This window comes from Rissa tridactyla, chromosome 3, assembly GCF_028500815.1.
Source record: "Rissa tridactyla isolate bRisTri1 chromosome 3, bRisTri1.patW.cur.20221130, whole genome shotgun sequence".
Lineage (NCBI taxonomy): Eukaryota > Metazoa > Chordata > Aves > Charadriiformes > Laridae > Rissa > Rissa tridactyla.
In genome coordinates, this window is record NC_071468.1 from 91,784,991 (window position 1) to 91,906,886 (window position 121,896).

Here is a 121,896-nt window from a genome sequence, read left to right on the forward strand (position 1 = left end):
TCCTCCAATAAAGAAACACTGCTTATGGCAGTTATTTGGCTGAAAATTACGGCTGTTGCATGGTTGCACTAATTCAGGTTCATAATGCTAGCAACAAATGCCTGGGTTCTGGAAGATACTTTACAAATATAAAGCATCATTGTCGATGCTGCCTAGAAATCTTCATGCCACTATTACATGCTCTAGTAACACGTTTTTAATTTCAGCTCTGTTCAGTCTTGATGTATCCCGCTCCATCATGAACTGAGGGAAAACCAATTGAAAATTCCTATTTATCAGCCTGATGCGAAAGCAAGACAACTCTTGCTTCCACTGCCGAGACTCATGCCTCAAGTTACTTTCAGGTCCTCTGCAGTCCTTTGCTATCTGCTTCGGCCACCCTTGACTTCCCCCTCTCTCCTACCAGGTGCTGCTGGAACTGCCTATTCTCCTTCTGCAAGGACTCGCCTTGCCTCTCCTGGTAGACATGGTAAAATGAAGCTTTTGACTGGGAATAAATCTGTAGGGTGAGGGGAAACAAAGTGATTGCAATAGGGCTGGTGCAGGTCAGTGACAAAGTGACTGTAAATTCTCTAAAATCTGCTACCGAAGCAGCATCTATAGAACTCCCGCTGCATTGCTTTACAGCCCCAAGGCTGATGGGAAGAAACTGGAGAACTGGAAATATGGTCTCACCCTACACTATGGCCAGGACTACACAGCACCTTACGGCACCAGGCATCTTTCTCCTTTTGTGCTCAGAGGCCTCTACTTCCAATACCCATGAGCTTGGTTTGGAAGACGTCAAGCACCCCTAATCCAACAAAAGTCAGTAGAAGCTGTGACTGCTACCCTCAGATGGGCTTTGTTAGTACAGATGGACAGAATCAAAAGTTTACCTTAAGAGCAAGTGTGCTGGGGAGCAGGATTCAGAGTTCAGGTGCTATGACTCCCCATCTCACACCTTTCTTGCATGGTCATGCTCTCTTACTTCTTTCTGATCTTGAGGCCAAAGGCAGAGATCTCAGTAACAACAGTAGAAGAAAACAAATTCATGGAGGAGTCTGGCAAGTGTAGGCTCAAATCACTGGCTACCAGCAGCCAGGTGATAAATAAGAACCTACATGGATTTAGGTTGCGTGGAAAGGCAATGCAGCAGCAAGGACAGGTGTAATAAAAGAAATTTTTTTAGCTGACATTGATCACCAGCATCATTCTTTCTTGCTTTTGTTTCAATCCAAACGAATTCTAGTGTACTGACTTGATTTCTCTCTGGATTATATTTTCTCTCCTTCCACTCAGATGGGTTTGTTATGCAATAACTCCACAATGAGTGCTAGCTGGAAAATAATGATTCATTTAATTATTTGTTTGCCTTTGATATAATAGCATTCTAGAATTTGTTTGGGAACAGCACATTTCTCAAGAGTCTTAGCAGTTATTTTAAGACTGTAATCCAGCAAGCTCTCTGATGGGCTGGGATAGTAAAATCTGAACAAAAGCTTGGAAATAATGGATAACCATTTCCACTGAATAATTGTGAAACAAAGTGGGCAGCTCTTTCTATCCTTTTCTCCCTATTGAAAAATATGAAAACCGTTACATCTAAAGAAAAAGCAAAAAGAGCCACAACACCTTAGTACAGAAAGTTTTAAAATGAAAAAGTAACAGACTTTTTATGCTACCAGCAACTGACTTCAGAGTTATGAGTGATTTTACCTAGGAGCTTTCAACTGCACTCTTCCCGAAGCAGCAGCTCAGAAGCCATTCCTGTGCAATCCTGAACAGCAAATTCCAGCAGCCTTGCAGCAAAACTAGCAGAAAGGTGATAACACCCATTGTGCTGGAGTCATAACCAAAGTGAAAAGCAGGACCCTTCTTACATGGTGTTATAGTTCTTCCAGCAAGAAACAGACCGCCCCTTGAAACTGAAAATGATGGTGTTGCTCTTCACTCAACCAGGGCTGCATTTTTGTGGGGGTGGGCCATGGTTACCATACCCACTGAAGCGCACAAGACCCACATTGGTCCCAACACCTCACTGCCTGTTTTGTCAAGGAGGTCTCAGTCCCACTGTCCCATATCAGACATGAACATCCTAATATTCAGCCAACTGGGCACACAGTGCAGAGACTTTTACCAGAAATCACAGAGTCATAGAATCCTTTTGGTTGGAAGAGACCTTCAAGATCACCAAGTCCAGCTGTTAACCTAAAACTGCCAAGTTAACACTAAACCATGTCCCTCAGCACTACATCTACACGTCTTTTAAATACCTGCAGGGAGGGCAACCCAACCACTTCCCTGGGCAGCCTGTTCCAGTGAATCCTGGCACATGTCAGGGCCCTGCGTGCCCAGGCAGGCTCAGCAGCCTTTCCCTCTGCACTTGTCCCCGCAATGCCATGGGGATGCTGTGGGGCTCCTGCTCAGCCTGAGTCCTAGCTCCATGGAGCTCAGCTCTGGGGAAGTCATCTTACAGAGAAGCAATCTCAGCCAGGCCACCTGGACGCACAGAAGTATCTCAGCACCTGTGAGTAGCAGGGTGCAAGCATGAGTGGGTGCAAGCAGGGCAAACTGAGTGCCAGTTAAATAGCTTCTGTTTCATTAATTATTTTCCTGCAGCAGAAGAGCACCACTCTAAAACTGCCCTTCTGAAACTGTTTCACTTTGTACAGGGTGCTTAACACTTTGTTTGCTCTGGAAGAGTGGGAACGCCCTCGGAACTCCTCCAAACATCCTCATTCTCTCTCTGCCTGAGAGAGAAAAGAGACCGTGACCATATATAGAAAATATTATGCAAAATCTAATTGATAAGAAAGACCCATGTATGTTTTTAAGCCAAAGAAAACAGTTTTACCTCATACAATAGCATGGATGATGGAAACTACAACAATTTAAAAGTGGATAAAAAAATCAATAGACTTGCTAAATTATGTGCTGGAGAAAAAGTACCGAAAATGGCAGTTTTGCTTGGCAAAATCTGGCCGTACATTTTTAGCCAAGTGCCAAGGTAGTGTTTTAGAGGCATAAGTAAGTTTGAAATAACTTAAAATAACTATTTAATTTTGACTACGTCAGAAATATATTCATTACATTTTCTTCAGTACCAGAGATCATTGTTTTAAGAAGACGGCAATTGCTTTTCATTATGCAAAGAGAATAATCTTCAATAAGTGGAAAAGCTCTTGTGTACAACTGGTAAAATTCTCATCAGAAAACGTTTCATACAAGAACCATATAATTGGTATATAAAAGTATTAAAAAAAGAGACTGAAATCGGAAGAGGATGAAACCGTTCTGCTCTCATCTAAGGAGGAATATAAATGTGTATGGGAGAAACACATGCAGTATCTTTGGCGATAATCTACCATATCGCTCTAGGAGTCAATTCTGACAAGACCTTCTTATTCACAGTTTAGTATTTTTGTGAGCATGAATATTTTTTGCTATTGCTGCTTGAAAATCAGTGTGGTCGTTTACTGATTAAAGTGCACTTTTTGAAGCATTGGAAACAGAGGATCACATCCTTCCTGTTGTAAAGTTAACAGTTTAATCTCCGGTTTCAATAGGAGTGGAGACCTCCGCAATCATTTTTTCTTTTCTTCATTTAGCATTATCTCTTTTGTATGTAACTATATCTTACCAGCTAACATTTTGGGAAGAATCTTCTTGTATCTATGACAGTTTAAGGTGATAAGAAAAACAAGGTTTGGAGGCAGAAGTAATTCCTCTTACAACACCAACCAGTATATTTGTAAAAAATAAGGATCTTTCAGGCTCACAAGCCCTCCTTATAGTCTTCATCACAATAAAATGGAGGGTTGAGTGTTATTTATCAATAATTAATAAATAACAACCCTGGCCTTCTAAAGTTTCTTTGAAGTTTACTAGACAAAAAATAAAACATAAAAGTTGAATAAGCAGTATTATCAATATATTGCTTTTTAAATGCTTCTTGCCCCAAAAGATAACCCATTAAAACTATTTTTTTTAAAAAGCAAAACAACTAAATTTAAAACTTCATAGCCTTTCTATAGCATTAAATGACTGATATGAACTAAACTGGACCTTCTCCACAGCCCTGATAACACAAAACATGCCCCCAAAGAAGGCTGAAGTAGTTGGTTCTCTTTGCGTGGTGATATATTTGTTTAAGAAAAGGGTATTATAAAACTTAAAAAAAAAATTTTAAGTCTAAGGGTTTTATTTTTTTAAAACCTCCTAGAAAAATTATCTTAAAGAGAAATTGTTTTAATTAAGCAATTTCTCCGGAAAAAAAGAAATTAATAAATCAAGTTTGCACACAAGACTAATCATTTTCAGCAAGAAAGAAATGTATAATTAACTTTTCAACAATGATAAAATGCTCTTACAATGAAACAAGTTACAAATTTCTGTCTGCACCCATTCATTTAAATCAGCATCAGCTAGGGATAATCTCAATGTGTACCATGGCTCACACAATGGCAATAATAGTGCTAGATGAGACCTACAGCCTTCACGTGAATAACACAGATAATGTTGCAGAAAAACTGCTGTTGGTTTGCCTAAAGCTATTTACAAATTCTTTTAGAACTCTTTTTAATATTAATAACCCCATCTCCAGACACACTGAGATCACAGTCCATGAACAACTACTCCAGAGAGAGTAAAAGGTCACTAAAAGTCTTGTCCAGTCCCAGGCCAGAAACCAAGTCTACTTCACACAGGCTGGAATAATAAATAACATAGACATCTGCCGGGGAACTTCTCCTCACAGAACTGCACCAAGCACTGCAATCTGCATGACTGTATCTTGAGGTGTTACCTAAATCAAGCTTCCTTTCTTTAGGCATGAATATTAATCTGTACTCGAGTTCTGAGCAGCAGCTGCGCAAAACACATGCCATTTCCTCCCTGGATCTGAAAAAAAGCCCACTTAGATACATGCTTGCCTGTCCTTATTTTAGGAAGATATTCTAACAAATATTTAAGTACAAGCTCAAGATGTACACAGACAACAAAAGGTTTCAGTATTTTCAGTAGACCAAAGACATGGAGCTCTAGTCAACAAGATCTAAACAGAAGTTGTTAAAGGTGTTCCTAGGGACTACCAGGTAAAATGATATGAGAATGATTTGACTTTGAGATTGAAGACAATTCATCTTTGTTCATTAGATAGAAGGGTAATGAGCCTGTTACGTGTCATTTTGTTAGGACTGAAAGGTATTTTGACTAAGTAGAATAAAGTAAGTTGATTTGATACTTTCAAATAATATTCATGAGACGAGTTGCTTTGACTTCGAAATAATTCAGTTGTTAGTTTTTCTTCCATAAATACAAATGTGTCTCTGCTTAAATCAACAGAACATGATATTCTGCCTTTATAACGAACTCATCATGGCTGTGTTCTATAATTTAACAAGTATATAAACATGTTGGTGTGAAAATATAAAGAAGTTAAGAATGATTCTTTGGAGACATTCCCCAAAGTGACAACTTGGTGAATTTTCTTCAACCGTTTTTTTCAGTCAATTTTGTTCAACCTTTTTTTTCAGTCATACCAAGATTTTGAACAAATTCACTGTTAGAACTGACTTTGGTTTAACAATAAGAGGAATGCCTTTTATTTAGTTCGGGTTTTGCTGTGTAAACACAGGTCCCTGCAAGGGATCTCAGGTAAGGCGTGCACCTACTATTATTCCAAGCTGGATGGAGAGTTGCTGAGTTACTATGGCTTGCTTGCTGCTAGCCCAGGACAAACAGATAACAACCTCTGAGAGGCAGAACCAGGGGGGAGTCTGTTCAAAGCCAGAAGGCAGGACTGTTTGGAACAAAGGACAGAAGAGTTTTGGGAGCTGCAGAGACTACCTGTGTCAAGGTATCAGTATCTGATGCAACTGTCATCAGAGGGCTCTCAGGGCTGAGGATGAGATGGGGCGAGGCACCCAGCTACACACTCAAGAGCAAATGGACACTGATTTGGAAGGATAGTGGAAGTGTTCTCTGGTTTAAATAAAGGAACTTAAATGCCAGGTGTCGGGAAATGGTGTCTCTAGTGCCTATCTTGTTAGCCTTTATGTATTTCACACCATCAAAAGCCAGCTGCTAGATTTTCACTCTCTCATTGACCAGAAAGGAAAACTTCCTTTTGTGAAACAATTAATAATGAGCACTAACTTTGCTTGAAGTCTTCCATTTTGGCTACCATTCACCTCTCCATAATAGAAACATTCTTCTGGGCTAGTGTTGGAGTTTCTTTTATATCAATCAAATAATGAGAATAAAGAATCATAAAAAGATTTAAACAAAGACATTAATAATGATATTTTTGCACCATCCACTACTTTCAAAAGCACTCATCATTGCTCCTCTAGTTTATTCCAATTCAAAGACATACTTGCAATTAATTTATAGTAAGGCTTTGTTTTGCTCACTGTTCTCAGAGAAATATTTGAATTATATTCTTGTTCTTATAGCTTCCAAGGGCAGGATAACAACTTGTATATCCCAATTGGAGAATCTTCTGCTAGTCATTAAAGATCCACCGATTAAAAGGATACAAAACTAAAAATCCTTCTATAGTTGAATCAGTTACTTAGTTTCTTTTTAAAGGCAGCTTTCTATTCTTAAAAATAATGAGAAGATTCAGATTTCTAATTCATAATTTTCCAAATAGAGAATGATTTTATCAGCTTGGCATGCTACTAGGGAAGTAACATATACCGTGTTGCACATTGGTAGAAGGAAAGAATGCAATAATGTTTAAGTATTCAGATAACATTTTGCCAAAATGCAAACTCCACTGAAGGGCATATCCCCTTTAGAAAAAGCATCCCCCTTCCCTGTTTGTAGAGTTGAACTATGTTTCCTTCAAAGAACAAAATAGAGTTTTACTTTTCCTTTCAGCATTACATGAAGATTGAAAAGCTGTTCAACCACAGGAAGAACCTATTCATTTTCTCTGTTGGACAACCAAAATTCATAAGATCAAAAGCCAAGAAAAATCTACAAAAGCTACAAGGAATTTTCTGGCTTCAGAAGTTAATTTGAATCTCAAAGGACAAAATGACTCTTGTGTGCCAAGGAAATTAGAAAAGTGTTATGACATAGGATAGCATCATCTATAACAGAGGTTCATAGAGAGCAGTGAAATGCAGAAACTGTTGTGTCTGAGCGGACCAACAAGTGGAGGCTTTGAAAACATCTCAGAGCTACTTCTCTGGGGTGCCTCGAATAGTCAATGTGGAGAGATTCCTGTGACCCTTTGACTCAGGTGTAAAAATGATGGGGACAAACTTTCCTATCCTTTACGTATTTTTCCTCATTGACAACAGGAGGTGCCTTGTCAAGGAGGGTAGACAAGACACTTAGCTTTCAGATGGCTATTTTTTTCCTGAACAATGTGGATCACGTGCTTCCTATCTCCAGTTTTATCTGTTAAACTATGAGAAGCCACAGTAACCAATCAAAACTCAGAGATAATTCATTATAAGCTGTAATTATGTAGCAGTGGGGGAGTAAGTATACTTTAAAACTCTAATTAACCCTAGGAAATAAAAAATTAATAGTGACTGAATGTGCATCTAATAAATGCAGGATAAATTATGCTGCAGTGACAGCTCAGACAAAAGACTCCTTTTTCAGTTATAAAAAAGATTATTTTGCATTTAAACTGAACTCTCACTTTCTGAATACTAAGTTTTTGAAGGGAAATTAATATAGGATATCTAAGCTGGTAGTGAAATGCCCAGAGCTTTTGTATGATTTTCTCCAGTCCAACACTTCAAAATATTGTGACTTGTCCTGACAAAAGTTTTCTCATCTTTCCTTATCATGAGGGGAAAGATACTTAGGAGAATTTCAAGGTTTTCAACTGCAGTAGCAAAGCTCACTTTTATTCCTGTTTTCCATCTACCTACTCTCATCCCAAAACAGCTACCTCTAACTGCACCTGAATTTTGTTCTGCTTTTTAACTTCCTTAGCAAAATAAGAGGCAGTGGTCTGAGCTCCGTCTCCACCACCCTGAAAAATTTCCCTCAACATTATCTCTCACATCACTCATCATCTGCCACTTTTCTATCTTCTGTGTGTCTAGGAGCACCAGACGTGTACCTTCTTTATTGTATTGTTCTTGCTTCATTCTGGGTGCTTAATGGATAGTGCCCAGGGAAGGAAGCAAGATAATCTACTGCATAATCTACTGCCTACAAGAAAGCTGGGGAGGGGCTGTTTGCAAAGGCATGCAGCGATAGGACGAGGGGCAATGGTTTTAAACTAGAGCAGGGTAGGTTTAGTTTAAACGTTAGGAAGAAGTTCTTTACAATGAGGGTGGTGAGACACTGGAACAGGTTGCCCAGAGAGGTGGTGGAGGCCCCATCCCTGGAGACATTCAAGGTCAGGCTTGATGAGGCTCTGAGCAACCTGATCTAGTTGAAGATGTCCCTGCTTACTGCAGGGGGGTTGGACTAGATGACTGTCAGAGGTCCCTTCCAACCCAATGCATTTTATGATTCTATGATTCTATTTTGGAAATGTAGTCAACAGAAACTGATCCTCAGCCTAGATTTTTCAAAATTCTTATGATTCACAGCAGCACCTGAATTCAGTGTGAAGAAATTTAATTTAAGCCAAAACATCAAAACTCAGGTTCTAGGAACCACAAACTGGTAGGCAAATTTAATAGAATGTAGTCTTCTGGACCAAGTCACTTGCCTATAAAATAGATATGTTCACTTTCTGGAGTAGTGTCAACATGAAACCTTTGTGAAGCACTCAGATTTTATATGATGAACCATAAAGCTACAGAGAAAATTTATTTCATAGGAGAGCTTGAGTAGCGTGCAGTAAAAAATATATATGCACGCATTATCAAAAAGCCAAGTCAAACATATGGAAATGTGTTTCCAGCCTTAATTTCAGCCTGTTTAAATATATATATAAATATATATATATAAGGAATATATATAAAATATATATAAATGCATATGTTACAATACACACATACATGTACTCTTAAGATAAAAAAAAATGTTTTGTTTGACCGAATATATCATCACCATAATTTTTTGAGAGAAGCATTACCTACTCAGGAATTATGCAGTCCCAGAAAGCGTTAAAAATACTTCTAATACAGTATTTTACATGCTTCAGTGGGAAAAAAAGCTATTCTAAAATGTTGGAACATTGTGGAAAGAAAATGGTTTATGAAAATCAGTAGGCTTTTCTAACCGTAAAGAGGTTTAAGGAAAAGAAAATTACAGAACATGCGTTTAAGAGGTTTCTGAAAAGAAAAGAAAAGAAAAAAGAAAAGAAAAGAAAAAGAAAAGAAAAAGAAAAGAAAAGAGAAGAAAAGAAAAGAGAAGAAAAGAGAAGAAAAGAAAAGAAAAGAAAAGAAAAGAAAAGAAAAGAAAAGAAAAGAAAAGAAAAGAAAAGAAAAGAAAAGAAAAGAAAAGAAAAGAAAAGAAAAGAAAAGAAAAGAAAAGAAAAGAAAAGAAAAGAAAAAAGAAAAGAAAAGAAAAGAAACAACTGCTGTTTTCCTATTACAAACAACCCATAAGCTTACTCTTCTATCTTTCAGACGCATACAGTCCAGTACTCAGACCAGTTTGGTTTGGAGGTAAAATTCTTTAGCTGGGGGACAATCAATTTAAAGCTGCTTAGAGACTTGGAGCATTAAAATTTTCCTAGCTGAGATAGATTTGTAGACAGAGGAGTGATGAAGCAGATAAAATATTAGAGGCATAACAATTGCAGTTAACTATCTGACCCTGCAATTTATGATATGTTTATTACTCTTGCCAATAGTCACTGTCTCTGTAATAGAAATAAGTAGATGATCAGGCCAAAATCATAACTAGTCATTAATCTGCATTCAGGGATTATTTTTAATGAACAGACAGATTTAAGATAAGGACAACAAAAAAAAGTGGACAAACCACAGTGTAAAAAAGATACTTCTGGTAAGACCAAAAAGAGAACAGATCAGATAACCTTTTTAGCACAGAAAAAGCCAGTCTGAACAGCTGATCTTTCTATTCATACTTTTTTTAATAAAAACCCTGTATTTCAAGAAGACACACTGAGTCTCATTTCTCCTGCTGAAACAAAGACTGGGAAAACCCTACAATCTTAGTAAATGACTTAATCATTATCACAAATACTGATCAAATTTTTCTGACTTAAAAAATACTGGAATATTAAAAAGCTAAAAGGAGTTAATTTGAGTTTATGTAAGTTTGAACAACATGGATGCTACAAATCAAGAAATTCAGAAGTTGTTTGGTAAAGTCAAGTAGCCGACAGGTCGTTTGTCGCCGTATCTCAGTAAATCAGAGTCTGCAGTCTGTTATGTCAATCCAAAGGAGAAAGCAGGAATAAGGTGCTGCATCCTCTTACAATCTTTTATTAAATACAATTAGTTTATCTTACACTAGTACATTGAAGCCATATTCCTAGACCAAGAACTGTGATAGAATCCGTGTTATATATAACGATAATAAGTGAAGACCATGGTGAGGCAGGCTGTCACTCTGCAGCCTGTGGAAGTTAAAAGCGGAGCAGATATCCACCTGCAGCTCGTGGAGGACTCCATGCCGGAGCAGGTGGATGCGAAGAAGGCTGCGACTGCCTGGGAAGCCCGCAGTAGAGCAGGCTCCTGGCAGGACCTGTGGACCTGTGAAGAGAGGAGCCTGCGCTGGAGCAGGTTTGCTGGCAGGACCTGTGACCCCACAAGGGACTCATGCTGGAGCAGTTTGTTCCCAAAGGCCTGCACCCCATGGAAGGGACCCATGCTGGAGCAGTTCAAGAAGAACTGCAGCCCATGGGAAGGACTCATGTTGGAAGAGTTCATGTAGGACTGTCTCCCATGGGAGGCACCCCATGCTGGAGCAGGGGAAGAGTGTGAGGAGTCCTCCACCTGAGGAGGAAGGAGCCTTCGTTGCAGTCCATGAGGTACAAATAGAAAAAAGACAACATTGTTATTGGTAACAACTATACGCCTGACTAGAAAGCACAGTGATTAACACATTGACAGAAGAAAGTAATCAAGATCCTAGGATCCTGAAACAGTGGGAACACGAAAAAGAAAGCTGCTCTTGGCACGAGGTCAGGAGTTTTAATGAAGTCAGGAGGGAATCAGGCAACAGAAAAGGGAAAGAGAATGAACACAGCATTCAAATATGGAAAAACAGAACTAAAACAAACAAACAAACAAAAAAACCCGAAAAGCAGCACCATGTTGACAATCTACTATTCTATTATTTAACTTCTCACATATTGTTGTTTCTCTTCTTCTCCTTCCAGTATGCTCTTATTAGGACAGACTATCATATTTTATAAAATAAAATGTAATAACTATGTTCAATAATTCTACTTCACAGTGCATCCCATACCAAGTGTTCATAAACCCAGTACAAACCAGCACTATATTACATAGCAGTTCACACCTCCCTTTCCTGCTTCTCTCCTTTTGCATAGTCAACTTTCACATGTAGGGAGGATGGTGGATCAAAGCCTTATATCCTTTCAGCATGAAAATTTGTATTTCTCACTATCATCCTTTTTTAAGCTGTCCAAACTACAGTGGTACCCTTTGTTTAGAAGTGCAAGACAAACATCTTCTCCAGAGGACAAACTCTTGGCTCTGCTGTTTCCACTACTGAGCCACTAAAAGACACTTTTACGCGCAAGCAATCATTAGCAGGAAAATGACTGAAAATGAAAATCTGACAAATGGGGTTGTAGATAGAATAAAGTTCTAAATAAGAAAGCACAAGATAAATTTATTCTTAAAAACTCAAGTGTGCTAGTACAGGAAGAGTATTGTTTTCAGCTTAGTCCAAGATAGGTCATTTACAGATTGAATGAGTTTTAAAATGAAACTTTTTTCCTTTGGGAAAGCTGTGCAGATGTCAGCATTCTACCCGATCCTTTTTAATACTCAGGGAGAAGAAATATACCAGTGAATAAGGCAAGTAGATTATATAGCAGACAACAACAGTTTGGTGAAGGCGGATTTTTCATGACAGTCGATGCAACACATCTGTAAGAGATATTACCCATGGAAGTCCATACATTGCTAGAATGTCTCATCAAAAAAAACCCAAACCCATGTAATTTTTATAGCTTCTTTATAACGCCTTATTTTATTTAGTATCTTGGTATTGCGATTTCTTTTTCACAGATAACTTGTCTAATTGTTTTACTTTTCTTACTGAAGGCCAAAGGGAATTGAAAGAAATACCTTGTTAAATACAAAAACTAAAATAAATGTGTCAGCCTTATTTATCAGTGCAAAGAAAAATATTTTCAATGTAAACTTAGATCTTATAAAAATAGTTGGAAACCAACTACCACATCAGTGTTACATAACATACATGCATTAGAAAGAACCTTTTAAATGGTTTATAAATTAAATAATGTCCAATAACTGCTAAAATGTTAGGCATTAGTTGGTCATTGCTTTTTAAAGAGATATTTTATCATGTCATGAAATCATAATGTGTCTATATAATTCAATCTGTTGTGAATTCAGTTTTATATAGTACATCTATTCTAAATATAATATGTCTCTATATATTTGCAACCAGTTATCACCTCAGTTGGTCACCAGGGTCCTAATTTGCCGTTATCTAGACGCACATTTCCAAAGTATTATTTGTGAGTTGAAAACCTCAATTTTCTCATTTTAAAGTTCATTATTTAATATTCCAAATGCTGCTGCACAGAGGATCAAAAAGTACAGCCTACAGATCACATGGACTGTGAGAAGCACTTTTATGCACACACATGGAAACACGTAGCTTTTCTGGCCATCCTTCTGAAGTCATAATTTTCTTATGCATTTTCATGTCACATCCTAGCAATTAAACAGACTTTAATGAACAAAAACTCAAGGACCACTCCATTAGCACTTGAATGACTTAACACTTTCAACCAGTAAAATGGTATTTTTGCACCTGGCAGATAATGCATTGTTTTTCAGACGCACACCCTCTTTGCCTCAAATGAAACCAAAAAAAAGTCTTTTTGTATGCAAACAGAGAGTATTCAAAGCCAGGTGCATTGACAGTAACACACTATTCTCATCCATAGAGCCCAAACGCATTCCCATGCCCTTAGCTCATATTTTATCACTGTACATCAGCTATCTCCTCACAGAAACAGTTCTCATCCTGCATCACAACTCAACAGCAAAATCCAGAAGAAAAGCATACGAAGCACTATTACCCTCCTGCAAACTTTCTGGTATAGAAGGAGAATGTATAGCGAAGGATGCACCTTACATTATTATTCCTAAAATATGGCAACTACTTATTTTGCAGTTTTGACTTGTGAATGTCAGTGGGCTAAACTTAGTGGCTAAAGATGCTCCTGCCACAAGATATCCTCCCATGTATGTTCCTTGATTGTTCTTGCTAGACAGGAGGGTGGGATAGCCCCAAACCCACTGCAGCATAGCCATGTGAACTGATATTCATTTTCAGTTACCTTAGTATGCTTGACTGTAAGTGCTTCAGCTCAGGAACTGGTTCAGGTATGCTTCAGCCAGTCCTGCCCTTCGTAGAAACAAGATCTGCTACAGAGCAAACAATAGAGAGCACCAGCTGCCTTCAGACACCCAACTTTAATCCATCTGGTTTTATCTGCATTTCATTAATATCTCACTAATGGATATAAATTCTTCCTTACTGCTGTAAACAGCAGCAAAGATGTGTAATAGATGAACAAATGTTGAATTCTATACATATACAGTCTGAAAATAACATGAAATGAAATCAGCAGAGTGCCAAGTAAGAGTGTATAGAGCTGCTATGCACAGTAATCTGATTGCTCCAGAAGATATATTTTTTTGAAGACTATGTGCTTTGCAGAGACAAAAACAAGATCTAAGAGCAAAATGGGAGACGGCATTCTGAAACACATTTACACTGATAAAGAGTCTGGGGTCATGTAGAAAATGAGTTAATTAAGCATGAGCATTCAGCACAGTGCTATAGATAAGAAAATGACTATGATTCCTGGATGCTTAAGCCAGCAAATACTAAGATTACTGAAGAGCTGGTATTTATCTCTGTAAGGAGTATTAGTGAGACCATTACTGGAATACTATGTCATGCTGTGCAGTGCACACTTTAAAAATTACTTGGTAAAAAGTTAGAAGGGATTCAAAAAAGGTCTTCAACGTAACTTGTAATATGGAAAATCCATCTGTGAAAGTGTCAATAATCTATAATTAGTTTATCAATTAGAAGACATGACTTGATCAGCATCTACAAACACAAGTAAGTAAAAGATTCCTGGCTTATAGCTCCTTACAATAACAATTTTTAAAATCTCTAATGAGATCCAGTAACCAGAAAACAATGAAAGATAAAGTTCGTGTCAGGTACAAGATACATTCTGTTTAGTCTTGTATGTTTGAAAAGGCACTAACAAACGTAACTAAAAAATGTATGACAGAGCATGTTAAGCTATTTACTATGTAAGGAGACATAATTTGGTACCCATATTTTACTGGTCACCATTTCAAAAAGTGCTTTTTCACATATAATTACACTTGAGAAGCTAATGTGTAAAGTTTCCATCTAGTGGGCCTTGTTAAGTATCTTCCTTTTACCCCTTGCATTCAATTTGTTAACCATCAAGTGTATTACCAATGCCATTCCCCCGTGGTGGTCACAAGCTTTCAGAACTCTTTTTCAAGCTACACAGTGCTGTAGCTCTGACAAATAATAATTGGGGTGGGCTTTTCATACCATGTCCCTCATTTTCTTATATCTTTTGACCATTCTCCTACTCATACTAGGAACTGAGTCACAAATGCTAAAACAAATATCAACACACCTGTGCTTTGTTTAAACATTTGGTTTAACCAGATTTGATCTTGATAAGCACACTTTCAAGACTACAGGCTGCATAGGAGAGGTGCCTTAACCAAGCATGGCAAAAAAAAGTGATTTAACATCAGTCTTGTTTTGCAAAAACTGGGGGGGTTTTTGGACTCCCTGTTTATTTGCCACATGGAACATTCAGCAAGATGGGGCTGGTTCAAGGAAGGAAGGTTCTTTTCAGATAAACTGAAAGGAAAAAGGAGTTTTCAAGGGAAAACAACTCTTCATTCTGCAGTAAATAACTGTGCAAATCTGGTTTGACTAACTTGCTAGTGCTACAAAGGTACAGCACGCATAATAAAAGAGGAATTTATTTATTCATGGACGTCTAGGGAGAGTAGGCAAAAAGCAATCTTTCTGAGCTCAGATAAAATAAACAAAGACAAAATTATTCGTATATTAGTGTGCATTTCAAATAAATACTGAATTTATAAATAACATTATATCACACTAGGTCTTCAGCTTATTAATTCATTTCTGGTAAAAGATTTAGGGCCAAATTGTGAGAACCAACACCACCCAGACCTTAAGTTTATGTCCAGAAGGAAAATTTCTGACATCAAATGTATCTGGCATCACACGTGTCTTTATCTAGCTTATCCCAGTATATTGAAAGTCAAAATCCTGTGTTTGTACCCACACCAATTTATGTTCATCAGTGGCTGGTGGCACAAAGTCAAAACCTGTTTTTAAAACTTGTTCTAGAACTACTTTACATAAGCTGTTCTCTGAAAAGAGAAAAAAAGGTGTAAACAAACAAAAAGCAAAACACAATTCTGCTACTTAGCACAGTCTAGATGAAATTACTTTCATACATAATTCATTAAAGCTTCAGTATTAAACAGGTTAAAGCATTTTTATTTAATGGGTTTCAGTGCTATGAATTCTTCAGAATAATAGCTAAAAATGTAATAATCTTGCATTATTTGTAACTATGGTGGAGATACATGTTTTGGTTAATGCAGTTATAAAGGAACTTTCCTGAGTTGCAAATGGACTTTAATAAATTACCAGTTATTGCCATAGATGGATGTGCTGGGAAATGCTTGTTTTGCCTAGTCCATCCTGAGGACGGTGCAAATTAGAATGAATAAAGCAGCTTAGTGCTTTTCAAGCTGCATCTCCATATTTCTCTTCCTGCTAATTCTGAAATCAAGAATATTCTAGACTATTAGCTGTACTATCTCCTCTTCCTATTGAGAAATAAATTTCCCATACAAGTTTATAAATCTATGATTCTGTCTCTTCAAGCAAATGATTTTTCTTTTTAATGACAATTAAAAATCAGACAGAAAAATTATGTATGTGGATCAGAAATGTAAATCTTTGTTTTCTCCAACAAAGCAAAAAAGCTGTGGGGTTTCTTTTTTATTTTTTCAGGATGAATTAAGGGTCTCTCTTCTCCCATTCTTTTTAGCACCTAAATAGTAACAATTAATGGGATAGACTGAGAAGACATTCACAGAACTGATGGGGAAGACGTGGCATCTTCTTTTTTTCCAAGCAGCCCAAAAGCAGGGCCTTTCATTCAGATGTGAGTCTCATGTTCAAACACATACCTGTTCTTTTTGATGGGATTTGAACTTTTATATCCCAGGAGAGCATCTTAACCAAGAAGTTTCAGTATATTTCTCAGTAAATTGTTCTCAGTCCCTCTTCTTGACACCAACAGGTTTTATAGAAAAGTGTGATATATATTGCATTAGAGAGTAAGAACTATTTTACAGCTAATAGATAGCTTACTTGCAAACCCCAGCTTTCAGTCAGTGCCTCAACTAAGATGTATTTTCTGCAAGTGAAATAGCAGGCAAGACTACGACAGACAGCATGCTTGCAATTTGCCTATGGAAAATCAGGACAAAAAAGACTACTAGAAGAATCTTTGGTTAAAAAGTGCTGGAAAGCACTGCCTACTTCACTTTTTTATGAAATATTTCTTCTTCTAAACAATCACAAAATCCAATTCAAAAATCACAATCAGTTTTGCATTAAAGTAATTTTTAATATCTTAAATAAATAAAATCGCCTTAAAGTATCTACGTCATGGACCCATCCAGATCTCTGAAAAAGCATTGCTATTTTGACAGCTGGAGCAAAACACTTGCAAAGCTGGATTTTAAGACACCTCTGTTTCACTGTCTTCAAATAGCAAGTTGGCTCAGTACTGGCTCAGATATCTGAAAATATTGCTGGTTTTAGTTAAAGGTTGCACTTGAAAAAACTTGTAAGGGTTTGCAGATGTCTGTCACGCTCAGCTATAATTTTTCCTCTTCTTGCTTGTTTTTCTAGCAGACACATATTAAACCAAACAAAAATAAACAAGAAACATTCCCACAGCTTGGTCAATACACTACACTGGTAAAAGATTGTAGTGCAGCTCCAGATCAATTGTATAACGCACAGAGGCTACAGAAAGATAATCACTTCTATTTTTCTGTTGAAGGAGACGACATATTGACCAGCATGAATTAGTAGACAGTATTTTAACTATCTAACTGAACCCTAGTTCAATCACATGATAAACCTCACATGAGAAAATATTTGCAACTGCCAAAGGGCATTCTATGAACGCAGAATAATGCAAGGCAGCACAATCCCTGAAATAGCCCCACGTCTCCCTGTATGGCAAAACGGCACAGGCAGACACAGTGAAATGATTTTAGCTTCTGCTCCCAGGAGAATACCAGCATATCCCAGTGACACTTGGTTAAACAAATAAACTGTGCTTCGTAAGCAAATAAACCATGCTTAGTGTAAGTATTACACTGCTGTGAGATGGTTACTTTGCCTCCAGCTCTGGTTTGGTGGGCAGGAGTCAGGTGAGTACTAGTTCAGGGTCGCCTTTACCGGGCTCCACTGCATGACATGGGCATGCTCTGAAGAGTTGAGGAACACAGCTCCCAGAGACTTTCAGTGGAGTTGCCACAGCCCACCCTTGTTTTCTAGGTGGGTGTGACTTAAAAGTAAAGATTTTTGCATCGGTGCCATGTTAGGTGGAACACATGTGAGATGTACACACACATTTTAATAAAGAATGCTTCCCAAAGAGCTGAAGCAAGTATTAAAAAAGGAAAACTTAATCAGTACCTGTGGAACTTAGTTTAGGAAATCATTCAAGAGTGTCCAAAAAGCAAGGCAACTCATCAAGACCCTAGCAAAACAGCCAGCTGGCAAGCCCACAGCATTTCCAAAGCAACAGCCAGAGCAAACTGTGGCAACTTCCAGCTGATCAAATGTCGTAGCTGATAAGATACTATTTTCCATATACTTATATCTAATTCCACTACTATCAAAAACGTATTTTTTGTTCACAAACATAGAGCATACAATGGAAAACTGATGTGAAGAAGAAACCTAGAGGCAAAATTATACATTTGATGTTTAAAAGGCAAAGTTACACTCCATATTCCAAGAATGCGCAGGGATCTGAACGATAGCTCACAAACTCTGCCTCAAATACTTCAAGGTATGCAGTACATGAATAAACTTGAAGCTTCAAAAAAAAACCTTCATTCTACATAAAGGTCTTGCATACTATCCACAAAGAGCTCTCCAGAAGTGGATTCAGGCACTGCTAATGGGAGCCCACCTGTGCAGATCAGATAATAAATTCAAAAGGAAACACAGGATCATCTCTTGGGCTTGAAACCACCTTATGAGACAGCCTGAGAGTAGGTGCTTTAAGGTACAAAGTCAGGACTCCAGTGATAAAAGCAGCTCCCACCCCACCTGCCAAGCCAAAGTCCAAACTATGGCTTCCTCCGGCAAGGCCACCACCATTGCTTGAAGGCAAGGGCATGAATGAAAGGTGGCAACTCATGGTCTAAGTATGTTGTTCTAAAATCAGGTCCCTGAACTCTGCACTGGCTGCTGGCCACTGAGCTGCATGAACTTTTATGAAGGCTAAAATCGGCATATTAGCACACTGTTAATTATGTATAGTGAACTAGCCTACTTATACCAGCTGTTCAAGTTTGCAATACTTTAAGAACTTCAGTGTCTCACCGGGCACTCATTTCTAAGCTTCTAGGAGGTGTACTAAGGAAAAGAAAACAGAAATACTGTAAAACACTAATCTTGTCTCTGAAGGCTATGAAATTCAAATGGCCACACAAGTCTCTTGATGTTGATTCTGTTTTACAGGCTATGATCAGGTACCAAGCAAGGAAGTTAGCTAAAACCATGATGTCTTCAAAAAAAGCATTACATGACAGCTTGACTGGAACGTTACGTGTGAACACGTCTTTTCCAAAGCTTCTATTAAAAAATGTCAGTGTGCAAAGGCAACAAATTAAAAGTGTCTTTAAATAAAAAGACAATTCAGCAGATGTGCACTTAGCCTCACAAGCCCTTGAGTATGCAGTATAGGACATGATACAAAGACTCCTTAGCACAGTAATCCAAAGAGGTGAAGAATATGAAAGCTACTGTGTTAGCTGTTGCATGATGTAAACAATCAGGGACTAGATGTTCAAACTCTTATTTCTGTAGACAGGAGACAACATCCTGCTTAAATTGCATTCAAGGTGATTTTAGTGACCCTAATTCAAACCCCAGTTAAATCACAGAGCCACCTAATCCCACAATCTGGTTTTTTTTTTCTATTGTACCTAATAGAATTTCTTCTGTTGCTCAGTCAAAATGTCAAAATTTTCATATCCAGAGTTGTTTCTGTGAAGTTGAAGTTCTCAGACTTTGTCTCTTTGGAGAGGACAGCCTTCTGGAATGAGAGTTCAAACTCTCAACTTATGTTTCATCATATTTTTAATGATATTTTCAGCTCTTCAAGATCCCCTTGACTATAGAATCTAAAAAGGCAATTCCAAGTTCAAGAGGATTTTCTTTTTTTCAAGGTCAAGTGCAACCCAATCTCCTTATTTCCTCCCTTTCCATACCCAAGGGTATGGTATCCTTAAGGTATACCCACCTTAAGGAAAGAGAGCAAGTTACATAAGGAAGAACAGAGGAGTCTGAGATATTCCTACCTGTGTTGCTTGTAAGCCTCTGATCTACTTTTGCAAAAAAGACGAATATGCTATGTTGGCTATCTGTATTGTCAAAGTCTGCTCCGGAAGGGGGTGGGGAGGAATAGCTCCTGCAGGGCTGCTTCTCTCATCACATATATCTGGGAAGACAGCAATGTATTGGAACGAGTGCAGAGAGAGAAACAAAGAGTAGGAGCAAATTATACTCCTCACTGAATGAAGAAGACAAAAGCAGGTTCGCATCTTGAAGGAAACTAAACAAATACATTGTTTCAGACTACAGCTAGACTGCAAAATTACAAATTAATGATACACAAAAGAATCTGTGTTAAAAGAGTCTAATTAAAGTTGCCATTCAAATGCTGGAATTCAGACTTAGGAAATGACAGAACTGTCTGTACAGGCATCATCATTCACCTCTCATGCACTCCAGGAGTATATAATCTGCAAAATTTTGTGGCATAATCATACTCTGAGTGCAGACCCACCAAACCCCACAGACCAACAGTTAGATTCAGACAACGGAATCACATCCCATTCTCTCTCACTGCAAGCTCTATACCTTTCAGCACAACATGGGACCTTCCTCTTGTCCTGTGACATCACATTGGGTTTCCCCAAGTGCATGGGTCTGAGGCAGTCTGTGTGCAGCCCACAGATGAAGCACTGGGAGAGGAGTTGTGCCTGGTGGTTTATGTGCCAGCCAGTGCTTCACGTCATAGTGTCCAGATGTATCGTATTGAATACACCAAGAGGGAAAAAATTGAGGCACGCATCATTTCTTCAACTGCAGAACCTATCTGATTTGATGTGCAGAATGGATTATGCTCAGCTAATGGGCTTCCCTACTTCCTGTGCCCTCTTCAAACCTTTTTATGTAGGCAGCATGATTAACTTACAATTCTTCCTACAGAGGTCCTCAATAGAATTTCCAAAGACTTTGTGGGCATTCAACCATCTTCCCAAAAGACATCTGTGAAAGAGGCTAGTGGCATTAACCTTGTGTGCCTGAATCTGAAGCAGATGATAAAGTCACAGTTTTTCTCACACCAGGCCTGGGATCCTGCCTCACTAAAGAGATCCTTAACTAGCTACCCCATTCTATAAATTGGTTCCTGATGTACTTGGCCAGCCCGGTTCATTCTTTGACTCTTGCACTCTAATTCCTGTTCTCCACTTTCTGCTTTTCAGCAGCTGACTCCCAGTTTCCCATTTCTTCCCCCTTTTCCAATCCTAACAGTAGGATCTCCACCATTCCTCAGCAAATTATCACAGCAAAATCCAATATTTTGTTTTCTTGTCCTAATTCATTACCAACTGCTTTCTCCAATTCCTTCTCTAGTCTTCTTTTCTGACTGTCCTCCAGTCTCTGTCTCACCACACTTTGAATTTATTACATTTCCTCCTTCTGCTTTTACTCTACTCTACACAGCAAGAACAGATTACTTGCTCTCCTTCAGGAGACCAGGCTCACCAGAAATCAGTTAAGGGGAAAGGCTTCTGAAACTCCTGTAGCTCTGACCTCAAGTATACTCAAATATTTTGTAGCAGCAACAGTTATTCAGCATGGTCATTTCTGAGCTACATGGACCGTGTTCAGTCATTCTATACAGATGATACAGATGGAGCTCGAGCATCATTTTAGGATCTGTATGAGGAAAACCACTGTGAAGACAAATGGCAATTGAATTTTTTTGGAAATTCAAAAATTCTCTACCAAGTGTTTGCCAGTTTGCCAGTTTGGCTGAAATTTTCCAAAATAAATCAAACATGCAAACAATGTTTGAAAAACTACTTTTCAAATACTTCTATTTAATTTGCAAGAGGTAGAGGTACCAATAGAAGCAGACTTATAGGTGAAACAATTAGTGCTGAGGACCTACTGTTGGCAACAATAAACAAATATACATCTTGGGTGTTTTACTGTGGACTACTCTGACCCTAATCTGGTCCCATGGACAGCTGGTTAGTTGTTGGAGTAGAGTAGGTGAGTACTCCTGGCGCAAATCAGGACCCTAATGTTGGCACACTTTGACAATGAGGTTTCTGAAGCTATAGTACAGACCAAGACTGACCCTATAAAAGTTACTGTTATGAAGGGAAGTAAGCAAGATCTAAATCAGCACCCTGTAACAATATTACTGAGCTTTAAAACTGAATTGCCAATGCTTACATAAAGGTTTATATTTGCCCTCAAGGAAAAGGAAGGAAAGCAGACAGCTTGAGGTCTGAGCAGGTAAATTAGAGATGATGCTCATCAGCTTTTTAAAGAATTGCCAGGAACTGTTGCCTTAGCTGGATGAGCTAGGTAGCCTGTAAATTTATTACTATCTTAGCTGAACTCGCCAGGTATGCTGTAGGAAGAGCTACTTTACTTTCTGGTGGGGTCATGCAGGGTTAGATGCAGAGAATCTGGGTGGACTGTGTGACGTGAGGAATTTACAAACTCTTGCAGGATAATCAGAAGCTACCAATTTCTAGATTCCCAGAAGTCCCTATTATAACTGAATTCTAAAAATTTAAGAGGAAGCTGTGATGAAAACAGGTATTTTTCTAGTTATAATGCCTACAGCCCAAGCAACCCTTATCCAAATGAGGCATTCTTCTGATGAGCAAGTGAGATTCTCTGCTTATTTATCCAGTGCGGGTGAAGGGACCTGTGGATGTGTGGAATGGTTTGGGGAGTTGTTTGTTTGATATAATGAGTATAATTTCTGTATTGAATTTTCAAGCATACATGAAATTTCAAGCAGACCATTATTTCTATGCAGAGCCTCATGGAAGTATACCCTTACAGACCTTAACAAAGAAAAGCACACTATACGGTTTGAGATATTCCTCCCTTCTACTTTTCCATAGAATGAAATAACTTTTTTTAAAAAATCACAGAATCACAGAATGGTTCAGGTTGGAAGGGACCTAAAAGATCATCTAGTTCCAAGTCCCCTGCCATGGGCAGGGACACCTCCCACTAGACCAGGCTGCTCAAAGTCCCATCCAGCCTGGTCTTGGACACTTCCAGGGATGGGACATCCACAACTTCCCTGGGCAACCCGTTCCAGTGCCTCACTACCCTTACAGTAAAGAATTTCTTCCTGATATCAAATCTAAAACTACCCTTTTTCAGTTTGAGGCCATTACCCCGTGTCCTATCATTACACATTACACTCCCTGATAAAGAGTCCCTCCCCATCCTTCCTGTAGACCCCCTTTAGGTACTGGAAGACTGCTATAAGGTCTCCTCGGAGCCTTCTCTTCAGGCTGAACAACCCTCTTGCAGCCTGTCCTCATAGGAGAGGTGCTCCAGCCCTCTGATCATCTTCATGGCCCTCCGCTGGGCCTGTTCCAACAGGTCCATGTCCTTCTTGTGGTGAGGACTCCAGAGCTGGACGCAGTACTCCACGTGGGGTCTCACCAGAACAGAGTAGAGGGGCAGAAACACCTCCCTCAACCTGGCCACACTTCTTTTGATGCAGCCCAGGATGTGGTTGGCTTTCTGGGCTGCAAGTGCACATTGCCTGCTCATGTTGGGCTTCTTGTCCACCAGCACCCTCAAGTCCTTCTCCTCAGGGCTGCTCTCAAGCTATTCTCCGCTCAACCTGTATTTGTGCCTGGGATTGCCATGCCCCAGGTGCAAGACCTTGCACTTGGCCTGGTTGAACTTCATGAGGTTCGCACAGGCCCAACTCCCAAGCCTGTCAAGGTCCCTCTGGATGGCATCCCTTCCCTCCAGTGTGTCAACCGTGCCACACAGCTTGGTGTCATCGGCAAACTTGCTGAGGGTGCACTCAATCTCACTGTCCATGTCACTGACAAAGATGTTAAACAGCAGTCCCAGTACTGACCCCTGAGGAACGCCACTCATCACCATTTTCCATGTGGACATTGAGCCATTGACTGCAGCCCTTTGAGTGCGGCCATTTAGCCAGTTCCTAATCCAGTGAGTGGTCCATCCATTGAATTCATGCCTTTCCAATTTAAAGACAAAATCCTACAACAAAACCTGTAACTTCAAAAAACAGCATTCAGCAAATACGAAAAAAAAAAATGAAGATTCAGGTTCTTTCTCCACAACCAGCTTTTCTACCTAACAGATTCAGCCAGCTAAGGTCAATCCAGTAAAAACCAATCAATGCTTGATCCAGATCCTAGTCCAGATATTATTTCTTTGACACATTTCTGTCTCTGCCACAAAGGTTTGAAATATTTTTCGTTCTTCTGTTGTACCAGGGCCAGAAGATTCAAATGAAAAAGAAGAAAACAACTTAGTCCAACAGTTAATCATCATTCATGATAAAAAGAAAATTGCACCTTATTTGTGTATTCTAATAATAATAAATGAAAAATCTTATGTTCTTTGTCTGTTAGGTTAAAAAGTTTCCTACTTCCCAATATCTGCTCCATTTTTTCCCTGTAGGCTGTAGTCAAATAAATTTTTAAGCTTTTCTTAAGCTAGAAATAGATTCATTTCCTTGAATCTTATGAGTGTAATCCAGTTTTCCAGATGCCAAATCATTTCTGTGGTTCTTTCCTAAATATTCCCCAGCTTTTCAACTCATTTTTAAGTGTGAGCTCCAAAGCTAGACTTTAAAACAGAAGTTTAAAATACAGGTTTAGAAATGCTGAGTATGGGCAGAATGTTGTTATGTGAAGGCTGATCTTCTAACTTGCCAAACTAGAAAAGAAAATGCCACCACTAAAGTGAACCTCTTTATGAAATTCAGCCAAAGCCCAAGTGAAACTGAATGGTACAAACTGTATGGTTTAAAAGCATTCTGACAAAGGGGTCTCAAAAGCGCCGGGTATGGTTCTAGGTCAGCATGATTCTGGTCTGAAGGATTCTACAAGCAAAAGAAAACGTTTAGCATTGAGGCCTCTTACAGATACTGTTCCTGTATATTGAAAATAGGTTGAGGCTGATTATCCCCCTTAAAACTGGTTATAAGGCACTCCTGTATGGAAACACAGGAAATGCCTGGAATTTACTGTGAGCCACACCTAAATCCTGAAATTCCTCAGCCCAGTTCATGCTTTTATAGACCTGGACTTTCAGAGGCATCGGCAGTAGACCAGGTCAGACTGATGAGAATGAAGCTAAGGCTTGTGACTAAATTATGAATGGTGAGCGGACTTGGGATCCTACTCTTAACATCTCCTGCCTTTTCCTTTTCTATCCCTTTTCTAACCCTTTCTTTTCTTTGGCGTACGTCTGCCTTTGTTCAATAATATATTGGCTTAGCAGACCAGAAATATCTCTCCTTAAATATCTTCTGAGGTCGTGATTAGTGGAAAAATAGAAGCAATACTCAACAAAACGTGTGACCCACACAAATTTGTTCAGCTTTGGAGTGTGCTATTGTAGCAGTCTTCCAGAAATGAACTTAAGAGTCATTACCATCCTCAAAACTACCTAAATCAAATCAGCCAGGTGAGTTTTTCTTTTAGAAGTACTCACTAGCTGAAGGAATAAAGAATTTTATCTAAACAAGACTTGTATTTCACAGCTGTTGTTGAAGTTGACGTATACTTTAAGTGCTTTAACATCCATCCTAGATGTATTAACATGTCATGCTGTTCATCTACTATAAATTAAAAAAAAAAGTTAATGTTTAAAGAGAAAACCTCCTACCCTTTATGTGCATTAACCATTTTACTAGCAGGCTAGTGACTTTTTGACTCTCCAGCTTAAAAGGTGAGGGGAAACTGGCTTCCCAATGAACAGAGAGAGGAGTGCAGTTGTGCACATTCCACAGCAGGGGACCAACTTCAACTACATTGGAAGACCCAAATACAACTCCACTGGATCTCACACAGGGCCTGTGTTTTCTAGGATTACAATAAACAGGGCTGGAGGTTTTTTTACCATTTATAATTAGAAAACAACTCATTAAAAACAATACGTTTCCACATAAAAATGGCAGGCAAATACAGTCAGGAAAGACTATGTTGAGGCTTTTTTATAATTATCCATGAAACTTTCCAATTACTCTTCTGGTTTTTCCCCTCTGACAAGAGGTACTTGACAAGTGGCTAAAAGCCAAAACTGTAACAATCAGCAGAAATATTCTTTCTCTTCCCATTTGTTTCCTTATTTTATTCAAAAGTATTTTCTCTTGTCTTTGGAACAACCTTTCAGTCAAAAAGCTACACAAAATCAATGGGATTATTTTCTTTGTAAGGCACCATTTCTTGTTTCACATTGAAACCTTAATAACTTTAAAGCAACTCACCCTTCCCAGAGGAGAGGAACTTGTCAGCATCTTAAATCTTAAATCTACTACATGAAATCTGTGCGGTGTGAACTAGATAAGAAAACTGTTATACAACATGATGGAGTATTAATCTGAACTTTGTTTAAGTGAAATTGTCGGGTTACCCTGAGACAGTCAGAAAGTCAGGGAGACTTCAGCAATACAGGAAAAAGAAGATGAATGGATAACAGTATTGTCCAGCTGGATGTTTCTACATGGGAACTTATGCAATAAGCACAACAGTGGTAATAATTCTATTTAAATTAGCCTGCGGAATCTCAGCCCTGTCCCACAGGGAGATCCCATGGCTCCACTTTTCATTACATTTTGCTGTAACCTCTATATCCCCCACCTCATTCCAAAATCCATCTTCTCCTAACCCTGTTGGCTGACCCACAGCCAACCTCCACTCCCTCTCCACTCCATAGCCCCACTGGTTCAGATTCAGCCATGTGCTTTCAGACAGGGGCCTACGATGAGTGCACGATCATCAGTGCCCTTAAGTTGCTTATGTCTTCTGCTTCATCTGCAGGAGAGGTCATGCACATGCTACAAGCCCTCAGCAGGACCCTGAACCACTGAATCAACTATTTCCAGTCAGTCAAGAGTGCTGCTGGAGTGCTTCAAGCCATATCAATGAATGGTAATGGCCTGCATTGTATGGTATGAAGGGGAATAAACCCCCACTTTTTTAGAAGATTTCTTTAGCCCAGACCATTACAGCACAGCTGCACTGGCGAAGCAGGGTGGGCTGGGAGTTGTGGCACAAGAATGGGATTGAAGGACAAAAAGCTGGACCAAAGCTTCCTCAGATGGTTTTGATGCCAGAGACAAATGGAAATACCCATCTCATCTGCTCATGTGTTGCCCTGGAGACCAGGACAGGCACATCAGGGACAGGGCTGGGGAAGAAGTTCACAGCTTGGGCAACCCTATGTCCTCCCCACACCCAGATCTGTCCACTCAGCTTTGTGAGAGGCCACCCACAGGAAGGAGATTTGGCTCTCAGGGCAGCCATGTCCCTTCCGTTCCAAGAAAAGGGCCTCACAGAGACACCGGCGTTTTGAAACGTTTGGAAAAGCCTGTCCTGAGGCCTGTTGGTTTCTGATACTATGCAGTCTTGCCTTTTACCCATCCAAAGAGAAAGTCTTGTCAGAAAGATTTGTTCTAGCAGAAGTTATTTTGTGAGGAAGAACATGGAAGCCCCTTTTCAAGCAGTCTTCCTTCTTTTATCTTTCTCTCGGGTACATTGACATGAAATTAATCTCATCTCAAAGTTTAAAGGACTTAATTCCATATTCTTTTGTGAGTGTTAAAAGATAGAAGCATGAGGCAAATTTAACTACAATGTGAGGTTCAATTATTTCAATTACCACCTCCTGCCTAAATGAAGTCTGTTCCTTCAAAGACATCTGTAATTTTACACTCATTTGCTCTTAAAATAGCGTTAATTATAATAGTTTCCCTGGAAATGATAAAAGAATACATGAACAAATTAAATAATTACTTACATACATTAAAAGGTTGCATACATGTTTAATTTATAAATTAGTTATTTACCTTACATAATTAATCACGCAGCAAAGAACAAGTCTAAATAAATAACTCATGAATGTAACATGACATTTTGTCCCCTTTTTTACACTTATTGTAAGAGTCATATTAATATGGGATCCCATTCTGGAGGACATTTCACAGAAGGGAAGAGACAGATCTTAAGTAGCTGATACTTACAAATAACACAGTAAAGTGGTATAACTTACAAGGGAAACTATCATGCTATCACTTTGGTGGTTTTTCTGGGATGGGGATGATAGGTATTGGTGGGACTGTTTCTCTGTGTGGGATTTTGCTAGAGTGTGGACCAATGAAATGAAAGAACAAAGAGAAAGAAAAAAGAGAGAAAAACAAAGCAGAGGAGAGGAGAGGAGAGAAGAGAACAAAAGTTTCTTGCGCAGTCAGAAAAGGAGTGAAGTGACTGTGAAGCTGACAACACAGCTCCATGCAGGGTCCTAGGATATCCACTGCAAAAAGCCTGCAAGGAAAAACATGGATAAAGGCCCACACAGGAAGGAAGGCAGATCTTTGTGACATTTTCTATAGACAAACAGTATTTGTCAGTCTCTGTGTAAGGATTTTATTTCAGTTATGTTAAATAGTAGTGAATAAAGGCCTTACAGTGAAGAAAATACTTTACTGTAGCAGGTATACAGGAGCAAAGTGAGCTTTAGTTAAAGACAACTCTGTTGTATGGTTATTTTTACTGAATTTAGTCAGAACAGAAAATGAACTGTCACAAAGGAATACCTTTCTGAAAGATCCATTTTAAATCATAATTGTGTTTTGTATCTAATCCTAGGAAATTGTTTCTGTACCCAGAAAAGGCAGGTGCTGTAATTTTGAGGTGAATAAGCAATAGTCATTTAATTTCTGCTTAGACCTCCAGATTCCATTCAACCTTACCTATGGAAATCACCCTCTATGTATCCAGAGAGGAATGGAACAAAAGATGTATAATTCCAGTGTGAACAAACTGCCTATCAAAAATTCCATTCCTGACTTCAGCCAGAAAAACTAGAGTGGACATTGACAACAAAACAGTGCAAGGAACCTTTAATTTATCTGCTTTTTTTACTGTGTTCCATAGCACAAATTGATGCCGCTGCTTTGCTGGGATCAGTGTCAAAGACTACATTATTATTTTCAGAGCACTTCTGTGCAACATACTTAATGGCTTCCTGAGACATGTACATATCTAGGTACATACTAATTCACATCATTAGCTTGTAAGACTGAGACAGGAAGACAGAGAAGAATACGCTTAATTTTTTTTGCAAAACCATATTATTTGTCCAATTAGATCTAAGGATGGAGTTTGTCGTGATTCTGCAGTGGGTGTGGGTGACCAGGTTTAAGAGGATGAATATTAATGGAACCAGACATTGAAATTCGCCACACAATATTGAAGAACCTCCTGTGTTAACATTGTACTAAACACAATGGCATCATTCATCGAATAATAATGAATCATATCCCAGATGATTGCTTAAAACCAAAACATGTACATTGATTTTATTCTTCATCCGTAGAAAAATTTGCAACAATTTGATTTTCGAACCACGTTCTATATGTCCAGTTATAACTCAATAACTCTCTATAGGACACATGAAAGCAGGGACTGGACTTTTAAGAGTAAGCCACAAGTTTTGTCAGTGGCATCACGGGCAAAGAAACTGTATGTACACAATAAACCTGACTTAAAAAAGCTAGCATCTTTTCCCTAATATTTCAAGAAGTTAAGTGGTAAAGGGGGCAGAAAATCTTAGCCTTGGGGACTCACTAAAGCTATATTTTTCTTTTAGAATCTTGCTGAAGGAGTAGATTTAGTGCACCAGGGCCAGGAGATTACCCTTTCTGATAGAGTAGTGATTAGAGTGATATAAAAAGTGGGTGGAAGCACTGTTGAAACTTGTGCTCCTCAGAGGTCTTCTCTCTGAATAGTGAGATTGCTAGATAATAAGAGGTGCTGGCTCCTTGTTCCTCTCCATCTCAAATAATTCCAAAAGTAAATCTTATATACAACAGCTCCCACTATCTAACCTCTGATCCTTCAGTTCTTCTCTCTCTGTCTCTGCATTTTACTCTTAGTCATTCCTTGGTGCTTCTCCTTAACTGTACGTATCGCAGAAGACTGAATGTCCATTTAGTGTGTGCACAGAATCTGATGGACTTGAAGGGACAGACAGGAGCTTGAAACATATGGCAATCGTCAGGGAGCTCCTGACCTGCTAGATGGGACACCTGAGGTACATTTCTAACAGGGGCCCATGGATCATGTAAGAAGAAACTTGACTCAAGTTCGGAGCATGACTCATGGCAGAGGAAAGGTTGAGACAGAGCAAGAAATGTTTTGTGCCTTCCTCTCCACTGTCTCAACCAGGCTACCTCATGATACCCTCAAGAGTGCTTAAAGGGCTAGATAGTCTGGACAATCTGGACACAGACCCCATTGACCACCTCTGGACTGCCCATCTTGCTGACATGATCGCTACCGTCTAAATAATAGTACAATCTGGAGATAAAGCAACTAATCACTAGAGTAGTCTAATGCATTCAGCATGTTATGAACATTCATAATACAAATCAAAAATACTGACATCATTCAGCACAACCCAAATCATCAGCAGATAACTTAATTTAAATAAAAAATTAAGATAAATTGAACACTGCTCAAGATGGACCAGCCATATTCTGCATAATAAACCCATTGTTCAAAGTCCCCATGCAGATTCTAGTCCCTCCTCAAGAAGAGGGAGTACAAAGTCTCCTTTCCAGTTCTCTGGAGAAGTCTAACCACTAGGCAGTTATGTAAAAGGGCAGGCACCACACCTGTGCTGTTAGAGAGCACTAACACGGAGCACAGTCATAATTTTCATTCAAGAAGCGCAGTGGTGGCATTGGCTGTCAATCAGTGTTCCCACTCACTTCTTAAGTTTTAAAGAAGTTGAGCCATGAGGTTCAGAGAGAAGGAACTCAAAACCATGAATCTGCACGGTATTTGCATTCATCTAGCTCAATGTGTGGCTTTTTGAAATTAGCCAAAAACAGCTTCGATTTCTTTATTGCTTAAATAGGGAACCTAGCCACCTGTTGATGCTGCTGGGCTCAAAACCTAGCTCTTAGGCACTGCGATATTTAAGAGCAATTTCAGCAGGTAGAAGGGATTTTATGCACAGCACTTTTTTTCCTCAGCACTTTATTAACGAAATATCAGCACTTGTTTTAATTCCAGAGGTGATCATTAGCTGAGGAACAACCAGATACTAGGAAAATGGGGCAAAAAAATACTTTAAGAAATATGTACATTTTTTATGACAGCTGCAGGTACATACATATCTTTAATTCACTTGGTCTCATCTTTACTATTTTATAATCCTGTGTCATTCAAATTGGATTTTATGAAAGTATCCAGGTCCCTGCAAACATCTGTAATGACATTGTTCCTGCTGACCTTTCTGTCAAGAAGGATGTTAACATTTTTTAAAGATGCAATTGACCCTCAGAACAGCATCTCTTATTATGCCAATATAAAGCAAGCAGATTTGTGCTGCAGTTCAATTTCCATTCTAGTAAAAGGAAAAATTTAATGCCATTAATATCTAGGTGAGAAATCTGGTGAAACATACGGAATTCTTTTTATAATTGTCACTGAACTCTTTCTGCAACCTATTAGTAGATCCTTCAGGAATGGCCCATCATGTCATGTTACAGGAAAGAGAATTATTTCAATCAAGAAGGGTTTCAGTTGCTTTACTAATAAGATTTTTTAGCAGGCAACAAAAGCTTTCTTTAGATAGGAAAAAGAAACATAAATAATACACATACATGTGTATTCTGTACATATATTATTATGTAAATGTAAATAATAAACATAAACTAGCTGCCTTTTGACACTGCTTCATGCCTCCTAACCTAGCCCAGCAAAGGAGAACAGGGCCTAAGAAAAAAATGTCATACAGTTAGAAATGTCTTCCAGATACATTACAGAAAAGAAGACTCTCTATGTTTGTCTATTGCTATGCAAAATAATTAAGAGTGGAAGCTAAACAACAACAGTTTTCTGGCACAATTAGCTTTCTCTGCATTTCTCTTGGTAGAAAAAAAAAAGTACCGTGTAATGTTTTTCACTGACCCCTTTTATATAACCATCTAGTTTCATATATTTCTTTCAATTTCTTTTTGTCTTTGCTATTGCAAGTTTTCAGCATCTCCTCCAAGGCAAAGGCAAACTAGTATAAACTATAAATAATGGACAATACTGAATTACCGTTGGTCGGCAGATTAGAAAAAGAGGAAGAAACCAGGAATATGTTAAAAATATTCTGCAGGTATTCTCTGTTTCCACATGAAATTTCTCAGCTAAATGCACTTGTAGATACACTTCTGCAGAGTACAAGAAAAAAGTGTTAACATTCTACACTGTATTTATAGATATTATGTCTTTCTGCCAATATTTCATTTCAGCCTTCTTTTGTGTTTACAGCAGTGAAGTCTTTGAAAGAAGCAGCTGCGTGGATAGATGTGTGCTAAAGAGATCTTGCCAGCCAACAAAGCCACACACTTTGCTGGTTAGGTAAGAAACACACATATATGAACATAGAATTAACGAAAATGTTGCCTAGCCCAACATACTCTCTCAGCCCATGGACCAATGACCTTGCTTAGGGAAAGAATACAGGAAACAAGGTGACTAAAGATTGATCCTTTCCCTAGTGGATTCCCCAGCTTCCTGAAAAGAGTATATTGAGGGACTTCTTCAGTCAGAAATTGTAGACAGACTATCATATTTAACAGCTGCTTAATAAATTCATCCAACTGTTATTAAAACCTGAATAGTCTTATGGCCTGTACAGTATCCCAATGAGTAAATATCAAAGCTTAATTATGTTTGATCAGCAGCTCTCCTGTTAATTTGTTTTAAACGTGATGCCTGATGGTTTCAATGGGTATCCCTTCCTGCTTATGTGAAATAAAGAGGAAGTATTCCCAGGAACTCTTTTTACAAGCTGTGACATCATAACCTTTAGTGTATTCTCATATAGAAAAAACCCTGCACCTCTGACTATTTCATTATCCTTCAGTGTTCTTTTTCTTCTACTTCTGGGGTGAGCAGACCTTCATTCAGCACACCCAGATGGAGTATTGCCTGTTACAAAAAGCCCAAGGTGGCAAAATTGTGGCTTCAGCCATCGTACCAAGCAGCAATTTTCATAATTCTAGCCTTCATCACAACTGAGCTTAAGTATGAATGTCACACATAAAATGCTTAAATAACAGATTTTAAGGCAGAGAAATGAACTGTATAATGAAATAATAGACACTGAAATTCAGTTATCTCCCTACCTCCAAGTTATAGAATCATGATTTTTAGGCTCGTTTTAAATATTAATTTTAAAATAAGGTTTTTGTGTTTGCTTATTTTTCAGTAAGCGACTTTTTCTGATTAATCCTGCAATGCCCCTAGTGAATCCAAGTTTATTTGAGAAATTACAGTCTCTCACACTATGAGACTGTAATATCATAAACAGAAGAATTTGCCTTTCAAGAAACAGCAAAAGGAGAAGTGTTAAGTTGTATCTAGGAGGAAAGATTTCTCACTGAAAGATACATTTCTTCAATAAACAGAAGTGGAACACAACAAAAATTGAATTCCTTTTCTTGCAGCGAAAGTACTTCTTCTAATGCATAAAATTCAGCCAAAAAATGTTTTTTAATCCTAAGTAGTATGTTAAACACTTGACCTTCAATATAAATGTGTAAATTGGCTGTTAATGTCTGTACCACATATACTAAATAATAGCTTTGCTGATGAACAAATTTAACAAAGCTTCAATAGCAAGCCACTGATCTAAACAAAGATGATCTTTCAAAGTTAGATCTCTGTCTGATCTTTTATGAGATGAGAGTGGTATGTGCCTCTGTGTTTTCTGGACAAAGTTAAAAACATTCAAGAGAGTGCTCTCAAATAGTATTGTATTAAATACCATGTCGAATGCCTATTATTTTCAGGCAGGTCCATTTAAGTTCAGAATGCATTCCTATCTAGCAGATAATAACATCACAGCTTGTACTGTGAACCCTGACACACAGCAGTTTGCACATGAAAGGCAGAAAACCCTCCAGGTTGATCCTTTTTATCTAGAGTTCACAATTTGTAAGCTATTCTGTGTGTAAGGACTTGAAAATAAAAATATGACACAATGCCAGCTTAAGAAACCACTGAACCTCCTCCCCTCTTAACATTTTTTAATATCTTTGGATACAAATAACTGCTATAGAGAAAAAAAAAACTATGCTCTTACCATCTTGAGAGGAAAACAATGGGATTCTGTCAATTCCCAGGATGTAATTAAGTGACTGAGATCAATACATTTTTTTCTTTTTCAGTAAGCTTCCAAGATTAGACAAATGCCTGAAGTGTTGCTTCAGTCACCTTACTACATAGAATTTCAATATGAATGCTTTCTAAGATGCCCATGATATCACAAAGTCAAATATATTTTATAGTTGTGTCATTTACTAACCATTTGATGGCTTTTCAAAGATGGCCACAGAAAGGCTGAATCAAAAGGCATACAATGACAAATTCAACTTTACTGAGAGAAATGGGAGCTAGTCTTAACCGGAAGATGGCAGCCAATAGTGCTAAGCATGTATGAAATAAAAACTAAGGCTTATTCTATGAAGAGGAAGCCATAAAATTATTGTTTCTATAAGAACGTAACCACCACTACTAAACAAAACAGTTACTCTGAATTTAGAAAATAAAGTTAAACTGGTTTTTCAGATTATTTTACAGATTATTTTGTCTCCCTTACGCAGTGGTTAAGTCATAGAAAAGCAGGGAACACTTTGCCACCATCACCGTGTGATACTGACTTCAGGAAAGGCCTTTTACTAGACAGTGACTTGGCTTCTTTTGTGCTAGCAAAGGGAAAGGGGAAAAACAATTATTACAGTTAGGAATCTTTTCCAAAATATCTAGGGATTGATGTAGTTCTTGACTGAGGCTGAATGCTAATTAAGTATTTCAGCTTCATGGGACGAAAAGTCGAAGTGCAGGATCTGTTCACCTCTAGGATGATGTACTTACCTGCCTAGGCAAAGGTAAGCTCCATCTGCGACTAAAACCATCAAAACTACCACGTGCAGTGTACTCTGTCTGGTTCTGGGCTCCAGGGTACAAGAAAAACATTAACACATGGTAGCAAGTCCAGTGAGAGCCACCAGGATGGTTGGGGGCCAGAAAACAAGATGTATAAAAAATGCCTGAGAGAAACGTAAGAGGAAGAGGAGGCACAGGGGGGATTTTATGGCTGTCTTCATCTACGTAACAGGAGGGTATGTGGCGGACAGCCAGCCAAACCCTCTCAGAGGTTAACAGTTTTTACTGGGCCACACTACTTTGATAATGAAGAAACAGCTTAGTGAAGGCTGATAGGCACTGAGAAGCAGGGTGAACTTTCGCACAGTGTGGTCTGTTTTTCTATTGTGGCTACATCTGTAGTTATGGCTTACATCTATGGCTGCACTGGGAAAATAGTGTGGGCCCGCATACATGGCAATGGTCACATGGTGATGACCCTTGAGATGAAATGACACTTATACAAAATAAATTGTCAGGCATTATAAGTGGGGAGGGAAATAAAATACAACTCAGAGTCATTGTACAGATTTTTCGTACATATTATTAGTAAAACCACAGAGGGCTTGCTTTCAACTTCATTGCTCTACTTTACAGATAAAGTGTATCCTGTAGTCCAGGTGCAAAACTGTTCAGTCCTTTAGTTGCAGCTTATATCAGCCTGACAGTTCCTTATGGATTCAGCAGGAGTGTTCAAACTGTTATTCCAGTATTATGAATGCAGCACACTAGCAGAGATTTCTGAATGCTGGTCATATATTTGGCCTGTGATATAAAGGCTTTCCTGTATCAGTCAAAGGAATCTGCTTATAAAATATCTAAATTTTCCTTAAGAAAAACTTTAATTGACTTTGTAGTATGCACGACATCACTGCAAAGTGTCAGCTCGCAGGCCTACAAAAACTGTTGTAGCTCGCTGCTGTAATTTTGGTTTAGCTAAGTGGAGGGAGCAAACTTTTCAAGCAGTAACTTTTCAAGCAACTCCAGTCTCTCCTTAGTACTTCAATTTGTGGCAGAAGCCAATGCAGCTGAAATTCCGCAGGCCTTGAGGGATCCTTCAGTTTGCCTGCTGGAGCTCTTCAGTTGATGATTTGATGCAGTCAGCTTTTCCCCTAGTTTAATCTGACAGTCTGGTTCACATTTGCTGTCTAATAAGAAGTGTATGGGAAGTTTTGTAACACCAAAGAGGTTTGTGCTTTGTCATCAAACACACTCATCAGTAACAATACAACATTCAGTAATTCCCCAGCGGCTCCTTCATCATTAATAGAGCTATGCTCAGTTTAGAGAAGAAAGGAAGTGTAACTCTTCTCATAGCTCCACATATACTCTAAATTTGCCATTAATTACACTGTTGCAGATCTGATTTTACATATTTTAAGAACACATTGGTTGTTTACTCACAGCAGATAAGTATATTAAAAATCATACTTTGCAAAACTTCCTAGAGGTACTTTGGTAAATATGAAAAATATTTGGCTCTTGTCATTCTGTACTAATCAACTTTCATGCCAGAGGATGCAATAGATCAGGCAAGTTCTTTGAACTCTCAAGAACTCTGAAGTTCTAGTGGTATATGACCGTGAACAGATCATCATTTGCATTTAAAACCGTATACTTATAGATTTACTTCGTGTTTACATCCAAACCAAGGCAAAAAGTCTCTTTGCATGCTTAAATTTGACATCTTTAAAAATAAAGTATCAAATTAATCATTTGTTAGAGAAAAGTTACCTTATCTCCCTTCTGAAAATACTGCAACAATGTGTACTGTACATTCCTCAAACTAGTTTGCACTTTGTATGTGGGAGAACATCATAAAATTTGTATTTCATGTTCAGAAAGATAAAAACCTTTTTACTTTGAAAAGTATAAGAATGACAACAGCATTTATTTAAATGCTGTTCAAGCTCCATAGACATAACAAGGAACTTTTACCCTCCTGTCATTTGAGAATATGATCTAATTCCACAGTTCATCTGCTGAAGCTTTTAATACATATTAATCACGAAACAAATTTATACATCTCTTCAGCAACCTTTAAAGGAAATGATTTGGCGCTCTCTTGCATAAGCACTAATATCTACCAAGTTACCAAAGTTTAAGAATTTATTTAACCTTCATAGCTAAGAACACAAGGTCTGATGCAAGGAGGCACACATTATGTATATGTGATCTGCAGTGATACAAAAAAAAAAGCATAATATAAATCCTTAGAAAAGTAGAATTACTATGCAGGTTCTGTGGGCATTCTTCAGAGTTTAATATCCTAACATTGGAACAGAATAGCTTGGGGTGAATGAGTTAGTGCCATAGGAAGTGTCTGAAAAGTCAGGCTCAAACTAAAATGTATTTTGGTGCAAGAATATTCAAATTAAAAATCCAGTGAGGTTTTTTTTTTCCCTTAAGAGGAAAGGCTTCATGATTTGACTCTTTGGCAGTATATTATGACTTTTGTACTGCCTGTGAGTCACAATTGCATTCCTATGCAAGATTAAGTACATTGTCTGGACTCAACAATTAACAGTAATGGTAGAAAAAACTTCTTAAAACAGTTACTCAAATAATTAATAAATTAAAGCCAGTGAAAAAGAAAGGTGGGAAAGAGAGCCCATATTTTAAAATGCTGGGTCATGCATATTTCTTTCCAATGTTTGCACTATTTCTCATGTCTTTTAGCATTGCAGAGTGACAAGGACATTGTGAAAAATAAAACATCAGCACCTGATGAGTGAATTAAAAAACTTCGATGAATCTTAAGAGCTTGCTAGCAATAAGGATGCAGCAGAACTGGCCTGATGTTGGCATTAATGAAGTTCCAGCAAGCCAGTGTTTTAGATTCATCTGACCTGCCTATTGCATTTCTTCTTGCAAATTCTTCTGAGAAAAGGTAATTAATCACATTTTTTAAACTTAGACTGAAGAGTAGCAAGTTATTCAAAGCAAATTTTAGGACGTGTGCGCCAGCGTTCAGAAAATAAACCCCATATCTCTGAAAAAATACTCAACAATAGATTTCAGTTTTACAGCCTTTCACTTATCTTCCCAGCTTACCTATTAAGTCTTTGCACGTTTGAAAATAATTTGTATGCCATCTAAAACCGCAAGCCTGCAATCAAGTTCAAATAGAGTACAAAATAAGTTGCAATAAAGTTAAATGATTTATTCTCCTGAGACAATTGCATACTGCTCAAATTTTGTCACATTTAGACATCACAGTCTCTGTGTCCCTTTCATATGTTTCATGAGCTCAAGTTCAGGAAAAGACCAATAATTTCCAAATGATCACCTAAGCCAATCTGGAATCTCATAGCAATAGTCCTTGCCACACCCCAAAGGAATGTCTCATCACCTCAATCTTTCATAACATCCAAACATAAGAAATGCTAAACAACAGTGATATTTGAGTGTTCAGTTACATAGCTGAGGACTTAAAAGTTTTGCCCCTGAAAAGAAAAAGAGAAAAAGACAGACAGAACACAAACATGAACTAGACTTGGCAAATTTCTTTTTCCCTGACATAGAGATCTCACATAAAAACCCTCCACATAATGCTATCTTTCAAATTAAAAGATGATTCCAATCATGGGTTTTTTTAGCCACAGAGAGTTAGAATTTACTTCCTTGGGATTGCATTAACCAAAACTCCACTTTCCATAAGCAATTGTATAAAGAAACTTTATTTATAAAACCCTTGCTGAAAAATGATCAAAAAGATGTTTTTAAAATGCAATTCTGAATCCACAAAATATGTATAAGTACTTCACCCCTCTCCTAGTTTTCCCAGGCATGGAGATGTCTCTTCTAGCTTTAATGACTAAGAAAAGTATAATGCAATAAAATAAACAGCCTGAAGCCAAGAATTTTGCAGGGGGCTGGAAACAATCTCAAGAAATTATTAAAATCACATCTACTTGTACCAGAATAGCAACATTTGCATAATGCATTTTTCTGTCAATGGCATGAAAATAGTAGATAATATATGTATATAATCTCTGTATATGCTATTGAGAAACTCTAATTACAAGAAAAATATGCAGCCTTTTTATAGATCTAACAGATGAGAGGTTTAGCACAACATACTCAGATAAAATACTTCGACGTCATATTATTGCTTAAACAATAGAGCATTTCAGACTAAACCCTTCTTTAACTGGTAACAGCCAACACAGCTGAGACCGGTGTCTAAGCACTTCTTCAACGCCTTAGTGTCTCCTATAGTTATTTCCATGCTACAGTGGACTGTAAACCCAGTAATTTCTTAAAGAGATAGACGTGACTCAGATGAAATATAGCTCCAGTGGGTTACATCCCTGTGAAAAACTCAAGTGAAGGCAGAGTGCAGTAGAGCCTTAGCTCGCCTCAGGATGTGGCCTATGAAATGCTAGAAATGCAAACAAACTTAATTAAATCAACACTTATCCCCACAAAAACAGACAAAGCTGAGACATTAATTCCCAAATATTTTGGATAGAGGTTATTAACCCACTATATCAATCTACAAGATGAATAGTGGAAGGGAGATGGCACTGTGTCAGCACTCCCTTGAGGTAATGCAACAAGTCAGACCTTGGCAAAGACTCTGAAATTCTCCAGGCCAATCAGACTCAAGGAGATTAATTTTAAAACAGCAACAACAGCATCAACAAAATCTACTGAACATATTTTACTTCAACAAAGCTTCATGCAATTACTTGTATCAATTAATTCAGCAGAGAAAAGAAGGCTCAAGAGGCATTTATTGCTGTCTGTAACTACCTTCTGGAAGGATACAGAAAGGACAGAGCCAGACTCTTCTTAGAAGTTAGCAGTGAAGGATGAGAGACAACAGGCAAAAGCTGCAGCAAGGCAAACTCCAACAAGATACTGTGAAAACAAAATCACCATGGATTTGATTAAGTCCTAGAAGAGGTTGCTCAGAGAGACTGTGGAAGCTCCATCATTGGAGATATCCAAAACTTGATTGGTTCAGATCCAGTGCAACCTCCTCAGAGTTAAGTCTGTAGCAATACTCCACCCTGACGTTCCTAGATATAATTGTATCTCTTGCTGGATATAGAGCAAGGAATGCAGTTCACACACACACACCTAGAGGTGTCCACCTTTTTTATCAAGCTAATGGTCCATCAGTCTGCCTCCAGCAACAGTTACTTATACTCTTAATATTTTTCCTTCTAAGAGGTGGCCTTTGACCCTCCAGCTTCTCTGAACTTTGCACTAACTGTGATATGAGCATTATGGACACCTCTATCCAGTTACAGTATGTCTACCCTCCTTTTCAATGAACTCAGTTTGTTTAAGATGTATTTACAACATGAGACTTGGTGACACTCCGTATGTTTCAATAATATGCACAGAATGACCCTGTAATGTCATTCCGTGTTGCTCTGCAGACTGTGTCTGGCAATGTTTCAATTTCATAACTGAAGTAGAAGTGGCTATTCCTATTGTAACTAAATTAAAATCATCGGTCTTCAGTGCAATACACTCATTTCATCATTGCTGCCAACTGAAATCTGGTTAGCAGTCCCCATTTCCATTGCATGAGTGGAGTGCTACCAGCCCAGCTCCAATTCTCAAGTGCCTCTGTCCAAATATACTGTAGAAGACCTGGAGCATTTACTTCAATATACCCTACATAATTGTTCTCAGAGATGTATGCCAACAACACGCAGCAACAAGAAATCCACCAAGTCATACAAAAAATTGCGCTCCTTCCAACTATTCAAGCTGTACTCCTGATGATGAGGTAATTTATGTAAAATACTACTGTAGTCTATGAGGCACCCACCCACCCCTGAATTCTAAAACCTTCTTAGCACTCAACCTGTTTCACATCAGATCTCTTTGCCTAGTGACACCCATTTCAATGCTGACCAGCAGCAGTGCTGACTAAGCTGCACTGAGCATCATTGTGGCCTCTGAAAAAATACAAAAGAGTTAGTGCTAGAATTTTCATCCAAAACTGACCTGAGCACCTCAGGAATGCTTTTGCCACTTCATGGTTTGAGGTCTCAGGCCTGAAATGACCCAGAGTTACTTGCTGGCCTCCAGCTGCTGATCCAGGAGGTCAGAGGTCTATTACAGGCCCTGTGTCTATCAGTCTTGTACAGATGTTTTGGATGCCTTTGGGCACCTCCTATGACACAAAATATATGTGGGGTAACTGAACCAAGCCCTAGGGATTTTCTTAATCAGAAGCTGAATTTTTCTGACTGACTGACACTCAATCTGTGTAGAACCCTACATTCAGAAACCTGAATTTCTATGTTTTATTCTCAATCTGAATCCTTCACTTAAGTATGAAGGTGGTATTGGTTATTTGTTTAAAAAAAAGTGGAATCCCATAAGCATAATTCATGAGGTTCAGAAAGTTCTGTGGAGAATTACTACTACTACTACCACTACTACTACTACTACTTCTGCTACTACTACTACTTCTTATTCTATTTTTATACCTTGTCCCTAAATGTTTGCCATTCATTACAGTGGTGAGAGATAAACAAATCAGGAAAAATATTTAGCTTGATCCATTATGTCTATTTATACCTTTCTCATTTTTTATGAAGAAAATGTTGAGAATTGAAAAAAAGATATCCAAATACTCTGTTTCTTATTTTGAACACAATAGTTTTATAATGTAATCAAATGTCTTCTTTTAAAACAGAATTTTGGATAAAAGTTTTCATTAGAAAGTTGATTTAAGATCCTGAGCTGCCCCTCTTTAACCAAAAGTTTGAAGAAACATCAAATACTAAGCAGATTCCTCCACTTAAGCAATTCAGTCTCCCTTCTATAATACGTAGTAATAGCTGTTATTTATGAGTGGTACTAGAACAATTAGCTGTATTTAAAAAAATAAAAAATAAAAAAAAGAGGTGAGCTGAAACTCTCAAAGTAATTCTCAGCAAGACGGCCCAGGAGAGACAATTTCAGAATTCTTCCAAATTTTTCATACCCATGGTGTTTAATGCTCTACTAGCTTATAAAAGTGGTAGAGATTAACTAGTCACATAAAAATTGCTTTGAAAATTAATTTGTATGCACAGATAAAAGTACTTTCTTGAATTTTATTTTCAGCAGGTGCTTCATCAGAGATACTAGGATTTTATGAATGAATTGTCTCATTTGGGAGGTACAATAGGTGCAGGATGAGCAGAAACCTTTTTTCACAGGAATTTCAGACTGCAGATTAACATTTTGAATCAATCAATATTCATGGTGTCTGTTTAAGTATTAAAAATCTTAGCCATATTAAATGCTAATGCGATGCAAAAATAATGCTCTGCACCTATTATATAACCTTTCAACTAGGGGTCTCAAGATAGTTATAAGGCATCCATAAATTAAGCCTCAAAAAATCATTGTTACATCAGATTATTTTGCTGGAAAGGAAACAGGAAAAGAATGGTTCCATGTCTTGCTAAAGGTTATGCAATATATATTGAAGAGAAAAGATGATAGAACCAAACACAATATTCCAGGGAAGCGTATCCCATTAATTTACATGAAAACTTTACATATGTTCAGGATCATTTCTCTTGTACTTGGGGTAATCTCTAACCTTGCCTTCACTTTCACAGAGGTGTCAACAGCGATGGTTACGTCTTTGTATCTGGATGGCTCTGTATTCAGGACCCCAATGAGAAATACAAGCAGTTCCAATTATTTCTTCTAACACTGACTCCATTGCATACATCAGCCATGAATTATGTTTACCATCTCACTGCTCAACTTCCTAATTCCCTCGGGAGTTCCCCTAAAGGTTATTTATAGAATCACACACAGATGTAATAGATCTGAGTAATAATGTTTTCCAGTGGACAATATACCAGCATGTATTTTTATATGAATACATTGGGACAAATTCTGTTCTAATGTAAGATGGTATGGCTCCTTTGATGTCAGAGAAGCTGAACACATTTACCACTGTGCAGAAATAAACCTCTTGAAATTTTAATCAGGAAAAGAGTACACCATTGTTGTCGTCAATTCAAACCTTCTCAGCAGAAAAAAATTATTATTAATGTATTGGATAGTTTCTTTTTTCTTTAACATTTATTCTTGTCTTTAAATAATCAACTGTGCAGACAAGCAGATAGTTCTGAGCCAGGGCATAAATGCAGTTCCATACCATTTCTGCTGTCTGTGCCTTACAGCTCTGTGTTTGCAAGGCTTCTAATAATTTGAGGGGCAAGTCTGAAAAAAGTGCACAAATTGGATCAGTGCAGGTAAATGTAAACAATCTCTCTGAATCCAAAAGTAAGGTGGCTATTCTAGTCTTATTTAAACAAACTTAAAACAGTCCTTATATTTTCTACAAATAAGCTATCACTCATGCTTCAGGAACTGCTGAAAAGATGATAAAGATGATTCCTGAAAATCCATTTTGTAAGGGAAAGACACAAACAGAGAGAATGCTTAAAGGAAGGATTTTGCTTTCATTCCTCAGGAGAGAAATTTTCAAATAGATTTTTATAAGGAAAGAGAAATTGTATGAAGAAACATTACATCAATGATTTAAAAGCAACAGGGAGGTCTATAAAGCATGAGAAGACTTCCCCAGAGTCCACTGACATTACCAACATAGAGAAAAATCTGTCAAGGATTATTAATTTTTTTTTTGGTAGCCAATGGGAGTTATATAAATCCTAGAAAGATATTAAAGTTAAGTAGGCAATGACAGGCGGTCTGTCTTTTTGTCTTAATAATATGAGTTCAATTAAATTTTTTATGACAATTCCATAACTGACTGAAGAGTCATCTCCCGATGAAAACAGAATTGACCAGTTAGAAGTTTCTTTGCTCGTGCTTTTATTCAGATAATCAACCTTGACTTGAAGTTGTCTTGTTTATGATCTAAAAAACTTCAAGAAAACTTTTTCTCCTATGCAGGAAAGGAAATCTATATTATTATGTTCCTGCTTATTGCAGGGGGCGGAGAGGTGGTGGGGAAGGTGGTGTAGACATGACTAGATGACATTTAAAGGTCCCTTCCAACCCAAACTATTCTATGATTCAGTCAGGCATCTGCATGCACCTTTTGACTATGCACAAGTCAGCCTTCCAGTTTTGAAATATCTGTGGTACTTCTCTTACTATCATAAAAGCAGAATTTTTTAACATGTTCATCCTCCCAGCACTGCCTGGAGACAGGAAAATTTTATGGAAATGAGCTAGACTGATCAACAAAACTCCAGATTATCAAAGGCAATTATGTCCCTAAACTCCCCCTGACTGCAGACTTGGGGATTTGACCCAAGGACTTTGCTGAAGGTCACACAGGATGTTTGTAGATGAATGCAGAATTCAGCTTTCTAAATTCCCCAATGCTATTCTAATCACACTTCCTTGAAACCCTATGCCTTAAGTAGATTGCTGAGATAATTTTCCTGTATCAGCAATACTCTGATTTTTTTACATATAGAGACCTCCTGTCATTTTAAAGCTGCAGACTGTTCAGTAGCAAAAGTATAAGGGGTGGGGGTATTGGGTTTAAATTGTTTCAATTAGCTTTATAATTGCACCAGTCAGGATTATCTCAGTTACTTATTCACTTGATAGTCTCATTCAGGGTTCACATTCAAATAATACTCAGTTTTGTTTTGATTATGTAAGGCAATATTTGCATACATGGGAGGTAATTTTCTGAACGCCCGCTTTGCCTGCACACATCCCAGTCTCTCCTGTGTACACTTCTTGTCTCTTGTGTGCTCAGGTAGCCTGAGGAATATGTTTAGTTGCAGTCTCTGATTCAGTCATTAGATGTCCCTGTGCGCTGTGAGGGATTCTGCATGAGGTGTAGTCCCAGGTGAACAACACAGAGCTGAACTAGACCTGTTCGGGGATGTCTCTTTGTTATATTTATGCTTGTTACTATCCTGTTAACAGGCCTCCTCTTTAAGAAGGCCTGTTGTTTACCATTTTGCAGAATCCAGGCTATTACATATCTAGAAACATCAACTGGCTAATTCTACTTAAATAGCATAGTTCTTTTTATTCAGCAGGACGAGATGTCAACTGTCCTTTTAGTGAGCCCCTTTAGTTTACCCATTTAGATTAATAGCTTTACCAATGAGAACTAAAGATCAGATCCACTTGCTCATGTGCCATGAGCATCTTTGTATCTTCCTTTCCCTCTCCACTTGAGCCTGTTCAGCTCTCTGGCTTTTGCTCTCTACCAATCCTCCTTGTGCAATATGCAGTCTCTTGAATAATGGAATAGATTCTGTGGGGATGAAAATCTGCTGATTTTCTCATAAATTTTCTTATTAGACTGGAATCCTGGACTCAGCAATTCTACAACCATTCCCCCTCGTATTCATATTAGTTAAGAAGCATTTAAAAAATAAACAATAAATCAAACAATAAAAAGTACAAATATGGGTATAAAATAGTACACACTGATTCCCTTGAGACCATAAACAACTTCAACAGGAGCACTGACTGCACAATTAAACAGAACAGACAGGTTTGTATTATGTCAAAAGAATTATTATCTGCTGTATCAACAGGAGGAATGCGTTTTTGCAGTGCACTCAACAAATGGTGGAATTTTCAGCACCGACTGTCAGTATCAAAGTATCCATTCTTCATTTGTGGACATGAAATAAAACTTGCAAAAACAGGGGGGAAAAAGTGCTTTTCTGCCCTATCGCTTGGCAAACTGCATGAGTGCTGCACAATATTTTCATATTCCCTAATGCTTCAGTAGCTGTCATGTGAATTTCACAAAGCCCTTTAATATTATGAAGTAGAAAATATATTCAGAAGCATCAGAATTCCCTGATATTAAATGTTTCTCTCTGTAATGAAGTCTCCATAAATGTAACAAAAGCAACTACTGTAGCAACAATTCTAATTACTTTCCTATAGCACTGAAAGAAATGATGGCATTTTAATGGAAATTTAATCTCTGCAATTTAACGAAGATGTGTATTCCTATTATTTGCCTGATATTACTTTATGCATTATGAACATGTGTAGGACTGTGTAAGGGGTAGGCTTCCCCACCCTCAAAAAACGTCTCAGCAAAAAGATTTTTAGTGAACATTTTACTTCCTTCTCTTTTCATCATTTTTATACTCTGTATAAAATGCTGTAAATGAGCTATATATTTTTAAAGAGGTTCTGAAAAAGTGTGTAGGTGTCATGATACACTCTCATCCTAAATTTGTAACAACTTTTGTAAAGGCCCCATGCATTGACATTCCTGTGTAGAAAAATTTAAGATTTTTATGAAACTACAACATAATTTTAGAATCCAGTCACAATCCAAAACAAACCCAAATCCAGACTCCAAAACAAATAGCTAGTTTGGCTTGGTATATTATTTATACCATGTCTTTGCACTTATTTAACTTTTTAAGATTTCTGTCTCTGTAAATCTTTGCTGACAATCTAAGGAGACTAATACATTTATTATGTTGAAGTAGAAAACTATGAACATAATTTAAGAAAAGTATGCATCCAGGGCTTCAGTCATAAAAACACATGCATGTGTGCTACACTTTGGTCACAAGTGGAATCAGTGGTTAGGATGAAACTAACGCTGTACCTTAAGTCAAATATATACCATTTTGTATAACTCAAGCCAAAAAGATGATGGAATCAAGTCCTTGGGACACTTAGTTACAGGACCCTTCAGATTACACCTCTCCATCTGTTGTGTGTTAATGGGAATTGGAATAAAGCTAATTTAAGAGCTAAAAGGCAATGCACTTTCACTAAAAAAGCACAAATCCAGTCCACTAAGAGGGTTACGAAAAGAGGGTAATGCAAATATAAGATACTTACCTGACGTTGCTGGCTCTGTGCAGTTTTCTGGAAGGAGAAGCTATCTTCCCGTTCGGCACAAGCCCTACCTTCCTTCTCTGCAAGTTTTCAGTAGAACTGTCTGCATTCATATCTGAATTCTATAGAAGAAAATGATTAAGTCCCATATGGGGCTTTTCAGTCACTCTTAGAAAACACTTAAACTGACAAGTACTCTACAGCACGCAGTTCTTTGTGGAAAGTAATATAATTTAACCCATGCAATAAAATTAAGCATGTAGCATAATACATAACAATTTAAATTTATGTGGCATTAACAGCTTTTCTGCAGTAAAGCAAAATGTAATTTGAAAACATTTATCCTCCATTGTGAATAAAGACCCAGTTTTGAAGTAATTCTGTATTACAGAAACCTTTCTGTACCTTTTGATAGGCTCTATAATATTGAGTGGGGATATGTATCTTTGTTTTACGCTTCTCAGCCATCCTAGTGGTGGTAGCCAACAGTTTGTTTTACAGATAAGTGATAGTTCTGCCAGATAAGCCATTTATACCTCTAGATCTAGGTATATGCAATCAGCATTCTTCCTCACAGTGAATTCCATTTTTATCCAGTCTGTTCCCATTAGACATGCAGTGCACACGGCTTCAATACAGCTTCTACAAATTCTGTAGTGAGATGCTTTTATTAATCAGTTTTGCTCATTTATTTATTTTGCTGTGAAATTTGCTGGGTAAGCAGTGTTTCCAAGACGCAACAGGAAATCAATGCCAAAGCTCTTGCTTGGGGAGTTCTAATGTATTTGAAATTTTTTACTGTGTTACTTAATCTTTGTTACCTTTGTTATCAGGAATCTTTTTGTCACATGTGATAAGCCTTTTTGTTACTGCATTAGAAAAATGAATACTGATAAGAGGCTATTACAAATGATGAAAATTTGATCAGACTGCCATATTGTAGCAGAACAGAAGCCTGTTTCTAGATTCAGAAAAATATAGTAAGAAAAAACATAGAGTGCACTAGCTCCCTTTCATAGCTGATGTAGGAATAGACAGTGGTCCTATTCACGGATTTGTAAAATATTTGTAAGATTGGATCTCAGTCCGTGTCCCCCATCCTCTTGCCTGATTCAGCAAAATTCTAGGAGATTTTAGGTAAAAATGACCTTTGTTTCCACAGCATTTAATGGATATAAATAGCACCGTATTCCATTGCTTTACATCATTGTTATTTCTCATATTGTTATTTTTTGCTACTACTGGACCTCCTGTTTCTCTCCTCTCTACTTCTTCCTTATGACCCATTTTATTTCATGACAACATCTGCATGCCATTCTCTTTTTATTGCGTGGTTTTGTTTCAGTTTTTACACTTGCTTTCACATTATGCGCCTGGATGAAATCCTGGTCACCATGAGGGATTTTTGCTAATCACAGTGGGATTTTTGCTAATCACTTCATAACACCAAGAACTCAGTCTTTTAATCTATGCAAATTAACTTCTCTTTTTTGACCTTCATGTGTCATATGGCCTAACTTGTTTGGAGATTTTACCGACTTACTTAGAGAAGTTACATTTTATAGCACAGAGTTTAAAAACACATGTAATGTTTCTCAGAAGTGGCCACTGATTTCTCCGTATCCTAACATAGTGTTAGACTTTCTGTGAAATGGAATATCTCACACTTAAATCCGTTCTGTGGTATAAACTGCATCCTGCTTCTATGCTGCAGGACTAGATTTGACAGATGTCTGACCCCAAATCCAGACAGCACTAATCCCAAAACTACAGTCCTGAAGATATCAGTGTGGGAAACTGCCCCACTTGACAGCTAGAAAGCCTGACTATCGACAATTTGTATTTCACCCTGCCCAATATATCTGACCTGAAACCCTGACCTGAAACTCAGATCTACTACAGACATGCCACAAGCTTACTCACGAAAGCCCTTAACATACACACACAAACAAACACACACACACACAAAAAAAAAGTCACTTCTTACCAAGTATTGTTCTCTGGTGTAAAACCAGCTGTCCAGATTACATTAGTACTAACAAGACAAAACAATGCCTGCCAGTTCAGGAATTTCAGCTTAGTGAGGTATTCCCTTGCATTGTTCTCAAAAATCCGTTGATTTTTTAGTTAATTCTTTCCAGCTAAGAACAGAAAGCCAATTTCAACACTAAGATATGTAGACATGTTTGCTTTCCATGAGAATGAGATCCAGGGGAAAATATACGGACAGAAAAATGGTGTTAAATAGAAATTCGAACTTATCTTCAACATGGAAGTAGGACAGATGCTGCTTTCACCTTGTTTTTGTAGTCTAGCAGAGACAATCATGTGCTTATCACTTTCCTAGGGTAAAGCAAACACCCTATAGGCAGAATTCATTCAAAGCAGGGCCATTTGACTGATGAACACTTCAAAGGTATTTGAGCAAGTGGCCCTCATGGACAGCCCACAAATTATTTTCAAAGAAAACTTAGGGCCCAAGAAAACAGGACCTTCTTCACATATAATAAGCACACTAACCCATGCAGAGACTGTAGGGCAAGACAAGACAGCTGCTAAAACCCTGCACGGACTCCAAGAGAGGTACTACCACCCTAACCTAGGATTCCACGTGTTCTGTGCTTCACATAAGGATGGTCATGCTTGTTTTAAACCGGATAATTCAGTCACTGCTAAAAAAGTAATATGGAGCTTTGCACTGGCTGGCTGCTTAGTTTTTCTTGCCTCACTTTCAAGAGCGATGCTGGGTGTGTGCTGCGGTGGCTCCACCACTAGCTGCATGTAAACATGGATGGACTTTGGGTATTGCTACACAAGTTACAGAAGTTCTCAAAAATGCTCATTCAAACTGAAACCAGAGGCATCTGTGGTAAATGGAAGAAACACAGGGCAGTGGCATCCCTCCAAAGACACCGTTCTCTTTCTTTCATCCTAAGCTAGTCAAGTTGTTTGAGGAAATAAGTTGGAGCTGCCACCCAATGACACATATCCCCATGTCCTCACATGTGAAGACAGGTCAATGACATCTATTTGTTTTAAAGTGCTGGTTTATAAAATGCTCCTGGAACATTTTCATGGGAGCTGGCACCCAGGAAAGCATCTGATCCCCCAAAAAGCTTCAAGCCTGACAAGATGTTGCCCATGAAAGTGGTCGGTTTCACAAGCAGGACCTGTTTGCAGAAGCAGGATCCCAAACATATCTCAACCAGACAGCAGTAAAGTAGCTGCCACTAGTACCCTCAAGGCATGGCAACAGCAGCCTCTGATGACCTTCAAATATAGTGTGACAGTAGCATTTATTTTATTTGTTACCACAGTGCTTATGAAAATGGGGCTTGTACACTACACAAACAGCATCCCTACTCCACAATAGCTTCTTATCTAAATAGACAAGCAGATAAAAGCTGGAGAGAAGGATTAAATATACAGAGCAAGAGGAGTAACAGCCTGCAAATTTCATGTCAGTTCAGCTACTTTTGTTTACTTGTCCTTTGGGCAGAGTTTAATTAGTAAGGGATTAGCTGACAGAAAGACAGAGGACAGGGGCTGTTAAAGACAGGCATGAAAGAGACAAGGCAATGGCCAGAGGGAGGGAGGAGAGGCACACAGAAAGCAGCTGGAGTGAAGGATGAGCAGAAAGAGTCTGTAAGAAAGGAAGCTCAGGGGGTTGCAGAAGGTGGCTGCATGGCACGGGGGAGAGGTATTCATAACCGGAACTGTAAAAAGCAGTCTGATGTCTGTGGTGTTAAATGTACAGGGAGAGAGGCACTGTCTTGTCTAACAAGTTCATAGCAAAGAGGCAGCCCTGAATGGGTAATAAAGGTACTCAGCCAGCCCATGGTGTGTCTTGCATAGCTGCTATACAGAAAGTTTTGGGGTTTTAACTTCTTCTGTGCCAAAATCAGCTTTGAGCTGGCTCCTCCAAAACCATTTGTCTGGCTGAGAGTCAATTTTGTGCAAAAAGCTGATGCATTCCAGAGGACGCCTCCCCTTTGCTGTTCCAGGTCAGAGAGCTGAGGAGCCCCAGGGACCCCCAGGTCACTGCTCAGTCAACTCAGGGCTGAGGTGGGCGGAATCCACATAACACATCCTCTTCCATCTGCATTGAGCAGAGCACCAAGTCCACCTGACAACAGAGCCTGGTTTCTGGAGCCTGCTTTGGCTCCAGGAAAGGCCCTCATATTGTGGTATGGGGAAGCTGGGGGTCACTGTGCAAAACTGAAGGTAGCAATGAAGAAAGAGGAGTTGGAATGAAAAAGATGTCTGAAAAGGAGCTAAAAAACCCCTCATGTTAACACAATTCAATGTAGGGGTAGAAAGAACGTACAGTGCTGTTGTGTATTTTTTCCCAACAAAAAGATAAACTATTCAGCCTTTCTAAATTATAATTGTCTTGTGAATTTTGAAGGCAGGAGCTACCTATATATTGCTGTACCCATCAGTGAAACACAGAGGGAAGGAAGGAGGAACTGCCAGCGGAGGGTGGTATTGTATAAGATAAAATAAGTAGCTGCTCCCTTCTTACCTTGGAGTTACCAACCCGGGGTAGCTAATAAGCACCACAACAATCCTCGACTCCACTCTTAAACTTTCGAAATAACACATAGTAGTGCTGGAAAGCAACTTCAGGCCAAGGACGTGGAGGAGATGAGAAAACTGTGGAAAGAAGCAGAACGAAATTAGGAGGTGGGATTAAATCAGAAGGTCAGAAAGGAGAGAAAGCAGAAACATAGAGGGTGGAAATCTGGAGAAGAGACCAGACAGAGGGCAGATTGTCACCAGGGCAGAGGATCAAAAAATGGTGCTTGGGTAAATAATAACTTGATGGAGAATATGATTCCAAAAACTGGAGCAAAAGATCAGTGGAGGATTGAATATTTAGGGTTCGTTCTGGACTGAAGGGGAAGGAATGATATTATGTTCCCTATGAAGGAACAAAGGGGAAAAATTTGTGTTCAACAGATTTCCTGACCCAGCTTCCCCCTTCCTGCCATCCATATGCACCATTGATGCCGTGCAGAGAGTAACTGTACCTTAACTGAAGGATGCAGGTTATAAACTGGAAGAAAATTAACCACAATTAATCCTGTTTATACTGTGAAAACATTGTTGAACACCCATCCTATTACTTTGATTATATTCTAAAATCTTTGTGTATGAGTACATTTGCCATATGAAAGAATCCCATTGAAAATACTGTTTGGAGCTGAATGTGGCTTATAGAGGCCAAAGTGGTGCTCTAAACAAATTTGAAAAACAGTTACTTGGTTACTTGCATCTTTACAGGAAGTTGTTTCTGCTCACTCACTACAAGAGCATCATAGAACCACAAAATGGCTGATGTAGGAAGGGGCCTCTGGAGACCACCTAGTCCAACACCACAGTAAGAGCAGGGTCAGGTAGAGCAGGTTGCTCAGGACTGTGTCCATTTGGGTTTTGAGTATTTCCAAGAACAGAGACTTTACAACCTCTCTGGTGATCACTGTCCCAGCGTTCCATCACCCTTATCTTAAGAAAGTCTGTTCAAATGGAATTTCTTGTATTTCAGTTTGTGCCCGTTGCCTCCTGTCCTTTCACTGGGCAACACTGAGAAGTCTGGTTCTGCCTCTTCCTCCCATCAGGTATTTAAAAGTGATGTTAAGATTCCCCCCTCAGTCTTCTCTTCTGAAAGAGAAACAAACCCAGCTCTATTCAGCATGCAGAGTATACATGTATAATACATTTGGCCTTGTAAAATAGTACATTGAAACTGCAAACACTTCCAGAAATACAAATTTGCAAGAAAGAAAAATAAATGGAAGTGAGAGGCAATCAGCATCTTCAGAGAAAAGCAAGGTTGCAATCTTACTAAATAATATATGACAACTTCTCAAGCTGCTTAATGAAAGTGAAAAAGCAATTTTTAAACATGAGAACAACATCACACTTACTACTTTTGTAAACAATAAAAATATACCTGTCTTCACAGAAGAGAGTCAAAATATATTCAAAATTATTCTCTTTGGAATGGACACTAAGAACTCATCTAAAGTTTATCAATACCAAAATATTAAAATGAGAAAGGGCAACTTAGCAATACAAACAAGAACTATAACATGGTTTGAAAGGACTAGAGCAAATATTTCCATATGCTCAGTCTGCATCAGCTGCATTTTCAAAAATGTAGCTATGAGATGCAGAATAAGGCCCAAGTGGCACAGAGCCCTTTGGAAAGAATGTAAAATAATAATAACAAAATTTTATTTAACAGTCTAAGATAAGGTGACTGGTGATAGAAGGAACAAAGCATGATCTGAATAATGGCAATGTCACACTGGTAATGTTACACTGAATAAACCATAAAGGAGTTTACTGGTGGTAACCACAACGTCGAAGTAAACTGTGTGAGATTCCATGGAAGGATCCAGCAGCAATAGTACTGGGAAACACAGCTTCTGCTCACACACAGAATCCATTATGTAAACAATGACAAGTATGATACTGTCAACTGGATAGAAAAGAGATAGGAGTCTATCAAAAGCATAAAACAAGCTTGTTACATGAGGGGCCAATACTTGTAAAGTTGTCATATAACGGGCTTCTCAAAGCATCTTTGACAGAAGAGGTTTTTCACAGCATTTCTTTGAGTTCAAACACAGTAGATTTATTACTGAAAGTAACTGAAGCAAAAAGACCAATAATATAGATAACAGCAGTGTTTAAATTAAATAATTCTCCAAGCCTTGCCAGGCCTAGTTAAATGCAACCTCCACACTACTTCTTCCCATTTTCCTACATTTTGTTAAGAAAATATTGGAATTAAATTTGCATATTTAGTCTTGCTGGAACTACATGTTATCACAGCTGTTGACTTTGTTAATGACAGTTATCATCACACATACAGACGAAGAAGTTCCAGGGTATAGTTAGGTCCATAAGAGTCCTGCTGCCTGTCATTGTGCCCAGCTGAAAACAAAAGTGACACCTACCTGATAAAGGAGAGTAAGAAACTCTGAAGATAAGTACATGAAAAGTATCATTTCCACCATAAAGATAATAAATTTCCATACATTTGTGTATAATTTTGTCTTTCTGGGTAGGTTTTTAATTTCTCTCCTTTCAACAGCTTCAGTGCCACACAACACTGGTTCACATACTAAGTTTTTTTGCAAGGTCTTTTCTTGACCCAAAACCTCTTGCCTACCAGATCAGTTCTGTGCACAGGAAATATGGTCATTTCATATTTCACTCTCACATGGCAAATCTAGAAAGCAAAACACTGATGAACAAATGCGGCCACTGTGCACGACAAGGAATAATTGAAAGAAAAACTGTGAAAGAAAAAAATGAACAGTGTTAAGCTAAGCAATAAAGAGTAACTACTAACTCCTGCCAGATCTCTCAAAGAGGGAAAAACTAAGCTGGTGTAAAGACACAAGCACACCCAACACTTTAGATATCTCCCTTCTTGTCTTCTCACTCACTACAAAACATCTTCTCCCGTTACCATAAAAAGAAACTGAACTACCAGCTACTCCTGTGTTTCCTGCTTCTGATTAGACAACACATATTGTAAAAGACCACACCTTTGCAGGCTTGCTTCACATACAGAGACGTACTTGACAGCTTGAATTTTTTATAGCTGATAACTACAATGTTCAACTTAATTTGCTACACTGCTAAGGACAGTTTTGTGAATAGTAAATCCATCAGTTAACTCTATCAGCTAAATCTAGAAAGATCCTTTCTGAGCATCAAGAGAAAAACAGCTTGTCAAGCATGGGAAGAAACACGTTTCAGCTCATTACAGCTCCCCATGATATAAGCTTAAGCAGCTTCAGGAATAGCAGAAACTTGTGTATTGGTATGCAAGCAAGTGTGCATGATAATCTGTTTGAGCAGATGCACTGTAGTCTTTATCTCCACTGACTGGAAGCTAATGGTCAGCTTGCTGTATCGCTGCCCGCTAGAAAAAAAAACATTTTAATCCCATTTAGATGTTTGATGATACCAAAGAAAGATCATGTAACTATCAACATAAGCATAATTTGTTTATCAGTGATGATCCTGAAGCAGCAGTCAGGCTGGGCTATTTTCCATATAATTATGCTGAATTACTCAGTTAATACCATGCTTTTTTCATAGCTTTATCTCCCTTATCACGCTGAACAGCATCTAAATACATTAATCCTTTTAAGACTGTACAGTGTAAAAAGTTTCAGAAGAAAGCACAGATGATGGGGTCCAGCAGTCATCAGGGATATATTTGTAACTTGTCATGTAAATGTATGCAGAAAATACTTTTTCCCATTCTAAATAATAGGGGGTGCTAGGACTTCATAACTGGGTTAGTAACAGCAAAACTGCAAAGCTTTTTAAAGACCCCAGAGAATCTTGGGAGTTATCTTTTGATTACAGGAGAGGTCTAGGCTTACGTTCATGAAAGCAGACAAAGAACTGCATTAATGCACCACCTGCTTCGATTTTGTGTTCAGACTAGAATTCCACAATGTTTGCTGCAATTACAGAACAGAGAATCAGGCTCCTTGTTTTGGACGAGAGAGGTATCACAGAAAACAGATGAGTTTGCAGCATCATTCAGTATGAGCAGGAGCTGTTGTAACTACTGGGTAAGCTTCACGTTAATGGCAGGTTAGTCTGAGTTAGGGACTACAGCTCAGTTCCTAACAGTAGTCATGTTGGATCAGATCAAAGACCCAGTTAAACTACTATCTTACCTATATTTATGGCCAATAAGTGGATAATGAAATAATATAAGGAACGGGCAAGCGAAAGTGATCCAATTCCTAGCTTGCCCGCAGTATTTGACAAGCAGTAATTAATGGACATTGTGCAAGAGGTTGCAACTGGAACAGCACGTGAATACCATTCCTTGATGGACCTAGTGTTTATGAATTTGTCAAATTCCTTCTGATCCTTATATAAAGAAGCAAATTTTCATAAAAAGCATAATTAAATTGGAAAATTTATTGTCCCAGCAATCTGCGGAGACCAAAAATATAAAAGGCTCGGGAAGCAGGTAGATGATAGATGCATGAAAATTAAATTTGGTATTTCCCTGTTCTCATATTAGGAGAAAAACTAAGTAATTTCATTATTTCCTCAACTTTTCTGTCATCTCTCTTTAAGGCCAAAAACTCCTAGCTTCTGTAATGTTTCCTTATATGGAAACCATTCCATTCCTCTGATAATCCTCGCCACCATCCCATTAACATTTCTAGTTTTACTAGGTATTATTGCTATTGCAGGACCAGAGCGTCATTAAATATATATGATATACCATTTTATTTTTTAAAAAAATTGCTTTCCTTTCTATTCCTTTCTAATAAATCATTATTATTCTATTTCTCCTTTTGATCATGGCTAAAGATTGAGCTGCCATTATCAGAAAATTATTCTTTCAAATTCTCCTTGCCAAATGGCTATTCCTAATTTAGAGCAAAAAATTATCTGTTCAGTGACAGCATTATTTTTTTTCCCATGGATACATTTTACTTGCAGCTTTGTTATCAACATTCAGCAGCAGCAGCACACAAGCTTGCATCTTTTCACTATTAATGAATCAGAGCAATTCTTTACCATCAGCAAATTTTGGTACCTCTTCCAGCATAAAACCTAATGGTAACACCTAGCCTTTGAAATGCTTATTTCTTTCCCTTACTTCTCGTCTTTTAACAAGCTATTAATACAGAAGATTATTTTTTTTTACTCCATGACAGCTTAGTTTCTTTAAGTGCATCATCAAAAACTGTTGCCTGTCTAAGGATACTGTATCAGCCATATCATTCTTGTTATTGTGCTTATTTCTTTCATTATGGTTTCTATCAATTTGCCTAGTACAAAAGTTAGACTTGCTGAAGGACAATTCTCCAGATTTGTACTATAACCTTTCTGAAAGCTCTTTCCTTTCGTATAGAGGCCAATTAAAACACTCAGTTTCAGAGTCAGCAACTCAGAACCTTAATCTCCGAGTTTCTTTTGAACTCCTGGGTCACTAGTATCTGTTATTGGTTATTTTTCACAATTCAAATTTACTACTTTATTCTAAACCAAATTATTACTCCACTTCTGGCATTTACCCAGACTAAAAACTAACTTCATTTCCACAACATTTGCTGCATTACTATTATTTTAATGACACTCCAATAGAAATGTAATGCATCTTCCCAATGCTATCACTGTCTATGGCCATCAGCAAAGTGAGTTATATGGCGCTCTTCCAGGATAAACTGTCCAAGTTCAGTTTTGAAGGAAGAAAGTAAGAATTTCCAGAGAACAGGTTTTAAAGAATAATTGATCTGAAAAATACGAGGACATTTGCAAGCATAATGTCTGGATGCTGATCAATTCTGTCAGGGAGAAAGTATTTTGTTTAGTTTCAAACTGGCTTTCCCTGATGTGATCGTATTTGTTACCTGCTACTAATGAGAGACACCAGAAAGAGGAATTGTCTATGAAATAAAAGCAAAAACAGTAAACAAAACATAGGTATTTTTTAACTGTCCTGAGAGATATGTGTTTATTTATCTTTTTTATTTGGTTTAATTTACTGACTAAATATAGATCTTGTATTAGTTCAGTAAGAAAAAGGAAACATCATGGCTGGGCAGCAGTGGAAGGAAAAATACAAATACTACCCAACTGGGAAAGCTCAAAGAGCAAAAAGGCAATTTGTGTTCTTCATGACAATCTCTTTAAAACCACTACAGGACTACTGATGATGCCTAACTTTGATATGCAAACCAGAACATCTAAAAATAAAATACCAATTTTAAAATTTAAAATAATATTTTTTTAAATATATTATCTACATTTTAATGCATGAGAAAGGGGGAAAAAGCCATTCTTGCTTGCACGTATTATCTTGTTTGTTTCTACAGAGGCTTTTATAGCTCTTCAGGGTCATCTTCTCCATTCGCAGATATGGAGGCTGAGACAGGGCTTGGTTTGGCCAAACTCAACAGCAAAGAGGGGAGTAGAAGAATTTGGGTTTCCTCAGTCTTAATCAGAAGGCGAAAGCTATCCCTGGTGTGTGCTTGCTGCCAGGTACCGATCTAACTATGGAAATAATGAATACCAGAGAGAGACCTGAGGTTATTTAAAAGGTACTTCATAATTATAGATCTCCCCTTCCTCAGGGTGGGACAGGTCTCTCAGGTAAATGCAGCATGGAGATTATAAGGAAAACAGTTGGCTACACCAGTAGGAGAAATTACTCAGGACAACTAAAACAAGAAGTCAAACTTAGATGGTATAGACTCTGACTGGGATGGTATAGAATCTGACTTGCCTTTATGAGGAACATGAGTTGTCTGGTGCCCTAATTTATACATCTGTGTAGTGTACCTACAATTCAGCACTGTGCACAGCAACTTTTAGATCATCTTTATGTGACAATGCCTTGAGCCCCAGACTTACCAACAATTTATATCAAAAGTCTAAATGGAGTCTTTGATGGTCTAAATTGTCATTCTTCTGCAACTAAAGGAAACAGCTTTAGTTGTATTTAAACAGCACATCAGTGTATTATTCTCGATATGTGTAGTGATTCTCTGAGGTGACCATTAACAGGTCTGATTTAACCCATTTACAAGCACTTATCCTGGGTGAATGGATATTTTAGCATAGTTTTGCCCTTCCCATGTCTTGGTAGTATATTTGTAATGCACTATTGAATTTCAGTAGAATTTTTTTAATCGCCTCTTTAACAATATATAATTATTGTTGACAGCAAACCAACCAGAAGAAGCACTGCTAGATTAATTAACAGTGACCTATAATTAAAGACTGCAGTACTTAGAGATGGAGTGGTCCCTAGATAATATCGTTTTAGCTTTAATGAGTGTTTATCATTCTTGTTTGCTTTCACTCTGGCAGTTATCAAGGTTAGTTACAAAATTTCTTAATTAAATGGAAATACATAGAAGGCACTGCCTTAACAGAAAACAGCTTGAAATATTCATGATTTAGGCATCATCTCAAAGTATGCAGACTTCTGCCCTACAAATTTTTAGTCCCAGTTTACCTATGGAGTTCAATATTTTCCCTATGTCGTAACTTGACACTAAACAACACTGTGGTGTATTCTAGGATTGCTCCTGTTCCTTCATCTCTAAGAGTATGTTTTATTAAATGTTTGTCTTCTCCAACATGTGAAGGGCTCAAAAATAAGTTTTTAAATGAAAGTTTTGATAAAGGATTTCTGATTCCTGGCTCAGGCTTCACTAACAAGTGTCTGCAGCAAATCTCTTTATTGCACATTTTCAAAATTTAGTCTGATGCTTAAATTAGATTCCTAATGGAATTAAAGGATCACATTCCTACCAAATTCCATAGGGAGTTTGCTGTCTATGGTGCTCTGAGGAAATAATCTATGACTTTCACCAATCCTGCACTTTCAGATGTCACCGGAAACAGCGGATTCCACCACCCTCATAAAAATTTCCTAAACTTCCAATTGTTGCAGATTGAGAGTTGAAGCAACTGAAAATAAGATAACATATTGCGGGCACTTCATATTTCAATTATAACATGCTTATAGATGCTGGCATTGTGCTGCTGGCAAGGTCTTCTTGTTTTGTTAGAAGAATAAAATAGTGTGCATGAAACAATATACATAAAGCATTAAAATGAGCACCGAAAATCAGAAAAAGATAGTGAAAATAAGAAAAAAAGCAGATCTTATTTGGTCCCAGCCTAGTCTCTGTACTAGCTGGTCTGAGTAGTTAACAACTCCATAGTAGCAACCTCGGGAAGGGAGAGAGGTTACCATTGTTTAAATCCTGAGTAAAAATAGAATACTGATTGGGTTCAACTGAAGGTTGTTCTTAAAGTAACTTGTACTTACGGTGCTAGAAAACAAGATTCTTGCTGCCAGTCTAGATACTTCCTACGTTAAAGGACACTCGCACAACAAATCTCTACAGGGGACAGACCATTACAAATGCCCATCTGGTATCTTTTTTAGGTATAATGCAACACAAAAAAACGTTTTGGAAATTAAAAAGTAAGTATTGCACACTTACACATGCCAAATACGTAACCAGAATAGTTATTTGGGAAACCGGAACAGAGCTGTTTGAAAAGTGTAATCACTCACTGCCAATTCTTGGCCTGGTTATAGCTATGTGCTTGAAACAGCATTTCCCACCACTGTTTCTTATTGTCCCTCCATGCGGCACCTTCCCTCCCCCACTCCCAGCTTGGCATCAGATTGTGCCAGCCCTGAACACTGCTGCAATTTACTGCTGAGTCACACCATTTCACTGCTGTCACAGAACATCATCATCACTGCTCTGATAGGAATATCGCAGCAGCAACCTTTCGGTATGAGAAGGGAGAGGGGCTTCCAAGACATACGCGGTGGAAAAGCTGAGTATAGTACATTCTTTCAGGAAAAGCTGTCTTCCTCTTCAAAGGAAGTTCCCTGGGTTTTATGATCATTGGTTTGGAAATAGCACCATAACTCTCCCCATGATTTCGCCTCTGCTCACATGCCATACCTTCGGAACGCCCCAAGGAACAATGTTCAAAGGCAATGGGCACTAGAAGAGACTTCCGTTGTTTACCATGGTGCTACTGAAGTCTTCTGGGGTTGACAGATGCTGCTCCATAAGGTTAATAAGATGAAGAAAGCTCTTCCAGCTGGACCGTAAGAGGGATTATGTCTGAGCAGCAGATAAACAGATTATTCCAGAAACAGACACTGCTTTTTTTTAAAAACTTCGTCACTCTTGTCTTACCACTCCAGTCTCCCAGGCTAGAAGTGTGTGCGTTGGAGGGGTTTGTCCAGCTCTTGCATTCTGGCACCTGTTGCACTCTTCGCCTAGTTGCAATTCAATGCGGTTCAAGGCTGGGGACACCTGAAAAGTAAAAAAAGAGGGAAGACGCTTGGGGATTTTAGTTCTTTAAGAAAAAAAATTTCTTCTACTTGACTTAAATATTCTTATTTCCTGCATGATTGTTCTTGAAAACTGTGAATGATCAATAGACAGCATGCATTTGAAAACTGGATTAATATTTTTGATCATTTGCCTTGCTCTCCAAGTTCAGGGAAGCAGAGGTAAGTTCATATATAAAAGGTTATGCTAATTTACATTGCAATTGTTGAAAAAAAAAGAAAGATCAGGATATTTTCACATTACAGAATTCTTTCTTTGGAATTTGGTGTTTTGACAATTCATCTAGAGACAGTAAAGTTACTGACACTGTTATAAAGTTGGAAAAAGAAACGTTGCCAATATTTCTTATGTGTGTTTCCCAGGCTTTACAGTCTCTGTAAGAGATGTCATTTAGTTTCAATTTACCTGCATATGTTTTGTTATGAAAAAATATAATTTCTAAAACAATTATATGGAAGTGGAAAAAATAGCTGAAAGAACACCTAAGTGCTGACATTGTTAAAGATGATCCACGATCCTTGGAATGAAGAGAAAGCAGTAAAGTGTATCTTTGTATTTACTAGCCATTGTCAGAAACAACTTCAAAAACTTTTAGATACACAAATTCTGGAGGAATAAACCATACACATACATATACAAAAAATAGCAATAATAGTAAGGATTAGTGTAATAATAATTGCAAAATTATTTGCAAGAAAACAACAGCTAAATATTGATGCTTTTAAAAACATTTAAAGGTTCACAAGAATTTAAATGTTTCTTCAACAACAAAAAAGAAAAGATGGTGACGTGATTTTTCCCTGTTCAGTTCAATAGTCAATAGATTTAGAGGTTTGGGGAACATGTTTAATTTTGGGGAAAGTTTCTTACTAACTTTTCCATCTATGCTTTGGTATTTATATAATTGAATTAAAAGCCAACATTACAACTGCTTTATGCTTGCTCAAGTGAATGACCTCCTATTTTATGTCAATCTCAGGCATGTTAATTAAATGCAAAGAATGTAAAATGATAAAAGAAAAGTCTCCTCAATGGTATTTAAATATTTGTTAAAGAGACAGTATGAAACATAGTCTCCTGTCAATACTACTGGGAAAGCTTTATTTACAAATCACATTTCTTTTAGTCTTGCTTTTATTTGCACAGATTTTCTTTAAAAAATAAAGAACACAGTTCTTGTATCTCACTGAAATTATGTAAATCTTCTCTAATGTTACAGTACTGAGAAAATATTGGAAATATTGGGGATAAAGTAATGTATTAGTTAACAATACATTTATATTCTGTTGTTCTTTGATTTTACTTTTTAATTCCATGTAAATAATGTCATTTAATCATTAATGTTATTTTTTAAATGTGACAAAAAATGAGAAAATGAGTGATAGTTCATCTCTGACAGGAAGAAAAGGTATATCAAAATGCACTGCTTTTGCATTTAAGTTGCATATTCTATGATGGAAAGAGATTGAATTAATTTCAGGTAGTTCTTGCATACTTAATGGTATCATTAGAGTCCATATATATAATTATGAACTGAGAAAGTGATAATGTAAAAAGTGGGGTCACATAGTTTTGCCCATTGCAAACTGTGATTGTATGTTACAATACTTTTCCCATAAAAGACTTCAGCAAAATTCTGGGACAATATCTTGACAGAGAGGAGTACAGAACTGTATGTTATCTCCCTAAGAGATGTATCAGAAGATTTGGTGCATAGAATGTTTATCAACACTCAGGAAGCAATGACGAATAATAACCTTCACATAGCATCTTGCTTATGTAGCAGTCGGAATTTTCTCATTTTTGATGGCTTTCAGGAGAAAAAATATTTTTTTGATACATGCATATGACAGATAATTGGAAAAATTCCTTCCCACCAGTTTTATAAAGTATATGTGGTATGAGCAAATGCATGATAATTACTTTTTATTGTCATGCAGTCATGCCATGTATATTTTAAAACTATGTTATCTCAAATATAAGCACATAAATCTCAAAAGACTTAATGCTTGTGTTAAGAAACTCCTTTTCCAAAGCCAGGGTGCTTCCAGAGCTGTTATTTTATGACTTAGCATTAGGGTCAGATACTTATGGAAAATATTTTGAAAACTACACAAGGTCTCCCAGTAGTCTGAATGCATATATTAATCATTCAAAAGCGATCCTAACATAGATAACTTGAGGCTTTAAGGGCTATTGAAGTTTGCAGTACATGTCAACTCAGAAACAAGAGACAAAGATATAAAATATTCCCATTTTAAAAGAAAAAACATAGAACTAATAATCTCTAAATATTTATAGGGTTAATCAGTTGCTTTTTTTCTCCCTGTGAACAAAACTACATTGAACTCAAATTCCTGTTTAACACACATCTACATTTCAGGTTAACAAAAAAGGGCCTTGCTCAGAAAGGTCTTTTGATCCTTCTTTCCCCTCCTTATTTTAGCACCAAAAAAGTCCTTCTCCCAGCCATTTGGGAGGTTGTCCAGCAGCACCTCCAATTCCACCGTAAACAAACAGGAAACCGTAGGGAGCAACATAAAGACTTTAGAGATAAGAGTGTTTATCTTTGGCCATGACTAGTGCCAGAATCCAGGAAATGACCTCAGGAGTTAAACTTCGGTCTTTGCCACTGTCCTGACACAAACCATCTCTAAGAATGGGAAGGGAAAGTGAAGGGGATAAAATCCTTGCGATGGAAAAAAAAAATCTATGCACAAAATATGACAGTACCTTTTACCTGTTGAATTGTAAAACACTGAAAACCCAAACTAGCCAGCAAAATACAGAGGAGCTTCGAACTCCCAAAACTATACATTGATGCTGGGTACATCCTAACATTTGATACTGAGAATGTAAGGGAGCCAGAGAGCGTTCAAGGCTGTTTAGTGTTATTTTTTATTCAGCAAGTAAATATCCTCTATTTACTCAGTCATTCTTTAGGACACAAAGGCTTTGTGTCTGCTCTATGAAATCATTTTAATTCATTCTGACTTACCCCTTCCCGGTCGGCTGTTCCGATTCAGCAGTAAGTGTTGCAGATCTTCATTACTATAATTGCCCTTGAAAAAAGGGTTAAGCAAATTTGTGCCAAAGGGAAAGGGAAGTCAAAGAACATAAAGCTTCAAAGAAAGAAAGAAAGAAAAAGCATCTGCTTTTTGCACTAAGATTATTTTCTACTTTCACCCATAAAATAAGAATTATCAAGTTAAAGCTAGATTTCCTGGTTGTGCTTACAAACAAATGAAAAGTAAAACTTTTTTTCCTCCCCAAATAAACGTAACACTAAATGATATGCAAATTTTAATCTTATCTATTTCCTGCCTAAGAGCCAAACTTGAATAAAAATACTAGAATATTGTTGCTGAATCTTAAAGATTAATTCCAGGTATAATCACACCCGTACCATAGTGATTAGTGAACTATATTTGAATGAACAGTTAGATGTGTCGATTTTCTCTCTGAAAACAACTGTGGACAAGGTGATCACTATTAATAATAAAAAGTTTTCTTCCTTTACAGGACATTAATTAATGGGCTACAGTAAAGTAACTTTACCTGGAGCCTTATACCTGCTAGAAAGTCAGATTATTGTTTAGTGATATGGCCAACATTCATCAGATTTAGCAAACACAGTGTCTTCTTCCCAGAAAGAAAACTATGTATGCATTCTACTGTATTTTGATGCTTTAAAATATTTTAAATATATGTTTTCCCCTCTGCTTTTGTACCTCTATCCTATTCCCAGTCCCTTTGGGATTAAAATGAGAGTCTTCTACTCATTCTCTATCACACAATTCTTCCTTTTTTATCAGGAATTAGTTGCACTATCCTGCACACTCCATGTACTTTGCACTTTGCAAGCCCAGCTGTGTTTCAAACAATTTCTTCCCCTTAGGAATGTGTGATATTGAACAGACCCTTCCTAAAAAGAATTATCTATCTGTCTGTCTGTATATACATATATACTGGCATTTAGTCACTATCAGCTGCTATTTCCTGGACAGATACTACAGAATAGTAGCATATCTGGAAAACATAAGACTAACAATCATCTGGGAGTACCCTGATGCCTGCCACAGTGTAAGTGTGTTTATATACCCTTACTTAATTATAGCATGCCTTATCATTGTATGCAAGCATACCACAAATTTTAACCTTACAATAGACCTCTATGACAGAGTAACACGATCATCCTCATTTCCCAAAAGCATGAGGACTTGACACGTAACATAGAAACCGAAGCCCTGGCCTGTAAGAGGCATTGCAGTCATAAAGGGGGACAATATCAGAGTTTAGCAGGCTGATTCTCAAAGCAACAGCCTAGTCACATCGATGTCTGCAAATCAATAGGACGCAGACTCATAGCTACATAGCTAACTGTACTTAGGTCACCATGCTTATCTTTTCAGTGTTGAGGTTCTACTGGGCTATTGAGGTTCTAATCAAGTTAGAACCTCTACTGAGGTTCTAATCAAGTTCTTCTGCCTTTCCTCTTCTCCCTCAAAACTAGATCAATTTCATTTACCTCTGAAGCTGGCCATGCTTAGAGCAAGGAACTGGGTTAGGTGACCTTCAGGTGTCCTCCCAACTTAACTTGGTCTATGCAGCTTGACACATAACTAAGTTAAGTAAGGTTAAGTCCAAGTCACTCTATGTCAAAATGAGATGGAGTCAATTAACCACAGACTGTAGATTGCATTTCAGGATGAGTGTCCCAAAACTGTGAGTAAAATTGACCAGTTCCAATTACACTAGTTCAACCAAAGAGATGGCACTGTGGCTTCTGACTCCTGAAAGTTTTCTCATATGCCAACTATTCTAATCATCATCATATTTGAATATAGTTACCTCAATAAAACCATTCTGCACCATAGCTTTTTCACCCATACCATCACAGTTCTTGAAATGTTGACATACATGGCAAAATATCACTGGAACTTGAATTTATGCTGTCTCACTGACTTTCTCAGAGGATGGCTGTATGTCTTGAGTAAAATTGATTAAAAAATTAATAGCAGAGGTGCTCAAGGGAGTGCACTGCAGATTGGATGCATCCCTCCAAGAACTACTCAAACTTTTAAAGCATTTTCTTGCATCCTTTGATGCAAAACATTCCAGGTAACAGAACAGTATTTCAGGTCAAATGCTTCTAAGATGGCCAAGGAAATACAAGTAGATACATGTTTCATATGTCAACATTAAAAGCAATCATTCTTCAACACTGCTCTGGGTCCTGGACCTTAAGCAGACTGTTATAGGATTCAGATGTTGACAATGAAGTCATCGACTGCCTTGTATATTCTCCATGAATATACAGCATCAGTGGTTAGTAGAGTTGGTGAATAACAAGGAGGAGTCTTCACCAGAACTTGCGCTTATGTGTCTGAAAGAGATGGTATACATTTCTACCTTAAATGAGACATATGATGTCAAGGAAAACATGAGTTTCTCTTTCAGGCAGGAAGGAAATGTGTCATAATCACATGTGTTGACTCATAAAACTTTCAGCATGTTCAGTATTTGTGGTTGATACAGACTGCATTTATTGTGAGCGTGAGATTCATTGTTAGTCAGTATATGAAACTATATTCACAAAAGCAGGAGAATCTTACGAGTGGCATATTATGTTTTCTATTCTAATCTATAATAGGTAGATAATTCACCATACTTATTTTGCCATGAATTGTACAGTTAGCATAATTCAAAGATGTTACCAAATTGTCTATCTAGAGAGGAACTCTGTTGTAAGGCCTAAGAATAAACTTCATAAAAATTGTTTCAAATCATCTTCTTAGCTTTCTTTCTGCAGTTTGTTGGTTTAACGTTTGTGTTTCTCTGCTTGGCATAGAAAACTACACAGATTTGTGATTTGTGGAGAAGGGGAACAGCTGAGGGATTATGATATCCAGTTTAGTTTCTCAGTGTTACCTACTTGCAGAAATGAAATTCTTCACACTTACTGAAATTCCAAAGCACACTGGTTCATGACAACAGCGATCTTTGGTACCAAAATGTAACTCCAGGTTAATTTAAAAGGTTCTGCAAAAGAACCATTACTTAATGCTATCTCCTAGCTTTGAAAGTAACACAATTAGAACAAAACTTTTGGGAGTTTTTTTAAAATTTAGATGTTTACTACTATCATTGCTATACCAGATATTTCAAAACAATTTGTCACATTATTCTCCAGATTTATTTCCATATATATTCTGAGGTGTAGATTGTTTCACTATAGCATTTAGTATTTTTAACATAAGGACAACAACAGGAATATATCACATAGGGATTCATGGGAGACTTGCCTTATTTGAGTACTATGTTAACAGTAATAAAATGCTTCATCTTCCATAAACGTTTAAAGGAGCATCATCACACACTCCTGCCAAGAAGCAGGATTTATGAAAACCCACCATTTTCCTAAATTCTCAAGAAGGAAAATCTCTTGGTACAGACCTAATTGAAAACAAGAACACAGTCTTTAAAAGCTTGAAACTTACCGAACTTACCTTTTGATCAGGACCCTGGAGCCCCTCGCCTATGTCACAGAGAGCTTGAGCACAGCTTCTGAACATGCGCAGGTGGTGTTTTGTCATGCTGAATCCAAGCAAGAGATACAGGCATCATATGTATTTTGTCTTCGGTACAAAGTCCCCACTGCAGAGGCAGGGCCTAGCACCTCTCTGACATGTAAGGTGATGCTGACTTGTGCATAACACATGATACTAGGTAGGTACATGAAAGCTTCTGTAGTGCTGGGTGCACAGACACCAGCTTTGTGGTACTTGTGCAGGAAGTTTGCTAGTGGACGTCAGTCCACAGGGTCTTGCAGGCTGGAGGGCTGGACCTAGCCCCCATAGCTCTTTGCCACAGTTAGATACTATTTAGTGACATTTAAGAATGGCATTCACACAAGCCAAAATACTGAACAGGAAATGCCAAGGTCATCATTGTCAATTTTAAAGAATTAAAATTAGTTACTACTAATATAAATATTAGTAGTAATATATTTATATTATATAAAATATAATAGTATTATAAAAAGTAAAATATTTACATTAGTAGTAATATAAATTCCTAATATAAATTCCTTAGTCCTCTTCCTCTCTTTTAGGAACACAGGCATTCTTCTCTGGCCAGTGTACATTTGGAAGCCAAGCATCAACATCAGTTCTTTATCTTTTAGCAAAACATCCCCACAGTAGTGGATACTGCCCTCTTACCCAGTAGTTCACTGGCTAAGTGCACTAAACCTGAAGAAGTGAGTTCCAAACTGAGTTCTCTCCTGTGCCTCAGCTACCCCAGTTAGCTCCCAGATAAATCATTGAGTCATAGAAACATAGAATGATTTGGGTTGAAAGGGACCTTAAAGATCATCTAGTTCCATCCCCCCTGCCACGGGCAGGGACACCTCCCACTAGACCAGGCTGCTCAAAGCCCCAGCCAACCTGACCTTGAACACTTCCAGGGATGGGGCATCCACAACTTCCCCAGGCAACCTGTTCCAGTGTTTCACCACCCTCACAGTAAAGAATCTCTTCTTGATATCTGATCTAAATTGACCCTCTTTTAGTTTGAAACTGTTACCCTTCATCCTTTCGCTACACTCCCTGATAAAGAGTCCCTCCCCATCTTTCCTGTGGGCCCCCTTTCAGTACTAGAAGGCTGCTATAAGGTCTCCCCGAAGCCTTCTCTTTTCCAGGATGAACAGCCCCAACTGTCTCAGCCTGTCATCACAGGAGAGGTGCTCCAGCCCTCTGATCATCATCATGGCCCTCCTCTAGACTCACTCCAACAGGTCCACATCCTTCTTATGTTGGGGGCCCCAGAGCTGGATACAGTACTCATGAGAGCAGAGTAGAGGGGCACAATCACCTCCCTCGCCCTGCTGGCCACGCTTCTTTTGATGCAGCCCAGAATGTGGTTGGCTTTCTGGGCTGCAAGCGTACATTGCTGGCTCGTGTTGAGCTTATCAATCAACACCCTCAAGTCTTTCTCCTCAGGACTGCTCTCAATCCATTCTCCACCCAGCTTTTATTTGTGCTTGGGATTGCCAAGATCCAGGTGCAGGACCTTGCACTTTGCCTTGCTGAAGGCCCACTACCTATCAGGATACAACAACTGTTGGGGCTGAGCCCCCTCAGCAATTCCTCTCAAAGTTCTTCCACTGTGTGCAATAAAAATAGTCAAAGAATATATTGGACCCAAAGATAAGTACAAGCAAAACATAGAATCTTGTGTTTAAGGGCACTGAGCTCTCAGAGACAAGACCTGAGCAGATTAAATATTAGTATTAATTTTTCTAAGGTTTTCTAATATTCCATACTCTCAAATTTTTAAAGTTGTGAGCCTTCAAGGTTGTGAAAACAAGTTTATAAATGCAATGCAAACACAGTGTCTGACTGTGACAGTCAGACACAGCAGCTAACAGAGCTACAGTGTCTGACAAAGCACTGGCAAAGCATCCCCAAACATCAGCAAGAGTACAAGGAAAGGGCCTCTGCTTCCACATCTGTATGGGAAGGTAGAGTTGTTGCACGCTTCTCTGGGATAAAATAGGTGCTGGTCCTAGTATTCATACACAGGATCTAGGCTGCATTTGATGATAAAGCCATGCTATATTTTAATCTGTCCCTGCTCATCTAAGCCACTTCCATCCAGTCAGACCCTTCCTGTGCAACTGGGACTGAGGCAATGCGTCACAAAAAAGATTAAAAAAGCAATAGAAGGAAAGCACGTGTCATGGGCATCCTGTCTGTCAGTGGCAAGTGCCATTAGAATTTGGGGTCCTCACTGCTCCCATGACAGGAGGAGACTGTGACTGAAGAGTTAGGATATTACCTCTCTCTGTACTTTTGCTACTGGTTGAATTACCAACACAGGAGCTGTTGGCCCTGCTGTATATTTAATTGGATCACAACAACAGGTTTATGTGACCTTTGTTGCATTAACCCATTTTGATAAGTTTTACTCTTGTCCTATTTCAGCAGTTCCCCTTAAATAAGTCTTATCTTTTAATTAATAATTATTTTATTGTGAAGGCAGTATGTCTCATTTATCAGTCAAGCATTCCTCTCTGTCCTAGGAACATCTACTTATTTTTCAGACTAATCTGCTTTTTCATACATGTCAATCATTGTGATGCTTTTAATGATGAATTATTCAGACTTCAGAAGTTTTGTCCTGATGTCACCTTGAATTTTGCTGCCAAAACCTGTAGTTACAGTATTTTAAATTCTTCTCTTTGTATGCAATGACATCTTAATTTTCTAAGGTCAAATCCAACTAAAAGTTTACTTCCGAATCAATGCTGTAGGTAAATGTTCCTGCACACAGATTGCCTACATTGCTGAAAAATCCCAAACCCACAGGAAAACTGGAGGCCTCCCAAAACTGATACTATTAACAGCTAGAAAAGAATAAAGTTGTATAGAAAAGCATTCACTATAGTTATACTAAAAAGTTATGAATACAAGCTTCTTGCTCCTGTGTCAATAAAAACAAATAAAAGAAAATCCCACTGATCAATTATCTGAACAGCTTTAAATTCTTTTTTTCTAGAATTCAGTGAAATAACAACGTAACTTTCCTTTTTCATCATGTAGATTATTCAAAACACAGAGGAACTTTCACCCTTGAAATCAGTTTCTCCTGCTTTTTTTTTTTTTGGTGAGGTTATAAATTTGATAATGTAGGTCTCAAGAGACTCGGGGGCGCCACCTGGCCTTATTCCAAGGATTTCATTTTTTTAATTTGAGAAATGAATACTGTTTGTCTGCCTGAAAACAAACCTGAAGAACAGTACCATAAGCTTGAGAGACCTGTATGGACATCAAAGCACTTTTGATTGCATGAGATCAAAATTGCAAGATTGCATGTGAATGAGAACAAAAAAGTTTACCAAAATGTCGTCTTTTAAGAATAGTAAAACAATCCAGTATTATTTTTTAGATGATCAAATTATGTACCCTGTAAAATTTGTACCACTCCAATTTATTTGATTATTATGTTGCATGGTAAAAAGAAAAGGGATCGGCTAATATATATGGGTTTAATTTCATAATAGCACAGATCTCTTTTTAGATTTTTTTTCAACCCAGGAAACTGAAAGCCAAGCATCTAAAAAGTTGTAGATGGAGGGATATTATAGTAAAGCACATGGCTGAACCATCTGGGAGTCTTAGGTACAAATTTCTCAGCTCAGAATTTCCACAGACACAGGGGAAAGCACAGGTCTGAAGAATTATGAACAAATAATGTTTGTTCCAAAAGACAGGTTTTCTTCCATTTGCATTCAGTAAATATTAGGAAACAAGTATTGGACAATCATGTGCAGAAAGGGGTTGATGCTTCTTTCAATTCAAATTTTGCTTAAATTTAATTTTAAAAAGTAATTTCAAGAACTGATGATAATAAAAGTTACTCTAGTAAGGGAAATTTACTAACCACAAGATACAAATGGAATTAAACCTATTAGAGCAAATATATGTAAGCAACAGATCCTTCCCACAAAAAAAAAAAAAAATGGAAATTGAAGGGAAAGAATGAAAAGAGAAGTTCACACCTACCCTGAATAGGCTAGCACAACAGGGATAACTTTCTCAGACTGAAAAGCCCAAATAGTGACCCTAACACAGAGAATTTGGAATCATTACAACAATCATTTGAGAAGAATTTCCTTTTCAGGTTTTTGAATAGTATAATTCTTAATTCAAGTTAATGACGTAGGGGTAAATCCTGGGGAAGACGCAAATCCTTCAACAAAGACCTCTGCTCCATACAAAAGCTATCAAAGAACTTAGTGGCAAAATCCTCTGCCCCAGTTTGTCGGACTGCCTGGGGACCTGGGCTATCATAGTTAATATAACTTGTAAAATGGACTACCTTTCAAAAAGATTTTTGGTATTTTCTTCCAGAGCATTTCAGGGGTCTGCTTTGAGATTTCAGTGGAATTGGATCTTCTGCTCTCACCCCATATATCATTCAAATATCAGTGTCCCAGCTGATCCAGCGTTTGGCCACCTGTGTTTTCCCATGGACCCAGTGCCATGTTTTCACAGGGGAAATTTCTTTCATATAGTTTATGGTTCATGATCTGACATCACTGTGGAAAAATTACTTCCATTTCATTTAATAACAAACACTATTTGAGTGCATCATCATTTTAAATTGCCTTGCAACAATTAGACAGTTATAGGCCTACAGGTTGCTGCCTCTGGCATGCTTTACAAAGCAATAACAATCCCCTGTTGTCTTCATTGTCTAACTTCCTGTCTTTCATACAATATTCATCATAATCAAGCAGTCAACTACTCAATTTTTTTCCACCGTTCAACCTACCTCATAATATATATGTCATTATTGTGATTCCTACACGGTAAGCATTGGATGTTCATTCTGAAGTTAAATGAGAACTGACACACACAAATATATACGTATACACGCACATATATATGTATGTATACTGACATATATGGTAGAACTTTTCCCATTCTTTATTTCAAGTACTATTCTTTTTGTAATAGTATGCTTTTCAATTATTATTCCCTTATCATTTATCTGCCCACTTTTGTTTAAAAATTTAATTAACACAGTTCCAAATTTGTGTTTGGATATCAACATAATGTGTTTGTCCCTTCCTTATTTTCTCTTGATTTGCCTAAGAACACGATAATTAGCGTTTGTTATATGCAGCGTGACATTTCTTCTTTCTCCAGTAAACTGATAATTTTTCACTCTTACTTTTTTATAGTATTACTCTACCTAACTTGTTCCATTTGGACCCTATTATTTCCTCTTATTCTTCTTTTACAAGTTTTTAAACCATTCTTCAAAGCAATATTTTCAGTCAATTCATCAGCACTCAGGCACACCTACACCATGTCTATCATATAGTTTCTCCCTTAAAGTTTTCCAATTATCGACAAATTTTACGCTTTTCTTTCAAAATGTCTTTTATTCTGTTTACATTTTTCTTTAATTTTCCTCTGAAATGACTGTATCAAATACATGAAAATGGAACCAAAAAAAGGTATTTCCAAATTAACTTTAACCTCTTTATTAATATGTATGCAAAATTTTGGAAGATAATCTAAAAGACACTAATTGCTCCTGTCACACGATCCTTCAAAATGCTGTATTTCAGATCATTTAAATGTGTACCTTATATGTTATTTCTATCATTAGCATTTTACACTAAATTTAGCTGCTATGTCATGTAATACTGCATCACAAATACTTAGGAAGTGGAATCAAACGAGTCCTGAATTTTTGTGTGCCTTCTAAGATGGGGGTTCCTATGCTTGAGGCTATTTTGTCACCCTAGAAATATTTCCATTTTTCATTAGTGAATAGCTCCACAAGTAAAATTGAGCTTAGATCTTCAATTCCCACTCACTGATTTCACTTGTTTCTACTGTAGCTGTTCCACTTTGCCAGGAATAGTTAAAGACCGATTGAGATACAACACCAGAGAGTTCACAACTCCTATCATCCAGTGGCAAAGAAACACAATTGCAGTCTGTTCTGATTAACACTTCCGTTTATGTGAGGGAAGGATAGAGTGCATCATGAAGTAAGAAAGGGAGACTGGAAACAGGTCTGTATTTCCCCAAAGACAATCAAACTCCTTTTCAGCTTTTGAAAGAAGGTGTTTCAGGGTCCAGTTCTTGGGAGGTGTTCAAGACTTTGAACGTGATGTGAAAGGAGATGTGCCTTGAAGCCCAAAGGAAAAATGAGAATATCTTAAAAGGGTGCAGATTTAAGATACAACTATTTCTCACATTAGTTATCTGCTGACGTAGACACCTTTTTATACTGTAAGCTGTTACAGATACACTTCACTTTCCCCAAGCTCCAGACCATTATTTATCACTGTACTATAAACTTCCCTACAGCGTGATATGCTCACAAATGAGACGCTGTAGCACGAAGTTCAAGCACTTAAGTGTCCTTTGTGGATCTAACCCAAAGTCACTTTTGAGAACAATATTTAGGGCTTCTGAAACTTTTACCCTGTGTGACCTGGAGGTCACATGTTGAGATATAAGGAAATTAGTTACCAGGTCTCTTGGGTCCCAGTTCTCCCGTGTGATCACAGGATGTTTCTCCTCAGCACATTAATTCAATCGAGGCATTGACACCAATATTATGTAACAAAAAGAGCTCTCAGGTTCATGCCCATTTTCCAGATTTGACCTTACATTTGAAACCTACTGCCTGTGTAATGTATAAGTACATGCTTACTTTTTGTCTTTTCCAGAAATTCCTAGTAAAACAAACCGTGGTGAAGCCAAACAACTTGCAGATGCCTCAGGGTCAGACAAAACAGAAAGAACAACAAAAAGGTCCAGAGTATCAACCATAAGGCGGATATTTGACATGTCAAAACACCGAATAAAGAGGTCATCCTTTTTCTCAACTGGTGTGAAAGTTTGCCCACAAGAATCAGTGAAGCAGATTTTAGCCAGTCATCAAGCTTACTATAGACTAAGAGGTAAGATGATGATAGCAATATGTGCTTCCTTCCTTAAAGTATTTGTTTTAATTGAAGAAACACAATAATTTTCCAGAATCTTGTTCTTTAGCTCTAGGCAGTGTATGTGATATTTGCTTTATGCTTTATTTTTAGGTAGATAACCAAATGTTACATGTACCTTAGCATGGTTCAAGACAGACAGTTACCAGAACAGAATAAAATAATGCACTCAAAAGATTAATAAACTCAGTGTAATTATATAGTGTTCTAGCATGGCAGAACATGAAAACTAAATTATGCTTGCACTACTGTGTAAAGATGTATCACCATCTCTCTCAAAAGTGCAGCAGGTGCCATCATTGTTATTCAGAAGTTCACCCAGTTCAAGAGAAACAACGAAGCTATCCCACCAGTTCAAGAGAAGGAATAAAACTATTCATTGGTCATTGCACAAATATGTTGGTGTATCGGTAGTTATATTAAGTCTGTGGCAGTGTGGGTATGCTACAAACACAGAGTTAATTGCCAGCAGCTCATGCAAAGACCTTAGTCTTACTTTTAAAAAGTCTAGAATGTTTTTTTTGCACTTTCAAAATTAATCCACTTGTCCCCAGCACTTTCTTTTCCTCCTGTGACTGTAGAGAGCCTATAGAGTTACAACTCCAATTTTAGGTCCCTAGAATATACAGTGCAAATAGTCCTCTAGTTTTTTTAATTTCCTCTCTTCCTCCCTCTCCCTCTCCCAGCTTTTCATTCTGTGTCTGTTCCAATTTTTATTAAAAAAATGCATACTTTAGTGCTGCAGCTGGACGGTCCAAGGCTAATTCTAAAACCTAGTCAGCACTTCTGGGATGCAAGTATCTAGGGCAACATCTACTCTCTAAATCAACTTTGCTTATCTATTTGTCCTCTGTATTGACCTCCAGCCATTCACATACACGTGTGTAACTTTGCTGCTCCTCAGCTCTCTTTCAGGGAACCAGATAGTTCCCTCTGAAATGAAGCCTGAATGTAGATCTGCAGAAAGTTTACTCCAGCAGCCACTTGCTCTAGGCAGCATGGGCAAACTACAACAATGGCTGTAGCCATTCCTATAGATACAAACATATTTGGTATCCATTGTGGGACAGAATTCCAACCTAATGGGCATTAGACAGAATTCTGAAACGTGTTAAAGAGGCTGATCCAAAAAGCCTTTCTTAAATAGTAATTAATCCTGAAGGTCCCAAGAATGCACCAGCCATGTCCCTGATTGGGCTGAAAGCAAGCTATCCTGGGACAGGCTGGTATCATTGATCTGAACTCAAAGAACTTCAACTATGACCACCTTATAGTAACACCTTTTTGGAGGGCAGCATATCAGTTTGGAGTGGGATATTGGGCTTTGTAAGTCTTGTAGTGCAAGCAGGTTTAAACTTACAGCTCCTCTTTCCCAGCAGAGTGTCCTACACTCACAAAATTTTCTGAGTAGATGTCATACAGTTCTTCAACTGAAGCTGGAGTAATTCCCAAAAAGTGAGCAAGAGAACAGATGACTGCAGCTGAATAATTTGTACACTCATTAAGAAAAAGGCGTTTCTGCTCCTTTGAATAGTTGCACAATTTCCATTACAATGTTCTTGGTTAAAACCTCAAAAAAATCTTTCCTTCAAGGAAAGATCAGAACCCAAGACTCCTGCCCTCCCAGCTGAGCAAGCTAATTTACCTGATGAAAGTGATAAATGAAAAAAAAAAGGTAGAAGTGAAAATGTGGTGCTGCGAGCATTATCCTTGAAGCCTTCATGAAAAGATAATCTGGTAGCCACACTGGAGTGGCAGCATTTCAACTCTGAAATAACACACCATAGCTTAATGGTGTGTTCACCATGAAGAGAGTCCCTCATTTGGGCCAAACTGGGAGCTTGCATAGAATCAGCCACGCCGCCTCCTCAGCTGGCCATGTGTCATGTTTATCTAAACCCTGGTAACTGGATTACTTTTCATCAAATAATATATCCTTCTTTATTCAGCAGTTACTGCTCAGAAAAACAGACACCAGAATTGTGAGAAAAAGATGATAGAAGGTAGCCTTAACTGCTAGCTCACAATGAATAAATCTCTTCAAAAGACATCCTGTTCCTTTTTAATAATCTGACCACATCTGCTCCACATGCAGCTGCTCTACTGGGAGGGCAGGTCGTTCCTGAGGTATTATTGATGTGCCCTAACACAGCTAGGTGAGTACATCCCTACAGCAAGTTTAGAGAATACCTAGAAAAACCAATTGCGCTCATTTCAGAGACACCGTTATTTTAGACAATGCAGATAATTATCTCACTTAAAGTCAAAGAGGTATCAAGTACTGAAAATAAATGTCCCATCTCACAGTAATGAACTTCGCAAAGTAAAGTGCTAAAGGCAACAGCTTTTAAATTGCTAGCAAGTTTTTCTTAAAATGGTTTTTCTAATGGGTTTGAAATTCCCCTTCTCTAAAAGCATTAAACTTTAAACAACATTTTGAGAAGTGTGTTCCTTCATCTTGAGTGAGTGTACGTTATATTTTCACGAAGGCAAAAATACAGCTGCCTTTGTTGACTAACAATACCAGAGGAATCAGCAAGTACAGTCAGAGGCAGTCACCCATGAGCAGGAAGGTCGTAGTGACAGCTGAATTGGTTCTGTTCAAAACACATTGGTTGTAGCAGCCGCCGAGCCATGTTGGTTATCCCACACAACTGGATTCACAGCCCCTGCAGAACACAACCTGCATAAGTGAATATTTCTGCAGTTAAGCAGGAAAGTCCACACAGAACAGCACTCCCTGGCTGGCTCTGGGCTAGCTCGAGGATCTCTTTGGACCACTCATTGATTTTAAACACAACTCAGGTGCAGCCAAGAATTAATTCTATGTTTAGTTTGAGGCTGTGCAAAGTGAGTTAACTGAAACCCAAATATTCTGGGTGTGGGGAGGGGCCAGTATCTGAACATAAATCCAAAGACGTATCTGTATAGTTAGGTAGGCCATAGCTGTCTGGAGGAGCAAACAGTTCATTCTCCAGAATCTTTTAGAAATGGTTTCAACTTAAAAAAAAGAGGAGACTTCAGCAAGATGTAGGTAAAAGTGCACTCAGAAGTGTAGCCTCACCTGGCCATCTATGACTCTCAAAAACTCACTTCCGCAGACATATCTAAGACCGGTGTTATCAGAATCATGAAGGGAAAGTAAACGCTATAATGTACGTCTGAGCTGTCATTTTATAACCTAGCTGCTGATGGTTTCTCCCCTCCCTCACGTACTCACGCATGTCATGATCCTCACTCACCATGCTAGAGAGCAAGGTCTTCACAGCAGGAACTTATCTTTTACAAGTTTTCCCTGAAATGCCTGACAGAGTTCTGACTGCTAGAAAATAGATCCAAAAACTGGATGCCAAGCCCAAACATGCATTCTAATATATTTTGTAACATACTACAGCTGAACTTCACAGCTTTCTTGCATAAGGAGGCAACAGAATAGGTAAAAGTGTTCATCTCCATTATTATATTATGGGTTTTACATAAGCTCATGTAATTAAGTCAGTTTGCATCCAGTAAATGAAGCTCCCTTAGAGCCATTCCTGAATACCACCTTTTCGAAATCTCCCCCACTGTCTTATTCTCTTTATGTTCATTTTCATTTCTCCAAATGATGGAGAATGCTACTGTTCCCTCTGCAGCCACAGTACCTGTTAATCTTGTCTGATGTAGTCTGTCATTTAACTGGGTGATTCATCACCATGGGGGAGATATTTAACATTGAACAAATGACTGTGTACAGTTGTGTAGAAAGAAAGGAAATCACGTTCTTTCCAAAGGAGTTTTACCTATACTAAGTCATTTAATTTTTCCAGAGGTGCTTAAAGAAACATAAAAGCATGTACCTGCTGCAGAATGTCCTTAAAATTTTGAAAAGACTAATCACATTGAAATTTTGGAATATAAACAAATAATTGTAGCCTGCTGTATTTTAAATTTTTTTTTCCATTAAAATATTTTGTTATATGTGTGGGGAATATCAAAATCTTAAATATGTTCCGTTTTGCTTGTTCTATGCATAGTTAACCATACTAATGTACAAAACCTTTGTATAAAGTTAAAATTATGATTATTCAAGTATGATGACTGCTAGATATTTTTTTCTCTACCTCCCTGCTTGCTCTCACTGGAACATCCAGTATGTACCTTTGTACGTATGTACCTTTCAGGTGAAGGAAGTGTGCTTTGTGTTTGCTCCTTATTCATGATGGTGATGATGTCAGGCCAAATTAATCTCTTTTTTAAAATGAGGGAAATTAGCAATCCTTAACTCAAAGACAGTTAATCCTTCAGCATAGAGGCAAATGACTGTCAGCTCAAAAATACCTAAAAGAGCTAAATATCTTAAAATACCTAGAAGCTGGATTTGTTTACTAAGTACAGTAAAATGTGTAAATCCCAAATCACTTTTAAAAGGCTTTCAAGTTTATTTTTTGGTACAAAGCATCCATCCCCAGTCTCTTTCTTCTTACTCAGTCTGCCAGGAAGCTGTGTGGGAAGCCTTTCGTATTTTTCTGGATCGGATTCCTGATACTTCTGAATATCAGAATTGGGTTACTGCCTGCCAGAGGGAAACCTTCTGCATATTCGACATTGGTAAAAACTTCAGCAATTCCCAAGAGCACCTGGAAATAATCCAACGGGTAAGGATTAGTGACATTTGTTTGGAAACTGGGGGAGACTTCCAAGTACCTCCCTGTCTTCTTATATAATGGCAAAGTATTGCTCAGGAAGAGGAGGGGGCATGTGTTAGAAGGAAAACATAAAAGTACAGTAAACAAAAGAGCTAACAGGCTTCTGCTCAATGGTTGGATACACCCACTAGTAAAATGCTGTTTTTCTTAATCTTTTCGCAGCGAGTAAAACATAGAACCTTCCAGGAAAGGTAAGTAGCACAAGTAGAACCTTGCCACTTGATGTTACTGCCTTTTTTGAAAAAGATATGTGTAGATGTGTGTGGATGTGAACAGTTACACAGGTAGCACTGTGGTGTATTTGGTGTGTGCTGTGAGAGATGTGTATACTGTATGTATCATAGTACACAGTAATGGAATCCCAAATAATTAAGGTGGCCAAATGTCTGAGTTGCCTGTTCACTTTGAGGCACCACAGAATATCTTCTTAGGCTAATGTGAGCATGGAACCCTGACAGAGCCACAGCTTTGTGTTAGACTAGTGTTGATTGGGAGTGTGACAAAAGTTCACCCACAATTGCTATCGTTCTCAAAATGAAAGTCAGACAGGTGAACAGAAGTTTATCTGGGAGGATACATTAAGCAATAGCATGAAACCTCTATGCCTTCACTTTGGCTTTCCCCTGTATTTTTTCACATCATGATAGTGTTAATTAATGTGATGCTTTATTCCATAAACTCTTGGGAAAAAAGTATGTTCCTGGCAATCCTCAGAAGTCTGAGAATGGCAGGATTAAAGTTACAATACTGAACTCTGACTCTCTCCATATAAATACTCTAGTACAGCCAGACAAATCTTTGTCCACAGTTTCTTTGATTGATGCATTATTTTTCCTTCAAATTTTCTTATATTTTCCGGTGTAGCAAATAATCTTTTCCATTCATAAATTATACTGTCTCATGATCATAGAGGGCTTAGGTATCTCTATTCATTACGACATGGCAGCTTTGAGTGTTCTTCTTTCTCAGAAATGTATTTTTAATAACGTAGGGCCTAATTAAACTCCCCTGGAAGTCCAAAGGGAGGTCTTTTCACTCAGTCTAGTGCAAACAGCAGCAGCAAGGCAACAAGCGAAGTGACTGATCTCAGAGTTCTTATGCTCTTTGTGAACAGTACAATTTTCCCTAGACACAGTTCAGAAGGTGAAGTAAATTCTATAAAATTACTCATACTTTAGCTGGAAATACAGGCAGCCATGGTTATGCATTGTTGGACTTCATCTTTACTACTGTGTGATTTGGGAAATGTTTTGTATCTTCTGTAGGTTCCATGTAAAGGGATCAGTCTCCAGTTAAAGACGCAACACATAATTAGTTAACATTGTGAAAACATTACAAATAATACTTCAGTTCTCACTACACAAGATATCCAGAGGATGGGGTAGATTAGGAGTTGTTCACATTCTTTATTTATGTTATTAAACATCTAAGTTGGACCTGTACAGAAATCAGCCCAAACGTTTTTTCTGTCTATGTTACAAGCTTCATGTTGTCTCAGTTAACCCCACACTGTGCATCTGTGATGCTCCTTGTTCTTTCACTCCTATCAGTTTTCAAAAACACTCCACCTGTGTGCACTGCCTTATTAATAGCTATTTCTACCAAAATTTTGAGGAATTCTATTCTCATTTATTTCCATGATTGGGCTTTTTATTTTATGCTGTGTTTTTTTCACACACCCCAATGTTTGGGTTTTAGAACCTAAAACAACTGAAATTCTTCACTCCACAACTTGAGGAAAGAAAAATCTCAAAATGTCACTTAGAAGATTCTTATCTAAGAATCTAAATGTTTCCAAAAGTTACAAATTATTAAAAATTTGGTTTTAGAGCAGAAATTATTCTATAGCCTTACCTGCAGGAATCTTTGACACATCTATTATAAGATGCACTTACATGTACATACCACTTCTGTTTTTCAGGCAAGCTAACAGTCTCAGTTCCAAAATGTCTTCATCGGCACATGACAGTAAAACTTACAACAGAAAATAATATCAACAATACCAAAACAAATCCTGTGATGCAAGGCAGACAATCTGTACATCACACCCACCATATTTTAACTTGAGATTTCAGCTGTCTGCCATGGGGACCATGGTAGACATTAACCCAACAGTACTACATCCAGATCCAAACGTAAACATTCCTACCATTCACAATAATCTTGATCCAGGAATCTGATTTGAAACTATCATTAGTTGGAAGTGTCCTTATGATATTATAATGCAGACTGACAACTGAACAATAACTACACCCATCCTCTCCTCACACCAAACCGTGAAATACCTTTGGAACTATGAAATGTCCTTTGGCTCTAAAATTAGAAAGCCAAAGCCCTCCCTGAACTATCTTGATAGGATGAGATATAGCAAAGGAAGCAACTGTTGGTTTAGATAATGTACAAGAAGTCTTGCTCCCATTTTAGTCAGTGGTCAACCATTCATAGACTTCAAAGAGAGAAAAAGCAGACCCTGTGCACTTATTTAATCTCTGTGACACCATCCCTCTGATTGCTCAGAGAAAATCAGTCATGAAACCTTATAGACAGACTCCTCACAGGACTGGTAGTCCTTGGTGGAGGAATATATCAGATCAGTATTTTTGTTCATTGTAAGACCAAATACCATATTGAAGGAAAGGAAATTAAATATATAAACTGTTGAATATAAAATATGATCTGCTGTTCCATTGCCCGTTTAATCAGCTTATCAAATATTCCATTAGCAATAACTTCTCTCATTTAAAGTACACTTAATATAGGGGTCATTTCTACATTTTTTTTACGCCTTTGCCATTGCCGATACAGCATGCTGATCATTAAATCACTCATTTCTATTTGATTAATAGGAAAGATGAAATATCCACAGAGAAAACAGGTGGCAAAAAGCTGGAAGACATTCCTTCCATTTCTACAGGTAAAATCAAATCTGCTTGCTGTGCGTCTGCCCATTAAATAGAATTGCTAAAACCAGTGATTCATAGATTGTAGAAGGCTGTAATTTAATGAATGCAGTAGAAGCATGACAAGTTCAGTGAAGTAAAATTAAAGTGCTTTGGCAAAACAATCTATAAGAAGCATTTTTTGATTTCTTTACAGCATATCTGCTACTCAAATGTAGCATTCCAGGTTTGTTTCACAGTCTTTAAACGCATATGTTTTTCTAGTTTCAGGAGAATAGAGAGTAGGGCTAATTTTGCTTCAGTTATGAAATAACATCTAGAGTGTCAGCTCCTGCATTTTGTTAATCAAAATAAGCAAGTGGATGAAAATAAAGAATGACTTTATCCAGAAAGTCACAGTAATGCCAAGACATTAATTCGAGCAGATTATTCCAATTAAACCTACCAACAGTGTTGTGTACTACAGTTCTTTAAAATAATGTTAGAAATTCATGGAGTGATAAAAATCTGTAAATACGAGCACAGACATTTGGTGATATATAATGCAGTATGACAGGAAATGATCAAGTATTATTTAATTCACAACAATTTCATTGATGCCTGGCCAGTGTCACTTTTGCCTTCCGTCGCACACGTGCAATGCTACTGATGTTTTGACCTGGAAAGAAAGGACGTCTATTGTGTAAAAAGTAGCAAACCTGTTCTTGCCTGATTTTACTTTAAACTCCCCCAGGCTCTCCCAGTACATCCCTCTCTCCATATGCGCCGGTACCTAACGGCACGCTGCTCAACGAAATTGTTAACGACACGAAGACGCCTGTGAAGGTGAGGGCAGCCTATTTTCCTATCCCACTTTTTCACTCGCCTCTTTTAGAGCTCAGCTAGCAGAAAAGGAGGGGAAGCCTTATGAACACTTAGTGCTCATAAACCATGAGTGCTCCCCTCTCTTACTGCTAGTAGGACTGGAGGTTTTTATTAGCATCTGTTCTGCACTGGAACAGTGCATGATGTTTCTCGCGTATGCAGTAGAAAGTATAAAAATACGTCAGCCAGCTTTTATGCAGAGTCTTCATTCTTTTAATGAGGGTCCTGTATGTTGCACCATTTTGTAACCTTGTTCTTCATCAGAAAATGTAAAGATGCATACCTTCTGAGCTTTCCACAGTACAAGGGACAGGACTGGACAGCCAGCCAGCTGTCAAACAGGGAATCTCCGCTATGTCTCCTCAAAGCAGCCATGCAGCGTGGCTCTGGGGGCTAGCCCCGCCTCCACAGGTTTACAGCAGCCACCACAGGCCATAGGTTACGTCTGAGATGGGTTGGGGGTGAGCAGAGGGGCTGTTATTTTCCCTGTCCCGGCTGCTGTGCCTGGGGGTGGCAGGCAGGCGGCCCTGGCCTCAGGGCAGCTGCAGGGAACCTTCCAGAACCTCCCTCTGGAAAGAGACCAAGGCCTCACCAGGGGCCCGGGGCCTCAGGTAGACGCCGCTGCTGAGGAGCCCCGGGTGGGAGCCAGCCCCTTGCATTTCCCCTCTGCTTTGCTCTGAGATTTTTTTTTTCAATTTCTAAAAAGTTTGCCCTTTTAGAGCAGCTCCTCAAAAAGCCACTGTGGGGTCTATTTTGGTTGTGTGTGTGTACAGGCTGTAGGAAGAGGCCCGTGACGCCTCTTCCCCGCTGGGGTTAATTCAAGGTCTCGACGACAATGCCAAGAATTTGAGGGCAGAAATGCTGGCCAAAGCCTCACCCATCACGGCCCTGGCAATTTGCTACCATTCTCCATCCCGCCTCTGCAAGCTTCTCAGCTACGGCACAGGAATTGCCTGGGAGTGATCCCAGATAAATGCTATTTTTATTGTCCAAAATGATTACCTCCTCAGGATCTAAGAAAGCAAAATAATCTAAATATTCTCAACTGTGTATTACCTACCTGTATCATAGCTGTCGGAGCGAAAGAGCAGATAGAATATGAGGAAAAAATGCTTTTTAAATCACTTATTTGTGATGTTTGAGATGTACCGGGAGATTGGCATTAACCAGTTCCTCCATGTTATAGGTCTCCTTGTTCTTTCTCAGCCCAGTCCTTTGTGACCAGGTCCCTAAAGTCTGGCTCCTCAAAAGTCATAGGGCAGTTATATGGAAAGTGCATATTCCTTAATCTTCTGTTTATATGATAGAATATTACAGAATGCTCTTTCTTTAACTGATGAGCCATGTTTTTATATACAACACAAAATATATGTTCCTCTAAAACGGAGGCATCCTGAGAAATGACTTAGCAGAGCTGAGTTACGCAGACTCAGTGGGTGCAGAAAGTGTTCTCCTGTTGCACTCATTCTTTATTATATTAACATCTTATTTTTTCTCTTATCCCCGACACACCATAATTGCACATATTTCTTATTCTGCTTATTCTTGGAAGCTATCAAAACCTAGTTGTTATGTATGGCACAGATGTCTCTAGTAGCCTTGTGCCAACCCACCTGGCAGCAGAAGTGGAAACCCCACCTCTCTGTGGGGATCAGGCTGATGAGCTTGCTGCTCTTTTGGGCCAGTTTCTTCTTGATAGTTGTTTTGCTCTTGTTGTGTTTGTTTGTTTATCCAAGGTATAAAAAGCCTGGCTGAGAGCAGAATTGTCCTTGAGCAAATAAAAATACAAAAAAGTGTTTAAAGAATACAGAATATGTAAGTATTGCTAATAAGTATAAACACACAATGTGTGTGCAGTACATGCGGTAAAGAAAAACTTGTTTTGTGTTCCAAGACCTTCATATTTTTAGCAGGAAAACTTTATAGAACCCTGAAAGGTTTTATTCAGAAAAAAACAAAGGTCTTTTTTGTGTAATAATATGCATTAGCAGTGGAATGCAGGGATGGTATGTGTTAGCTTTAGTAACAAGATTTGTGAGGAAGGACTGACAGATTGGCAGAAGGTAGGAGTTTCCTGGGTAGCCTCTCTGCATTACCTCTTCAGGTACTTGCATTCCACGACTTGAAATTTGAAGCTCAGCCCTGTTTGTGAATAATGATAAAGGGATACCTCCTGATCTTAAAATTAGCAAATGTGCATTGCTATATCTAAGATGAGTTAGGAAATCTTTTGGAATGCACCCATAGTGGCTCTCCTCCTTGTGGCCAGCACATCGTAGCCTACAAATGAATTGGCTTTTGGAGTTTAACGTTATTAAAGGAAAAAATTAGCAAGTGTAAGCCAAAACTGCAAATAGTGTCAGGAAACAATAAACAAAATAAGAGTACTTTTAATAGCAGTGAAGTCAGCTGCACAGTAAAGATGTAACACAGGTAGGGCTAATTCTACTTTATTATCAGTAAAAACCAAATGCAGATGTCTGAACATAAAATAGTAACAGAGAGTCTGGCAGTCTGCTCTGGTTGACCATCGGTATTCTGAGGGCAGGAAAACAACCCGCTTTTAGCATTTGCTTCTCACTCTCCTTCATGTCCCACTCTTTCCTCCAAAGTAGCAACTAAAACTATATGAGTTTAGTGATGATGGAAAAAAGAAGACTTGGTAATAGTCTCTGTGCAAGAAATGGCTTGATTCTTTTCATCACCTTCATTTATGCATATCAAAGGCAACTCTCAAGTCACAGTAATAGAAACTTGTTTGCAAAGGCAGAAGAATTAAGCCAACAGATGTGGCTAGAAACCCTCGCCTTTTGTAGGATATAGTTCAGAAAGTTATTTGGGTGGAAGGCTTAAAAGGGAACTCTTCTACATATTGAATACTGAAATGTAGGGAAAAAATCACTTCGTTTTATTTCTCCCCTTTTTTTTTCCTCTACTCTTCTTTTCCAGGAGCTGGGAACAAATACAGTCCCAGAACTGCCTGTGGAGCAAATGGTAGAATTCAGTGTCACTCTCACTGATCAGGAGTACACACCTGAACTCAATGATCCCAACTCCCCACAGTACCGACAACTCGCTGCCAAATTTCAGCTACAGGTAAGGAGGCTGAGTGAATGCCAAAATGTTGGCTTTGTACCTTGACTGAGATTCTTAATATGAAATTACCTTCACTGTGAAACAGAACTAGAATCTACTGCCTTCATTTGAAACAGATAATTCCTGTTGTCTCAAGACCTTCAGTTTTTCTTCATGTATAGACAGCTTTTCCCCTCTTTTGGGCCATCTGTTCAGCCACCAAGCTAACGGGACAATGTCTTTGTCAGCAGTAGAGCTTCAGATACTGATGAACAGGGTAACTTTAGGAGTATCATTTGGGCTTAATCAGGAATTCATGGACGGTATTTTGTCATAATTTAATTTCTACAATAAACCTATAATATAAATGTTAAAAGTAATTAGCTACTATTGTCTGAACTGTTCTTCAAAGGACTTCCAGTCATTTTATTGTGCATTACTTCAGTTTCTGTAAGAACTGGAACATCTGTGGTGTTTTCATATAATTAATAATATTAACTGAATGTTTAGCTATCAATTTAATAGATGGCAGTTAATGACTTGAGGATCCCAAAAGGTTTTCTTCATAAAATTAACTAAAGCTTCACATAAGTTTCATGAGCATTCCTTAGTGCAAGCCGTTTCACTATTCCGGTTCAGTTTCAGATATGCATAGAAAAATGGTGAAGGATGTACTGGCAGAGATGATAAAAATGTGGCTTCTCTGGAGATTTCCACTGTTATCCTCAAACATAACTGCTTGCAGACTTTGTTTACTACACACATAATGATGTAATTTTGCAACCTGACTTTTATTTCATTAATTTCATTAATTTCACTAATAGGACAGGGTGAAATGCAAAGTTTTTTGATTGTTAAATTTTTGGTTTATTGTCATGAAATTTTATCTGTCACTTTAAAAAAAAGCAATGTTGAATAGAAAATTATGTGTAGTCCAGTACCATGAAATACACCTGACGTCATGGAGGAAGCAAAGGACAATTTTGATACAAGACAGTTTTACAGGTGCACTCAAAGAGTGAGAGTGAGGAGATTAGATTCAGAATTAAAACCTCATCCAGCTACATGAGCTCCTGCACAAATTCCAGAGAAGCCCTTGCAAAGGCTGGGGCCATGGAGTTCCGAGCCCAGTTTCTAATACATTCCAAGACACAGCAAGAGGGAAGAGTTATGGCAGACATTACAGTGCAAGTACATCTCTGTGCCACAGCAGACGCTTAAAATTGCATGAAAAACAGTATTCAGATTCAGGTGCTTATGATACTCTGAGAATCAAGATTTATTTGGCAAAAGTAGGGAATAGGAAGCTACATATGTGCATAGAGTTAAAAGAAATCATCAACTTCATTATGGTATAAAGAGAGCCAAGAAGAGATTGAATAAAGCCCATGCCAAGGGTCAGCTGTTAGAACATGGCTAAAATGGGATTCAGTTGCCTAAATATGGACATCTAGTGCCTTTTTAGGTGCCCCAGGTTATCCAGCACATGTGCAGGGACTTCTCAAATCTGAGAGCGCTACACCCTTTTGAACCAGCAACTGAGCAGATGATGATCTTAAACCATCTGAAATTACAGCGCTTGCCTAAATTCAGGAAAATGAATTGCATACTAGTGATTTAGGCCCTTAATCTCCATTACTTTCAGTGAGTGTTAGTCACATGAATAAATCTTCCCATGGTCCAATTGCTACTTCTGCACCACTTTTCCTACGTCACACCAAGATCAAAATGAAGTATTTTCCTCAGCTCCTTTCCTACTGTCCTCTGGGCAAGAGGAGTGTAGATGGTAGGCCATTTTCCGCACTAGACTTCAGCTTCTCTTCTGCTTGCTGCAATGAAAAAGCCATCGAGGCTGATACAGTGTGGCTTATACTTAGTACTGTGATAATATACTGATCTTCTGCTACTTCTTCTTCACCTAACCTACATGAGATGCAGAGAAAGCTTTGGGTCTCACTGCCCATTCCCTACCCGTTCTGACAAACTCTCACACACGAATGAATAAGTTTTAAATGTGTGCTGGGTTTGTACGGAATCACATAGCTAAGGAAGAGGAAAGATCTCCACATTAGTTCGTATACTTTTTAAGTGATATGATGAATTAAAAGGCTTTTCCACTTCTTTTCAAGTGCCGAAGTCCCTCGACTTCACAGGCTTTGGTTGCAGATGAAAGACTTAGACAATGTTTTGCCTGGTACTTAACATGACCAGGAAGAGAATCAGAAAGGAACCGTGGAACTGTGCGTTTTAAGCAAATCCCTTTCCTCTGATATTGTAGGTGTGCATAAAATATTTAATTTCATTTAGCGGTATAAATGTTGCTACAATTGGAAAAGACCAGAAGATCAATCAGCTCAAAGATCTCAAAACATTGTTAATTATTGAGGTGCTGATAAAAACACTTATTATCCTAAAGTCTGAAAAACGTATACAGAATTCACCTTTTCTGCTCATTGTTTATTCTTCATGTCGTCTCTTCTATTCAAAGCCATCTAACTGTGCAATTGATTACATTAGAACTAAAAATATATGAAATTATTCTATTTGTACAAGACAGTCATAACTGTTGAATTTATAAATGATTTGTCAAATAATCTAAATCCATCTGCATTTGGTTATTTCTACATAATTAACAATTTACAGTTAAGGTGACTTGAATCACAAAATTATTCATGAACCAAAATTGCTGAAAATGAGTAAAACATTTGATTCATGTTGCTTGACTTGCTCTATTATGAATTAGATTATCACTGATTTACATAATTACATTACTAAAAAAAGCTGTATTTTGTACTTCTTTTTGCCTGTTAACAGGTAATACAGGCAGCATATACAAACCAAATATCACGTTTAAGTTGAGCAACAATGATACCACAAAGGGGACAGTTGAGACTGTTTCCTAAAGCTCTTTCTGAAATATGAAAAATATTGTCTAGGTAGCCCACCTGTGCTTGTGTTTTAGGGGTACAATTTACGCTGAATTAATGATTTTAATGTTTTTCTATAGATGCAAAAAATATTTGAGAAACTTCCAGGATTCAAGGAAATCCGCGTATTAGGATTTAAGTAAGTACGAAAATCTGACTCATTTTTCCAATGGCTACTAGGATTCTCCTCATCCTTCTTTCCATCCAACATGAAGAGACCTATATAATAGTGGGGTGTGCATTGCTATAAACAGAAAATAGATTTCCAGGAGCAACACAGAGACAAGATGGAGAGAAGCGCAAACACATCCCAAGTGAGACTATGAAGTTTTTGAATCACTAAGTAGAAGTGGCTTTCATTCCCTGAGGGGTGAAGTAATCAGTAAATCCTTTGAAATTGTTTGCCAGTAAAATTATATTGGGGACTTTATCAAATGACAAGGTAAAGAGAGTTAGGAGTATGATTATTTAGGTGCCTACTTTTTTTGTGCGTGGATCCTGTGCCCTTCATAGATCACAGTGAAGTTGCCTTGGCAAGGGAAGGTTGCAGGAGGATAGATGTTCACCCATATAAAACTTTTCCAATAGGTATTTCCCAGGTGTTTCAAACAATTAAAAAGGTTTCATTTTTTAACAAATCTGTATTCTGTCTTGCCATTTTAGTTTTAGCTTCCTTGTACCTTTACTGCTAATACAAGCTACTGTGTATTTTTTCAATAAAGAATCTACAGGTGAGGGGGGACCAAAAAGTGACTGTTTGATATGATTATGCTTCTATAGATAGGAGCACATTATATAAAGAATCAAGGGAAAAACAAATTACTAATAGTAAGAAATAACATAAAATTGAAAGGGAATAAAGAGCAGGAAAAACCACATAAATTCTTGTGTGCTTATGGCACAACATCAGGTCCTTCTAACAATATTTAATACATGTGGAAGAACATTCATATCGCAATGCAATTTTAGAGAAGAGCATACTTCTTCCTAGTTTTCTCTGCAAAATTGCTGGGGGAAAGGAGAGACAATAGCAAAATAGAGTGAAAATTAGTTTTTTACATTTTGATAATGAAAGTAAAAAAAGAAAAAGCTGGCTACTGCAGAACAAGCAGAGAAAATCTATAGTAGCATCTCACACTTACAATTTGCAATAACTAACCTCTTTCAGTTGTGACTCCAGATCTGGGATCCATTTCTGTTTACTATCTTGGTTTTAGGAGCTGATATGAAAGTATAATCATCAATGTGGAAGACCAGGATTGCTTCCCACCATCTAGGAATTTAGTTAGCGCCTGAGAGTTAAAGGTCAGCAAAGACAGGTGGTGTTGTCCATTCTCCCTTAGCCATTGTGACTTCCGGTCACAAGTGGTGTCCCTCAGGGCTCGGTGTTGGGGCCAGCTCTCTTTAATATCTTTATCAATGATCTGGATGAAGGGATCGAATGCACCCTCAGTAAGTTCGCAGATGACACTAAACTGGGCGGGCGTGTTGATCTGCTTGAGGGTAGGTTGGCTCTGCAGAGGCATCTGGACAGGCTGGACCGATGGGCTGAGACCAACGGTATGAGGTTCAACAAGGCCAAGTGCCGGGTCCTGCACTTGGGTCACAACAACCCCATGCAGCGCTACAGGATTGGGGCAGAGTGGCTCGAAAGCTGCCCGGCAGAAAAGGACCTGGGGGTGTTGGTCAACAGCCGGCTGAATATGAGCCAGCAGTGTGCCCAGGTGGCCAAGAAGGCCAACAGCATCCTAGCCTGTATCACGAAGAGCGTGGCCAGCAGGACTAGGAAAGTGATCATCCCCCTGTACTTGGCACTGGTGAGGCCCCACCTCGAGTACTGCCTTCAGTTTTGGGCCCCTCGCTACAAGAAGGACATTGAGGTGTTGGAGCGTGTCCAGAGAAGGGCTACAAAGCTGGTGAGGGGTCTGGAGGACAAACCTTATGAGGAACGACTGAGGGAGCTGGGGTTGTTTAGCCTGGAGAAGAGGAGGCTGAGGAGAGACCTTATCACCCTCTACAACTACCTGAAAGGAGGTTGTAGAGAGATGGGGGCTGACCTCTTCTCCCTGGTGACAAGTGATAGGACAAGAGGAAACAGGTTCAAGTTGTGTCAGGGGAGGTTTAGATTGGATATTAGGAAACATTTTTTCACTGAAAGTGTTATTAAACATTGGAATAGGCTGCCCAGGGAGGTGGTGGATTCACCATCCCTGGAGGTGTTTAAAAAAAGGGTAGATGGGGCACTTAGGGACATGGTTTAGAAGTGGCTTTTGTCAGGGTAGGTTAAAGGTTGGACTTGATCTTAAAGGTCCCTTCCAACCTCAGCAATTCTATGATTCTATGATTCTATATTGCTACATATATTAGCAGCATTTTACACAAGGCAATATGGAAGGGCAACAGTAGATATGTGCTAGAGAATTCATGAGGGAAAATAACAGGGCATTATATTACAGAAGGTCAACATCAGCATGTCTTCCGGAGGTAATTAATAGGTCAAGTTACCCCTGCGACTAGGATCTGAGTAGGCGCCATGTATGGTCACAGTAATAGTCGTTACTACTGTCACAGGTGTTCATTGCCACCATAAAGATATAGATTAGCAATGAAAAATTGCACTATTTGTAGTGGGAAATAGGAAATCGGGTATCTCAAACTATCACAGTAAAATAAAATTTGTGTTTCCTCACTCAAAAAATGGAGATTCCCAGTGTTTGGAAGGGAAAAATGTGTAATGATGGAGAGTAGGCTGTCATTTTCACACAGAGATAAAAATTATAGATGACACATAGAAGATAAGATAAATTGTCAAAAGGTGGTTTTGATGTACAACTGATTGATTTACCGGTATACCTGAATTTTTGTTTTTCTTTCTTTTGCAATCCTTTATCACACCCTTTCTTTTGTGATGAAATGAAGACAGAAGAAGGAGAAAGATGGGTAATTTGTCTGTAATTCATAATTAAGATTAATTATTTTATAGACTATTTGATGTAGATAGATACATTAATAAATGTTCTTCAACTTGATGTGGCAAAGCAAATTGATTTGTGCCCTGCCTAAGTGCAAAATCTGTGATATAAAGCAGCAGGGACAGCTCTTACCTTAATCTGAAAGGTGCATATAATCAAATTTTGTCAGGATCTCTCTGAAGGAAAGAAAATTGTTTGACCTAAGCAAATTCACATTCAGATGAGTAGAATTCAAATTCTCAGTCATAAACAGAAAGTGAAAAAAGAAAGGGAAACTTCATATTTAAATTTCTATTTTTGATCCGCTGTTTCCTAGCTGTATCCTATTTGCATATACACATTATCTTCAATAAGTATGGAGATTTTGATTTGTTACCTACATTACCAGGCCAGAGAGAATGGCAAAGAGACCAGTTACTAGCTTGATAAAATGCAGGGAGCTTTTGACTGGTAATACAAACAGCTACAGAGTCTGTTGTTGTTGCTTAAAAGTGCTGCTGGAGAACAATTTGTCTGTCAGTTCCCAGAATTTCTCTTTTACTCATAGTTTAAAAGGAAGAATTGTCTAGTGCTTTTCCTGAATTCTTGCAATGTCATATAAATGTAAATGCATAGCACGCACTAGATAAAGTGAAATTCCTCTCTCTCCAGTTATTTGATATTACAAAAAGAAACATAGTGGAGTACAAATGTTTTACAATGTACTCATTATTTTTCATTTTAATTAGGTGAATTTAGCATTTATGAAAAGAGGTGTATTAACAGGTGTGAACATTTGAGACTTCTGTTAAACAAGTACATCTAGGGAGAAGCTATACACATTCATTTGGATTTGGAAAAGCTGATTCCTGTTGTGAAATGTGATTTGCTTGCCACATTAGCTAACATTCTTGCTGTTCTTCAAAAATGAGTAATGTGACAGGATTTTTGCTTATCTGTAGTTTTATGAACTGTCTAATCCCTTTTCATAGGTTCCTGTGTAGTTAATAGGTGGTTATGTCTTCTAGTAACATCCGCATGCATTGATGACTGTTTGAACCAATAATCAATGACTTCAAACTATACCACCAGTTCTACAGTCTCTGAGTAGTCAGATTAAACCAGATTATGTTAGAATATTTTTATAATTTTCTTCAATATTGGAATTTTTATTAAAAATTATGCATAGAAGAAAAAAGATTAGGTATAGCAAAAGTAATTTGAAGATGACAGTCTCATTAGAAGGAAGTGTATCTGCATTATTTTTAGAGAAGATAGTATGTTATGGTTGTATATATTTTTGTTTGTTTATTTGTTTGTTTTTAAAATCAGTCCTCAGCCAGTAACTGATTTTGCTGCACTGGTCATTTTTGCATCTTCTCCTTGCAGATCAAGCAGCACTGTAGCACGATATGTTGTAAACTTTGAGAGAGATGGCTCAGAAATCAAAAGCACAGCAGATGACATCTCAACTATTGGATCTAATAAAGTTGAAAACGAAAAAATGCCACTTTCTCCCAACGAAGAGGGGGAGATATCAGCAACTAAACTCACAGTAACAGACCTTCAGCAACTGGTTGCCATCGCGCTCCACGAAGACCAGTCCCTGCCAGTGGACCTTGGAACGCTTCAGTTTACTGATGGTCAGTAGGCAGGCCGGTGCCAGGCACAAGTCTGAGCCTTGCCCTTTCAAACTGATGCAATTTCAGTAAGGTCGCTTTTGCTTCTCTAACACATTGTTTTCATTTGATGTATCCCATTCTCCTCGGTGTTGCATAGCATCCAAAGTTAAATGCACAGATCCAAGTTAAATTTTATAGCAAAATGTGCGTTTATGATTTTACAGCCTAACTCCCAATCACATTGATGGATCTATTTCTTACTTTTTGTTTAGAAAATCTGGGTATTTTGCACACTAAGACAAAAAGACTATGAATAATCACTATAACATTTTAATTTCCCAATATGTCCCAGTATATATTATGTCCCATAATAAGACAAAAACTGGTAGCTTCTTCTAACATAAATTTAGCTTTCTGGAAGCTGTCTCAATTGTAAGCAAGCCATGCAACCTCCCAGTGAAGTCAGAGGAAGACACCTTAAAGATCCCCAGCTAAAATTGGTGATGCAAATCACACTGTAAAGGTGCATTTTTTCCCTGAAACACAAAGGCAATGTAGATGACAAGTCAGGTGTGAAGACCCCCAGCAGAAGGTTGAAAGGCTGCATCCTGTTCAGTAATCCAGCTAATAAATGTCCCCTTCAAGTCCATCAATGATTTTTTCAAAGCTAGCGCAGCCCTAGTTTTGGGGAGGTGGGTTAAAAATACGGAAAATAATTTAAAATATTTTTTCATAAATATATTTACCAAAACAATCTTAAAAACACACAACAAATTTTAGCTGTGGTGTTTCATTTACAAATAGCAGCATTTTTGCCGGAAAAAAAAAAATTAAGACTAACTAATACTTTCTGTAAGAATAAAATGTAGATTAAAAGTCCAAAGAAAAAAATTCATGGTTATAGAAAACTTTAATAATAACTATTTTAATCAACTTTTTCCCACTAGTTGTTTTTAATAACCAGTTTTAGAAAAACTGGTTATTATTATTTTAGAAAAAGTATGTTTAAAGAGTTCCTCTGAGGGGGTGAAGGGAGCAACTGGGCACTAAAGCCAAAACACTGAGAGTAACAATGGTGTGGACTCTGGGTGAAACTGAAAAGAATTTAGGCTTAATGAGCAACACAATATAATGACTCACCATAGCCCATGCAGATTTAACCGAGCAGTTCATACTTCAGCTGATTTTAAGCATTCATCCATGGTTCAGCTCTCTGCAGACCTATCCCATTTATACTAAACAAAGAGAACAAAGAATAATGCATATGAAATTCCTTTTTTCCTCAGAATTGCCAGTTTAAATGGAAATTTATGCCTCTTTCTTCTTAATGTGTATTTTTTTAAAATAGTTTTTGATGGAGAATAGTTTTAATACTCTTTTTTACTGAGTTGTTGTGTTTTGATCAGTTTTCATGTGCCACTGCTGAAGTATTGTGCTCTCTTTCTATTTTTTCCTTTTTTTTTTTCAGAATCTATTATACCACCTACTGATTTTGATAATGATATCCAGGGCATCGTCACTATACCTCTGGCAGGCCCTGATCTGGTGAGTTAAGACTGGTTGTTATATTTATTTATTTCCCCTTGAGAAATGAAATTAAACAGTGTTAAGATGTTCATAAATATACACAAAAAGGCTCTTATGCTAAAATACATCTCTACCGTTTGTAAATGCTGTAAGGATGAATGTTGTGGTGTTATACTGCAACAGAGATACTGTTTAGAGTTGTTACAGGCGAATGTTAGTGCCTGTTTACCCTTTGCAGTGTTAATTACAAAGTAAACAATGTTTCACCGGTTCAGTAGTACATCTTAATGACAGAAGGAGAGCAATTGACAGGGATAGTGAAAGTCTCTTTCTTTGACCATTTTTGAAATTACGGGCAGTGTGATTAGGATCACATGCACATGCCAAACATTTTATGCATCCCATGACTTCATGCTGAGTTAGCTGTTTGCAAGATCCTGTGGCCAAAGATTATTGGCCTTTTTAGTAATGAAAGTTAAATATAATAATGAAAGCTGCTTTTAAAAAACTTTTTCAGGAGGACTCCATGAGTCTGGAACTCCCACTAGGTTACCCCAGCCCAGCAACAGTGGGCCAAACAGGAGATCTCTTGGTCAATGAATTTACAACTGGAATCCCCGTGCTAAGTGGAGAGATCAGTGCTCCTGAAGACTTTAATAATTTTATTACATCTGAACCTATGTTCCCTACCAAACCCTCCAGAGGACCATTTCAGGACAAATCTCCTCCAAACACAGAAGATACCACTACTGATCACCAAAGTTCCACAGTGCCTTTCAGTGCTCTGGGTAGCACTAGCAGTCCTCCAAAACCAGAGGATTCCTATTTGCCTCCTCCAGCAGATGATTCTGATAGCAATGACTTAATCACCGATGGCTATGAGTTTCCAACAGAGCAGGCTACCATACTGGCAGTTTATACCACAGGTAGCTTTACCCCACCTAATCTCCTGCAAGCCGGAGATGAGAATCGTGAAGCTGAGGAGAAGAAAGAACTGACTGATATGACAGAACCACCTTTCAAGGAAGCTGACCAAGATAGTCTGTCTGGACAAGGTAAGACACAAAAGATTTTTCCATAAGAAAGAGTTGGAGAGATCCAGTTGTTATTACACATACAGTTATGTATAAGTACCGTAAGCATTCGTTTCAGTTGTGACAGAAATTTTTCTGGACCATCAAAGCTGAAAAAATTACATTTCTGATGCCCACTGCAGGAAAATCCTAATGTACCTAACTTCAAGGTTTTCAAAGCAAAATAATAAGCAAGACCCAACCCAACAACAAATGCCTAAAGATAAGGCACACTTTCTACAGGGTTTAATGGTAAATATTCAAAAAGGCAGAACAAAAAGACATGTCGGGGGGGGGGGGGGGGGGAAAAGGAAATCCTAGGCTAACACAAACAATTATGGTATTTAAAACATTGAATGTAAATTACTTTGGGTTCTACAGACAGATGTGGATGATAGCAGCAGGAGAGTCATGAAACAATTTATTCCAAGCAAAGAGTTCCACGAGTCAGAAAACTTTACATATCTACAGCTCTGATGAATGTAAGAACTTTTTAAAATTTCTGTGTTCAGTGTTTGTTTATTCAGTTTTAACCATACAGTAAGGTTTTTTAGAGGCACCCACAGATATGAGAAAAAACACATAATAAATCAAATAAGTATATGCATACATCTGGTGGAGAAAAGTCTGCATAATTTAGCCTTTAAAATTAAAAATACATGATAGACATGTTTCCCACAGTTATCAGAAAAGCGTTGCCCCTGCAGATGAAAAAAGTTCAAAGATACTAGCGTCATCTTTAGGTCACAAGCAAATTAGGCTTTCCCCTAAACAGCAAAATGTGAGTAAGGCTGAGTAAGGCATCACCACCAGCAGCAGCTTGGAAAGCCATGCTAGACACTGTGGAGAACTGTGGTGCGGGGGTAACTGAGTTGTATGGAGCAGCAGCCTCCACTGGCAAAGCAGCGAGACCGTGGTTCCTGACGTTGCCCTACATCTGTCCCAGCTCTTGTCTGCTGCCTCTCCAGCTCCCCGGCCTGGCCTCACCAACTCAGTGTTAGGTCAGTATACTTTAATTTTACTTACACTTCAAGGAAGCCTGTGCTAGCTGTCTGACATGCAAGCGATTGCTACAAACACATGATGAATATTCAGACGTGTTTTTGTCTCAGATTTTTGACTGACCCTCTCAACAGAAAAGCGGAGGGCAGGTAAGAACTTCATAGGAATCAGCAGGATTCTCTGAAGTCCACCATAGTCTCTAAGCAATACTAAAAAATCTACAAAGATGAAAAACAAAAACCAAATTCAGTGGTAAAATTGCCACATTAATTTGCACAACTACAGTCAGTGCTTCTGGATCACCAAGAATGTCATCCTCAAAGCTTGTGAGTTTGCTCCCTGCTTCAGGGAAGTCCTCTGCTCCTATAGGAGGCTCGGCTCTGCTCTGTCCCTGTTCCACCAGCTCCCTTGTTGCTCAGTCCTTGGCCTTTCATGTCCCACCCTGCATTCCAGAAGCCTCTTGGAGTGAGCATAATGAACTTGCCTCGCCCTTTCAGGATGTTGCACCTGATCTGCCATGCCCAGGAACAGCAAGAAGGCACCTTCATCCCTGCTGCCTGGCCACATCCTGTAAGGCAAACAGGCAATGTTTGCATAGCTGATTGGAAATACCCCACTACATGGTGATAACATCCTTCACGATGGGCCCACACAGCAGAAATGTGAGATGGGGGAACGCCCATGTAGTGTACTGTCCAGAGTACTGTTCTTTCTGGATCCAGTAAATAACAAGATCAGCATTTTAAAGAACAAAGAATGTAAAAGCTGCCACTTGGGATCCTACACTAGTCAGGTCCGGACAGGGAAGAGCGTAGCATATTCCGTGGTCATGGTTTTCCACATGGTAGTTTATGTACCGAATACGAACTTTCTGTTCTATAGTCTTGCCTTTATACACAGAGTTCTGAAGTGAGAGAAAGGCAAATACTTTACAATTAGCAGTGATTTAGAGGTTAGAAAATCACTTCTTATAAGAACATTTACAACTAGTGCAAAAAAACTGCTTTTTTTCTACTGTCTGAGATGATACCTGTTCAGTGTTCTCTAGCGTCCTCTTTCTTCTTCATATATTTTCCCCTCTGGATTCAACTCATCAATATCTCTTCTGCATGGTTAAATTACTTCTCCTTCTCTTGGCAGTCTTGCTGTGACTCTGTCTTAAACAGTATGACCATTCAGAAAGGAAGCCACTTGTGTAACACATTAAACAGATTGGTATTTCAAAAACCAAGAAAATTTCAGCAGTAAAACAAATGCAAGCAAATGTATAAACAGGTGCAAGAGTTCATGAAGTCTGTAACAACAATAATGATATAGTTTTACTTCATAAACCATGAAAAGAGTTTTGATTTGTATTTGGTTTAATTGTAGCTACTAACAAACTAAACAATCCAGGTAAATGGTTATGCCAAAATCCTGACCAACATGGAGGTAGCAATATTTCTGGAGAAGTTATTCCAGAAGCATAGGACAAAATAAAACTAGCAGTAAAATACTTCATCTATTCTGTTGTACTACAACTCAGTCTCACCAACCTGGATCATCCTCAAGCTCTCAAGAAGGATTTTGAGAGAAGACGACTCTGCAGGGTGTATCACAGAGGTTTTTTCTGTGAGAAAAAACACTGATGAGGAGTAGATGGTGGTCATATCTCTATATGTGTAACTGATAAGAACCTCCTTAATTTCCATAATTGCTCTCATGTTCACACAGCCTTGTTGTGAGCGGTCCCCTTTGATATCTCCCTCCTGCCCAACAGTTAATTTGATTGTGCGCTCCTCACTCAGTGCTGTTGCTAAGCAATCTCTAGAAAAACTCAGTTTTCTGGATGTTTGGAGATTCTTTCTGCCTCTGCTTCATCCCGAGCTGCCTAAGCACCGTCGGTGCTTAGCATAGCTTTCTATTTGGCATGAACAGCATGGTCATGGAAAAGAAAACTCCAATACTTCTTTCAAGAACCACTCTGGATGTTCCCAGGATTGGATTTCACCCATTCTTTGTGCCAGGAATGCTCACCAGTATTTTCACATCGATGGTAATACAGGGTAAGAACTCCTCTGTTTCCTTGCACGTTATTCTGTTTTTCTTATGTTTCTTTGAACAGAAACTGACATGCTTTTCTCAACATTCTCCCCCATCAGCTCTTCTCTGTGCCATTTCATTTGTCGCTTGCCGCTTCAGATGTGCAAAGAACACTTTTCATGGAGGTGCTACTTCAGTCTGATGCTTGGACAAGTGAACAGGTAGGTCTAGCTATGTCATGTTCTCAGGCATTATGTAGAGTACTGATTAGCCTAAAAATTATCTGTGAATTGAAGATGAAGCTGAATGTAAAAGTTTCAGCAGGCCCATATTAGGATATGTCAGATTTAAGAAAAAGTTCATATTATGTTCACTGTTGAGATAAAGGTAGAATTGCGTACTCGGAGTACTACACGTATCCTAAAGAGTCCTAAAGATATTACAGTATGTGATTAGCACATGGCCAAAATTTAATGACCGTCTGCTGCTCAGCTAGCTCTGTGCTGGGGACAGCAGGTACAATTTGAATAGAACAAAACCTGCATCACATCTTCAAAACATACTTAAAAATGCTAAAATGAAATGACTAATCCAAGCAAAAAGGTATGAGAGAAACAGAGTACTATTTGCCTGATCTAAAACATCACTTGTTTAAGCTATCCAATCACTTCAGTTCAGTTTTACTTTGAGGTTAAGCTTTGCTTCCTTCAAATATGATTTCTTATTCATGCCCCCCCAAATGCTCAATATAAATGCACATTAACCAAAACAAGTGAAACTTTACTTTGTATGCAATTGGTAATTCCAATGACTCATTGAAATTACTGTGTGAAGTACAGAAAACAATTTCTATTTCTGCTAAAAAAATTTGCTTATCCAGAGGCAAATCTTTTGAGCTACATGTATAATGAAAAAAATTCAACACCTTATTCTCCACCTATGTAGGTAGCAGGAAGATATACCTCAGTGCTCTGCCACTTCACTCATACTTTTAAGTCTCTTCCCCAGACACAGGCACACATTGCTCTCCTGTTGTTGCCACAGGTGCACGCCTGGACCAGATGCTCATATTCTGCACAAACACTTGAGGTTTCTCTCTCACAAGGTCATCACTGTTACTAGTAAACTCCATTGCTCCTGCAGCTAAGTCTCATGTACCTCACATGCTCCTTTTTAGGCTCTCAAAGCTAACTAACCTTCAGTACCTGTTTTCCAAATGCTATCACTTCTCCTATCATTAGCATTCCCCTGGCTATTATTCCCTTCCATGTTCAATGCTATTTCACTCCAAGCTAATCATGTCTCTCCCTCCAAATTCACCATAATACTGCTGACTTAAAATCAGCCCACTACTCAAAACTTAAACTTTTCCTTGGTTGCAGGTAACCCTCCACTACAAGTGAGACATAACATACATAATACAGGCTTTCTTACATTCCAGTCTCAGGCCACATCTTGTGTTAAAACCAATCCATGATCACCTTTCTGCTTGTGTGCAGAGGCAAGATTTGAAGCTGAAAAACTACATATTAATGTCTTGAATAAAATTACTTGAAAACTTATGACCAATGCAGTAGTTAAATAAGAAAAATATTTTGAAACAAATAATACAGATTTTTAGGTTAAGGGTGCAAAGTTACCCTTTGCCAGGTTAGAAATTAATGAAGCTAATGAAGTTTACATTTCATATAGTCCAGCTGGAGCAAATATCAGGTAAAGTGGCACTGCTGAGACTAACATGCCCTAAATAATGCATTCCCTTCACTCACTGAAAATCCTTGGTCTTGTTAGCTTTGAGAAATAACCTGTTATGATCAAATGGTACTAAAATTTTGATTTTCTAAAATTACTACAGTCCTCTCTTCAGAGGATTCAGTATCAGCATAAGAAGGTCCATTTTTGGTCAGCCTGGCATTTTTAATAATGAATTCCTTGTTAGGGGATAACTCATGCCACTAGATAATTATAGGCAAGTTGTAACTTGTGTGCTCTGAATCACATCTCTGGATGGAGTTTTATGCGTCTGTGTAGTAGCTACTGAGAGGGCTTGGCCTTCCAACTTTGATTCTCTCAGACATATCTGAGATGCCTCACACAGATGGCACTGAAGCTGATATTATTTTGAGCTGTATGTTCTTCAATTTAAAAGATGCCACATAATTTAAAACTAACAGGCAAAAAGACATGAAAATCTTAAAAGGCAAATTTGCAAAAATATTTATACTAAATTTAAAGGCTTTTGTGTTTGTGAAAATTTAGAATGTGCAAAACTCCTACCATGATAGATCTCATATATTTGCACATTGCAATTTAAAAAAAAAAAGAAAAAAAAAGTTCTGGCTTCTTGTTAGAAAATAACAGCATTTTTTCCAATATGTTCTTAACATTGCTTTCTCAATGCAAGCTTATGGAAAAGTATACAGAGGAAAGGACTAAACACAATTTCAAGCAACAACAGCCAGGTGTAAGTTAGAAGGAGGCAGAAGTTTCACTTTCATTCTGTAGAATGGTAAGAGCATTATGTACGTCAGTGAGATCATTATGCTGGATGCAAATGAATTAGTTTCTTGTTCATTTTATTGCATTTACATGTTTAGGTTTCTTTTTCATTCTTCCCCAGTTGGTGGATTTTTTTTTAATTAAAGTACTGTAGGATATAATACTTGTAGAATAGTGGTGCCAATAACACATAATCGAGTTTACAGTCAAATTTTATACATGGCCAAATATTCCTTTAATAAACATCTTTATTGCCATGTAATTTGGAATTATGAGCTTTCAAGAAGAGTGGGAGGAGGGTTTTATTGGCACAGCAAAACCTGCCAGCGGTTGACTGAGAAAACAAGTGGAAGGTGTCCCTGCATATGGCAGGAACTAGATGATCTTTCAAGTCCCTTCCAACCCAAACCATTCTATGATTCTATGATTCGATTACTCGTGAATGACATCTTCATACCTGAAGATTTCAATTCCTAAGCAATACTTTTCAATAAAAGTTGCCATTGTTTTGATTTATTTTTCTAGAGATGAGGAGGAATGAGGCTGGAAAAATACTGCAGCAATAATACATTTCAGTCCTTTCCCCTAAATTTATACATAGCCTAGAGCTGTGGCTGAAGACCTGGCTAAACTTGTCTTAGATCATTAAGATAAGTTCCATTCTCATCCTGATTAAATATCCCTCATTTCAGAATTGGGCATTAGCTGCCACTCTAAAGTGAAACAATATAAGTCAAAATTATGCTGAACAATTCTTGAAGAATGTCAGAATATGCCTACATGATACTGCAAAGCTCCAATAAAGATAAAAGTAGTGTGGCTTGAGGAGAATGTGTGCCTGAAAGCATAAGGACAGACAACTTTGCTGGTGCTACACGGCAGGGCAGAAGACAATACACTCAGCATTGGGTTCAGTTACCAAAAAAAATAATTCTTCCTAGGCTAATGAAAAAGTTTCTCTTTATCCAGGCACGTCTATTACAATCCAGTTTTCTCCTCTTTTATTGACAATTTCTCTTTAAATTATTGTAAGGTTGGTGTTAGTTACACCTAGTATTTCTTTCATGTGGAGGGAGTAGGGTAGTTAACAGACAGCTAACTAATTTTTTCCTTGTTTCAGTTTGCCATTATATCTCTAAGTTCTATGATCAGTGCCTTTTTTTGTTACAGTAACAAATAATGTTTCATCTTCATATTATCACTGCTACCCAACAACAGTTAAGAAAAGTTAAATGCAGTCCATTTACCTTAATCCAAACGTTTTACGTGACAACAATCCCAACTATTTATTTAAATGTCATTTTTTGAGAAAGTAGCATATGTCTTAAGACCTCTGCACCCCAGTTTTATATGAAGGTCTCTTGGGGAATTTCATAGTAGACTTACAGCTAAAGGCTGTTTGGATCTATTTTACTGTACTGTGTAGTTATTGCTGGTTTTACCATTTAAACTGCCTGCTCCCGAACAACAGTGCTCTGACTATTAGGAGCTGCTCAGATTCAGAATCCAACCATGATGGATGGATTTAACAAGCCAAGTCAGCACTAAGGCATCTGGGCCAAAGTCATTATCAATATCACTAAAATTGAAATGTATTCTTGCAATGGAACATAGTGTAAAACCAGTAGGATCTTCCTGGTTAAATATGTCCTTCCATCTCTCTCACAGTCACTTGTTCCATTTAAAAACTATGAGGAAAATCAGATTACCTACATCGAAGGCACATCAGTTTAGAAGAATAAAATACTCCTCGTTCTGTGACTTTCATTCCATTAATCCCATGGGTTTCACATATAAGTGACTATATTGTATAATGTGTGTTCAGTGGTTTAATTTTTCTCAGCAAGTTTTAAAGTGCTCATGTGATAAAAAGATTTTAAGAGTCATGGGTTTTAACTTTCTAATTTCATGTTTGTCTTTTCTGTTTTTAGGTCCTTGGGCCAACACATTACTTGAATTTATAACATGTGACTTCTATTTTGTTTTAACCATTTTGCAAACTAATAAACTTCAATACCACAAAAATGTCTGATGGTCACATCACCTACAAAAATTTGCTCTTCTTTTTCCCATCACACAGTTGAGGAAAATAGAGAATGTGAGCAGGGATTTGGAGGGTACTTTCAATTCTGAAGGACAGATATTGTAACCTGGCAGATTTTGTGTCTAATCATTCTAAAGTAAAATAAATCAGAAATAGTATTCCAGGTTCTTCATTTGGGGAGCTCCAAAATCGTTACAGTGGCATGCGGGAGTATTGGCAACATTTAGATGAATGCTTCTTTGTGTTTCCAGGTGTTTGTAAAGCTTTAGGTTATTTTCACACATTTTACACTCATTGCTATTTTACACTCATTAAATAAATTTTTTAAATTTAATTATAGACCAGTCACCAATGGGCATAAGGGAATAAGACTCCTCCTGAAGCTATGGTTTTAAGCAAGATGTTTCTTACTCAGCTTTGAGTCCATTCCTTTGTAGAAGTGTATTCATATTTGCAAATTCTCTGCTTCTCAGTTTTGCTTCTCTATTTAATTCATTGATGTGAATACCAATCAAGTCCAGACTTCTTTGTTTAGTATGGTGTCTTACTTGTTTGATATATGTTTTAATACAATTTTACTATGGTAGGAAATAGTGCAGAACTTCAATACAAAATAGCTTACAATGAATAACAGTCACAGCAGCCTCTGGCATTTTTAATGTTTTCATTGTTTCATTAGTAAATGTATTTACTAATTCCCCTACTTCTCAAGAGTCTTCTAATCTCAGTTGAATCACTTCTTTAGTGAGGACTTTAATCAGAAAACTGACTTTTAAAGTGCTTGAGTACTAGAATGTCATTTTATCTGGCAATCTCAGTAGCAGATGAGGTAAAGGTTCTGTAAATGGTAAAAGTGACTTGTCATTTTATGGAAGTAAACTACCACTGACCTACTGTCCATACAAGGTATCTAATTATACACTTGTCTGTTTGGTATTTTTATAAAACTCAGAAATACTGCCTTAACATGCAACTTTATAATCCCTTAATTACGAGTGTGAATACTGTTAACTGTCCAAAGCAACGAATATGGGAATACTGACTTTTCTTCTGCTGTAGTCAGAAGAGAGCTGAGGAAAATGGATGTGTTTGCATCTTTTCCAAGTCTTAACTTGGAGGGACAGAACAGTCACCATAACCAGGTACAGCAGCTCTTGAAGTCAGCGGAGCAATTGTAGTGGGATGATGGTTCAGGGCCAGGTTTAACAGATTATCACTGGCTGCTCGCCAGTCTCTTTTCCACAGATACTTCCATTGCATAGTTTCATTGCAAAATGAGGTCAAACATTGCTACTCAGAGCTTTAGGGATGCTTTAAACACCAGCTATGCCTTTACTGTTCAAAGTACTTCTGTGTTTCTGAAATGCTTAATCCTTTAGAAATGACAAAACATAAGAATGCCAAAGACAGTTGTTAAAATTTAACAGTCAAGTCTCTCAGTATATGAATTTGACACAGGTCTATAAAGTAATCTTGCCCAAGTATTGTAAATCTACTGTATTGGCACCTGTTATACTTAAATGGCTACTTTGAAACTGAAAAAGTTTTAAAAAAAATTAAAATATTAAATGTGTTTATTGCATTATTTGAAGGCTTTAAAGAAACAGGCTTTTTCAAAAAACATGCAAAAAGCTTTAATGAGAAAACCATTTGCAGGTAGCTAATTGAAGTAAAGAAATTCCCTACAAAAACAGAAAATGGCAAACTGAATTACTGTTTTTCAGCCTTGCATTGGACAACACATGTGAGAATGAAAATCAAAGAAAAAATGAATTTGTAATCGCACAAGAAACCGATATTTCAGAGGGCTCTTACAGGTACAGTGACAAAATATGAGATTGCTAAGGGCAGATGTGACTCCCTTTTGCTACTGACTGACTTCCATGAAAGCTAGGGGAGATGGATCAACAAAAATATTAACCCAAAGACATTCCATAAAGGGAATTCTTTCTCCGTACTGGAACCTTTGTGTGAGTTGACTAAGATCAGCTAATTTACATCAGTGAGAAGTTTATGGCTAGTCAGACTGTTGCGATCTACATCATTCTGCTTCTCTCAGGCAGAATTAGCTGCTCCGAGGAAAAAGTTGCAGGGGAGTAAAAGTAGTCAGGGCTTGGCTTGGTTCTAAAAGATTTACTCTAAATCTTTATGCATCTTTGAGGAACAAGTGAAGAATTCTTTGCTTTTTACCTCTTCATTCATTGCAGAACTATATAATACTACTGACCTCCAAAAAAAGGAATTATGGTAAAGATCCCAAAGTGAGATGAGGGTCATGTCATAACTCTGGGAGCAAATGTCCCAAATCAAACACGCTGTCTGTTGCCCCAGTCAAATTTCTCAACTAAGCATGAAAGTCAATAAAACAGAGTTGTCCAGGTTGTCACCAAATAGAAAGTGGGCCTTGATGTCACTGTGTATAGCCCAACTAAAGGAGCACTCTTGGAAGATTCTTTCCTAATGAACATAGACAAGATTAGTAAACTGTAGTTGCTCAACACCCTGAATTCTGCAGTGTTTTAGTTTTCAGGTCTTGATTTTGCAAATTTTATGTTATCCTCTTAGTTTTCAGAGTGTCAGGTAGAAGAGAATTTTTCTGAGAATAATGGGAGAAGATTATCATTGCCAAATAGTATTTTATTAGGATAGGAAATACTCCTCTTGTGACCTCATGGCAGAATTAAATTTATTTGCATCTTTGGTGGTGAGAACACGATGACAAAGCACAGCCGCAAGGTATGAAAATTTTCAGAATAAACTGAAGGCTTCTTATATAAGTTACACAGAGCACTACATTGTAGTGAAGCTAGAGCAGCAGCTATCAGGCTGTTTTGTGAAAAATTAGACTACTGAAAAAGTTTCTGCGAGGACGCTAAGGAAAAAAAGGTCAAGAGATGATAGAAGAATTTTTAGGACTGGAGATGGAGAAGAGAAGGGTTTCACTCCCAGTGAACTGAGGTTCACTGGAGTCAGTGGAGAAGGAGTTCTGTTGGTTTGACCGGACACTGCACCTGGCTTCTGGAGAGTTCATATAGACAGACAAAATAGCAGCCATAGATTATTCTGGCTCTTCTGGCTTGGCCTTGCAGTTAAAAAGACAAACTTAATCAGTAATTACGTGCTGCAAGACATTTGTTGTGACAGGTTAGGTTAATGATCCTCTTCTCTTAATTCTCTTAATCCTCATCTTACTTGTGCCCTAGTTAAAAATGAAGGACCTCAAACACAAGTCGGCACTTTATCTATTTGTACACACAGTCCTGCATCCAGGGATTTCGTGGCATTTTAGGCACCAACAAAACACGTAAATTTGAATGCAGCTACTTGCTGTGCCGGTCCATTTGGTATTTATATCAGCAGAGCTGCCCATAAGGAGATTCTTACCCTGCATTAAGGACCAGTCTCTTAATTGCACTTTTTCCTTCTTTAGTTGTTTTCTTCAGCCAGCATGTATACAACTATATACATATACACTGAAATATTGTAACTTTCTTATACAGAACAATATCTGCCAGCGGACATGGAAAATTTGTCTGTCTCCAATAGGAAATGTCAGTGCTTGTTAAGGTCATGAATGAAATGAAATGCCAGGACCACTTAATGTATAACCTTCTGGGTCTGCTTATTAATGCAAATCCACTAGAAAAATGTCTCATGGCAATTTGACCTTTCCCAAACAATAATTCCTTATTCATGGTCAATTACGAGGGTTTTCCTCACTTAAAAAAATATGAGAGGACCAACTAATTAAACACCTAAAATAAAGTTGTGGAAATGGCAGTTGATTTTTCCTGATAAATCAAACCTATGTATTTTGCTCCCTCAGTTGGAAAGAAATGCCTGCATCCAGCACTCTTTTTACAAAGATTTAATATAGCAATGCACCCAGGAAATTGCCTCTTAATTTAGTGTTTACACATCTTTGCCAACCGCCATTTAATTTTAGATATAAAACTCTCCTCAGTACAATATTGTCCTGCCGTGTCATAGTAATACAAAAAAACATCTGGAGAGTTCAGTGAACATCTTTCTGGGAGGGTAAGTGGTGGCTGAGAGTTACAGTTGAGGTTTTTTTATTGCTGACAGTAGTTTCTCATTCCATGCCGTTGTTTAACCTTCAATATGGTTACTCTGGGGGTATATTTGAGTTCAGCACCTTATTTGTGCTCTCTGTGGGTTCCCAACACCTGAATGATAGCGTTGTAGACCAAACTGTATGCAGAAATTAAATATTCTGAGATTAATAATGTCAGTATTAGTACTTTTAGAGGTTTCATAAAATAATTGCCTGTGTTTTCGCTAGCCTTCTGCCGTAAAAATTTCATCTACAAGGCAAACTAGGTGAATTTTTACAAATAATTGCTTTATGATGAAGCAGTTTAAGCGTATTTCATGTTCCATTTCAAAGTTTTATATATATATATATACGCACATACAGAATCACAGAATAGTTTCTGTTGGAAGGGATCTTTAAAGGTCATCTAGTCCAACTCCCCCTGCAATGAGCAGGGACATCTTCAACTAGATCAGGTTGCTCAGAGCCTCATCCAACCTGAGCCTGAATGTTTCCAGGGATGGGGCATCTACCACCTCTCTGGGCAACCTGTTCCAGTGTCTCACCAACAGAAGGGGTCGGTAACCCCCAGGTTCGGGACTGGTGCTGTGCTTCAGTAAGCCCTCAGCAGCCTTTCGGGTGAGCCCCTCTCCTTTCACATTGCAAGGGACTAACACCACCTCAGTGGGCGGTCACTGTCTATCTCAGCTGGAAAGACAGTGACTGACAAGAATTGGCAGCTTATGAAAACAGGTGATATGTGCACAGAGATCATCTTGGTATGCCCTCAAGGCCTTTTAAGTTACTTTGCTTGCAATAAGAGGATGCCAGAAGACCTTTATAGTCTATGTATAGACTATATTTATATATAGTCTATGTATATTTATATACATACACACATATACACAGCTATGTGCCAAATGTGTACTATATATATGGTTATTCTGCTTCAAACTTGCTGCAATTTCAAAGCCATTTCAGTACTTCTTTCTCCTGTAGTTACCTCTTTCTAAAATATAATCTGCCTAAGAAATACCATCATGATCGTATGCATGAGTGTATGTTGTCATGCTGGGAGAAGGTTGCTCTGTGGGGCTGCAGGTTCATCCCATCAGTAGATCATCCTGCATTAATGCCTCAAGCGCTAATGCTAAGCAATCTGTTCTGAGTTCCCTTAACTAATAAGTGACTCTCACTCCTGATCAGTGTAACAAGTAACAGCAAGAGCTTTGTAAACACAGAACATCACTAGGCTTTGTTTTTCTAATCTGTCCGTAGCCTTGATTACACAAGAAACATGAGGACACAGCAAGAGAGAAGCATCTCAGGTTCTCAATGAAGTATTAGATCATCATGCTCTGGTGTAGCATTTGGTGTTACATGCAGCATGCAAAACCCCGGGTTTCTTACAGCACTTCTCTATTCTCTTTTGGCTGCTCTCTAGGACTGGAGGGACTAGGACGCAGCCCTCGTATTATACTGTCAGCAGCGCAAATTACATATCACAGCGAACAAAAGCAGACTGCACAAAGGTGCTACTTTAAATGGAAATTTGTTGCACCCACTCCATGGTCCTGTTGTGCTTCCAGATCGCCACAGTCTGGCCTTGCTGTAAAGGAGAATGCAGTGCTTGGTTTATTTTCTGCATCCCATCCAACACAGGTGCTTCATATTAGCAGTGTATGTCAGTCTTTTCCAGAATCACCAGTACCCTAAGCTCGCTGGTTATTTTGCACACGTTGGTCCTGAACAACCACTGGGCCTGTGGGAGGGAGGTGGGAGGAGCTCATCATGTGAAAGGTGAGGAACTCTTTTATAATCTGGCAGGAAGCTTTTCCCCTAAGGGCACTCCTGATCCTCAGGGCAAATCCAAATATCCTGATGTGACTTGCTCAGGTTTTATGCTACCACAGTTCCGTTGATTTCAGTGAGTTCACTGCTGATAGAAACAGGGTTAGAACTCAACCCTAACTATCAAACCAAATATAGTCTCTTATCAAGGGGGAATTTTTATCACCTAAATCATTCTGGTTTCCTAATATTCTGCCAGTTAAAATGAGGCACTTGGAGTAGATATTTTCATGCATGCAGATGAAGCAACAAAATTGACTTGTCCAATATAGGAAAGGGATACTAAATATTGACAGAGATGACCGATCTTCAACAACTTACCATCAACCAGCTAGTGTTAGGGTCAAAATAAGCACCCCCTGTAGCATGCCACTGCTGTGCTGTTGCTTCTCCAGGTATCTGGAAAACCTTGGCAGCATCCAGCTCCTACTGATTTGTTCCAGTGTCCCAAAGTATAACAAAATGCTTGTCCATCGTCAGCAGCCATCCAGGACAGTTTGGGAACTGTCTCTGATGACTGCTCTACTTTGAGCTGCAAGAATCCGGCAAGAACACGTAACGTAGCTCATAACCTGGTCTTAAAAAGTGGGAGAGCATCTTGCAAGGCAGTTGCCTTACAAACTTGCAATATTTTGTGCATCCAGAAAGCAGCAAATATGGAAAGTGGCCTTTCCCCAATTACCCCATTGGAGTATTTCACATCTCCTTGTTTCTAGAATGCTTTTTCACGTGTAGCTGTGAGAACACGCACTGCTGCTGTGATAAACCCTGCTCCAGCAAGAATGCGCCTGATATTCCTCAGCACCTTGCTGAAACACAATGCGAGCATCTGTTACTCAATACCTGTCAAAAACAGTCTTAAAATACCTTGTGCTTTCAGAAGGGTTTATTTGTAACAGAATAACATTTGTACTAGTTACTGATGTAGTGACTGCATAAACATAGGCAAATGCAATAACGATCCTTCCAGGCTGCTTTATCTGAGGAGTTCTGCTTTAGAGTATCCAGGTTATTTTTGGAGATTGTTCCTAGAAGTTTGCTTCCCTGCAGAACAGACAAAAAAAAAAAAAAATCTAGTTCTTCCCTTAGCCAAGGTTTGTGAAACACTTGTAACAAATGGAAAACCTTAGAACTGAGAGTGGGAGGAGGAAGACCCCAGTAACAACCACGTTACTGGTATTCCAGAGTAAAACTCGCTGACCCTTGACCAGAACCAAAACCACACTGCCCTGCTGGTAACGTCAAACTACAGCACAACAGAAAGTTTTTCCCTTTTTCAAAAACTTTAATAGTCCTTATCAGTCTAGTGCTTGAGAACCTCAGAGAAATCAGTGAACCTCAATAATGCTACGAGGAGCTGAAGAGATTGATTTAGATAACAGAAGTTGTGTAAGGGGAAAATCAGGCATCTTACATAAATTTGTTGTGTATGTTGTGAAGTCAACAAAAAGATACAGGCACTTCAAGAGATCCAGCATATGTTTGGATGGTTTTCTTCAAGTGAGATAAATGTCTCTCTATTGACTAAAAATGGAGCAAAGACGACTGGCTTAGATGATGCATCTCACTTTTAAATGCCTCCTAGAAGTGAGATCAATACCACGCAAAGGCATATTCTTAAGACTCCTGAGGAGTTTGAAGCAGAACCAAAAAGCAAATCTAGCTCTCTCACAACCCACTCCGATAGTTTAACCACTGGTCAGTCTGTTATGTGTTTTACTTATTTTTCTACTACTGATACTATTTATTGGTTTTATATATAAATTGTAGACATAATTTTACATTGTACTATTTTTTATTTTTGTATTATTAATTTATTTTATTAGCATGTGTTTTATTTTTCTCTTTACACTATTGTCACTGAATCACCGCATATATACTACAACATACATAACAAAACAAATGCTAAAGGAGGAAAAAAAAATATGTAGCAGCTCTTAACATAAGTTTATGCAAAGTGGTAACCAGATGGGAGAATATTCTTTTCAAGCATCTAATTCTAGTAAAAACGCATACAGTGCCTTAGAGCAATGCTTTGCTGTTTTGAGAAATATGGTCGACTTGGCAGAATAGGGCTATATATATGGCTTTATCGAAAATAATACACATTAGACCAAGGCATTGTACCTGCAGGGAGGAAGCCAAGAGCTAGTACATTCTGTTAAATTAACAGTGTCGAGAAAACAGACAGCTATCTCGTATTAAGCTTTTCTTTGTTGAAAATGTACATTTGTTCCTAAAACCAGCAATATAACAAGCAGAAGGTTGGGCCTCATTTGTTTAGAAGCAAGGAAATGGAAAGGGACACAAAGAACATCCACAGGCAATTCCTATGGCATGGACAGGATACTTGTCACCTCCTTCAGTCAAGGTTATTCTCAATGCAAAAGTTTGCATTCCCTTAGTACTTTCATTGGCCTCTGGGAGGAAATTAGCATGTAGGGAATGGAAGAGTTCATCGGCTGGAGAAAAACTTCTTTCCTATCAGCTGATAAGTGATTTTGTCTGCAGAGGGCTGCTAAAAGTCCCATGTGAAGAGCCCACATAAGTATATCGCTGGAAATAGACACAGTTGTCAGCTTGGGTAGATGTCTGTTGCTTGGAGGCCATCATTTTCTGTGAAGTCATTGCGGCCAGGTAGCTGCAAGCCAAATTCAGAGAGTCTCGTTTACCACACTTTAGATTTGGATTTCAGGTACAGCTATCACATGTCCTAGATCCACGCCAAGCCCCCATGGGGACCTCATAGAAGTACATCATCTGGATGAAAAGGCTGCTTCAGGTGCAGCAGATGATTTCCTGAGATTTGAATTTGTTTTCACCGGTGCTGTTGCCTTTTAGGTAAATCAACACAGTTTGCACCTGAAGAGGCTGTACTGTTTTTCTTAACCATGTTTTGTGATTACTGGCAAATAATAGCTTTAACCTCTCGCAGAAGAGAACAGAATGACTCTGGCATACAACTGATCCAAGCAGACAGCTCAAAACTACAATCTACTCTTTCAGTCAGTACAAACTGACAGTGTGATTATGTACCTTCAAAACAAGTATGCGCTTTGGAATGGCTCAGGAAATATTTAGCAAGTGTAACTATTACTTAAACACAGCACCCACGGAAAACTCGTCACTCAAACATGTGAATGAGGTGTTTTATTCCAGTAGTCCTTCCTTGCTGATGGAAACAACATTTTCACGTTTAGACAGTGTTAAAGCTTATTTTTAAAAATGCTTCAGTGGAAATACAATATACATGTTGTTTCCATGCTTGATGTTTGTTATGCTTGTATTCAAAATAGTTATTTGTTGTTCCCCTATTTTTCTGCAGCAATTAAGATCATGGATGAAACAGAATCATCAGGCAATGACATTTTGATTACAGCCAGCACTTACGAAACGTTGCCTTTCTTTATTGGTTCAAGTGGTCTCTCTACCACGCAGCCTGAAGATGTTATTACAGATGTGCTACCATCACACCAAACAGCACCACTGCCTGCGGCAACCAGCCCATCCTACAGCTACACTCAGGTCATCGAACAGTCCCTTGAGGCATCAGATGCCTTGGTGCCCGCATCTGAGAGCATTCCCCCTGATGGCACCGGGGCAGGAGTCCAGGATATTGCTGCCGAGTTAGATCATGCCGGTGTGATGAGCACAGCAGCTCTGGATGAAATGGAGCATGGCAGTGGTTATATCTCAGTGCTGACAACTGGGCCTGCAGAAGCCACCCCAGCTCCTACACTTAAGTATGTAACTACCAGCTCCATGACAACCGCAGCCAAAGGCAAAGAGCTAGTGGTTTTCTTCAGCCTGAGGGTAACCAACATGCACTTTTCTGATGACCTCTTCAATAGGAGTTCGACAGAATACAAAGCGCTAGAACAACAGTTCATGCAATTGGTGGGTGAAAATCAACTTGAACAACATACGCAATAGTCAGGCACAGTTTAAAGAACTACACTGAAGAGCACAGTATTTTAACAATGTCAGACCCTGCCACAATTCAGTCTGATAAGCTGTATTTTTAGAGGATCCACAAGCCTGGAATGCTGTCAGGGCATGAAGAAAGATTTTATGAAGTCAGTGATGAAAGTTTTTACTTGTTCAAGAGGCTCCAGATATATGCCTGGCATGTAATTTATTTGGCTTTTTCTTAGATTCACGTCAACAGTATAGCAGTGCTGATTATATCTAAGGCTTGTGTCTACACGCTGGATTTAAAAATAGGCCTTTTAAAATATATCATAGCTTAGCAGAGGGAATGTGATTAGATATGGATTTTCTCTATGGGTACAATAGGGCAGCAGGTCAGCTCAGTAACATGCCTATTATGCTATGCCCTAACCTGCCTGGATTGAATGTTTGAAAATAATTAAAGTCGGCTTTTGAGTGAGGTGATTTTTTTTCTTCCAGATGAATAAACTCCCCAACTGCTGTGCATTTCATTACAGGGAAAATTGCTGCCCATCCATCTCAATACATTATTGAGAAAGATGCAAAAGTCCAGAAGAAGATAGTGCTAAACAGAAAAGTGACTTTGGTGGTGGAGTTTAACAGTCGTATTAAATTCAGAGAAATAAGTGTGCGATGCGTGTACTTGATAATGAAAAGTGACTGTAAGAGAAATTAATAGCAGGTAGACATTGACAGTAAATTAAAATAAAGGCAACATTCTTTTTTGCAGCTACTTCCATACCTTCAGTCCAACCTTACAGGTTTTAAGCACCTGGAAATACTTAACTTCAGGAATGGAAGTGTGATTGTGAATAGCAAAATGAAATTTGCCAGGACAGTGCCATACAATATCACAGAAGCAGTACACTGCGTTTTGGAAGATTTCTGTGATGCTGCAGCCCAGCGCCTCAATTTGGAGATTGACAGCTATTCCCTGGATATCGAGCCAGGTAAGATTGCCTTAATAACGTATGCAGAAACCCAAAAGACAGCAGATAATCTTTTCCAGATTGTTACAGCTTCAGAAGGATTACAGTTTTGGAAATAACAATATTAGCAATAGTCTCCCAGTGATCAGGAGTAATAAGAAAAACCTAGATATTGCAAATTCAACTTTCTGCAGAGGTATTTTCATACAATAATGAAACGGTGGGTGGAGGTGTTGGTCTGTGCATGTGCACCAACTGCTTTCCAGAGCAAACTATAGGAAACTGAGAGCTCTCTAGAATAAGGGCTGGGAGAAAACAGGTACAAAGAATGCTCATGGGCAGTTTACAGGAATGACTTATACAAACTTTGCACCTGAGTATATAAACATAATTTCTGATTATTTTTGCAATGTTGTAAGCAAACCATAGTTTTGGGCATCCATAAATCTATTTTTAAAGGGCTTCAAGGCACAAGGAGATTAACTTATAGGAATAATTGGATTCTACAGATACTCACTGACCAGAGCGTTACTATGTGTAGTACTCCATAGATTTGTAATTCCAGCATCCCTCCTGATGCAATAGATTTCAAATACATCTGTCAGCCTGCAGTCTTTGTTAAACAGTAGAAAGTCAGTAACAGCATATCTGGACACTACTGGAAGGCTGGAAGGTCCACTGGCATGGAGAAGAAAGATACCAACGCCTTAGCATGCAGATGCCTTAAGCAGTTTTGGTTGAGCTGTCTTTTTATGTACAGATCTCTGACAATTCCAGAAGAAAAATCCGTTTACAATTCATTCAGGCAGTTTCTAATCTGTTTTCATTTTATGTATCTCCTTGAGGCCACTAAGAGCATAGGTAGCGTGTGGTAAAGAAACTTAACAAAAATCACAGTAGTCAAACGTTCAAATACTGCCATGATAAACTGATGTTTTGCTGAATAAAGTATTAAATGAGTTCACTAGAAAGAGTGAACTTTGGGCTATCATGTTTTCTGCTCTTGTAGTAAATTTTCATTAAATAAAAATTAAAATGAGAAAGTTGCTAAAATGCAAACACAGAAAAATTTAAAAATCTTTCATCTTCCTGCATATTCGCTGCTTTACTAATGTGGTATTTCAATATTAATTCAAGAAAATGATATCACAATGAGTTTGCTGAGAGCGCTGTTCTTTCAAGGCTTATGAGCAGTAGTAAAATGTCAAAATAGAAGAAATTACGTTTAGAAAGCCAGTATATTCCCATACAGGTGTTTCAAAGCCCTCCTGTCTTTTCACTTCTGAAAAAAAAACAACCAACAAACAAAAAACTAAACCTGTTTAGTAAATTAAGGTAATTTAAGCAAATTCCTATTTATTGTGAAAGTAAGAGCCATCTAGTGGTAGTAATCTTACACCAAATTGAAACTGATAGGAACCAACGGTCCAAAATACATATCAAGACTGAGCATCTGCAACGGGCTGACTGCATTGGTTCTAAATGATACCCTAAAGAATAACATAGCGGGCTTTTAAAAATACCCGCATGCACTTTTTTTTCAGTAATCTAAACAAAGTGAAAAGAGAAAAGGTGACAAAGTACGGCAGGTACGTAGCCCAACACTTTGTTAAGGAAAATGAAACATCATCACAAAAAAAAAAAAAATGACCCCCTAAGCCAGCGAAATGCTCGTGCCGAACTCTACTTGTCAAACAGAAACACAGCGAGACCTTTCAGCTGCTGAAAACTGCAGGGCTGTAGCACACAGCCCTGGGTAACGCTTAAGCAGAGCCTGTGTCCCCTGACCAGCGCTATCAACCTGTATTTCCAGTACCATAAAGGTAAAGTGTGACCGTCAAAACTGGGGAGAGACTTACAGGAGACATGCAGTTATGCAGCTGTTACTGGTTTAATCAATTACTCAATCATAAAAACTCTTTTATTAACAGTTTTTCCTTCAGAAGTGTTCTGCTTTTGCTTGGAGTGCAATCCTGTGTGGAATAAGAGAAGAATCTGTAAGAACTAATACCCCCTTTTGATTTGCCAGTGGTTTTTGTCATTCCTACTACTTGGTCATTCCTACTCAGTAGTGTCATTGACCAGAGCAATGGACTTGGAATATTTTCTTTTCTTTTTTTACATATAAACAAGGGTTTGCCTGACAATTAAATTACTTTGTAATTTATTGTATTACTTTGATGCCCAGTCATTAGGGTTTGCATGTACATACATTCACAGCCCAGGAGCAAAGCCGATCCCAAATTAAAATGTACATTACGTATAGCAAAGGGAAATAGAGCATGCTAAAACTCACTAGTCTTAAATCCAAAAAACCCAGGAACTAGCCATAGAATTACAGGGGGGTTAAAAGCGAACAGCTCTGATGGATTAATTTCTACCAGTTAAGCATATCCTGGTGTGTGTCTGAGTTTTCCAGTACTACTATAAAGAATGGGATGCTCATTTTTCATTGAAATTAGTATTACGAAGCATCTAGGGCCATGAAATAGCTCCAGAAGATAATTCTCATGCCAGATAGTACCTAATAGGTACTAGCTGCGATATCCAATATGAATCTTCTTTTTAAACTATAGATTGTTTTTTCTTAAGAAATGTTAAGCCCACATAACAAAAAAGGGCCGATTTTCTTACGCACTAATGTATTAGGTGATTTTGGTGCCTATAGACCAGACCCAAACCCAAGTTCCTTTCTACAGCTAAGACTACATGTCAAAACTTCCTTTGAACAGGGTCCCGTCGCTCAGGACCCGCTGTCCTGCGTAGCCCAGCTCATACCTGTGTATCTGCTCCCACGTCCTTCTCTGTGCTCTCCTTTCTCCCACGTCCTTCTCTGTGCTCTCCTTTCTTGCCTTTGGACACCACTTCTTTTTTTTTTTTGCCTTTCTGGATTCACCCATCTTATTGAAACAGCTTGCTGGCAAGAAGAGAATTTGTATCCCCTGGTCTACTTCTCATCTGCTGCCTTCTCTCTGAGGGCTTTTACCCCATAGTACACAGGAAACTGCCTCCATGAGACAAGATTGGTGGATGCAGCCCTCCCCTTATCACCCCATTAGCACACGGCTGGGCTGAGCACTGAGTGAAAATGACTCCTCCTGGGGCTTTTTTTTTCCATTTCTAGTTAGAAGCAGAGAATAGGAAAGGAGACGTAGACTTGTGTGACGGCTGAAGTTAGGGCTTTAAGCTGTCTCTGATTTGGGCCTTCATATGAACATCAGCAGACTCATTTTCCCTTAATCTCACAGATGCACCCCTTACCAATATTTAAAAAAAAGAAAAATAAAAAATCAAGTTTTCCCAATGGTAACACATCACTTCCAAAAAAGCTCTGCAAGCGTGTATTGTCCCTAGCCAGTGCCAGTATTTCTAGTTGCTGTCCTCATAGTATTGTGTATATAGTACACATATACTATAACTATATACTATAACATAGTATATAGTTATTCAATAACCTAATTCCCTCCCCTTCACTTGTCCTAAATTATGTGTTTAAGATGATTATAGTCGAAACTATTTCTTACACATATGCAAGGCTGTCGCATGGTATCCATGAGTATAAAACTGGTATTTACAGTAAAAAAAGGACAGCAATATGCAAATGTGAAAATCCTTCTCAGTGAGACGAAAGTGGCATCGCAGTGATGGGGTAAATAAACGTACAAGTAAATATAAGCTTGCACGCTCTGTCCTCTATGGAAAGAAGGATGTGTGTCCTTTCATGCTAGACTGTCTCCTCCTGTTAACATGTACAGGCCAGTAAATATGAATTGTTTTCTCTAGCTGCCACAAAGGCCGCCAAGTTACCTTCGGGTAATGCATCAATTAATGATTTACCCATCCTTTACAGCTGATCAGGCAGACCCATGCAAATTCATGGCGTGTGACGAGTTTTCCGAATGCATAATGAACGAGTGGACAAAAGAGGCTGACTGCCTTTGTAAACCTGGTTACACAAGCCAAGACGGATTACCCTGTCGGAGCCTGTGTGAGTTGGAACCCAATCTGTGCATCAATGGTGGGAAATGTGAGTTAGTTCCAGGAAGAGGAGCTGTCTGCAGGTAAATAAACGGTGCTTGGCATTAATTCCATTAACGGACCCCTGACATGTCTGTTGCATGAACAAGCAGGGCTGAGCATATACTTTTCAACAGCATAAACAACGTTAATGAGGCAAGAGCTCGATATTCAAACACTTTAACCGACATTGCAATACCCTTCTTCAGTATAAATAGTCTCACTATGGATAAATCCATTTCTGCCTGTTGCTACACAGGGAGTGTCATGATCTAGTTATTTTTTTTAGAGATGCTTTAGCATTTTATTACAAATTCGGCACCATTGGCAGAGATGACAAGTACAAAACCACACATTCTTTTCCGATTTCCAAATACATCTTGGAAAAAATGAACTCATTCACGGTTCTGCTATTGATTATGTAGTGGTATTTTAAGATATTATTTTTTCTAAGTTGTATTAACAAGGAAATCTATATTCTTATAAACACACCTATGAACACTATTCTGATTCCAATAAAGCACATGAAGCCTGAGGCTGCTTCCAGGGCTTTCTGGGAAAGACTTGGAAGATTAGCAGATCCCCGTAACTGCAAACACATTCCATAAGGATTTTTACATGAAATGACGTTAAGCCAATATTGAGAACTACCCCGGTACCTAATCATATTAATTCTCTTTTAAAAGTATCAGGTTTCGTCTCATTGTAAGACTAGATTATCCAGAGTGTTATGTGAAACTCTATACACCAGACTGGCACACGGTAGTTGACAGCCGTGTGTCTAAGCAAAAGGCAAGATACAATTCTTGCATTTGTTTATTTTCTCTTAATATTGACTTTACGAGGTTAATGATATATCTTTTAGTGTATTTAGGATTAACATCAAAAAATAAGACTACTGAGTGAATTGTTCATATGATAATTTCACTGGAACAACATAACCAACATAATTCATTTTCTGCAGCAGGCATCACAGAAATGATAATAGAAGATTATATTGAATTCCCTACAGTTACCGCTAAATTCCTGACTTGTGGAGTCACAGTAGTGCAGCTGCACTATTTTATACTAGAAATCAGCCTGCAACATAAAGAGCTCCTCCTCAAAACTTTACTCAAGTAGTAAAGGGTAGTAGCAGCCAACGCTCTAAGGAAAATAACACCTTTCCATTTCAGAAAAGCCCTGACCTAATGTAAAGTAATAAGCAAACTATCCTTGAAATGATAAAAGTAATAAAAATGATAAATGAAACTTTTGGTGTATTAAAGCAAGTTACAAACAAACTTACTGCCAGTGTCAGGCTGACACCATGCGCACACTGGTACGGTCTGTAGAGAGAAAACGATGACCTCTTATTTACTTTAGTTAGGCACTTATTTCGCTTGTGAACTTACTCAGAAACGCACTAGTTTTTCCACTAACTGGAGCCCCTGTGTTCTCATATAAGATATGAGAATCTTCTCCCTTGCTTCAAAGGGAGCTATTTATTTGTAGTAGAACTCTTATTTCAGACCTCGCTAACTCAGATTAAGATCACCAAAAAACACCATGTAATCTTCAAAGATGTGTTTAGACATTACTCTCAAAACACACCTGAACTTCTAAGATTCTAAACCACAAATGTTATTTCATCTTCACCTGTAGGGCTAGAAACGTGTCAGAGGTGTTTCAAATGCGTGATTGCCTTAAAACGTGTAGGTTGGCAAAGAATGTCTGAGTGTCTTTTTGTCTAACACGCACGCTCGCGACTCTTTTCTCTGTTATCAACCACATCATTTCATACAGACCCAAAACAATTTAATTGTATTGGGAATACTCTGTTCATATTTAATTGCAGATTTTCATTTGAGGTACGTGGTATTTTCTGCCTTCAAGCTGTGTGTGTTTTTCTCTCCCTCTCCCTGTTCTAGATGCCCTGTACGTAGACACGAGCTTTACCAAGGACAGCGCTGTGCAAAATTTGCTCCAGAACCAAAACAACCCTTCATTTTTAAACCTCTCATTCTTGGCTTGCTAAGCCTTGTTTTTCTTTTCATCGTTTTAATTATTAAGTTAAGAAGAAAAAGCAAAAGAAACTCTAATTTGCAGTAAGCTGCTCACGATCTTTTTCCTTCACACTTCAAAATATTCCTTTTTTTTTTCTTTTGCAATTTAAAAAAGTCTTACCTAAACAAAAACATTCTGCATTGTAGAAGCCCTACTCCCGACAGCTGCAGTTCAGAAAATGCTGTAAGGATTAATCCTGCTTTTGAACACGATGAGCCCATAACTAGCTGTTGCCATACGGCCTGTAGTGTAAGTGCTTGTGTCGCTTTCTCAGAGATCATTGATCACGAAGCGTTACATGAACTTGAAAACACAATTCAGCGTGGAGGTAAAATGCACAGAAATACTTTTCTGACCCCCCAACAAACGGCCCCACCTCAAATAACAGGTCCACCTGCATGTATTAACTCTACAACTCAATCGAATTTGATTCTAATCTCCTGCTTAGCAATTCCAGAACTAAAAAGACTAATTCGTTTATTTGCTTTCCACATCTATTGCTGCTGTGTAGGGCAGCAATAACAGGATTGTAGAACTGCTTTTCTTACAGCTCTCTTGCATGGCTTTGGCGGTCCATCCTATCCGAGTGCTCTTTGTCATTTAGTGGAATAATTAATCTAGTGTTTTGGTTTCTTTTTTTTTTTTTCCTTTTTATTTTTAAACTGTTGTAGGTCACCAGACCAGTTTACGAAGCCAGGACTGACAAGTTAAGTCTCCAAAATTCTTCATTTCCAGCATCAGCCAGACAAAGCCAAGGTTTGTGACTATTTTCAAGAGCTTTAAAAATCCGTTGAGTTTCCTGTTTGACAATATTTCCAGGAAGCCTCTTTGTACTAATTCCATACAAAGAAAACCTCGTTTTTTCTTTGGATGCTTGATATGACAACAACAATCCCTTCTTAAGTGCTTTTATGCAAGCAAGTTCCATCCTGTGTACTCATTTGCTAATGAAGGAGTCGCTGAAACACATGAAGAAGGAATATCTAAAATGAAAAAGCAACACAAAATGCAAACCAAAGGGGAAGTTTTAATAGGAGTAACAGATAGTTTAAAAATAACTTGTGCCTGTTTAAGCTACCTAGCGTTTGAGTGAGCAGGAATTCAACTTTGAGCAGAATACTGCTCATATCTCAAACATTATCCCAAGTATAGGACACCTCTTGTATCTCGGTGGGGGGTGGGGGGGACGGGGGGGAAGAAAAACAAAGGAGAAATGCCAAGTTTAAAAATTCTCTAAAATTGCCAAACGGTCTCTTAATGCTGATGTATCCGAGTATGTTCTCTCGAAAAGTAAACAAAAAGCTTTTACTTTGCCATTTTCATTTTCCTGACTCACAGCCCAATTAAGAACATTCGTATCCATTATTCTTGAGGGGAACACCAGTAGCGGGCTGCCCTGGCCCTGTGGCAGGCAGGATACCGCGCTACACCAACCTCTGGCATTGAGCCGGTACATTGTTAGGTAAATAAAGGAACAAATAATGATACTACAGAGAAAGATTTTTTTTTTTCACTAATCTTCGTCAAACGGAGGATTCCTGCCCAGGTCTGGTCTCTTCAAGTTCTCAAGGTGACAGTTACAGACTGAGGTGACAAGTGGGGGCACTGGAACGCAGTGATAAGAGATCGCCAGGTCAGCAGGGAGCTGCAGCTTGGAACAGCTCGGGAATGAATTGGCTTCACTGCTGATAAAAACAAGACGCACAGATGTTTGCAATTAGTATTTTACACCCATCTTAAAAGAAATGTGCCTGTGGGTAACTGGAGACAAATAAACTTTCACACCAGCTGAACTACTGTTGCTAATTGCAAACGTTTGTTTTGGCCATT

General features: G+C 38.2%; 1 protein-coding gene across 1 annotated transcript; it reads left to right on the plus strand.

Annotated features, from left to right (window-relative positions):
• Window positions 1-60,581: 60,581 nt before the first annotated feature.
• Window positions 60,582-120,769, plus strand: IMPG1 (interphotoreceptor matrix proteoglycan 1). Its single transcript, XM_054196312.1, has 18 exons — window positions 60,582-60,648; window positions 73,749-73,982; window positions 78,495-78,661; window positions 78,875-78,903; window positions 81,559-81,626; window positions 82,346-82,437; window positions 85,426-85,572; window positions 88,559-88,617; window positions 91,398-91,418; window positions 92,819-93,072; window positions 94,520-94,596; window positions 95,096-95,633; window positions 112,449-113,020; window positions 113,805-114,024; window positions 117,854-118,064; window positions 119,931-120,107; window positions 120,213-120,394; window positions 120,738-120,769. Exons 1-18 carry the CDS (start codon window positions 60,582-60,584, stop codon window positions 120,767-120,769), a joined length of 3,147 nt encoding a protein of 1,048 aa, XP_054052287.1.
• The last annotated feature ends 1,127 nt before the right edge of the window (window positions 120,770-121,896 follow it).

Excerpts from the sequence above, each read along its gene's own strand:
- IMPG1 (XM_054196312.1), top strand. The coding sequence starts at position 60,582 with ATGCATTTGAAAACTGGATTAATATTTTTGATCATTTGCCTTGCTCTC. Across the intron at positions 85,573-88,558 it reads CTGCCAAATTTCAGCTACAG|ATGCAAAAAATATTTGAGAA; the intron begins GTAAGGAGGCTG and ends GTTTTTCTATAG. Across the intron at positions 93,073-94,519 it reads AACGCTTCAGTTTACTGATG|AATCTATTATACCACCTACT; the intron begins GTCAGTAGGCAG and ends TTTTTTTTTCAG.